Source organism: Hyla sarda, chromosome 1, assembly GCF_029499605.1.
Source record: "Hyla sarda isolate aHylSar1 chromosome 1, aHylSar1.hap1, whole genome shotgun sequence".
Taxonomy (NCBI): domain Eukaryota; kingdom Metazoa; phylum Chordata; class Amphibia; order Anura; family Hylidae; genus Hyla; species Hyla sarda.
In genome coordinates, this window is record NC_079189.1 from 373,407,304 (window position 1) to 373,545,953 (window position 138,650).

General features: G+C 42.7%; 1 protein-coding gene and 1 long non-coding RNA gene across 3 annotated transcripts; one reads left to right on the plus strand and one right to left on the minus strand.

Annotated features, from left to right (window-relative positions):
- Positions 1-5,782: 5,782 nt before the first annotated feature.
- LOC130275528 (guanine nucleotide-binding protein G(q) subunit alpha) lies at positions 5,783-114,747 on the minus strand. Of its 2 annotated transcripts, none has more exons than XM_056523589.1 (7): positions 113,609-114,747; positions 69,864-70,048; positions 36,880-37,034; positions 34,890-35,018; positions 27,829-27,958; positions 8,333-8,486; positions 5,783-6,456 (listed from the first exon to the last, which is right to left on the minus strand). In XM_056523589.1, the coding sequence occupies exons 1-7, from the start codon at positions 113,742-113,744 to the stop codon at positions 6,266-6,268; spliced, it is 1,080 nt and encodes a 359-aa protein (XP_056379564.1). In that variant the 5' UTR covers positions 113,745-114,747; the 3' UTR covers positions 5,783-6,265. The 2 variants fall into 2 exon arrangements, with proteins under 2 accessions (XP_056379564.1, XP_056379566.1); XM_056523591.1 differs by lacking the exon at positions 113,609-114,747 and adding an exon at positions 74,391-74,518.
- On the plus strand, positions 62,355-100,477 carry LOC130275538 (uncharacterized). The gene is made up of 3 exons (XR_008844825.1): positions 62,355-62,548; positions 70,046-70,107; positions 100,325-100,477. It is a non-coding gene; the product is annotated as an uncharacterized LOC130275538 (long non-coding RNA).
- Positions 114,748-138,650: the final 23,903 nt, after the last annotated feature.

The window sequence follows — 138,650 nt, forward strand, 5'->3', positions numbered from 1 at the left end:
TGAAAACCTTTCTTTTAAATCAACTGGTGGCAGAAAGTTAAAGGAGAACTACGGGATTGAACATTTTATCCCCTAAGGATAGGGGATAAGTTTCAGATCGCTGGGGCCCCCCACGATCTCCCGTACGGGTCCGCGGCTGACACGCGCCCTCCATTTACTGCTATGGGAGAGCCGATGCGCTGCCTTCGGCAATTTCCGGCTCTCCCATAGCAGTGTATGGAGGGGGCGTGACAGCTGCTGCTTCGTGCGGTGGTCGACACGCCCTCTCTAACCAGGGAGCCGGGGCCCCGTACGGGAGATCGCAGGGGGCCCCAGCGGTCGGACCCCCTGCGAGCTGAAAATTATCCCCTATCCTTAAGATAGGGGATACATTTTTCAATCCCGTAGCTCTCCTTTAAACATATTTGTAAATTACTTCTATTAAAAAATCTTAATCCTTCTTGTATTTATTAGCTGCTGAATACTACAGAGGAAATTCTTTTCTTTTTGGAATGCTCTCTGATGACATCACGAGGAGTTTTCTCTGCTGACATTATAATAATGCTTTATTTATTGTTGTCCTTAGTGGGATTTGAACCCAAGTCCCCAGCACTGCAAGGCAGCAGTGCTAACCACTGAGCCACCATGCTGCCCTTTGCATACATCTGCTATGCATCTGCTATGCATGGTTGCTAAAATGGACAGAGATGTCAGCAGAGAGTACTGTGCTCGTGACGTTCCAAAAAGAAAGGAATTTCCTCTGTAGCATTCAGCAGCTAATAGGTACAGGAAGGATTAAGATTTTTTAATAGAAGTAATTTACAAATATGTTTAACTTTCTGCCACCAGTTGATTTAAAAGAAAAAATGTTTTCACCGGAGTACCCCTTTAAAATGCTTCTAAACCTTAATTTGAGTCATCTGTGGTAAATTCAGTTGATTGCAGATTATTTAGAAAGACACAGCCCTGTCTATACAAGGTCTCACAGCTGACAACATATCAAGGCAGAAGCCAAGCCATGTGGTAAAAAAAAAAAAAAGTCTGTACAAATCAGCCAGAATTGTGTAGAGGCACAGATCAAGAAAAGTGTACAAAAATAATTCTACCACATTAAAAGTTCCCAAGAGCACAGTGGCATCCATAATTGTTAAATGGAATATGTTTGGGACTACCAATACTCTTCATAGAGCTGGTTATCCCACCAAACTAAGATGTGACCAAGAACCCAATGGTCACTCTGGTTGAGCTAAAAAAAGATCCTTTGTGCAGATGGGAGAAACTTCTAGAAGGTCATCCATCAATGCATCTGGACCTTATGCAAGAGTGTCTAGAAATAAGCTTCTCTGCTCAGTAAAACACAGGTGAAAGCTGATCTGGATTTTGCAAAGAAGAACCTAAAAGACTCTATGATAAATTGGATTCTCAAAAAAGTAAACTTTTTGGCTTTAATTTTATGTCATGTCTGGAGGAAACCAGGCACTGTTCATTATATGCAATACTATCCCTACGGTGATGCATGGTGGTGGCAGCATCATGCTGTGGGAGTCTTTTTTTTATTGACTGGAACAGGGAGACTGGTCAGGGTTGAAATAAAGCCAAATAGAGCAAAGTACAGAGATATTTTTAATGAAAATCTGATAGGAGTGTGCTGGACCTCAGACTGGGCTGAATGCTAGACAATGGCCCAAAGCACAGAGATAACGGTCATTGAGCGGCTCAGCCAAAGCCCTTACTTGAACCCAATCATCTATGGAGAGACCTCAAAGTGGTTGCACACCAATGCCCTCCCCCCCATGAAACCTGACAGAGCTTAAGAGGATCTGCAGAGAAGAAAATTCTGAAATCCATGTGTGCAAACCTTGTGGCACCATAACCAAGATGATGAGCTGCAACTGCTGCCAAAATGTCCTTCTACTAAGGCTGCTTTCGCACTATAGAATTCTTCGTTTTAAAGATCTATTATAATGACCCGTTTTTACATTACCCGTTTTAACCTGTCATAGTCCGTTATTAATAACGGACGTTAGGCATGCATGCACTATTTCTCCAGTCAAAAAATAACGTCCGTTATTAATAACGGGCTATAACAGGTTAAAATGGGTAATGTAAAAATCCCATAGATTATAATGGGATTTTGTAACGGACGTTTAACGGACGTTTTTAATGGTTTTCTTAATGGGTCATTATAACGGAGCTTTAAAACAGCCTAAGTTAAAGCAGCCTGAGTACTAGACTAAAGGGTCTAAATACTTAAGTCAATGCAATTAATGTTTACATTTTAAATACATCTGTCAAGGTTTCTATAATTCTTCTTTCACTTTGTCATTATAGGATACTGAAAACAAAATGATGGGAAAATGGATGTCCTTTTATTTTAGCACAAGGCCACAAGAGAACAAAATATATATAAAAAATGGGTCTAAAGACTTTCCAAGTGCACTGTATATAAGTCACTCACTAAAGTGCTACAAGGAACAGCAATGCATTTATATGCGTCCCTTCCCCCACACATTATATTTGTCCTCAACACAGGTAATTTTTGTGTGTCAGGAGAACCTAAAAAATGGCACACCAAGAAAGCCTGAACTTAAACACATAGGCCCAGATTTATCCAACTGTGTAACAGAAACAGAAAAAAAAGCAGTTTTTTTCCACAGCAACCAATCACAGCTCAGCTTTCCCTTTACCAGAGCTCGTCTGATGAGCTGCGATTGGTTGCTGTGGAAAAATCCATCTATTTTTTTCTCTCACAGAGTTTGATAAATCAGGGCCACAGTTACCTACCCTCAGTACTGCAGTTGGTTATAAATGGTTATTAAAAAAAAGGCAAGTTCAATGTAATTTATTTCAAAAGCACACATTACAGTTTCCTTGTGCTAGTAATGCTCTAGGTTCCCATGCAGGACATTCAATGAAAAACACTCGATTTTGGCAAATGTTTAAGGAAAAAAAAAAAACTTTTTTTTGCCTACGATTTAGGTTTCAGGCACAAATATCTCATCTGGAGCTCTATAAGGCATAACTGTAAGATCTGGAAACACTGATACATTCTAAGTGGGGAAACCCTGTGCATTAAATATTTAGTTTTGTGCAAGAATGATTTACATAAATAATATAAAAGAAAAAAGAAATGGAAGAGGGGGGATTAAGGGAAAAAATTGCACTGGTATCTTTCCATTTTTGTTCGCTTTCTGGAAATCATTACAGGTCCAAGAACATCCAGAGAAATCAGTAAATTTTTTGCAATGATATATGCAGATAAAGCACTGCATGTAACAAATTTCAGCCTGCTCTAAGTAAGGGTCAGGTCATGTGATAGCAACTCCTTTCATTACGGCAGTGTCGCTATCTTCTCAAGAAAGGTAACTGTAGAGAAAATGGTGCATAGAAATAATCTGAAGATCCCCCCCCCCCCCCATCCCAAAACAAAAACTACTACTACTAAATCTTGTGAAGCTTCAGTGTCAATTTTCATTTCTGTCACAGCATCATTAAGAAATAAAATAAAACAAAAACATATATATTCATATTTTCACTGACAAGAAATTCAACATTGGTGACATTATATACATTTAAAGTGTAATAACACCTGGTAGAATATACTGTACGTATGTGACATACTTTGTTATGTTAATGAAATACTATTTGGAAAAGCAATAAGTGTGCAATTAGGACCATAAAAAGTTTGATTCAAAATAAAAATATAAAAAATTATATATATATATATATATATATATATATATATATATATATATATATTTCCATCCCCTCTCTCATGAGGATATTTATACCCCTTCAAAACTTCATGTCCATCCAATGGATTGTGACAAGCTTTTAAGTTTTCCAGGACTGAAAAGGTGTTGAACCCCCAAAACCGATGCCGATAGGCTAAATAAGTACCCATCACATTATGGAGCACAAAACCTGTGTAATTCATTCACATTCTGTACATTAATGGAGTCCTCAAAAAGAAAGCTCTTCAGTGTTGGCAATCAATGAACACTTTATCTTTTCTTTTTTTTTTTTTAGACATCCATTATTATACCCATTTTTAGTAATAGTTCAGATGACATTTGTTACTTGGGTACCAGAGTAATTATTTATAGACCATATTTAAATGGTGAGAAATAAAATATAAAATCCTGGCGGTGACAAACTAATAAAATGTACATTCTCCTTTAAAAAAAAAAAAAAATGAAACATAAGGAACCATATTTGAAATGTGAATAAGCTATAAGACATACAATACAATTACATAGATACATATTTATCAATACAGCACATTCAATTTGCCAAAAACTAATGGATTACAAAGCCAATATGATGCTGCCATATATATATATATAGAAATAGAGAGATGTATGTACAATGATTAGAGCATTAATAATTGCACTATACCTATAAACTGTTTTTTTCTTTACTATACTTGTTTAATTATACGTATATTCTTGGGAAGTAAAAAGAAAAAAATCATGGAGGGAATTTTTGGATGGAGAGTAGTAACATATATTCCATTTAACCCTTCCAGCATAAAAAAAAATGTACAAATGTGTCAAGACTGAATGGGTTAAATGTAAACATTCTGTATTCAGTGTTTTCGGTTTTGTTTTTTAAATTTTCAGCTCATCTCTGCATCCCTGAGGCAGTGGCTTCAGCATTCATGACCCTCTCTTCCACCCTCACATGCTGCATAGCAAGGAAACAAGTAGCACAGCTGAGCACCCCCTCCACTTGAACAGCTTGCAAAATCTCCACAAACTGTAAACTACAACAAAAAAAAAATGTAAAAAAAATTGCAAAGTTGTGCAAAGGATACTGTGGAAAGACATTCTGTGCATTTAATAATCATTAATTAAGGGACTAATACTTTGATTTCCTTTTTTTTCCTTTTTTAATCTTTCTCATAGAAATCACATAACAGCAGGTCTGAACATATAAAAAAAAAAGTTCTTGGATTACTTTACGTATATTTGTAACTGTTCTTTATAACATGAAGGTCAGCAAACGAGTGCACTTAAACCGTGTTGCAGGTTCTTCGAGGCTCACAGTAAGAGCTTCATTAAAACAAACAAAAAAATCCATATGGCACCTCACCTCAACATACAGGGTACCAAAAACATCTTTAAATACAAGGCTACCTGCGTAGGTAATGCATGCGTGGATTGTTTGGCAAGTATAATGAAATACTAGGAATTAAAATACCTACTGTATGAAGTGAAGTGGCTTATTTGGCAGGCATCAAATGCAGATGGAACCTAATCAGTCAGTTTTGGCATTTTAATTGTCTATGTACAGTACAAAAAAAATAAAATAAAAAAAAGCCAGATTTGGCAACTAGATACTGGTTTTGCACAAATTAAGTCAGCTCTATAATAATACCACTTTAAAAATTTAAGAACAAAATGTATCTGTATAGTTGACACACTGCAGTAAGTTGGGGGGAGAGTTTTAGTGTTCATGGGATTTAGGATGTGCAAGTAAAATAGGATAAATCCCTAATTGTTTAATTCCCATTTCCTTAAAATAGAAAAATGGCACGCTAAATTACCAGAATTCTCTCTTGGTTATTTTTGCATACATATCATTCATTTATCTGCCATTTTGCCTGTCAACTTATTATGTAGTTTAAGAGTGAACTCATGTACCTACTGCTTAATGAGTTCATTGAATCTTACCTTAAATTGACAAGAGACAGTACCAAAACCCAAATCTACTTTATACATGTCAATAATTTAAAAATCACAGTATCAATACTTTTTATCCTTCAAAAAAGTATATAAATTACCCAAAGATGATAGCTGGAATTTAAACATAATTAAAAAAAAAAAAAAGTTATGCCTAATTTTTTTTCTAGACTAAGCAGCTCAGAAAAGGATTCTTCAATGGGACACCTTATGGTAATTTTAAAGTTGAAAAGGTTAAAATACCCTCAAGATGGAGCCTAAGAGCATCATGCAGAACTCAACGCACCCTGCTCTGTCTTAAAAATTAAAAAGCAATAAAAATTAAACAGGCCCTTGTGAGTGCACGACTTACAATTCAAAACACAAGTCGTTTTCTTCTAGAAAATTGGTGCCGCAATGTTAGTGCAGCCGTTTGTTTTTCCTCTACATAGTTTAAATAAAATCATAATAATTACTACAAACTCTGCGATCATTCACAGAGTTTAGGACGGCAATAAATTAGTATTATGCAAATTGTTTCTTTTCTTCTCTGATAGATAATACAGTCCTTCTTGTATTTCTTCAATGGCCCAAAGGGGGATTGGGAAAACTAACAGGCACAGTTAGACCAGGTTGTATTCCTTCAGGTTCAGCTGTAAGATAGTGTCCTTGACAGCAGCAAAGACAAAGCGAATGTTCTCTGTATCTGTGGCGCAGGTGAAATGAGAATAGATTATTTTGTCACTGTCTGGATTCAAATCTACGAACATCTTTAAGATGAATTCTCTTGCTGCTTGTGCATCTCTTTGGGGTCCTTTAAATGGTAAAAAGAACAAAGAAAAATTAGGATTGGTGAAACCCACCAGTACAACCCAGCTAAAAGATTACCGCTGGTCACATAAACCTAACCAACTAGCATTTTTAGCATCACAAAATAATCACAATTAAGGTGTTTTATAAATATTTGAAATCTTTAGGCTGTGTCCACATGTTGAATTCTTACTGAAATTTTCACACATTCTGGCACTTTTTGCTGCAATTTACCAAAATTGTGGTAAAAATTACTACGATTGTGGAAATTACTGTAAAATGTGTCAAGTATGTCCATTTTTGCTAGGATGCTTGGGAAATTATACTAAATGAGAAAAATGCAGCAAAAAACAAAACAAAATGCAATATGTAAACACAGCCTCATGTGAGGTGTATAAGTAATACATATCCTGATCCTTTATAAATAGCAGCAGTATACAGATCTTGGTGGAAAGGGGTTTGGAATCTAGAAGGAGGGGATCTGGTAGGTAAAGATATCATCCTGTAGTTCACAGGAAGCCAGCTGACCTAGGACTGACATCCTCTGCCACCCATTAAGCATGGTACCTTTTTGAGAGTCAGACTGATGCATCTGTGTTGGAATAAAACAAATGGGGCTGATGGTTAGTGTCCATACTAAAGGCAAAAGTGCGTATTTAATGTCTGTAGGGGGTGTCGAGTAAAACCATTTGCTCTATGTAGTAGACCGTGATGTAAGAAGCTTTCAGCCAGGAACTGTCCCTTTCAGTTTTGTTTGAATCTCCCCAGAGAGGTAGGTTAGCTGTATACACACTAAGGCCCAGATTTATTAAACTGAGAATTTTTTTTAGTGATTTTCCCACAGCAACCAATCACAGCTCAGGTTTCACTTTACCAGAGCTCGTTAGCTGAGCTGTGATTGGCTGCTGTGGGGAAATCCCTTTTTTCTCTCACAGTTTGATAAATCTGTGATTGCCCCTTCACTTCAGTGTTCATTAGAGGTCTCAGAACCTGGATGACAATACTGGATAAGAAAAACTGGTGTCCATTTCTGCCGTGGCACCAAGTCTATGGGGAGGCACGGCCCTGGGACTGGTTTGAGTGGCATTGGGGCTGCTCTTTCAGTGGGTCATTCCCCCTGTGGGCACTGGTGTTGCGGCGGTGGTGGTCACCACCCAGTGCTACGCCATTTTATGCTAGGGACGTTAGGGACCCACTCTAAATAGGTGGCCTTGACGTGGCGAGTGGGCTTGTACCTTTTGATCAAAATGTATACTAAAAACCTGCTAGTTTTTGATTTTATGCTTATGTAGATCAAAATAGTGAATGTGCGACCATGTCTGTTTTCTCTACTTGAATTCACAGTTTATATTTATCCACATATGGGGCGGTATGAGGGCTAATTTTTTTCGCCGTAATCTGGAAGCGCTCTGCACAGTGTAACTGCGCATGCGCCGGTCCCTCACTACATCCGGAAGTACCTCTTTCTGAAGTCTCGCTACTCCCAACTTCAGGGTGTAGCGAAGGACCGAAGCATGTGCAGTTATAGTCTCCTGATGCGAGAGCTGGGTAAAATCGTCAGCGCAGACAGAGTGCTGCGCTCAGGGGGAAAATGAATATGCAAACAAGGGGGGCTGGCTAAGGCCCCTTTCTCCGGAACCCAAAGCAAGGCTGCCGGTGGGGACCTGCCTTTAGAGCGCAAATGAAGGCCAAAATTATGGAACATTAGTGGACGACAACTCGGCGGCAAGAAAACCTAAAAAAGTAAGTGACCCGTGTACGGACTCAGTTCACCCACACTATAACCCAGTATATTGGGTTTAGTGTGGGTGAAATGGCTGACAGTTTTCCTTTAAAAAAGCCGACTACTTGTCATGATAAGCTAATGAATTATCACTTACCATCATACTCCGGAAAATAATCAACTAGATGGGAGTACATTATTTTCTCCTCGAGGAGATCTTTCTTGTTTAGAAAGAGGATAACTGAAGAATTCTGGAACCAAGGATATGTGATAATCGTCCTAAATAGTGCTTTGCTCTCTTCCATCCGGTTCTAGAAGAACAAGTTAAAAAACATATTAAGAATACCAAGGTGCAGTACATGCCCTAGGTGTCTGATTTTAGTAAGTCATTTTCTGGAACTAATGATTTGAGCATGTGAACGAATAGAGATTTATCGTGGCTACTTTTCACATTTTTATAAACAACAAAAACACTACTTTAATATTTCTGCCACAGTTAGCAGGAATGCTGCAGATTTTCTGTCCAGATCTGAGGGCAGAAAATCTGTAGTAAAGTCTAGTTGCATCAAAGGGGATGAGATTTGTAATGTCTATGCATAAATAGACTTGCAGAGTTGATTTAAATCCTCAGCATGTCAATTCTTTTTGCATACTGGGAATAAATGTTTTACAGCTTCTACCCTGTCTGGTCCTTCAGCGCCCGAACTCCACGTTCCTTGGAGGTTTTTGTTTTGCAATTCTTTTTACAGACTTTCACTGCAAATTTCACCAGGGCAAGGTCAGTGACAAAATCCACGAGTAATACAGGCAGGTTTTAAAATGCATTTATTGCACATATTTAAATAAATTAGCAACAGATTTTTTTTGTCCTGTGTGGATGTACAGTGTTGGGGTATGTACACATGTAGTGTATCTGGCGGAATGCATAAAAGGCATGACAGAGCAATGGCCATTTTGCAACTTAGTTAGCTTCTTTCAGCTCTGATGACAGTTGTTGTTCCATCACACTGGTAAACAAAGTACCATGACATTTCATTGACTACACACATAAAAATGCCACTTAATATTCCCCTATGGGATAGCAGAGCACCACCATGGACTACTGCAATTAAAACAAAACTGCACCTGTTATACTCACACATGGTTGAAGTAGCGAAAATCCACTGCTGAACCTTGTGTGACTTAAAGAAAAAAAGCAGCTGTCTGGGCATGCTGGGAGTTGTAGTTTTGCAACATCTGGAGGGCCACGGTTTAGAGACCACTGTAAACTGTGGCCTTCCGGATGTTGCTAGGCAACAACTCACCTAGCAGGACCCGGAAGTATTGCTGCTGCCGCCGCACGTGGGGGAGGATCGCATACGGGGATCCGGGATCCAGGTAGGGACCTTCGGCGCAGACCTTCCCTGGACGGTTCCCCCATTTTGCCCGGACACCGATAGGTGGGCAAAGCGGGGGAACCGAACTTTAACCCCCCTTCCCCCAGTCTGCTGTCGCTCGGCCGACCAATAGCAGGGATAGGAGGGGTGGCACCCCTGCCACCAAACTCCTATCCCTTTAGGGGGATCGAGGGTGTCCCGGACACCCCCGATCCCTCTTATTTTCCGGGTCACCAGTGACCCGTATGACCCGGAATCGCGCAGATCACAGGTCTGAATTGACCTGCGATTTGCGCGCATCGCGGTCATGGGGGGGTCTCAGGACCCCCCTCGGCGATGTGCCGGGATGCCTGCTGTTAGATAACAGCAGTCATCCCGGCCCGATCACCGCTACCGGTGACGCGGCGCTCCCGGAACCCCGCGACGTACATGTACGTCACTCGTCGTGAAGGGGTTAAGGGTAGGGTCCCAATTGTAAGGTAAACTGTTTAATTAGCTTAATTAAGAATGCACCCTAAGGTAGGGTCACACATGCCGTATTTTGCTGTATATTTTCCTACCCATTGAAGTCAATGGGTAGCAAAATAATCTGCAGAAAATATGCAGCAAAATACGGCACTGGTAACCCTACCCTAGGAGTATGTTCACATGCCCTGTATTTGCTGTAGATTTTATGCTGGTAAATTATTGATACAATCTGCAGCATTATATAGTATGTGTGAACATACTATAAATGCTTTATTTTCCTTTCAAAAGGTTTGATTAAGGTTTTCAAAAAGGGGACACAAACCGCATGAAAGTACAAACAGCAGACAGCATTCAGCACAATCATAATGATATAAGAGATAAACAGAAAGTGCAGTAGTGAATACACAGCTCAATTTCTTATGTATATAAGCAGCACTTAACTTTAACTCACATATACAACAGTAAAGGAGCTCCTGTGTACACACTCTGAACTACAATCAGGTTGTATCATAAAGCTGGGAAGGAAAGCCCCCAGGGCACAAAAGGGGACAAAAAGAAAAACAAGGGGGACACAAGTTTAGCACATTGAAAGGTCCCACATTGCTCCCAACATTCAGGTGGAATTTGTGAGACAGCAAGGCTGCCATATGGCTTCAAACCGGGTTTGGGACTCTTTGATGAAACTAATCAAGTGATCATTATCTATGATCAATTCATCTTATTGATCATTAACGGCAGAGGTATTGGACTGGGTTTTCCAACTCCTGGCAATTGCTATTTTGTTTTGCCGGACTCTTTCACACATGTGGAATAGGTCAGTTCAATAAGCCTTCACTGGGCCCTTTTTAAAACTGACACCAGTCCCTGAAAATACTGTATAAGGTGATAACTCCTGATGCAGAATCCACACAGACATTCCCACCAAAATCACAAAAGTCATAGCACAAAATTTAAAAACAGTGCAAACAATTTAGCAGGCACACACTAGTTGATAAATCCAAACTACATATTAATTTGAGAAAAAAAAAACTAATGTAAGTGCCATACACATGGGGCAAATGGGCCCCAAAAAGAGAATCCTGTAGAACCTCTTACAGTGAATGTGTTATCAGAAAATGACCTATTGTTTAACACCTTAAGGATGAAGGGCATACCGATACGCCCTTGGTCTTAGGTGCTTAAGGCCCGAGAGCATACCTGTACGCACTGGTCTCGTTACCGGTGTTTGAAGCTGGATGCTTTCAACACGGTGGGTACTGACTGCTATCAGCCAGGACCCACAGTTAATGCTGATTATCGCAGATCGGGTCAAAGTTGATCACGGCTTCTAAAATTAAACAATCCCGGCAGCTCAGTGGAGTCCGCGATGTCCCGATCAGCTGTGTAGACGGTGGGAGGGCCCTTACCTGCCTCCTTGCCGTCTGATTGGTCCTCTGTTGCTCCAGGAAGCTTTAGCAGGCTGGAGGAGCAAAGCACCGGTAACACTGATCAATTCTGTGCTATGACATAGCATTGATCAGTGTATGCAATCAAAGGATTGCATGGTATAGCCCCCCTATTAAAAAAAAAGTGTAAAAAAACAAAACAAAAAAAAAACTCATAAAAGTGAATTAAACCCTTCCTAATAAGTCTGAGTTATAGGCGCCAGAAGATGAAAATTTTAAAACATACTAATTTTGGTGCATGTAGTTATAATTTTTTTTAAAGTAGTAAAATAAAATAAAACCTACATAAATTGGGTATCCTTGTAACCGTATGGACCGACAGAATAAAGATAGGAGTGCCGTTTTTACCGAAAAGTGCACTGCGTAAAAACGGAAGCCCCAAAAATGTACAAAATGGAGTTTTTTTTTGTTCTGCTGTAGATTTTGTTATTAAATGATTGATGTCATTACAAAGTACAATTGGTGACGCAAAAAACAAGCCCTCATATGGGTCTAAAATTGAAAGCGTATTGTTTTTTCCACCACCCCTTCTAAAAATCTTAAATTGAAAAATGTAATCTGGTCCTTAAAGGGGTACTCCGGTGCTTAAACATCTTATCCCCTATCCAAAGGATAGGGGATAAGATGCCTGATCGCGGGAGTCCCGCCGCTGGGGACCCCCGTGATCTTGCACGCGGCACCCCGTTTGTAAGGTTTACTCCAGTGGAAAACTTTTTTTTTTTTTTTTTTTTTTATGAACTGGTGCCCGAAAGTTAAACAGATTTGTAAATTACTTCGATTTAAAAATCTTAATCCTTTCAGTACTTATTAGCAGCTGTATGCTAAAGGAAATTATTTTCTTTTTGAATTTCTTTTTTGTCTTGTCCACAGTGCTCTCTGCTGACACCTGATGCCTGTATCAGGATCACCGAGCAGGAGAAAATCCCCATAGCAAACCTATGCTGCTCTGGACAGTTCCTGATACGGGTATCAGGTGTCAGCAGAGAGCACTTTGGACATGACAAAAAAGAAATTCAAATAGAAAAGAATTGCCTCTGTAGCATACAGCTGCTAAAAAGTACTGGAAGGGTAAAGATTTTTTAATAGAAGTCATTCACAAATCTGTTTAACTTTCTGGCAACAGTTGATTTAAAAAAATGATTTCCCCCGAAGTACCCCTTTAAAGGGTACCTCTCATCAAATAAACTTTTGATATATTTTAGATTAATGAATGTTGAATAACTTTCCAATAGCATGTTAATGAAAAATATGCTTCTTACTATTGTATTTTTCCCGATCAGTCCTGTCAGCAAGCATTTCTGACTCATACTGGAGTCCTAAACACTCAGAGCTGCCAGCCTGCTTTGTTCACAGCCAAACAGGCTGTGAACAAAGCAGGCTGGCAGCTCTGAGTGTTCTCCTTTGTGAACAAAGCAGACTGGCAGCTCGTAGTGTTTAGGACTCCAGCATGAGTCTGAAATGCTTGCTGCCAGGACTGGTAGGGAGACCCCTAGTGGTCATTTCTTCAAAGTGGAAAATTAAATAGAAAGAAGCATATTTTTTAATAACATGCAATTGTAAAGTTATTCTGCATACATTAATCTATAATATATCAAAAGTTTTTTTGATGAGGGGTACCCTTTAAGGGGTTAAATCATGTTTTTTTTAGGGATGTAAGAAAAAAAATCGATTTTTCACTTGCCGATACTGAATTAATTCAAGATATTTTTGAATCGATTCTTTTAGTGATGTGGAATTTGTATCTCCTGACGCCCGGAACAGTATGTTCCGGGCATCAGGAGATACAAGTTCCACATTTTGTCAGCCGGATCTGACGCGGCGTCTCTCTGGGTGTATGGAGCGGGCTCCGACTTGTGCCCGCTCCATACTCTGCGGCCCCCGGCTGATTTCAATAGCCGGGGGCCGCTAATGCATCACCGCCGCTAATATCCAGCATGCAGTGCTCTGCAGTGTGTATGGAGCGGACTCCCGACTCATGCCCGCTCCATACTCTGCAGCCCCCGGCTGTTCTCAGTAACCGGGGGCCGCCACTAATTGCCAGCATTCGGCGATCGCCGCGGCTGGCTATTAACCCTTTAGATCGCCGCTGTCAAAGCTGCCAGCGGCGTCTAAAGGGATCTGTGAATGCTCCCTGGTGGGCTAGATCGCCCCGTTGCAGCGCGATCGCGGGCGGGCGATCCACTGTGGAGGTAGCCAGAGGGCTTACCTCTGCTTCCCTGCTCTCCGTGGCTCTGTCATTGATAGAGCCAGGCTTGACCAGGCTCGATCAATGGATCGCAGATCAATGGAGTTCAATAGAACTCTATTCATCTGTCTGAGGAATCTAATGATTCCTAAAAGACTAATAAAGTGTATACATTTTTTTTATTAAAATAACAAGTTTTAATAAAAGTGTAAAAGACATTGTTTTTTAGACAGAATCGGGATATATCGCGATATATCGGGATATATCGGGATATATCGAATCGCCACGCTGGTATCGCAATTCGAATGATCACCAAATTCTTGGCGATTCACACCCCTAATGTTTTTACATTAACCTTTTATTTATTTATTTATTTTTTAAGCAAATGTTTGGCGACATTTTAAGCCCTATATAATACACTAGCTTTTGTCCGCGGCTTCGTTCACGTTAAATTTGGGGTAACATACACTTGCTTTTTACAATCCTATAGTAATGAGGTCGCTCTGGGTAAAGTCTACGGCATCCAAACAACCCGAAACATTACATCTGCTGTTTCATGGAATTGAAGATCGACATCCTTTGAGGACTTTTACAGAGTCTGCGTGCAGGGGAACCTGCCTTTTTGCGCTGCTTATATACTGCCAACAGTCCTCATATCCCATGCCTCCTATCCAGTCGTCCTATCCCAACCTCCTATCATGTCCTCCTATCCCGACCTACTATACCATCCTCCTAGCCCGACCTCCTATCTTGATCTATCACGACCTCCTATCCCGATCATCCCGTCCTCCTATCTCGACCTCCTATTTCAACCTGCAATCTCGACCTCCTATCCTGACCTCATATCTCGACCTTCCATCCCGTCCTCATATGCCGACCTGTAATATGTGTACCAGGTATTGAAATATCTATAGCCGTACGGTATATGCATGGGACTTAAAACAAAAATCCCGACCCTAACAAATGTGGGTAGTTAAGGGGAAAATTAACTATCCTATATTTTAAGTGGACATATAAGTAACACATGACCAGGTATTATTGAAATATCTCCAGCCGTTTGAAAGTTATGCAGCAACATATATTTCCCATAGACTTGTATGGGACTTAAAAAAAAAAAAAAAAAATAATAATTCACCCCCTTAACCCCTTAAGGACCAAGGACGTACCGGTACGTCCTTGGTCCTGCTCTTCTGATATAACGCGGGGTTACACAGTAACCCCGCGTCATATCATGGCGGGCCCGGCGTCATAGTGAAGCCGGGACCCGCCTCTAATAGCGCGCAGCGCCGATTGCGGCGCCGCGCGCTATTAACCCTTTAGCCGCGCGCTCAAAGCTGAGCCGCGCGGCTAAAAGTGAAAGTTCCCGGCTAGCTCAGTCGGGCTGTTCGGGATAGCCGCGGCTAATCGCGGCATCCCGAACAGCTGACAGGACAGCGGGAGGGCCCCTTCCTGCCTCCTCGCTGTCCGATCGCCGAATGACTGCTCAGTGCCTGAGATCCAGGCATGAGCAGTCATCCAGCAGAATCGTTGATCACTGGTTTCTTATGAGAAACCAGTGATCAACATAGAAGATCAGTGTGTGCAGTGTTATAGGTCCCTATGGGACCTATAACACTGCAAAAAAAAAGTGGGAAAAAAAAGTGAATAAAGATCATTTAACTCCTCCCCTATTAAAAGTTTGAATCACCCCCCTTTTCCAATAAAAAAAAAACACAGTGTAAATAAAAATAAAAATATGTGGTATCACCGCGTGCAGAAATGTCCGAATTATAAAAATATATCATTAATTAAACCGCTCGGTCAATGGCGTGCGCGCAAAAAAATTCCAAAGTCCAAAATAGTGCATTTTTGGTCACTTTTTATATCATTTAAAAATGAATAAAAAGTGATCAATAAGTCCTATCAATGCAAAAATGGTACCGTTAAAAACTTCAGATCACGGCGCAAAAAATGAGCGCTCATACCGCCCCATACACGGAAAAATAAAAAAGTTATAGGGGTCAGAAGATGACAATTTTAAACGTATTAATTTTCCTGCATGTAGTTATGATTTTTTTCAGAAGTCCGACAAAATCAAACCTATATAAGTTATAAGTAGGGTATCATTTTAATCGTATGGACCTACAGAATACATATCAGGTGTCATTTTTACCGAAAAATGTACTACGTAGAAACGGAAGCCCCCAAAAGTTACAAAACAGCGTTTTTTTTTTTCAATTTTGTCTCACAATGATTTTTTTTCCCGCTTCACCATAGGTTTTTGGGCAAAATGACTGACGTCATTACAAAGTAGAATTGGTGGCGCAAAAAATAAGCCATCATATGGATTTTTAGGTGTAAATTTGAAAGAGTTATGATTTTTTAAAGGCAAGGAGCAAAAAACGAAAATGCAAAAACGGAAAAACCTCCGGTCCTTAAGGGGTTAAGGACCCGGCCATTTTTTTTTTTAACATCTGACCAATGTCACTTTAAGCATTAATAACTCTGGGATGCTTTTAACTTTCATTCTGATTCAGAGATTGTTTTTTCGTGACATATTCTACTGATGACCCCCCTGGGAATTTGCGCGGGGTGCCTGGTGATCGTACCTGTACGCCCTGGGTCCCTATGTGGTTAATGGTGGAATTTCGAAAAATCCTTTCTTATTCCTTACATCTTAAAAACACCACCTGTGCAAAAATTCAGGTTTCTAGGTCCAAGGGTTTAGGCTGGGCATTATTGAGTCAGTGAGTCAGGCCTTCTCTTTTTATATATAAGATTGAAGAATGACCCCAGACTACATTACTACCATGGCATAAAAAAATAAAATAAAAAAAATACTAGAATGCCAACTGAATCTCTCAGCTAATGGGGGAGGAGTGTTCTAGAATCCAACATTTAATTATCTATTTAAAGGGAACTTGTCATGTTAAATTGCAGTCTGAATTTTAGGCAGAATGTTATAGAGCAGCAAGGGCTGAAATAGTTCTGCTGTAGGAAACCATTTAGTTTATTTACTGCTTATTCTGTGACGAGTCCAATGGGTTGCCTTATCAGTAACTAACAGTTATCTCTGTATGCACACTTACACAGGGAATGCTGTGTAACAAAGAAGAAACAGGAGCTCACTTTTTCAAGCCATCTGTCTAGAGTGCTGTTCTTATTTCCAAATACTGGATACAGATTTGTCAAGAAATTGCAACACAAGTTTAAGCCATAAATTTCATAGCTGCCATAATTCTATGGCCTATATAGTCAGTTGTGTTTCAAGTGGCACAACTGATTTAGTTATTCAGAGCAGATTTTAGTTTTAATTCTTCAGTGAAATTATCAAAACATATATTGCAAAGTAGCTACATTACAGACCAATGCTTCTCAAACTGAGGTGCCTGCCTGTGCCTGACATTGGCATAAAGAAGGACTCTACAGCAGAAACTGCAATGGTAATGTGCTTTATCATTGCAGTTATCATTACAATTGGTAGGGAACCAATGACAACATCATGGTCACGTGCTGCAAAGTGTTATTTGTTTAGCACTGATGGAGAGGTATTTCATGCTGCACTGCCGTATATGTTTGGTACTGGTGGAGATGTATATTGTGCTGCACTGTGCTATAAGAGATATTATGTACACTATATGGTGGTATTTTGTTTGTACTGTTAAATGTAATATGGGTGCTGCATGGCGTTATTTGGCACTGTATCTTAGTTTGTGTTTGTTGGTGACGTTTCAGAGTACAAAAAAATTGAGAAGCAAAGTTATAGACATAGCTGCAGAAGATGGAGCTAGAGTTGACAAACACTTAGCTTCTTGACATTTATGTACTTTAAATTAGGGCCTCAGACAATGGTTTAAGGAACATCTTTTATTTTATGACTGATGCTACAGAACAGGGTGTTTCAGTTTCTTTTCAGCTAAATGATTTCCAGACATGATCAGATAAATCACTTTTATGGCCTCCCTTTTTCAATAACGGCCACAATGGCAACGGGTGGTATACATAGTGATACACCACCAAGATATAATACTGCAACTATAAAAGGAACAATCCAATCCTTTAACCTCTTAATGACTGCCAATATGCTTCTTTATGGAGCTAGGCAGTCACTGAATATTGAGCTGGCTCAGGAGCTGAGCCCCCTCTCTAGATGCAGCACTGTATATTCCTGCTTGCAACTGCCAGTGTACTGAAGAAAACTGTTCCCTGTAGAGAAATGTTCCCAAGCAGCTGATGAGTAATGCCGAGTCAGCAAAACCACTGTGATTGGCTGAGACTCGCACACCTGCCCCATACTATGATTTAGCATTTCTGCGATGTGTGGCCATATATTTTGAGGGCTACAGTTTAGAGACCCCCGCACAGTAATCTCCAAACTGTACCCCTCTAAATCTTGCAAAACATCAAATCCCAGCATGCCCAGACAGCAAACTGCTGTGTGGGCATGCTGGGAGTTGTAGTTTTGCAAGATCTAGAGGGCCACAGTTAAGAGACTACTGCACAGTGATCTCCAAACTGTACCCCTCTAAATCTTGCAAAACTACAAATCCCAGCATGCCCAAACAGCTGTCTGGAGATGATGATAGCTGTAGTTTTGTAACAGCTGGAGGTCAGCAATTTAGAGACCACTGCCCTAAGGGTATGGCCACACATCGCAAAAAAAGCTAAATCATGTGGATTTTCCACTGTACATTTTTGGGAAAGACAACGCTGAAAAGAAAGGTTTACCTGACTGCAGTCAGAGTGAGCAGAGAGATCGGGGACATGATAAAGGACATATTCTGCTGCTGATTGTCTGAAGGGGAAGGAGGAAGGGAGGCTGTAGAGAATTGTTCCCCTGATCTATCCGCTGTGTAGGGTTTGCAGAGAACTGCTCCAGGCACAGCAAGGCTGCAAAATAGTGAGCAGAGAGAGACTGCACCCCCCTCCCCAAACAACCAATAGTATAGGGCGGGTGTGTGCGTCTCAGCCAATCACAGTGACTTTGCTGACTCAGCATTTCTCAGCTGCTTGGGAACATTTCTCTTCAGGGAACAGTTTTCTTCAGTACACCGGCATTGAACTTTAGTCAATAACGATTGCCGCATACAGAGAGTGAGCAGGTGCCACACTCGCGGGGCGGCCTTCTGTAAAAGAGATGATCTTGTATTGTCTGCCTCAGGAAAGCTATACTAAAAGAACTGCCAATTTGACAGTTCATACAGTTGTATAGCAGTGAACTTTAAAAGCAAGCCAATGATAGCTTAAATGGGCACTGTCAGATCGAAAAACTTTTTAAATGTTGTTACAGATTAAACTTAAAGACCTTTTGTAATATGGTTGTTTAATTTTTTTATTTTTTTATATATTTATGAAAGAAATGTCTCCTGAAAATCCCACCACTAGGGATCCCCATACCTACTGGGACACCAACCAGTTTTGCAGCAGCATCAGGCTTGTCCATGAGTCATGGACAAGAGAGGACTCATGGACAATGCACCAATAACCTCCCACCACCACAAGGAAGGGACACGCCCCCTTCCCCTGAAAGGATTTCTAACACTGTGAGCTAATGGAAAGAGGTATTTGATAATAACAGAAGCCCCCAAAAGTTACAAAATGGTGGTAGACATGAATGGAGGGGTGTTGTATGACATCACGTCTCCAGTCCCGGAAACACAGAGGTTTCCGAGACTGGATCAGCAGCCCGCATAGAATGCAGGTGCTGCACGGAGATTGCGGGGGGTCCCAGCAATCAGACATCTTATACCCTATTCATTGGATAGGGGTTAAGATGTCTTTGGGTGGAATACCCCTTTAAAAGCATAAAAGTTATGTACGTTGGCTATTGTTGTAATCATACTGATCTGTAGAATAAAGATATTATGGAAAAAAAACATTTCAGCATTTACATGCTTAACTTAAAAAAACAAAAACATTCCCAATTAAACAGCAGTATGAGGCTGCAGTGCATTTGGAACGTCATTAGGAGAGGCAGGACGGTACATCATCAGGGAGAGTAAACAGAGGAAATAGGGTAGACTGATGCTGCAGCAGGCGAAGGAAGTACTGTGTTTAGAAATTTGGTGAACCACTTTAATTTAGTTAATTCACCTTTTTAATTATGCACAATTCTGCAAACACACTTAAAGCGTACCCGTCAAATGCAAAAAAAAAAAAAAATAAAAAAAATAAAAAAAAACATTTTTTAAAATATATTCCTCAGTACCAAATCCAGACCATGTACAACTAATTTTTGTGTCTAGCACCTTTATTTATTTTATTACACTTTTCATTTAGCTCACTAGTCTGAATTCCTCTCAAAAGGGAAGGGGCGTGGCCTCACTGTGCAGGTCTCCGCCCCCTCCCTCAGTATGCTGTCTGCTCACATCTCCCCTAGCATAAGCAAAATTACAACTCCCAGCTTGTCCTCACTGACAGTAGCGGGACACAAGCTGACAGTGGGGGGATTTTTCCTCCGGCTATGAGCTCTGCGCTCACAGCTGTCAATCAAGGAAGTGTGTCCATGACATAGGTGATGATGCATGGACACAGCAGGACTAGTATGTGTCCAAGCAGGCAGGAGGGGGCAGTTATTTTACTGGCTTTTTCAGTATAAAATACTGAAAATGTTCTAATGAAAGCAACTGTAAAACCTATTAGTTTTGCATACTTTACAACATATCAAAACTTTTTGTATCTGACAGTGCCCATTTAAGAAAAATATAAAATTCCACAGATTTCATAGCCCCGGTACAAAGAGTCTTTCCCTATAATTTCAAAAGATAAACAATAATAATGTAGGACTTTCTACACTGTATTAGGGGATTTATGTATTTACCTGCTGCACTGATTGCACTTAAAGGCAGGAACAGAGTAGAACATGTCCAGTTGTATGGAAGCTTAGTAGCCAGAGCGGGATACTGTGCTGTTAAGTCCAGCCAATGTCACAGACTTCAGCTGCTTGGTTCCGCAACCTTTTTTTTTCTTTTAAATCCCTTAAGGACTTATTTTTTGCACTTTTGTTTTTTCCTCCCTCCCCCCCTATAAAAATCATAACACTTTCAATTTTCCACCTACAGACCCATATGATGGCTGGTTTATTGCCCCACTGATTGTACTTTGTAATGGCATCACTTATTTTACCACAAAATCTACGGTGAAACAAAAAAAAAATTTGTTGGGCAAAATTGAAAAAACAAACCCATTTTGCAACTTTTGGGGGCTTCTGTTTCTACGCAGTGTACTTTTCGGTAAAAATGACAGATTCTCTAAATTGTGTAGGTCCATACAATTAAAATGATACCAGATGTGTATAGGATATGTTTTATTTTACTACAATTTTTTTTTAACTGTTTGTATGCAAATTAATATGCTTAAATGGGCACTGCCAGATACAAAAGCTTTTTATATGTTGTACATCTCGGCAAAACATTAACCTTTCTAAAATACTTCATAAGAAAATGTTATTTCCTTTTTATAGAAATCATGGCTTATAAAATCATGGCTTTGTCCAAGCTGAAGCACAGGCATGGACAAAGTCCAGTAAGTGAGGGTGAGCTAGCACTCCTTTGTGCCCTCTCCTGTCTGATAGGACTCCTCTGTGCTCTCTCCTGTCTGATAGGACTCCTCTGTGCTCTCTCCTGTCTGATAGGACTCCTCTGTGCTCTTCTGTCTAATAGGACTCCTCTGTGCTCTTCTGTCTGATAGGACTCCTCTGTGCTCTTCTGTCTGATAGGACTCCTCTGTGCTCTCTCCTGTCTGATGGGACTCCTCTGTGCTCTCTTGTGTCTGATTGGACTTCTCTGTGCTCTCTCCTGTCTGATAGCACTCATCTGTGCTCTCTCCTGTCTGATAGCACTCCTCTGTGCTCTTTCCTGTCTGATAGCACTCCTCTGTGCTCTCTCCTGTCTGATGGGACTCCTCTGCGCTCTCTCCTGTCTGATGGGACTCCTCTGCGCTCTCTCCTGTCTGATGGGACTCCTCTGCGCTCTCTGCTGTCTGATGGGACTCCTCTGTGCTCTCTCCTGTCTGATTGGACTTCTCTGTGCTCTCTCCTGTCTGATAGCACTCCTCTGTGCTCCTGTATGATAGGACTCCTCTGTGCTCTCTCCTGTCTAATAGGACTCCTCTGTGCTCTCTCCTGTCTGATAGCACTCCTCTGTGCTCTATCCTGTCTGATGGTACTCCTCTGTGCTTTCTCCTGTCTGATAATACTCCTCTGTGCTCTCCCCTGTCTGATAGGACTCCTCTGAGCCCTCTCCTGTCTGATAGGACTCCTCTGTGCTCTCTCCTGTCTGATCAGACTCCTCTGTGCTCTCTGTGGTTTTCGCCAAAAATTTTACATTTGTACAAGGGGTAATAGGAGAAAATGCCTCCCAAAATTTGTAACCCCATCTCTTCTGAGTATGGAAATACCCCATGTGTGGACGTCAAGTGCACTGCGGGCGCACTACAATGCTCAGAAGAGAAGGAGTCACATTTGGCTTTTGGAAAGCGGAAATGGTTTTTTGGGGGGCATGTCACATTTAGGAAGTCCCTATGGTGCCAGAACATATATATATAAAAAATAAAATAAAATAAAATAAAAAAAACACGTAACAAGGGGTACAGTGAGCCTTAACACCCCACAGGTGTTTGACGACTTTTCCTTAAAGTGGGATGTGAAAAGGAAAAATAACATTTTTTTTACACTAAAATGCTGGGGTTACCACAAATGTTTCATTTTCACAAGTGGTAACAGGAGAAAATGTCACCGTAAACTTGTAAATACATTTCTTTGGAGTAAGGACATACAGTCAAGGCCATACATGTTGGCACCCCTGAAATTTTTCAAGAAAATGAAGTATTTCTCGCAGAAACGAATTGCAGTAACACATGTTTTGCTATACACACGTTTATTCCCTTTATGTGTATTGGTACAAAAACAAAATAGGGAGGAAAAAAGCAAATTGGACATAATGTCACACCAAACTCCAAAAATGGTCTGGACAAAGTTATTGGCACCCTTAAAGGGGTAGACCAGTGCTGAAAAACTTATGCCCTATTCTAAGGATAAGGGATAAGTTTCAGATCGCGGGGGGTCTGACCGCTGGACGTAAACCCAGCTCGGACGTAAACCCAGCTTTCTGACACTGGGCTGTACAGTGTGACCCAAAATCCATTGGTAATCCTCAGATTTCATGATGCCTTGAACACATTCAAGGCACCCAGTGCCAGAGGCAGCAAAACAACCCCGAAACATCATTGACCCTCCACCATATTTCTCTGTAGGTACTGTGTTCTTTTCTTTGCAGGCCGTTTTCGGTAAACAATAGAATGATGTGCTTTACCAAAAAGCTCTATCTTGGTATCATCTGTCCACAAGACTTTTTCCCAGAAGGATTTTGGCTTACTCAAGTTCATTTTGGCAAAATATAGTCTTGCTTTTTTATGTCTCTGTGTCAGCAGTGGGATCCTCCTGGGTCTCCTGCCATAGCGTGTGTATGTGTTTGGTGTATAATAAATATACATATATATATTTATATATATATATATATATATATATATATATATATATATATATATATATATATATATATATATATTTATATATATTTATATATATTTATATTTATATATATATATATATATATATATATATATATATATATATATATATATATATATATATATATATATATATATATATATATAACGGGGTGTGATTAGAAAACACATACAGTTATAATAAATAAAATTTAAAAAAACTGAGTGGGTGGCAAATCGCAGCGCCCTGAAACCTTAATAGGGCCCGGGTCGTGCTGTAAAATCTGTGACGGACCCTTGAGGACCTATTAGGGGGTAAGGGGGGGAAAAATATATGGGGGCGGTCTCAGGACCCCCCCCTCGGAATTGTCACGTGATGCCTGCTAAATGATTTCAGCAGGCATCCCGGTCCTGTTCCTGCACGGCGAGCGGTGGGGTGCGAAATTCCCACAGGCGTACAGGTATGCCCTTGGTCCTTAAGTACCAGGGTGTCAGGGCATACCCGTACGCCCGTGGTCCTTAAGGGGGTTAAAAAGGTGGCAGGTGCCACATTAGCCATTACGCCCCCTCCCGTGGACATGAATGCGGGTGCTGCAGGAAAATCGCGGGGGGCCGCCACTACGATCAGACATCTTATCCCCTATCCTTTGGATAGGGGATAAAATGTTTTTGCCTGGAATACCCCTTTAAGCAGTGTGTGATTGAGCTGCAGTAAATTGTAGAGGTTGTGTTACTAGCAGGAACCCTGAAACAGAGTGGAATATATAAAAATTAAGACCTTAGAGACTATTTTTGATCACCTTATTACTCACCCTATATTATTTTTTTTTGTGTATAAGTATTATGTTTTAATTTGACAAATGATATATGAGAAGGACGTATTAACCGTTCCGAGGTTACTTGTACTATTGTTGCACCTTCACATGTGTCAGAGGGCTCAAATTATTGTTGGTATATATCTAGGTGTTTTTTTGACACCGCTAGCCCCATACCCCTTAAAAGGGGTTATCCCAGTTTGGGTATTAGCTATTAGGTATGGCTGGTAGTTTCTAGTCACAACGGCCAAGTGCGGAAAGTTTACACTTGTCAGCCTCCCAAGTCTTTTCCAGAGATAACCTCAAATTTGACCAAGTTGATACTAATTCAGCATTTAAACAATTGTCCCGTACATATAGAGAACATACAAGATCCTGGTGGGAAGATTGGGTATAGGGAACTGAGGATTCATACAACTCCCAATTCTCACACTGAGGATGTAGATTTTATGTGAGGTTGGGAAACAGAAATCTCCCCAGATAATGTCCTATCTCCTCGAGTATAAGAAAAGTTACTACAATAAAATAACGGAACAATTAGAAAAGGAAATTTCTGATATACAGACCTTGGTAGCCTCTCCGGAATTTGTGATTAGAACAGAATTTACAAAAAACCTTGAGTCTTATAAAAAAGAACTCACAGAAAGGAAAAATAGGAAATTCATCAGACTCCACTGATTTTGAAACAGGAAAGATTTACAATTTAAAACAAACCAACAATAGACAAGTAAACAATGCCAGAGGTCCCGTTGAATCAGAGACCTCTGAGACTGATAGTTCTCTGCATGCTGAAGTGTTCTCTGCCTGCTACAATATAACGTTAATTGTACAGCACAGTGAATGGCGTAGATATAAAATATATCAAAGTCAAGAATTGCGTATTTTTGGTTACTTCATATACCAAAAAAATTAATGAAATGCTCCATCAAAACAAAAAAAATTGTACCGATAAAAACGACAGCACAACATGCAAAAAAGTAACCCTCGTAATGAAACAAAACCTATATAAATAAAAAAAAATTCCATAAAGTGCACTGCATAGAAACGAAACCCCCTAAAAGTCGCATAATGTTTTTTTTGGCTTCTCTGTACACTTTGTAGAAACAAATAGTACAACTGTACACATACAATTAGTTCCACAAAAGACAAGCCCTATAGATGGAAGAGTTATGGATTTTAAAATGTGAGGAGGAAAACCGGTAAAAAAAAAAAAAAAAAACAACCCTGAAAAATCACTGCATCCTTAAGGGCTTAAGGTATGTGACCCTATGCCAAGTTATGTATGTGTTAAATGTACATGTAGTACCTGTCAGAGGTGGGTTGTAACTTTTTTTTGATTTTTATGCCCTCCAGGTTCAGCATGCCTCTACACTGTATATTATTTTTGTCCTGTGCTGCTCGAGACAACAGCTGATCACAAGGGGCTTGGCTTCTTTGTGTCTTGAATGACAAGCCTCTGGATGACATGTGTGGCCCATCTGAATGCCCCGATGTGACTACGTTGAACATTTCCACACTATCTGCAGACTGTACTGAGATCTCGAGCCATACAGGACCCCGGTAAAGGATTGAGACGACAGTTATACAAGGCAAATTAATGCTTTAACCCTTTAAGGACACAGCGTATTTGGGCCTTGAGGACACAGCCAAGTAAATTTTTGCCTTTTCATTTTTCCTCCTTGCCTTTAAAGAAACATTAACTCTTTATTTTTCCATTTAGAGTGTTTTGTTTTTACGGAATGTAATTCTGACAAGTTCTCCCTTTCTTTGTGGGTCTATACAATTAAAATTATATCCATCTTTACAAGTTTGTCTGTTACTGTACTACATTTTTGTGAGAAAATTGGTATGCTTAAAAATGCCCTATTCTGACCATATTTCACGGCTGTATCAGGGATTATTGCCACTTTTCCGTATTTGTGTTTTTAACCATTTTTTTATTCAATTATTTTTGGAGATGTGATAAAAAAAAAATCAGCAATTTTGGACTTCATTTTTTTACATTTACGTTGTTCACTGTACAGGATAATAAACATTACATTATATTTTATTAAGTTTAATTAGTAAAATGGAAAAATGGTGTGATTTAATTTATATTTGGGGAGGCATGTATTTATAAACTTTTTTTTTACTTATTTTTCAAGACTTAACAGTGGACTATTTATTGTTATATTTTGATTGCTATTTCTGTTTAGTGCTATGCATTGGCATAGCACTGATCAGTTGTATTGATGAACTACTTGATCAGTCTGGTAGAAGGCAGACTGTGCAAGTGGATCCCTGAAGAGAGGCACAGAGGAGGTAAGATGACCTCCGGCTGCCATTTTTCTCTAATTGGACACCAGCAAACACACTGTGGGTGGTCCAATGAGTGTATACAAGCACTGCAAGTACGCTAAATCATGTGACCAAAGGGTTTAAAGGGGTTCTCCGGTGCTTAGACATCTTATCCCCAATCCAACGGATAGGGGATAAGATGCCTGATCGCGGGAGTCCCGCCGCTGGGGACCCCCGTGATCTTGCACGTGGCACCCCGTTTGTAATCAGTCCCCGGAGCGTGTTCGCTCCGGGTCTGATTACCGGTGACCACAGGGCCCCCGTGTGACGTCACGCTCCTCCCCTCAATGCAAGCCTATGGGAGGGGGCGTGATAGCTGTCACGCGCCCTTCCATAGGCTTGCATTGAGGGGCGGAGGCGTGACGTCACACATCGCCGGTAATCAGTCCCGGAGCGAACATGCTCCAGGGACTGATTACAAACGGGGTGCCACGTGCAAGATCACAGGGGTCCCCAGCGGCGGGACTCCCGCGATCAGGCATCTTATCCCCTATCCTTTGGATAGGGGATAAGATGTCTAAGCACCGGAGAACCACTTTAAGGACTAACGGGTTAATGGCAGGTATCGGCATGATCAATGATGTTCACCACTAGCGGCATACATCAGTGATCACACAGTTCTTGCATTTTCTTCATGTTCATGACATAAATGTAAGTCATGTGTGCTAAGTCGCAGGGCACCATGAAGTACATTTAAAAGGATACTCCGGTGGAAAACACTTTTTTTTTTTTTTTTTATCAACTGGTGCCAAAAAGTTAAACAGATTTGTAAATGACTTTTATTTAAAAATATTATACTTTCAGTACTTATCAGCTGCTGTATGATGCAGAGGAAGTTGTGTGGTTATTTTCTGTCTGACCACAGTGCTCTCTGCTGCCACCTCTGTCCATGTCAGGAACTGTCCAGAGTAGAGCAAATCCTCATAGCAAACCTCTCACTGTGCACTGTGGCAAGACTGAAAATAACTACTCAACTTTCTCGGGAGCATACAGCAGCTAAGTACTGGGATGATTAAGATTTTTAAATAGAAGTAAGGTTTAACTTTTTGGCACCAGTTGGATTTAAAAAAATAAAAAATAAAAAAATAGTTTTCCACCAGAGTACATTGTGTGTTGGAAAGTTCTTATATAATACATGGCATTTGTTTTTTGATATTTCTGTAAATGTCCTTGAATGGGGCTTGTAGAAATCCCCCTATTATAACACATGCAACATTTTCAGATTAAGAAATTTCTACAGCAATAGTGACACATATGAACATAACCAGTTTGCTGAAATTCTGGTCTGATACATAAAAAAAAAGTACAATTGAAAGGATAGTCAGCCTACACAGGTCTCATTATTAGAACCTCTTACTTCTTTCCACAGATGTCAGTATTAGATAGCAACTCATAGCTCTTGGTGGTGCATGTGCCTGAGGCAAGGCAACTTGCTGGCAGGCACGAAACAGCGGTCAGCCTTTTTGCACACCCTGTTGCTCTTTGTGAGCATGATACAATTAAGAATACTTGATCTGTATATAAAAAGAAAGGTTACTTGCCTCATTATCTGACTCCACAAGCACCTGATCATATTCACTAAGGGCTACAAGGAACATTATGGAGGTGACATTTTCAAAGCAGTGTATCCACTTCCTCCTCTCTGATCGCTGGCCTCCTACATCTACCATTCTACAAAAAGGAGAGTAAATGTTACAGGCTAGTGCTAATGTATATTAACTTAAACATGAACTCTTCTATTATAGCAAATAGCAAAGCTTTATACAATGATGTTAGGTTTTGATACCCCTTTATTTAGAGGTAGTTTGAAAGAAAAAAAATTTATACATTTATTATAACACAAAAGAAAAACAAAACAGTTTTTCAGACATAGAAAACTCTTGAATCTTGTTTTCTTACCCAGATGACATGGTGCCCCTACATCTCCTGATGATGCTACAATCACATTGCGGCCTCAATAATTGTCTGCAGCATGTTCAGACATCAGCAGGGCAGGGTAAGCAAGGCATCTAGGTACGTAAACAAAAGCATCGGGCGGAATGGAGCCACAATGCTTGACCAGGGGAGAGAAGTATAACATTGTTAGTTAATGCACAGCCCTAGCTGCCTGCTGCTTACTTTTTAAATAATTGGACAAATCTTTTAAATGTTGCAATCAAAGAGGCAAAATAAATCGGGTTTGGTACAATCTGCAACCCTGTAAGAGCTTACCTCACATGGCTTGGATGGCTACCTGAGCCGACATGTGTGTGTGTTCCCGGTATCCTGTTAACTAATCCTGCAAAAATCCCTGCCATCCTGCTACCTACACTTTTAAGGGACACTGATACCTAACTCCTGGGGTACAGTCTAGCTTGCTGGGGAGACATATACTCTGCCTCCGCCATCTTGGATCCTGGCTGCTGCTGCGAACGTCCTTTCTCCCGGGCTCCTCAGTGTCCAGGTGCTGTGCTTGCTTTCCACACTGCTAGCTGCTGTGCTATTCCGATCCTCAGCCTCTTCAGACCCAAGCTGCTTCCACCAGCGGTGTCAAGGTCCCATGGTGACAGATCAGCTAGTGGTGCCGGCGGACTGTGCAGGTGAGACTGACACCGTGGCCATCTCCCCTCCACAGTGTACGCTCCTCCTTAGCCTGTAGTTGCGGTGCTGGTGAACTGTACCTCTTGTTTATAAGAGGGGATGTGCTTAAGAGTGCGGTCATCTAACCCCTGCTGACATCCTCTGTGCTGCTGTGTGCACACTGCTGCTCCCTGACTTTTGGGCTTTCTCCTTGACCCCATTACCCTTAGTACCATAGTTTGTATAAGTGCATGGCAGTAGAGATGGGAAGGAAGAACAAGGAAGGGGAGCATCCCCCACAACATAGTGCTGGTGCTCCATTTGCTACCCGCAGCAGGCAATATTGGGGAGCTTCACATTGCGGCCACCTTCCCTGGAATTCCCTGACTGAAGTGTGAAGTGAGATGCCCCAGCGTATGGCTGACTTCCCTGCTTCTGCGGTCCCTCTAAAAGACTATGGGGCCCTTATGCGGGCAGTTTCTTAGGACTCTGCTGTTTCTCTCTCTGGTACACCACCTGATCTTGCAGATGCTGTGGGCTCTGTATCTCCTGGTCCGTCTGCAGTACCTACATTGAGAGAAGGTGTTCTTTGAAATTGAAGTGTACCTGTAGTTAACAAAAACTTTTTATATAATGTTGATAATGGCATTTTATGTATATTAGTAATACACATTGGTTAAAAAATGTGTATATACGTTTCCCTGCAGCTACTGTCTGTGTGTCTCTAGGAGTCCAAATACAGGAAGTGAGGGTGGACAAGCAGGGCTCTGTGCAGTGAGGCTCTGTGACATGCTCCCAAATTCACACAGCAGAAGGACTGATAAGCCAGGAGCCTGCACAGATCCCTGCTTGTCCAGCCCTGACTTCCTGTATTTAGACTCCTCACAGACACACACAGGCAATAGCTGCAGAGACAGCATTTTTTCACCCAAAAATATACACATTTGTTAACCAATGTATATTACAAATATACATATGTTATTATCTACATTATATAAAAAGTTTTTGTTGATGACACTTTAAGTGGTGCAATATTACGCTCTATTGCTTGACAACTCAGGTGGGCACTGAGCAATCTGACATCACGCTTATCCGCCATGATCTCCAAAAAGTTACGGAGCATACCTCTGCTCCGGAGGGGCGTATCAGTAATAAAGAGGATGCTCAGCTGGTATGGGACACTAGACGCCATGATCAAGATATAGTGCTTCTAAAAGCTAAGGCGGACGACTTGTAAAACCGCCTGCGCATAAACAATGTGCAGATAGTGGGACTTCCAGAGAGAGTGGAGGACCAGAACCCTAAAGAATATGTCGAGAGCTGGCTGAAAGATCTATTTGGTGCTTCTACTTTCTCCTCCTTGTATGGTATAGAGAGGGCCCACAGGATCCATGCTGGTGAAACAATTGTATTACCGGGACCATGACATCATCCTGCGGCTGGCTAGGGAGTAGCAGCCTATCATTGTGCATGGCCATGTGTTTTCTTTTTACCCAGATTACTGCGCGGATATCCAGAAGAAGCGGGCTACACTCCTGACTGTCAAGAGGAGGCTGTGAGCTTTTGATGTTTCCTATTCCATGCTATATCCTGCACGCCTTCCAGTGGCAGCCAGGGGATCTACGCATTTCTTCGATGGTGTGGATGCAGCAGTCCGGTGGCTGGATGCCCATGAATCATAGATCTGCCAGCAAGCTTGTCGGGGTTCCCTCACCTAGATCTGGACTGAATTAGGCCTGGTGCAGTATTAAACTTTAATATAGTTACCTACAGTTTAGTTTTTTCTGCTCAGGGTTGCACGGCACATACTTTATGACGATGCCTTCGTGACAGGGAGTGGGGGTGGTACTGTTGATGCAGCGTTCTGTAATTTTGGCTTAAAGGGGTACTCCAGTAGAAAACATTATTATTATTTTTTTTTTTTAATCAACTGTTGAACGCAGAAAGTTATACAGAATTGAAAATTACTTCTATTTAAAAATCCTAATCCTTCCAGTACTTATCGGCTGCTGTATACGACAGAGGAATTTATTTTCTGTCTGACCTCAGTGCTCTCTGCTGACATCTCTGTCCATGTCAGGAACTGTCCAGAGCAGGATAGGTTTGCTATGGGGATTTGCTCCTGCTCTGGACAGTTCCCGACATGGACAGAGGTGTAAGCAGAGAGCACTGTGGTCAGACTGGAAAGAAATTGGAAAAGAAAAGAACTTCCTCTGAAGCATACAGCAACTCATAAGTACTGGAAGGATTAAGATTTTTAAATAGAAGTAATTTCTAAATCTGTATAACTTTTTGGCACCAGTTGATAAAAAAAAATAAAAAATAAAATGGTTTTCCACCGGAGTACCCCTTTAATGGATGTGCTCCTATATATGTGTTGTCAGGCCCAAGGCCTGATTATTGAATCCTACATGTGTATTATAATTGTATCTGTGTGTAATGTATTATCCAAGACATGGGTGAGGGGTCATTCAGACGGTGTATCCTTTTTGTGTATTGCATTTTATTGCGGGTCTGGCTGTTTGTTTGTATCTCCTTTGAAGTCAGAGGCCCTTTGAAGCAGCAGGATGTAAGGGCACTCTGGTCCCATCATATAAATCAACCAGATAAGAGGGCCAGGAACAGAGATGCCCCCCTGGTGGGATCAGAGGGGAGGGGGGAATGGAGTTTCCCTCCAAAAAGGCAGATATATAATACTTAACAATGCAAGACTCAGGGTGTTCAAGGCTGTGCCCAAAGCTGACGAGCTCTCACCCACAAAGGACTGCTATACCATCATGCTGTAAGAACTTAATTTTTGTTTTCTGAACTTGTCTTGTAAAACTCTTTTGTATATTTTTATACCTGTATGTAATTTGTTTCTGTATTTTTATATAGTCAGCACTGTGATACCTTTTATCAGATTAAATGTTTAATTAATCAGCTCTGGTCTTTGATCTCTAAATATATGAGCTCACCTTTCTGAAGGCAGCTCTGGTGGAAACACGTTTATCTCAGGGTTAATTCGGTGACTTGCTGGGACAAGTAGTGGATACCCAGAGGTCTGGTGGCCTTAACCCTTGCACTATCTCCCACTCTCTCTAATGTCTTGGCTGGACCAATCGGGTGGGATCGTGACATGTGCCTAGGGATATTTTTGCCCTCTGCTGTTTGCGGAGGGGAACTCATTTATACTGTCTTGGTTGGTTAATATACATGTTGATGCTGTATTCACTTGCTCTGCTGTACTCGTCCCTTTACTATGCCATACATTTTCTGGTTCTTTATTATTTCCGTTTTTGGGAGGATTCCAGCAGTGCGGGTGTATCAATGCCCCCTGATGCTGCGGCGTAGTTTGTGGCTGTATATGTTCCTTCTTGTTGTTTGTTTTGTTTTTGTCCCATCCCTGCTTGTTGTTTTGAGTGCTTACAGTGTGACTGCATTTTTATTCGTTCTGTCCCTTTGACCACAGTCAGTCTATGCATTGTGTGTCCCAGGTATGGTTAGTCTCCTTTTAACTTTAGACATGTATACTCGCCTACTGTCTAGCGTCCCAGTGGCTGTTGTGGTTGCATGTCTATAACTATTTGTAATGGCGTGCTTTAATTTGTTGGGATGGAATGTCCGTGGATTGGGGGATTCATCTAAACAGTATACCGTGGATTGGGGGATTCATCTAAACAGTATTTAATTTGATGAAGCAATTTCAACCCGCTATTTTATGTCTTACAAAAACTATGACCGATGACACTGCCCCCCACCCTCCACAGAGCGTGGGATGGCCACTCATTTCACTTTCTCTTCCCAGGCAAGGAGTTTGTATATTAGTACATAAGGCTATTTCGTTTAAAGGGGTACTACCTTGGAGTTTTCTTTTTTTTTTAATCAACTGGTGCCAGAAAGTTAAACAGATTTGTAAATTACTTCTATTAAAAAATCTTAATCCTTCCAGTACTTTTTAGGGGCTGTATACTACAGAGGAAATGGTTTTCTTTTTGGAACACAGAGCTCTCTGCTGACATCATGACCACAGTGCTCTCTGCTGACATGTCTGTCCATTTTAGGAACTGTCCAGAGCAGCATATGTTTTCTATGGGGATTTTCTCCTACTCTGGACAGTTCTTAAAATGGACAGAGATGTCAGCAGAGAGCACTGTGGTCATGTCAGCAGAGAGCTCTGTGTTCCAAAAAGAAAACCATTTCCTCTGTAGTATTCAGCAGCTAATAAGTACTGGAAGGATTAAGATTTTTTAATAGAAGTAATTTACAAATCTGTTTAACTTTCTGGCACCAGTTAATTAAAAAAACAAAAAAGTTTTCCATGGGAGTACCCCTTTAAGGCCCTCTGCACTTCTGTAGACTCTGACGGGCTGTTTGTCTGTCTGCACTGTGAAGTATCAAGCAAACTCTTCAACATAGTTTGTGTCTTTATCCCTCCACCTTATAATGGTGGTCATGCAACGCATCTTTGCTATAATCTGGGTTTCCTGCTGTCCTGGTCCTTATTTGGGGGGGGGGGGGGGATTTCAATCAATACTTAGATGCCTCCTTAGATAAGTTTTGGGACACACATGTACCTCCCATGTCTAGAAGCACTGGGCTGGCTAGGGTTCTTTGGGAGGTGGGCTTGTTTGGCGCCATCACAATCCCTCTGTGCGTAATTATTCATGCTACCCATGGGACTCTTTTCCGTATAGACCTGGTAGTGGGGGATGTGGACGTGGCTGGTATGGTGAAGGAGGTGGAGTATTTGGCCAGAAGTTTGACTGACCACTCTCCTATTCGTTTAAAAGTGATAGTGTCTGATATTGCGCGGGAGGGTCATCCCCTATGGAGGCTAAATCCATTCTGACTTCAACTGCTGTCTACTTCAGAGATTGTTACTGCTGAATCAGTGCTGAATTGATTCACATAAAGCGTATTTGCGGGGCCTCTATCAGAGACATTAGTATCCATAAGTAGGGATGTCCAGATACCATTCTTTTAAGACTGAGTACTGATACTTTAATTCTAGTACTCGCTGATACCAATTACGAGTACTTTTATTTTAAAGGGTATCTGACACCAGGGTGACCCGGTTTCTGGCGCTGTTCACCGTGCTGATATTGTTATTGTGTGCAATGGAGGTGGCTGCAATGGAATGAACAGGGAATTTGCTTTGGCGGCGAGACCAATGTCTCCAGAGCGATTGCTCTTATGTTCACATGGTGAGCAGCGTTAGAAACTGGGTCACCTGCACTCTACCTATAAATTTTAGTTAGTGCAGGTGACTCTGCTGTAAGATTGTCTTTAAAAGTAGGTAGTACAGATAGGTGCAGACCCCTATAGACAACAGCCCCCCTGCAGACATTAGTAGCAGCTCCCTGCAGACCCCCCCGCCCCTTGTAGACAGCGTCCCCCCCTTGTAGACAGCAGACCCCCCTTGTAGACAGCAGACAGCAGCCCCCCTTGTAGACAGTGCCCCCTTGTAGACCCTTTGTCAGATGAGGAGTGGAATACTCCCTTTCTATCCCTCTATGAAGCTAACCGCTTATCACAGCTGTTCTTCCTGCACAGGGTGTACAAAACTCTGGCACTTCTACAAAGGCTGGGTCTCTGTCCTGATTCTAATTGCCAATAGGTGTGGTCAGGTAGGGGACAACTTGTTTCACATGGTCTTGGATTGCCAATTATTGGCTCTTTATTAGAGGGAGGTTTTCGTGCTTGTCCATACGGTGCATGGCATTGTTGAGCCACTCATACCTAAGCCATGTGTACTGGGTCTCATATGGTGCGGGACAGAGGCCAGGGGTCGAACTGGGTGTCCTCTGACTATTGTATCAAGCCAGAAAGCTCAGAGCTCAATACTGGATAAGGGCTAGAGCTTACCACATTTAACAGGCAGACGTTTGTAAAAGTACCATGATTGGTTTAAACCCAATTTTAATGAGGTAAACAATGAAACAGTTTCACTCCTTTGCCAATTTTTTTTTTTTTTTTTTTTTTTTGGGCCACCTGCAACATTCCCATCTCTTTAAAGTCTTGCAATAAACAAGCAATATATTTCTATTGAATTTGTATTTACCTGAATATGACACTTTGTAAATCAAACGGATATTCAATTATTCCTGTTGTGGGTACTCTGACTCTAAGCACATCTTGTTGGGAGGGTAGATATCCATGATGTGCGATACGGTCCAGATCATTAAGATAACTATAAGTAAAAGGAAACAAACATGGCCATTATAATTATCATCATGTGAAGAAGAAAAGCAAATTGATTTACGTATGTATTAAAACAATCCTTAAAGGGGTACTCCGGTGCTAAGACATCTTATCCCCTATCCTTTGGGGGACCCCTGTGATCTTTCACGCAGCACCCCATTACCATCAGCCCCCAGAGCATGTTCGCTCCAGGTCTGATGACTGCCGATCACAGGGCCGGAGTATTGTGACGTCAAAGCTCTGCCCCGTTTGACGTCACGCTCCGCCCCCTCAATGCAAGCCTATGGGAGGGGGCGTGACAGCTAATTTCAGCAGTCATCAGACCCGGAACGAACATTCTCCAGGGGCTGATGGTAACGGTGTGCTGCGTGAAAAGCCTTTAAAAGGCTAATTATTCAGTCCTGTTCAGTACTCCTATTCATGGCAGCAGCAGTGTGAACATATAGGTCTTCTTAAAAAATTAAAAAGTATAAATCACCAAAACAGTTTAAATTATGGTCTCCAAATGACAACATGCTTTACATAGTAGTCATAAAAAAATGAAAAATAAACATATAAACAAGATAAGACTTGATATGTAGGTATAATAAAAGAGCAGAAGGCCATATAATAAAAATTGATGTAATAAAGTATGTAAAGCAATGTCCTTGACTGAATTAAGGGGGCCTTACACAGATTAATTTTTGCCAAACTCCCCAATTTTGATGGGACTAACCAACCGACCATTTACCGTAATTTAAATGGAAGTGTCCTTACTAAAGATGAGCGAAGTTACAGTGATTCCATTCATCAGAGACTTCTCGGTTCGGCGGTTGCTGACTTTATTCTGCATAAATAAGTTCAGCTTTCAGGTGCTCCGGTGGGCTGGAGACTCTCTCCTAGGACTGCATCCACCTTTTCCAGCCCGCCGGAGCACCTGAAAGCTGAACTAATTTATGCAGGCTAAAGTCAGCAACCGCCGAGCCGAGAAGTTCATGACGAATCGAATCACTGTAACTTTGCTCATCTCTAGTCCTTACACTTAAAGTGGTACTCCGGTGGAAATTTTCTTTTTGTTTTTTTTTAATCAACTGGTGCCAGAGAGTTAAATAGATTTATAAATTATTTCTATTAAAAATTCTTAATCCTTCCATTGCTTATTAGCTGCTGCATACTACTGAGGAAATTCTTTTCTTTTTTAACTTATTTTCTGTCATGACCACAGTGCTCTCTGCTGATATCTCTGTCCAATTTAGGAACTGTCCAGAGCAGCATATGTTTGCTATGGGGATTTTCTCCTGCTCTGGACAGTTCCTGACATGGACAGAGGTGTCAGCAGAGAGCACTGTGGTCGTGACAGAAAATAAATATAAATAAATAAATAGAATTTCCTCTGTAGTATACAACCGCTAATAAGTACAGGAAGGATTAAGATTTTTTAATAGAAGTAATTTAAAAATCTGTTTAACTTTCTTGTACTAGTTGATTTAAAGAAAGAAAAAAAAAAAAAAAAAAAAAAGGAAAAAAAGGGTTTCCACCAGAGTACCCCTTTAAACAGTGGCATCTTACAGGGGATCAGTAATACTCTATTTCAACATGCCTAATAACTTTGTTCTCAAAGAATATAAGCTGCTGCCAGAGGTGCTTGGCTGGGGCTTATTCCCCTTTGAGAACCAATGCATATTTGCAATGTGTATGTGGAGGGAGTCTGGAAATATAGGCATTGGCACTTAGCCAGATGCTAATAAGATATATGGGCACCTTAAGTTTACAGGTATGTATGTATGTATGTATGTATGTATGTATGTATGTGTGTGTGTGTGTGTGTGTGTGTGTATAGATAGACATTTTTTAAGCAAATAACTACTTACTATTTAGTGGAATCAGACAGCTGATATTCCCGTCTCCTATCATAGCACTCTTGTATGCCAGGGTCATTCCATAAATATTTTATTGCATCTACATAAGGGTTCTCAAACGTGGACACCTTCTCTACATCAACTTCCCGAATTAACAGTGCATGGCCCTTTAAGAAAAAATTGAAAAAACAAAAACAAAACAACAAAATGAGTAAATTATAACGACAAGTGATATGTTTTGTTAGCATCCATTAATTCACCCATTATTAAACGTCCGTTAACAATAAATAATAACATACGTTTATTAACGGGTGAACTTCATAGCGTGAAAGCAACCTAACATACAAGAATATATGAACACACCATGATACATACATACATACATAAACTAATAAAAATTTGCTGAGTTGCTCATAGCAACCAATCAGATCGCTTCTTTCATTTCCCTGAAGCCTTTTTAAAATGAAAGAAGTGATCTGATTGGTTGCTCTGGGCAACTTAGCAACTTTTCCTCTGGACAGGTTTTGATAAATCTCCCCCTATATGTGTATGTTCAAGCATAACTTTCAAAACAGCTGAAGATATTTTGTTAAAATCTGGTACAAATGTTACTTATATTTCAACTAAAAAAATATATGATAGTTCAGTTAACCCTAACCCACCACCATTTGCGAGGGTCAGGGTTTTTGTTTAAAGTCCAATGCAAGTCTATAGAAAATATATCTTCAGGCACAACTACCAACAGCTGGAGATATTTTGATTATACTTGATGCACGTTACTTATTATGTCAAATAAAAATATAAGATACGGTAGTTAAATTAGCCCTAACCTACCCCCTTATGTGAAGGATGGTGTTTTTGTCTCAAGTCCCATGCAAGTATATGGGACTTCCAGTACCTTACTCCACATGCTCTGCTTGGAATGAATGAATGAAATATAAATGATTAACTATGGTGACTGTTACGTGCTGGCATCTGAGGTTAGGCACACCTGCTTCTGCATCATGGTGAAGAAATTAAAGTCTACTCCGCCGCCCCATAAGTAGACCCCTGATCAGGGAGCTGTACTCACTTGGACTCTTGGACACACTTTGGCAGTCGGGATGCCCACTCGGCATGATTGACGGCCTACATCATCGCTCTACTGTCTAAGTAGAAGGAGCAGAGCAGTGATGCGGGTCATCAGTCACGCTGAAGGGTTACTATGGCCGGAGCAAAGGGACCAAGTAAGTACATTTCCCTGCCCAGCGGAATACATACGGGGCGGAAGGTGAGACTTTATAAGTTCATATCCCCACCATCCTTGGGGGGGCAAAACTATCCCTGGGGATAGGAAGAATAAAGATTTTACTATATATAATACATTGGCAAGCGTTCTATATGGTAAAATCTAGTGCTTGGTTCCCTTTAAAGTACCTTGAAAGTGTAGTCTGTTATCAATTCCTCCACAACCATTTCTTTCATCATTATGCATGAGCAAAATATACACGCAAAGGGGAAGTTTAGCTTTCCTATCTTCAGTTAAGTGTTTCAGCTGATTAAAAGGGGTACTCAGGTGGAAAACTATTTTTTTTAAATCAACTGGTGCCAGAAAGTTAACCTCTTCAGGACGCTGGGCGTATGCATACTCCCTGCATCCCGAGTCCTTAAGGATGTGGGGCGTATGCATACGCCCGTGGGAATTCCGGTCCCCGCCGCTAGCCGGTTGGGGACCGGACTGGGATGCCTGCTGAAATCATTCAGCAGGCATCCCGGCACATCGCCGAGGGGGGTCCTGAGACCCACCCATGTCGGCGATCGCAGAAAATCGCATGTCAATTCAGACATGCGATTTTCTGCTATTCCAGGCTGATCGAGTCTCTGGTGACCCAATACCCCGGAAAATAGGGATGATCGGAGCTGTCAGTGACAGCCCCAATCATCCTGAGGGATAGGAGCGAGGTCGCAGTGCTGCGATCTCCTCCTATCCCCTGCCATTGTTCAGAACTGATTCTGACCAATGGCAGCGCAGGACAGTAAGTTGCCATGGCAACCCCCGTTCTGCCCACCCCTGGACAGCCCCCCGTTCTGCCCACCCCTGGACACCCCAAAAGGCTGTCTGGGCATGCTGGGAGTTGTAGTTTTGCAACATCTAGAGGGTCACAGTTTGGAGACCACTGTTATAGTGATGCCCAAACGGTAGCCCTCCAAATGTTGTCAAACTACAACTCTCAGCATGCCTAGACTGCCCAGGCATGCTGGGAGTTGTAGTTCTGTAAAATCTGTCCCTTCAGATTTTGCAATTTTCATTACATTTTTGAAAATTGCTGCTCTACTTTGAAGCCCTCTAATTTTTTCAAAAAGTAAAAATATGTCCATTTTATGATGCCAACATAAAGTGGACATATTGTATTTGTGAATAAAAATAAAATTTATTAGGAATATCCATTTTCCTTACAAGTAGAGAGCTTCAAAGTTAGAAAAATTCAAAATTTTCATGAAATTTTGGGATTTTTCACCAAAAAAGGATGCAAGTAACAATGAAAATTTACCACCCACCAAAATAAATTAGAATGTCATGAAAAAACAATCTCAGAATCTGAATATTCGGTAAAAGCGTTTGAGTTATTAATGCGTAAAGCGACGGTGGTCAGAATTGCAAAAAAAAGGGCTCAGTCCTTAAGGTGAAAAAGGGCGGCGTCCTTAAGGGGTTAAAACAGATCTGTAAATTACTTCTATTTAAAAATCTCAATCCTTCCAGTACTTATCAGCTGCTGTATGCTACACAGGAAGTTCTTTTCTATTTGAATTTATTTTCTGTCTTACCACAGTGCTTTCTGCTGACACCTCTGTCCATGTCAGGAACTGTCCAGGGCAGGAGCAAATCCCCATAGCAAACCTGTCCTGCTCTGAACAGTTCCTGACATGGACAGAGGTGTCAGCAGAGAGCCCTGTGGTCAGACAGAAAAGAAATTAAAAAAGAAAAGAACTTCCAGTGGAGAATTAAGATTGTAAGTGATTTACAAATCTGTTTAAACTTCTGGCACCAGTTGAGTTAAAACAAATTGTTTTCCGCCAGAGTACCCTCTTTATTACTTAAGAGGGTAAAAAATAAAAAAAAATAAAAAACCACACACACAAAACAAGTGTGTACAAAGAAAAAAAAACTCTTAGTAAGAACACGTGGTCCTCTTGTTTTACATATAAAATTGCCAATATGAAGTCATCAGGAAAACAGGCATAAACAGATAATACTTTAGAAGATTACAAACATTATGGATAGTCAGATGTGAAATAGAATACAATGTTACTGTAAGCAATTGGCGAGAGATTGCCTAGTCTAAAGGACCCTATTACATGGCTTCAATGAGTAACAATAGTAGATGCACAGCTGACAAGCAATATATATATATATTTTTTTTTAAAGGTCAAAATGATGCAATCAGCCAATGAACGAGCTAAAAAAAAAAAAAAAAAAAAACTTCACTAAGGAATAAAATATTAAAATAAATGTTTGTCACACCTGAAGATGTGGTGAGTGCTTTCTGATATTCACATCAAGTGTGTTGTGCACTATAAAAATGCACCTCCACTTGTCCAGATAAGTGACTTTGACTGTACGGTTCATTGCATGCTGCCACTAGAGGGGTATTGTTGAAACCCTATTCGCGAGAGTGGTGCAAAGTATATCTGGTTTTTTGGACTAGTTTAATAAAGGGGGGGGGGGGGGGACCACTGCCTAAACTTCCAAAATGCCGATCAGCATTAATTCACTGGTCAGCAATCAGGGCTGGTTGCTCAAGGAGTACCATCTTTCCACACAGCACAGGAAAGATGCTAATGGCAACAACTGCAAGCGCTTAAAAAAAAACAAAAAAACAGTGGGGATTGTCCGGAGAGCCCATAAGTACGGTCTGGGTCATGCAACCAACTGTGCTGTTGACCGTCAGACAGCTACAGGGGAACACGACTCATGACTGTCTGTCCTACACGGTCCCTTACTAATATGGATGCTAAATGCAGGTTTGCAGACGAGAAACCAGGCCCACAGCGTTCCGCTCTGCTTGCTGTCTTCCGGGTGTGGGCAGAAAGAGCAGAGCAACAGGTAATCCTCCCAGTGGTGGCAGTGATTGGTCGGTTAGTCAGACTGACTAATCACAGCCATTCTGGAGGTGGTGTCACTATCACATCTCACCTAAAGGTCAAGGGTGACTGGTGTTGTCTCAGGCATCATCACCCTCTTCTTCCGGACCACCGGGTCACTGGAGGTGATGTCCGGGATTCCTGTCATTAGTTAACAGCAGCGATCTCAGACTGATCACGGCAAGGGTAGCAGCGGGATCGGAAATATGCAGGGTGTAGATGTACGCTTTGGTGCGCTAAGGCCCAGGTGCCGACGGAGTACGTTTATGCCCTGCTTCCTGCTAGGGGTTAAGACTGTTTACATTAGTATGAAAACTTCCATTTTCAACCCCTTCCCCCTCGAGCAGTGCAGTTGAAGAGACATTTATGTAAACCGCAGTGAATTTACTGTCTAATAGTGCTTGCTTAGAAACAAAGGCAAAGCCTAATAGAATGTGGTGTATTATATGAGCTATGTGACTGATTTTAATTAAGCAATATTCAGACATGGAAGAAAACAGTTTGTGAAGGCTAAGACTTACAGAGTGAGCGTAAATTCAGTTTGTAGTTTGTGTGTTCGGAAAGGTGCCAGTCATCACTTTAAAAACCACCTTTAAGCGGTGCTCAATAGCTTAGAAATATGAGCACTCAACGATAAAGCAGAGTACCCCTAATTGCTTCCCTTGATGACTTCCAGATTCAGCTTTATGGTGGAAAATGCTTACATTGGTGAGGGTCAACTTTTAGAGGTGATGCAGTGTTACTATATAGAGCAGCAGCACAAATGTTAGGATAGTATTTGTATCAAGTGTTTATTGGAGACAGGGGTCTTCTCAAAGTGAAGAGACAAAGTAGTATGGTGTTAACTGTAATGTACTGCAAAGCAACCTGAAAGTGCAGGGTTATGTATGTTTTGCAGATCATCCATACACACAAGATTATATACTTCTACAGTGCCTATAAAGGCGTACTTACCATTAAAAATAGCAATAAAATACACCTCAGTCCTCAGTAACTCAATACTAATAAGTAGTATGTGATGGACACATGGAAACTGGATTATTGTGGCTCTCTCTATAGTTGGTGTCCTCCCACAATGCCTAGTATATATTACTAAAAAGTATAGGTGAAGCCAGCATATAAAATATATATATATAATTTAATACATTAAAATAGTATCTGTACCTTTAAATAATCGCCACCGCAGGGCCCTTGCGGTTATTGGCGAATACCAAAGCTATCGATAACAAATATTAATCACAACATCATATAGGGATGTAAATAATGCCATTCACGTTGTATAGATAATACTGTAATGAAGTCCTATGGATCATAAAGTCCTCTAAATTAATAGTCCTGTAAATCAATAATCCTGTTAGGGAAAATAACGAAACCTATTGGGATAAAAGAGAATGTCTCCACTCCTGTAGACAAAAATAAACAATGTTTCACTTTCTGTGATTTAAACTTTGTTACTATCACTTTGTGACTTTCCAGCAGACCTGTCGCATCTGTTTTTACAGCAATGTTCCTGTTGAAAGAAATAGGATTTGGCACTATGGGCCACTCACCACCCTTGGCCGGTGTTTGTTGGTGTTTTCAGATGTTATTCAGCGCGATGGTATCTCCTCGGACCGGGAGCGGCGACACCCGTGGATCAGGATCAAGCCGCTTCTCCGTTAGGTAGACGGTGTCTCCTTCGGCTGGTGTACTCGTCGCCACTGTACTCTCCACGCATATGCCAGCACCGTTCGTTGGCGTGTGATTGCAGGTCAGCTGACCTCAGAGGCAGGGTCCCGTCACACGCCAACGAACGGTGCTGGCGTACGTGTGGAGAGTACAGTGGCATTGTGGGAGGACACCAACTATAGAGAGTGCCACAATAATTAGTCCAGTTTCCATGTGTCCATCACATACTACTTATTAGTAGTGAGTTACTGAGGACTGAGGTGTATTTTATTGCTATTTTTATTTTCTTTTTCCTTGAGTATAGGAATTCAGTTAACCTCATACTCTTACTGTGAGCTCCACAGATTCTTCTCTTTTGTACTTACCATTAAGCCTCTATGCACTGTGCCATCTTTTTAGATCTGCCCAATTTATCTTTGCATTTATGATGGTTTTAATGGAAGTTTTAGAAGACTCTCTTAGAATCATCCCACAATATCTACAAACATATCAAAATAGGGTCAACCTGGGTCAGAGGTGGATAGCAAGTGAAATGTGATACGTTGGAAATGATCAAAAGAGATAGGAAGAGAAGCAGCCTTTCCCACAACGACTCAGGAAGAAGCACTTTGTGCATTGGATGCCCTCCGCTACAATCTACTCTGGAGCGCTCGTCTTTATCATACACTGACGAGAATTTGGCTTTCCCAGTGGAATAGCTGTAAAATAATTAGTCATCCCAGCAATGTGAAATCGGGAAATGAATAAGAATGGAAGTGTAATTGACCACAGTGTATTCACATAGTTCACAGTTTGTCTGCTCAGAAAGAAAGTACTGATCAGTAAGATTTTATATCAAGTGCAGCATTTCCGCTGGAGGCAAGCCAAGAAGGAATAGTTTGATTTAATAAAAAGGGAGTGGTTTGTCCAGAAAAGAAGTGATAAACACAATAGAGCCTACAACAAGAGAGTCTTATGCTTTTAATCAAGCAGATGTACTTCCTGATATCGCAGCCACCAATCCAGACTGCAAAGTTACAGTACATTGGGGCAAGGGACAGTGTGTGAAAGGGATTAAGAGGCAAAAATTCCTGCTCAGCAACTCCTAAGAAATGTAACATTTATGAGACACCAACCAATATCAATATTTCAATGTAACACAGGATTTATTTAGGAATTTATTAAAGTTGATTTGTTTTATGGCACTACCCTTAAATCAAGAAATGGCACCACTACCCTCAACCAAAAAAAATTATTTTAAATAAAACTCAAACCAAGACATAACTTACTAATATATTGTTATAACTAACTGTACTGGCTTATGGATGCCTTAGTTTGACCCAAGCGCCTCCCTCCCCCCCGAGAGGGTGCATCATCCTCTACTGTCTCAAGTGGTGCAGCTGGATCTTGCCTCTGAGCTCATTTACATATGGGAGATATGTTACAGATATTTCTGCACATCAAAGCAAGTTCCATTCATCCGAACAGGAATATTTAGGATGAACACGACAGTTGCAGGATGTTCATATGTACTGTATACACTGCAGATTTAATGCTGCATTAATCCCTTTATATTGATTTACACAGCATAAAATCTGCAGCATATAAAGTACATGTGGACACTGTCTAAAAAGGTAAGTCCACATGCTGCAGATCATTCATTTGTTTAAAGTATGTTAAATAAAAAATGTTTTTTTTAACCTGTTGGGGACAGAGGGCGCCTCTGTATTTCCGATCACCACCACTCGTCGGGCGGGGGCGGTGATCAGAACAGGATTACTGCTGATATCTATCAGCAGGAATTCCGTGCAAATGCATCGACCCAATGACCCAGAAAGTCAGTGTAATCGCGCTGTCCGAGACAGTACCAATCACCCTGAAGGAAAGAAGTGAGGTGGCAGGGGTGCCACCTCCTCCTATCCCCTGCGATTGGCTGGTCAGGACTGACCGGCTAATTTCAGGGCAGGGGTGAGTGGGCGGTTAATTTTAAGATCCCCCGCTCGGCCCACCCATGGAAGTCCGAGTAGAGCGGGGGAAACATGTCTAGCGGGTGGGCTGCGGCATCTTACTGGTAGTGGCATCAGTGGGCTCCACTGAGGTGACCGGTGGCAGCAGCCTGCGGAGTTGTGACTGTACAGGGTGCATTCACCTGGGCGGGGTGAGTTTCCCACTGTGTGTTTGAGCTGCAGGAAATTTCCCGCCATAGCTCAAACTCCCAGCGGGAAACTCCTTGTCAACCCCGGCCCAGGTGAATGTACCCTAAAGACACTACACTACACAAGATAAAGAGTAAAACGCTACATATACACATCCTTACACAGTGACCCCCCCCCCCCCCCCCCCCAAATAAAAAAACTTCACGTATGGCAGCGTTTCCAAAATGGAGCCTCCAGCTGGTGCAAAACTCCTCCCAGTCTTGCCGGACAGCCATCGACTGTCCAGGCATCCTGGGAGTTTTGCAGCAGCTAGAGGCACCCTGTTTGTGAAACACTGTCCTAGGGTATTTTTGGTAAATCCGGGTCCACACCTATGCAAATCCCTAATTTGGGCCTCAAATGCGCATGGTGCTTTCTCACTGTGGAGTTCTGTGTATTTCAGGGGAACAGTTAAGTGCCACATATGGGGTATTTCCGTACTCGGGAAAGATTGCGTTACAAATTTTGGGCGCTTTTCCTCCTTTTACCCCTTATGAAAAGCTAAAGTTGGGGGTCTACACCAGCCTGTTAGTGTACAAAAAAAACTAACATGCTGGTGTTGCCCCATACTTTTCACTTTCACAAGAGGTAAAAGGAAAAAAAAAATAAGGAAAAAATTTGTAACAATTTCTGCTGAGTACAGAAATACCACACATGTGGACATAAAGTGCTCTGTGGGTGCACAACAGGGCTCAGGAGTGAGCGCATCATGTACATTTGAGACCTAAATTGATGATTTGCACAGGGGTGGCTAATAGTTACAGCAGTTCTGACAACTGCATAAAAAAAAAAAAAAACATGTGACCATTTTGGAAACTACACCCCTCATGGAATGTAACAAGGTGTATAATAAGCCTTAACACCCCACAGATGTTTGACAAATTTTTGGTAAAATAGGATGTGAAAATTATTATTTTATTTTTTTTCTAAGATGCTAGTGTTGCCCCAAATTTTTTATTTTCACAAGAGGCGGGCGGAAAAAAGCCCACCAAAAATTTATTTGTAACACCATTTCTTCTGAGTAAGGAAATACCCTATATGTGGACATAAAGTGCTCTGTGGGCGCACTACAATGCTCAGAAGAGAAGGAGCTAAATAGTTTTTTTGGTTAGAGAATTTGGCTGGAATTGAAGGCCATGTGCTTTTACAAAGCCCCCATGCTGCCAGAACAGTGGACCCCCCCCCCCCACTTGTTACCCTATTTTGGAAACTACACCCCTCACAGAAAATATAATAAGGGGTGCAGAGAGAATGTACACCCCCACAGGTGCCAGACAGATTTTTTGAACAGCGGTCAATAAAAAAAGAAAAATTTAATTTAATTTGCACAGTCCTCTATTCCAAAGATCTGTCAAATGCCAGTGGGGTGTAAATGCTCACTGCACCCCTTATTAAAATCTGTGAAGGGTGTAGTGTCTGAAATGGGGTCACATGTGGGGGAGTCCACTGTTCTGGCAGCACAGAGGCTTTGTAAATGCACATGGCCCCTGACTCCCATTGCAACCAAATTCTCTCTACAAAAACTCAATGGCGCTCCTCCTCTTCTGAGCATTGTAGTACCCCTGCAGAGAACTTTACATCCACATATGAAGTATTTCCATACTCTGAAGAAATGGGGCTACAAATTTTCGGGGGCATTCAAACACCTGTGGGGTGTAAAGGCTCACTGTACCCTTTGTTACGTTCCTTGAGGGGTGTAGTTTTCCAAATAGAATGCCATGTGTTTGTTATTTGCTGTTCTCGCACCATGGGGGCCTCCTTAACCTCTTAGGGATCACCGGCATAAAGGTACGCCCCGACGCCCTGGTACTTAATCCCTTAACGACCAAGGACGTATATATACATCCGTGGTCGGCTCCCGATATGCGAGTGTGCTTCGTATCTGTGGGGACCCGTGGCAAATACTGGCAAATATCGCCGATCGGGCTGATGTCCAGTATTAACCCTTTAGACACCGCGATCAAAGTTGATCGCAGAATATAAAAAGGGAGAATACACAGCCGGTAAGCCCAGCAGAGCTATTCGGGACCGCCGCGGTGAAATCGATGCATCCAGAACAGCTGCGAGGACAGAGAGGAAGTGTCTTACCTTCTTCCCGGCTGTCTGATCGGATTTTGATTGCTCCAATCAAGCGCAGAAAACACTGATCAATGCATTCCTATGGCAATGCATTGAACAGTGTCTGCAATCAGCGTATGCAGTAATATAGCCACTAGAGGGGGCTATAACACTGCATAAAAAAAGTAAATAAACAAAGTTATTAAATGTGATTTAACCCCTTCCTTAATAAAAGTCAGAATCACCCCCCTTTTCCCATTTAAAAAAAAGTGTGTAAAAAAACAAACAAACGTGGTATCGCCGTGTGCATAAATGTCAGAAATATAAAAATATATGGTTAATTAAACCACATAATGAGCGCCCGCAGAGCATTTTACATCGACATATGGGGCAATTCCGTACCCAGGACAAATTGCAGTATAAATTTGGGGGATCTGTTTTCCCTTTTACCTCTTGTGCAAATGAAAAGTATGGGGCAACACCAGCATGTTAGTGTAAAAATGTTTTACAATAACAACATGCTGGAGTAGACGGCAGTGTTTCCCAAACAGGGTGCCTCCAGCTGTTGCAAACTCCCAGCATGCCTGGACAGTCAATGGCTGTCCGGTAATACTAGGAGCTGGAGGCTCAGTCTTGGAAACAGTGACGTACCAGTTTTTATTTTTTTTTATAGTGTTTTTGGGGTACACTCACACAGGTGGGGGTTTACAGTGAGTTTGAGCTGCAGCGGAAAATTTGCTGCTCAAACTTTCAGCGAGAAACTCAATGTAAACCCCCTGTACATTCACATGGGGGGTCCAAACCTCCAGCTGTTGCAAAACTACAACTCCCAGCATGCACTTTGGCTGTCCGTGCATGCTGGGAGTTGTAGTTTTCAACAGCTGAAGGCACACTGGTTGCGAAACACTGAGTTAGGTAACAAACTGTGTTTCACAACCAGTGTGCCTTCAGCTGTTGCAAAACTACAACTTTCAGCACGAACTTAGAGCCAAAGGGCATGCAGGGACTTGTAGTTATGCATCAGCTGGAGGCACACTACTGCAACCCCCAGCATGTCCTTTGGTAGTTTGTGCATGCTGGGAGTTGTAGTTATGCAACAGCTGGAGGTACACATTTTCATAGAAAAAATGTGCCTCCAGCTGTTGCATAACTATAACCCCCAGCATGCACAAACTATCAAAGGGCATGCTGGGAGCTGTAATTGTGCCTTCTGCTGTTGCTAAGCAACAGTAGGAGGCCAGCCTTTCCTCCTATTGCTGCGCATGCCGGATCCTCCTGCTGCCGCCTACGCTCCTGGGGCCCCGATCCTACCGCCGATGCCGGGGATCGGGGGCCCCATCCTCAGGTACATACTCCCGGAACCCACTCTCACCCTCCGAAACAGAAGCGGAGCAGGTGCCGTTAGGAACACCCCCACAGCAGGAGTCCTGATTCCGTTACCAGCCGACAAATCAGGATGATCCTGAGGTGGCCACCTCACTCCTGCTGCTAAAGGATGATAGGTGCTGTCTTGGACTACCTATCACCCTTTTTTTCCCGGTTCTCCGGAGACCCGATTGACCCGGAATCGCTGCAAATCGCCGATCTGAATTGATGTGATATGCAGCGATCTCCAACATGGGGGGGGGGGGGTTCTCAGGACGCCCCAGGGGTTTGCAGGGGGTGCCTGCTGTATGATTTCAGCAGGCATTCCGGTCCGGACCCCACCTGGCGGGGAACGGAGTTCCCACGGGCATACAGGTACACCCTGTGTCCTTAAGAACTAGGACGTCAGGGCGTACGTGTACACCCTGTGTCCTTAAGGGGTTAATAGGGGACTATTGATAGCAATCATTTGGTTGATGATACTGTTCAGTGCTATGCATAGGCATAGCACTGATCAGTATTATTGGCAATCTTTTCTGGACTGCTCGATCACAGACCAGAGCAGAAGACCCCTGGAGATGGACAGATGCAGATGAGGGGACCTCCGTACGCCATTGTCGACAAACTGATCCCCGCGGCAGTGCCGCGTGCAATCCGATCATCCATTTAACGACCACACTGCCGCAGATGCCATAATCTGCATTGATCGCGGGCTCTGAGGGGTTAGTGGCGCACATCAGTGCGATACTTGATGTCCGCCATTACCGGCAGGTCCCTGGCTGCGGATAGAAGCCTATGCCACTCTTAGCAGCCTATGCCACAACCCATGCTATTCTTAGCAACCTATGCCACAACCCATCTAGTAGCCCATCTATAATCCGGCATGTATGGGAGACACTCTGGGCTGCTTCACTGGTTAGAGGATGAGGTTATTTTGCTTGTACCTACCAGATCACAGTGTGAAGGTTCAGAGAGAAGATCAATACAGTCTTCTTATACCACAGCTTCAGATACCACCATTACTTCAGCAATCTTCCTTAACCCCTTAAGGACTCAGGGTTTTTCCATTTTTGCACTTTAGTTTTTTCCTCCTTACCTTTAAAAAATCATAATTCTTACAATTCTGCACCAAAAAATCCATGATGGCTTATTTTTTGCGCCACCAATTCTACTTTGGAAACAGAGCAGCAGAGTTCAACAGCTCACCCCAGAGACGCCAAACGTCAGTGTCCAGATAGGTGCAACCCAATACCGGCAGGAATAGATGCAGAAAGGATAAATCCAGCACAGACCTCGTGCGGTTTCAAGACTTTATTTAGGCACCAACAGTAACAGGATAAAAGTAACTTGTTTCAGGTAGGTAACCTAGCCTTACTCATACTTGTAATGACATCAGTCATTTTACCCAAAAATCTACAGCAAAACAGAAAAAAAAATCATTGCGCGACAAAATTGAAGAAAAACTCAATTTTGTAACTCTTGGCGGCCAATTTCTCTCGAGTAAGGAAATTCCTCATATGTATATGTCAAGTGTTCGACGGGTGCACTAGGGGGCTCAGAAGGGAAGGAGCGACACTGGGATTTTGGAGAATTAATTTTACTGAAATGGTTTTTGGGGGGCATCTCACATTTAAGAAGCCCCTATGGTGCCAGAACAGCAAAAAAAAAAATAATGAAAATAATACTACACCCCTCAAGGAACATAACAAGGGGTACAGTGAGCTTTAACGAAAAGTCTTCAAACACCTGTGGGGTGTTAAAGTTGGATGTGTAAATGATTTTTATTTTTTTTCCCACTAAAATGCTGGTTTTCCCCAGAATTTTAAATTTTTACAAGGGGTAATAGGAGAAAATGCCCCCCAAAATGTGTAACCCCAACTTTTCTAAGTATGGAAATATCCCATGTGTGGACGTCAAGTGCTCTGCTGGCGCACTACAATGCTCAGAAGAGAAGGAGTCACATTTGGCTTTTGGAAAGCAAATTTTGCAGAAATGGTTCGGGGGGGGATGTCATATTTAGGAAGCCCCTACCTATGCTGCCAGAACAGCAAAAAAAAACAAAAAAACATGGCATACTATTTTGGAAACTACACGCCTCAAGGAACGTAACAAGGGGTACAGTGAGCCTTAACACTTCACAGGTGTTGACTTTTTGTTAAAGTTGGATGTGTAAATGAAAAACAAAAAAAATTCACTAAAATGCTGGTTTTACCTAAAATTTTACATTTTTACAAAGGGTAATAGGAGAAAATGCCCCTCCAAATTTGTAACCCCATCTCTTCTGAGTATAGAAATACCCCATGTGTGGATGTCAAGTGCTCTGCTGGCGCACTACAATGCTCAGAAGAGGAGTGCCACTGAGTTTTTGGAAAGAAAATTTGTTTGGAATGGAAATCAGGGGCCATGTTCGTTTACAAAGCCCCCCAGTGGTGCCAGAACAGTGGACCACCCACATGTGACCCCATTTTGGAAACTACACCCCTCACAGAATTTAATAAGGGGTGCAGTGAGTATTTACACCCCACTGCCGTTTGACAGATATTTGGAACAGTGGGCTGTGCAAAAGAAAAATTACATCTGTTCCAAAAATCTGTCAGACACCTGTGGGGTGTAAATGCTCACTGTACCCCTTATTACATTCCCTAAGGGGTGTAGTTTGCAAAATGGGGTCACATGTGGGGGGTCCATTATTCTGGCACTATGAGGGCTTTGTAAACACACGTGGCCTTCAATTTTGGACAAATTTTCTGTTCAAAAGCCCAATAGCGATCCTTCTCTTCTGAGCATTGCAGTTCGCCCGCAGAGCACTTTACATCCACATATGGGGTATGTTCTTACTCAGAAGAAATGGGTTACAATACAAATTTTGTTTTGTTTTTCCCTATATTCCTTTGTGAAAATGAAAAATTTAGGGTAACACCAGCATTTTAGTGAAAAAATTTTTTTTTTCATTTTTCCATCCAACTTTGAAGAATTTTCATTAAACACCTGTGGGGTGTTAAGGCTCACTATACCCCTTGTTACGTTCCTTGTTTTTCCGCGTATGGGGAGGTATGAGGGCTCCTTTTTTGCGCCGTGATCTGAAGTTTTTAGCGGTACCATTTTTGTATTGATTCATTTTTTCATGATATAAAAAGTTACCAAAAATACACTATTTTGGACTTTGGAATTTGTTTGTGCGTACGCCATTGACCGTGCGGTTTAATTAAGGATTTAATTTAATTATTCAGACCTTTCTGCACGCGGCAATAGCACATACGGTATGTTTATTTTCATTTACACTTTTTTTTATGGGAAAAGGGGGTTGATTTAAACTTATTAGCGAAGGGGTTAAACGATCTTTATTAACTTTTTTTTTTGCAGTGTTATAGCTCACATAGGGACCTATAACACTGCACACACTGATCTTTTACATTGTTCAATGGTTTCTCATAGGAAACGAGTGATCGATGATTCTGCCTCTTGACTACTCATGCCTGGATCTCAGGCACTGAGCAGTCATTTGGGGATCAGACACCAGGAGGCAGGTAAGCGGACCATCCTTGTGTCCTACAGCTGTTTGGGACGCCACGATTTCACCACAGCCCCCTGTGCTAATCGGCATTAGTTTAGTTTCACTTTAGATGTGGCAATCAACTTTGAACACCGCGTCTAGAGGGTGAATAGCCCGCTGCACTGTGATCAGTGCCGCGCGCTATTAGCCACGGGTCCCGGACGTTGTTAGAGGCCAGGCCCGACCAGTTACGTTATAGAATGGGAGCGGACTCAGGACGTACAGGTACGCCCTGAGTACTTAAAGGGGTACTCCGGCGTTATGTTTTTTTTTTCAACCTAATAGGGCATAAGTTTTACTGCCTGTTTTACTTACCCTACAGTTGCCTGACGTGTTGCGCTGTGTTTGCGTGTCTAATGCGTTTATTTTCACGTTACACCTGAGTTGTACATTCTCCCCTTCTTCCGGTGTTTTTGCGTGAGTAAACTTCCTTTCCCATGAGCGTTTGCGGGCACATCACGTGTTTTGGGTGCTATTGTAGGTGGCGTTATTATGCTTTGTTGGGCTGGGCTTCCCTTTATTTCCCTCCCTTCCCTATGCTTTTGTTGCCGCCCTGCCTTCTGCTTACCATGTTTTCCCCACCCCGAATCCGCCCTTTTGTTTTCCCTTTCCCAGTGTGCATGTGTGTGGGACCTTGCGTACAGCCTAACCTGTTTGCGCTTGCGTTCCAGCTACAATGGCCATTCACCTTTCCAGCAGCAACACTAAAACGCGAGCGAATAAACATCTGCAGAAACAGCTGAAGCCAACTAGATAATTTACAAATATTATAGCCGAACATTAAGCGCATGCGCAAAGTGAAAACATGACGTCGGCAGCGCTGTGGTGCAACCAAACATCACAGTTACAGCGAAGCATCACGGAGGAGAAGAGACGCCCATCACATGACACTAATACAGACGATTGGACAGGAAACAACAAATGAGGAGCCTCGAAACATAGAAAGGCACAACCCAACAAGGAGGAACTAAGGAAAACGCGATGAATATTCAAACAAGGGGGGCGGCAAGGAGGAGACCCAGAGGATGCAAAGTGTGAGGTCACAAAGGCAATATGGCTGCCAAACGGAGAAAAAACGGCGTCGTGAGCAAGGCTAAAACTGTAAAACTACAATACTTCTACCAATGAGAAAAGGTAAGATTGCACAGAAACTGTAAGGCATACCCAAAACGAAAACAGCACATAAATGAAGGATAACCACATACACAACATACTACAAAAACACTCCAGCGCTGGAGTACCCCTTTAAGGGATTAAAGAGTACCTGTCATCAAACCACATTTTCTAAACTAACTCAGATTATATTCCCTTACTACTCCTACCACCCCTCCTGCCCTTCAATTTTTTTTCCAAGCTTTAAAAATCTCTTTATCTACCTTTTCCCTTGCTCACATTGTGTGAGCTCCTGGCCGGAGAAAGTGTGTTTCCAGAGTTTGGTCTCTTGCAAGGCCGGGAGGAGACCAAATTAACTGTTTGACTTGCGACGTGGAACAGAAAAGAGCCACATAGTGGCCGTTTTTTCAATCACATTAAAAACATAAAGGTTGAGATTTTTAACAGAAAGTAAATAGCAAAGTGTCTTATAATTACATAAGAAGCAATATATTAAAAGTTTTAGTTTGGTGACAGGTGCTCTTTAATCTGAGTAAAATAAAGTGCTACACAAAAACTTACATTAAAATGGTTTAACCCCTTAAGGACCCGGGGTTTTTCCGTTTTTGCGTTTTCGTTTTTTCCTCCTTACCTTTAAAAAATCATAACTCTCAATTTTGCACCTAAAAATCCATATGATGGCTAATTTTTTGCACCACCAATTCTACTTTGTAATGATGTCAGTCATTTTACCCAAAAATATACGGCGAAACGTAAAACAAATTCATTGTGAGACAAAATTGGAAAAAAAAAAAACATTTTGTAACTTTTGGGGGCTTCCGTTTCTACACAGTACATTTTTCGGAATAAATTACACCTTCCCTTTATTCTGTAGGTCCATACGATTAAAATGATACCCTAGTTATATAGGTTTGATTTTGTCAGACTTATGATTTTTTTCCAGAACTACATGCAGGAAAATGTATACGTTTAAAATTGTCATCTTCTGACCCCTATAAAACTTTTTTATTTTTCCGTGTATGGGGCGGTATGAGGGCTCATTTTTTGTGCCGTCATCTGAAGTTTTTAGCAGTACCATTTTTGCATTGATAGGACTTATTAATCACTTTTTATAAATTTTTTCATGATATCAAAAGAGACCAAAAATGCACTATTTTGGACTTTGGAATTTCTTTGCGCGTACGCCATTGACCGTACGGTTTAACTAACTATATATTTTTATAATTCGGACATTTCCGCACACGGTAATACCACATGTTTGTTTTTATTTACACAATTTTGTTTTTTAAATGGGAGAAGGGGAGTGATTCAAACTTTTATTAGGGGGGGGGGGGGTTAAATGATCTTTTTTCACTTTTTTTTGCAGTGTTATAGCTCCCATAGGGACCTATAACACTGCACATACTGATCTTTTACATTGACGCAGCAGGACGTTGGCGCAGCAGGACGTTGGTAATGAACGTACCTCTGCGTCGTCGTCAAGGCAACGTGACTATTCTGGGGCCAGGCCCGAAGCGCTTAGAAGAGGCCTCCCCGGTGAAGATAGCAGCCCGGAACCACTATCCCACCGGACGACCTCCTCACCGGACAGTCCTGCAGCACCGGACCAGCGCCGAGCGGAGGTGAGTACTGTACAGAACTAATGGGGGTGAGAGGGGGCTGGATGATGTCGAAGGCCGCAGTGGTCTTCAACCTGCGGACCTCCAGAGGTTTCAAAACTACAACTCCCAGCAAGCCCGGACAGCCGATGGCTGCCCGGGCTTGCTGGGAGTTGTAGTTTTGAAACCTCTGGAGGTCCGCAGGTTGAAGACCACTGCGGGTGGAGAGTTCACTCGAGTATAAGCCGAGGGGGGTGTTTTCAGCATGAAAAATCGTGCTGAAAACATCGGCTTATACTCGAGTATATATGATAAACCTTTTTAATGAAAAAAAATTATAATAAAAGTATATTAGAGATATGTTGTAGTACATAAGTACTACAACATATCAAAAAATAAAGTTGGTGACAGTGCCCATTTAAAAAAAATTGCTGCTTTTTTGTCACATTTTATTCCCCAAACAAATAATAAAGTGATATAAAAGTAAAATATAAACAAAAGTGGTACTGATAAAAACTACAGATCACGGCGTAAAAAATTAGCCCTCATACAGCCCCATATATAGAAAAATCTGAAAGTTATAGGTGGTCAAAATAGGGCAATTTTAAACATACTAATTTATTTTAAATAGTTTGAGATTTTTTAAAAGCAGTACAATTTTGAAAGCGGTACAATAATAGAAAAGCATATAATATAGGTATCATTTTAATCATAATGACCCACAGAATAAAGAAAACTTATTTTTTTTATACACTTTAAGGTAAAAAGGACATCTAAAATTTCATAAATTGCGGGGTTTTTATTATTTATTTATTTTTCCCCACATAAATAATATTTGTTTGGTTGTGTCGTACATTTTATGGTAAAATTAGTTATGTCATTACAAAGTAAAATTGATGATGCAAAAAACAAGCCCTCATATTGGTCTGTGTATGAAAATATAAAAGTCATGATTTTTAGAAGGTAAGGAGAAAAAACAAAAATGTAAAAATAAAATTGGTTTGGTCCTTAAATGGGCACTCTCATTAAAACTAATTTTTGCTATTGAATTCCTTATGGTAAATAAAAAATATTTCTAACATACTTTGTCTAAAAAAAATAAAGTTTTCTATGTTTTATTTGTGTTTAAAAAAGCTGCCACTATGTGTCTCCCTAATTGACCAGAGCACATTTCCCCCACATCTTTTGTACAGGGGTGTGTGCCTTAGCCAATCATAGCTCATCTCACACTGGACTGCTTTGGGCTGTGTGTAGCAGAGTGAGGGAGGAAGTTCTCCCCTGTATGGCTTCAGATGATGCCCCACCTGCTTGGGACGCCTCTTCCCAGTCTGTGAATCTGACTGAGACTGAGCAGAAAATACAGAGCAATATCAAGGCAGAAAACTAAAAAATAATAAAAATAAAGGCAGGAGGTGGTTTATCATGATGGGGGCAGTGAACTGGGAGGATTATAGAATGTATCAAGTTAATGAGAGGTACTCTTTCAGGCCAAAATGGGCCTGGTCCTTAAGGGGTTAATACAGAGTATGTAACAATATTGGCTGTATAGTAATAATTTTGGAAGTGACAATTTCACTTTAACATGTGCCATTTCTTTGCCACAGTTCCTCCAACACAATTCATGATTTGTATAAACTTATCTTTACATATGGATTTTTGTTTCCGAATAATCACTTACCACCAGCCGTCTTCTTACATGACAGTGCGCTCAGCCTATCACCGGCCGAGGCGGGACAGGGCTGCGGCCGGTGACGTTCCCATCCCCAGAAACAGCAAGAGGACCGTGAGGCCGGTTCCGGAGCAACAGGGGAACGTAGGAGAGTTAAAGTTTATTTATTTTCTGGCTAATTTTGGAATTTTTCACCAAGAAAAGGGTGGTATGAGGGCTCATTTTTTGCACCGTCATCTGAAGTTTTTAGCGGTATCATTTTCGCATTGATAGGACTTATTGATCACTTTTTATTCATTTTCGTGGAAATAAAGTGACCAAAAATGCACTATTTTGGACTTTGGAATTTTTTTGCGCATACGCCATTGACCGTGCAGTTTAATTAACGATATATTTTTATAATTCGGACATTTCCGCACGCGGCGATACCATATATGTTTATTTTTATTTACACTGTTTTTTTTTTTATGGGAAAAGGGGGGTGATTCAAACTTTTAATAGGGGAGGGGTTATATGATATTTATTCATTTTTTTTTCCAGTGTTATAGCTCCCATAGGGACCTATAACACTGCACACACTGATCTTTATCATTGTTCAATGCTTTCTCATAGGAAACCAGTGATCGATGATTCTGCCGCTTGACTGTTCATGCCTGGATCTCAGGCACTGAGCAGTCATTCGGCGATCGGACAGCGAGTAGGCAGGTAGGGATCCTCCAGGGTTAAAAGCGCGGCACCGTGATCAATGCCACGCGCTATTAGCCACGGGTCCCGGCCGTTGTCAGAGGCCAGGCCCGACCCGCTATGACGGCTGTGGCCCCGCGTTATAGATCGGGAGCAGACTCATGACATAACGTTACGTCATGGTTCCTGAACAGATTAAGGTGAAAATGGTCTGGGTCCTTAAAATGCAACTGTGACAAATTTGTACCCCCATAAACTAATCGCAGGGTAACAAAGTTCTTTAGAATTACTCTCCAGGTATACCTTTTACTGCTTTCTATCAGCTTTTATCAGGCCAAAAATTGCTTTATAAGACAGCCAGCATTAGTCGGATAGGCGTGGCTATGGCCCGCAGCCTCCACGCCTATCCCCTGTATGTCATCGCTAGGACCGCTGTGTGATTGGTCCCAGCACATAGGCCCCTTTATTATCCTTATCTGTGGCAGCAAACATTCAAATGTAGAAGTAAAACAAGTGCCCGTTCTCCTATTAGGTTACAGTGCCCTCACAGGGGGTTAGTTTGCATAGCAATCAGCAGAGCATTACGCTGCGCACTGGGGCGGGAGCGAGCGCTTGCTATGAAAACTAGCCGCCCGCAGCGCCGGTGATGTGAAGAAAACTGTCTGCTGGTGCTGCGGGCCGAAAACGCTCTTTCCTGATGGCCCCAGTATGCCCGGCGCTGTGGGCGGCTAGTTTTCATAGCAAGCATTCACCCCAGTGCGCAGCATAATGCTCTGCCACTTGCTATGCAAACTAACCAGCTGTGACGGCACTGTAACCGAATAGGAGAATTAGGGCGGCTAGTTTTCATAGCAAGCGCTCCCTCCCGGCCCCAGTGCGCAGCGTAATGCTCTGCTGCTTGCTATGCAAACTAACCCCCTGTGAGGGCACTGTAACCGAATAGGAGAATGGGCACTTGTTTTACTTATACATTTGTATGTTCGCCGCCACAGATAAAGGAAACTAACGGGGCCTATGTGCTGGGACCAATCACACAGCAGTCCTAGCGATAATATACAGGAGGTAGGCGTGGCGGCCGCAGGCCATAGCCACGCCTATCCGACTGTTGCTGGCTGTCTTATAAAGCATTTATTAGCCTGATAAAAGCTGCTAGAAAGCAGTAAAAGGTATACCTGGAGAGTAATTCTAAAGAACTTTGTTACCCTGTGATTAGTTTATGGGGGTTCAAATTTGTGACAGTTGCACTTTAACCCCTTAAGGACCGAGCCATTTTATACCTTAAGGACCGGAGCGTTTTATGCAATTCTGACCACTGTCACTTTAAACATTAATAACTCTGGGATGCTTTTAGTTATCATTCTGATTCCGAGATTGTTTTTTCGTGACATATTCTACTTTAACTAAGTGGTAAAATTTTATGGTAACTTGCATCCTTTCTTGGTGAAAAATCCCCAAATTTGATGAAAAAAATGAAAATTTAGCATTTTTCTAACTTTGAAGCTCTCTGCTTGTAAGGAAAATGGATATTCAAAATATATTTTTGTTGGGTTCACATATACAATATGTCTACTTTATGTTTGCATTATAAAATTTATGAGTTTTTACTTTTGGAAGACACCATAGGGCTTCAAAGTTCAGCAGCAATTTTGACATTTTTCACAAAATTTTCAAACTCACTATTTTTCAGGGACCAGTTCAGTTTTGAAGTGGATTTGAAGGGTCTTCATATTATAAATACCCCATAAATGACCCCATTATAAAAACTACACCCATTAAAGTATTCAAAAAAACATTCAGTAAGTGTATTAACCCTTTAGGTGTTTCACAGGAATAGTAGCAAAGTGAAGGAGAAAATTCAAAATCTTCATTTTTTACACTCGCATGTTCTTGTAGACCCAATTTTTGAATTTTTGCAAGGGATAAAAAGGAGAAAATTTTTACTTGTATTTGAAACCCAATTTCTCTCGAGTAAGCACATACCTCATATGTCTATGTTAATTGTTCGGCGGGCGCAGTAGAGGGCTCAGAAGGGAAGGAGCGACAAATGGTTTTTGGGGGGCATGCCGCATTTAGGAAGCCCCTATGGTGCCAGGACAGCAAAAAAAAAACACATGGCATACCATTTTGGAAACTAGACCCCTCAGGGAACGTAACAAGGGGTAACGTGAACCTTAATGCCCTACAGGTGTTTCACAACTTTTGCATATGTAAAAAAATATATATTTTTTTTACCTAAAATGCTTGTTTTCCCAAAATGTTTACATTTTTAAAAAGGGTAATAGCGGAAAATACCCCCCAAAATTTGAAGCCCAATTTCTCCCGATTCAGAAAACACCCCATATGGGGGTGAAAAGTGCTCTGCTGGCGCACTACAGGTCTCAGAAGAGAAGGAGTAACATTTGGCTTTTTGAAAGCAAATTTTGCTCTGGGGGCATGCCGCATTTAGGAAGCCCCTATGGTGCCAGAACAGCAAAAAAAAAAACACATGGCATACCATTTTGGAAACTAGACCCCTCGGGGAACGTAACAAGGGGTAATGTGAACCTTAATACCCTACAGGTGTTTCACGACTTTTGCATATGTAAAAAAATATATATTTTTTTTACCTAAAATGCTTGGTTTCCCAAAATTTTTACAATTTTTAAAAGGGTAATAGCAGAAAATACCCCCCAAAATTTGAAGCCCAATTTCTCCCGAGTACGGCGATACCCCATATGTGTCCCTAAACTGTTGCCTTGAAATACGACAGGGCTCCAAAGTGAGAGCGCCATGCGCATTTGAGGCCTAAATTAGGGACTTGCATAGGGGTGGACATAGGGGTATTCTACGCCAGTGATTCCCAAACAGGGTGCCTCCAGCTGTTGTAAAACTCCCAGCATGCCTGGACAGTCAACGGCTATCTGGCAATACTGGGAGTAGTTGTTTTGCAACAGCTGGAGGCTCCGTTTTGGAAACAGTGGCGTACCAGACGTTTTTCATTTTTATTGGGGAGGGGGGTTGTATAGGGGTATGTGTATATGTAGTGTTTTTTACTTTTTATTTTATTTTGTGTTAGTGTAGTGTAGTGTTTTTAGGGTACAGTCGCACGGGCGGGGGTTCACAGTAGTTTCTCGCTGGCAGTTTGAGCTACGGCAGAAAATTTGACGCAGCTCAAACTTGCAGCCGGATACTTACTGTAATCCTCCGCCCATGTGAGTGTACCCTGTACGTTCACATTGGGGGGGGGGGGGGGGGGGGAACATCCAGCTGTTGCAAAACTACAACTCCCAGCATGTACGGTCTATCAGTGCATGCTGGGAGTTGTAGTTTTGCAACCGCTGGAGGCTCCGTTTTGGAAACAGTGGCATACTAGACGTTTTTCATTTTTATTGGGGAGGGGGGCTGTGTAGGGGTATGTGTATATGTAGTGTTTTTTACTTTTTATTTTATTGTGTGTAAGTGTAGTGTAGTGTTTTTAGGGTACAGTCGCACGGGCGGGGGGTTCACAGTAGTTTCTCGCTGGCAGTTTGAGCTGCGGCAGAAATTTTGCCGCACCTCAAACTTGCAGCCGGATACTTACTGTAATCCTCCGCCCATGTGAGTGTACAATGTACATTCACATTGGGGGGGGGGGGGGGACATCCAGCTGTTGCAAAACTACAACTCCCAGCATGTACGGTCTATCAGTGCATGCTGGGAGTTGTAGTTTTGCAACCGCTGGAGGCACACTGGTTGTGAAACACCGAGTTTGGTAACAAACTCAGTGTTTTGCAACCAGTGTGCCTTCAGCTGTTGCAAAAGCTACAACCCCCAGCATGTACGGACAGCGGAAGGGCATGCTGGGTGTTTTAGTTATGCAACAGCTGGAGGCATACTACTTTGGCTGGGGATGCTGGGGATTGTAGTTATGCAACAGCTGGAGACACACTGGTTTGCTACTTAACTCAGTGTGCCTTCAGCTGTTGCAAAACTACAACTCTCAGCAGTCACCGACAGCCAACGGGCATGCTGGGAGTTGTAGTTATGCAACCACCAGATGCACCACTACAACTCCCAGCATGCACTTTAGCTGATTGTGCAAGCTGGGAGTTGTAGTTACACAACAGCTGAAGGTACACTTTTACATAGAAAGAATGTGCCTCCAGCTGTTGCAAAACTACAAGTCCCAGCATGCCCATAAGGGCATGCTGGGAGTTGTGGTGGTCTGCCTCCTGCTGTTGCATAACTACAGCTCCCAGCATGCCCTTTTTGCATGCTGGGAGCTGTTGCTAAGCAACAGCAGGAGGCTGTCACTCACCTCCAACGATCCAGCAGCACAGGTCAGTCCCTCGTCGTCTCCGCCGCCGCCGCTGCTCCTGGGGCCCCGATCCCAACAGGGGCGCCGGGGATCGGGGTCCCCAGCACCCGGGGTGCACGTCCCGCACCCGCTCACGTCCTCCGGAAGAGGGGCGGAGCGGGTTGCGGGAGTGACACCCGCAGCAGGCGCCCTGATTGGTCGGCCGGTAATCCGGCCGACGAATCAGGGCGATCGTGAGGTGGCACCAGTGCCACCTCACCCCTGCTGGCTCTGGCTGTTCGGGGCCGTCTCTGACGGCCCCGATCAGCCAATAATTCCGGGTCACTGGAGACCCGATTGACCCGGAATCCGCCGCAGATCGCTGGACTGAATTGTCCAGCGATCTGCGGCCATCGCCGACATGGGGGGTCATAATGACCCCCCTGGGCGATATGCCCCGATGCCTGCTGAACGATTTCAGCAGGCATCGGGGACCGGCTCCGCTCCAGATGGTTGCGGGGGGCCGGTAAAACACATGACGTTCTCATACGTCATGTGTCCTTAAGGACTCGGAAATGGGGACGTATGAGAACGTCATGTGTCCTTAAGGGGTTAAGAGGTTAAGTATGGCTCCATCCTGCCTTGTATCAACGGTTTAGGCTAGTGGTGTAATGAGGTGAGGGACATTTTCGTGGCACACTTTAGCCCTTTAGGACCAACTGAGCATTGTTTAAACGAGACTGCCTACTTGAGTATTGTTACTGACCATGTGCATCCCTTTATGACCACAGTTTACCAATCTTCTCAGACTGGTTTCTTGAACATGAAAAGGAGTTCACTTTATTGCAATGGCCACCACAGTCACCAGATCTCAAATCAATAGAGCCCCTTTGGGATGTGGTAGAACAGGAGATTCACATCCTGGGTGTGCAGGCGACAAATCTGCAGCAACTGTCTGATGTATTCATGTCCATATGGACCAAAATCTCTGAATTAAGTTTTCAGCATCTTGTAAAGAATAATCCATGAAGAATGAAGGCAAAATTGGCTCCAATCTGAAACTAGCAAGGTGTACCTAATAGGAAGGCCATATTGCTATAACATGTTGTCTATTAGCCATATGACAGAGACGATGGGGGAGATTTATCAAAACCTGTGGAAAGGAAAATTGCCCAGTTGCCCATAACAACCAATCAGATTTCTTCTTTCATTTTTCAGAGGCCTTGTTAAGAATGTAAGAAGAAAGCTGATTGGTTGCTATGGGCAACTTTGCCTCTGCACAGGTTTTGATAAATGTTCCCCCATATGCCTAAAGTGCATACCTTTTTGTGGTTTCCCAGCAGAACAATGCCCAGGGTATTACCTTATGTCTGTCTGCTTGCCTACTTTTCATAGTGTATCCAGGTGCCATCTCTTCTCCAGGTGAGTGATACACAAGCACATGGCCAACCACAAGATTTTAAAGAAAATACTATTAAACAGACCAAGTCACCTTCTTCAATTGCTCAACAGGATTAGATCTTATGCTCACATGGCTATACGGTAGAAGGCAATTTTGGTGAACAGGGGTCAGCATATGTACTCTGACCGATCTGCTGCAGCCCCATACACAACAATCTGCAATGCACTGTGTGAGCTCACACCCTCCTATCATAGACAGCAATAACCTTTGAGCTTCTTTAAATCTTGGTATAGTAGTTCTGGTCTTGGTTCAGACCAGGTGGACTACTCTTTCCTGTCCATGTGCACGATTGAGCCTTGGGTGCCATGAACCTGTAGCCAGTTCACGTTTTGTCCTTCCTTATTGTTTAAAGGTACATTCACACAAACTTAATCTGCTTTGACTGCTCAATGACTGAACACAGCTTGAAATCCTGCGCATCAAATCTGCGCAGAATACTGTACGTGTGAATAGACCCTAAATCCGCATCAAATTATGTATGTGTGAACATAACATACCCTCAAAAATCTTTGCATTCTGGTGCCATCTCCAAGCCGCCTGTCATCATTCAATAAAATTACATTCCCGTGCACTGTTGAATAAGGTTTCATATATGTAGGACCAAATGAATAAACCATTTGTCATACAAATCTTTTATGAAACTATAAAGTTTAGAAGACCCTGCACTGCAAATAGAGATTTTAAAAAGGAGGGAAGTGCTCCATGTGCAACAACCCGATACGTGAAAAAGAAAATGTTGCTTCCTTCATATGTTAGCTATCATATAAAGAAGAGTGCTGAGCCGTCACCATTTATCTCCTGCAGGAAATAGCCCATTGGTTACCATGTCTGTCACTAGAGAGATTATAAACATTTCCTTCTACATCCATAAAAATACACATTCACTCATACCAGCAAAAATATTTTCTTGTCAATATGGACCACGAAATACTGATTCATCTGTGGTGTCAACGAAATAATGCTGAGGGAGGAAACCAGAAACAATGTACAATTACTCTATAGGGTTTGTTCACATATGCGTATTTTTGCTGCAGATTTATTGTTGCAGCTTTTGCTATCCATTAGTCAATGGGCAGCAAAATCTACACAAGCAAATCTGCAGCAAAAATGACGTACATGGGAACATACGCTTAAACATAAAAGGGAGAAAATAAAAAAATAAATTAAAAAAAAATGGGTGTTTATTGTTTCTATTCGATGAAGTTTGGATGTCCCCGCTTTTACGTTAAAACATATCCATGCAGTATGAATAATCATAACCCCTTAACGACCAAGCCCATTTTATTTTAGCATTTTCGTTATTTCCTCCTCACCTTCTAAAAGTCATAACGCTTTTATATTTTTATCCACAGACCCATACCAGGGCTTGTTTTTTGCATCACCAATTTTACTTTGTAACGACATCACTCATTTTGCCATAAAATGTACGATGCAACCAAAAAAATATTGGGGAAATTGAAAAGAAAAACGCAATTTAGCAAATTTTGGAAGGTTTTCACGCTGTACACTTAACGGTAAAAACAACATGTTTTCTTTATTCTTTGGGTCAATATGATAAAAATGGTACCCAATGTTACATGCTTTTTTCTTTCCTATCCAATGGATAGGGGATAAGATGTCTGATCGTGGGGGGCCTGCCGCTGGGACCCCCCACGATCTCCCTGCAGCACCAGCATTATGTGCAGAGCTACGTCTCTGGGATCGGAAACCAGAAGTTTTCGGGACAGTAGACGTGACATAACACCACGCCCCCTCATGACAGCTGTTGCATTCCTTCCCATAGGCATGAAGGGAGGGGACGTGACGTCAAGAGGGAGCGTGGCGTTATGTGAAGTCTCCAGTCCCGAAAACCTCTGGTTTCTGAGCCCGGAAACGCAGCTCCGCACATAATGCGGGTGCTGCAGGACCATTGCGGGGGGGGGGGGTCCCAGCGGCTGGCCTGCCACGATCAGACATCTTATCCCCTATCTATTGGATAGGGGATAAAATATCTAAAGCAGTAATACCCCTTTAACAAAATGAGTATGTTTGAAATTTCCCTATTTTGACCACCTATAACTTTCTAATTTTTCTGTATACGGCACAGTATGAGAGCTCATTTTTTGTGCCTTCATATGTAGTTTTTATCTGTACCAATTTTGCTTATATTATACTTTTTTATGACTTATTAAAAAAAAATTTTTTTTATAAAATGTCACAAAAAATCAGCAATTTTGGACTTTTTTTTAAATGTTTATGCCGTTCCTCATATGGGATAATTAACATTATATTTTGATAGTTCTGGCATTTACGCACGTGGCAATACCAAATATGTTTATTTTATGCTTTTTGTGGGAAAATTTGACTATTTACATTTTTATTGGGGGAGGTTTTTAAAAAAAAAAAATTTTAAACACATGTATAGGCAACTATTCATAGCAATCATTTGATTGCTAATACTGTTCAATGCTATGCATTGGCATAACACTGATCAGTGTTATCGGCGATCTTCTGCTCTGGTCTGTTCAATCTCAGACCAGAGCAGAAGACCCTTGGAGACGGCTGGAGGCAGATGAGGTGACCTCTGGCCGCCATGATGGATAATCGGATCCCCCACGGCAGCGTCGCTGGTGAACCGATCAGGGCTGTGGAGTCGGTAGATAAATGTTCCGATTCCAGAGTTATCTGTACTTCCAACTCAGACTCCCCTGTGTTAATATGCAAATATATTTTATACATTCCTTGAAGGAAAGGCAACATACATGTCATTACCACAGGACTACTGGCTGGGAAGCCAACAGCCTACTGTATTGAACAGTTTGTGTGCTGATCTGCTGCTGAAGATAGGGCAGTGGGTGGATCCAGGAAGGGGCATTTATTATAAAACATGATTTCCCTAGTAGAATCCCATAGTCATGTTTAAAGTTTAAAGGGGTACTCCGCCCCTAGACATCTTATCCCCTATACAAAGGATAGGGGATAAGATGTCAGATCGCCGGGGTCCCGCTGCTGCGGCACCGCGCTTTCATTACTACACAGAGCGAGTTTGCTCTGTGCGTAATGATGGGCGATACAGGGGACGGAGCAGCATGACGTCATGGCCCCGCCCCATCGTGACATCATAGCCCACCCCTTAATGCAAGTCTATGGCAGGGGGTGTGACGACCACCACGCCCCCTCCCATAGGCTTGTATTGAAGGGGCTGGCTGTGACATCACGAGGGGCGGAGCCGTGATGTAAAGATGCTCAGGCCCCTGTATCGCCCGTCATTACGCACAGAGCAAACTCGCTCTGTGCAGTAACGATAGCGCGGTGCCGCACCGGCAATCCTGGGCGTCCCCAGCAGCGAGACCCTGGCGATCTGACATCTTATCCCCTATCCTTTGGATAGGAGATAAGATGTCTAGGGGCGGAGTACCCCTTTAAGCTAACAATCGAGTTTACAGGTTTTATAGCCTTAGCTGAATGGCAGCAGTTTTTCCAATGGTTTACAGCTTCAGTCTTGAACTATTGACCCTCCACTTATACAAGTGTCTCTAGTCCTGCAAAAAATATATTTACTTAATCCCTTATCAGTAATAGGCTAGGTTACCCATGGGTTCCCTGTAACAGCAGAAAACAACACTATGGAAAGTATAAGTATTGCCGCTCCTAATGGTGTGTTGTGTGCCATATAGTAAAGCACATGAAAAGCTTCTTCATGGTCACTTAACGTGTTCGTTTTGCGGTTACATGAGGCACTGCCTGCATTGGTCTTTATTCTTAAAGTAGAGACGTCATTAATTATAACTTTTTGTGAATTGGGACATTTAAACTTGCTTTTTTATTTTTTATTTATTCCAATCTAAATTTTGTAGGAGTCGGAGGAGTCGGTGCATTGTTTGCCGACTCCAGGTACCCAAAATTTAGTCCGACTCCGACTCCACAGCCCTGGATCCGATCATCCATTTTAAGTGCTGCACTGCTGCAGAAACCATAATCTGTACTGATCACGGCATCTGAGGGGTTAATGGCAGACATCAGCGCCATCCCTGATGTGCGCCATTACCGGCTGTCCCTGGCTGCTGACCGTAGCGGGACCTGCCATGCATGATCCAAGCACCGTTCTGGTGCTCGCGGTCATGTACATTACGTAAATGTATGTCATGGTGCGCTAAGTACCACTGCACCACGACATACAGTTACGTCCAATGTAGTTAAGGGGTTATCCAGGAGTAGAAAAACGGAGCCAATTTCTATAAATAAATTTAAAAAAAAAACACTCCCCGTCTGTTTCCAGGTTGGGTGTGGTTCTGCGGCTCAGTTCCATTGAAATATATGGAGCCAAGTTGAAATAACACACCCAACCTGGGGACAGATGTGGAGCAGTTTGTGAAATAAATTAGCTTTTTTTATAGTCCTGAATAAGGAGTAGTCCAATTGAAAAGAATAAAACAAAAAAACTACTTAGCCCCTATATGCCGCAATGTCATGCCAGGTTCAAGGGCTTCAGGGAGAGTTTATTTAATTTAATTTACTTTTCAGGCTAAGAAGTGGAAGCTGCCTATTAGACCGAGTCCATTAATAAGCCAGGGCTTAGCGTTAGCCCCAAAAACAGCTAGCGATAACCCCTAATTTTTACCCCGGTATCCACCACCACTGGGGTGCAGGGAAGAGCCAGTACCAACGGGCCCGGAGCGTCAAGAATAGCTAGGGAGGGCCTGTAACAATGGTCCTCGCCAACCCTGGTAACGTCAGGCTGTTGCTGTTTGGTCGGTATCTGCAGTGGTGTAGAAAAAAAAAAAAAAAGACTACTTGTCCAAGGGACTAAAATGGAGCGCAATCTACTTGTCCCTCATGAAAATCTACTTGACCTGGTAGACAAAATAATTTTAATCAAAATAGTACGTAAATTTGGGGGGTTTTCTTTTTTTTGCCATTCACCTTGTGGTTAAACTTACAAATTATTTTAATACTTTAGGTCGGCCTGATTATACCAATACCAAATATTTTATTTCTTCTTTTAAAAAATAAAATAAAATCCTGACCCCTGCAACATTTTTATTATTATTATAACCTCCATCGTTTCCCCCACACCTTCCCAAATTGGGACCAGAAAAACACTGGAATGAAGAGGTAGAAGTGGACTTTTAAAAGGTGCTCTGTTCTGAAAAACACACCTATCCAAAGGATAGTGGACAAGTCACTGATTGAGGGGGGATCCAACCAATGCGCCCCCCCGCACAGCCCCCTGGCTCTCTTTGTGCAGGGTTCAACACTGCCTCACCATGTATCTCTATGTGAAAACTGGAGATATACAAGTATAGTGCCTATGTATATCTGGCTCTCCCATGGAAATGTTTGGAGTGGCCGGTCAACGAGGAGAGTCAAGGCATAATGCAGGAGATCTCCAGGGGTCACAGACGTCAGACCCTCCGCGCGAACAGTTACTTATGCTTTATCCCGTGGATATGGGGTAAAAAAGGAGTACCCCTTTAACCCCAGTCCCAATTAGGCAGTGGCAATCTCAGCGTGCTGTGATGGAGACAATAGGGAATAGGACTGTTGCACAGAAATAGCATGAAGAAGGCTTCAGTGATATGTATCCTTGTTAAATCAAGAGGAAAAGCATATTTGGCGTTCAGTGGCGCCAGGTATTATGCTATTCCGAAGACTGTTCAATGCAGGCTCTTCAGATAGGAAAACAGATGTCCTATCAAAGTTACTGATGTCAATTTGACATATTTCTGTCACACAGGCAACTGGGCAAAGCAAGAATGTGTATAGTGGGATGTGGGGACAGCTATCTAAAGTCTATGGCTACCTTTAATCTGTGCCAGGCACAATGACTTCCTGTTTTAAACTATAACATGGACTGGTCCACACAGCAAAGTCCTATTACGGTCCATGATGTCGATTAGATTGATTCCTGTAACACATTCACTAAGGCCTTATTCACTCCTGTGTTTTTGAACAACATCCTCCATGAACTGATTTCAGGTTAAAGGGGTATTCCGGTGAAAAACATTTATTTTTATTTTTTTTAAATCAAGTGCTGCCAGAAAGTTAAAACAAATTCTTAAATTACTTCTATTTTAAGATCTTAATCCTTCCAGTACTTATCAGCTGCTGTATGCTCCAAAGGAAGGTAGTGCTTCTTTTCTGTTGGACCACAGTGCTCTGTGCTGACACCTCTGTCTTTGTCAGGAACTGTCCAGAGCAGGAGAGGCTTTCTGTGGGGATTTGCTCTACTCTGGACAGTTCCTGACATGGACATGGGTGTCAGCAGAGAGCACTGTGGTCAGACAGAAAAGGACAACTCAACTACTTCCTCTGTAGTACACAGTAGCTAATAAGTACTGGAAGGATTAAGATTATTATTATTATTTTTTTTTAATAGAAGTAATTTACAAATCTGTTTGCATACACAGACACCGAATCTGCTGCGGATCCGCAACTGCAGATTTTTCAAGTCAATTCTTATGTATTTTATTATTGGCATGTCAATAAAAGTTATTGCCTTGAATAATCTGCGGCAGATATAAATTACTATAGTGCGGAATAGTCTAAAATTAAATAATGAAGAGACTCTCGATTAACATTGGGCATACCTATTTATTTAAATCCATGTAACTTGCATGGTTTATCTGCCATCTGGATGTCTATATTTCACTTCATATGGTTGTTCTAATGAAGGCCATGTTTCTCCATGATGCCTCTCTGAATTCACAGAGAAAGAGGAGTCAGAGACTAAGGTGACATAGATCTTCCATTCTTAAATGACACTATAGAGCAGGGATCCTCAACCTGTGGACCTCCAGATGTTGCAAAACTACAACTCCCAGCATGCCCGGACAGCCGTTGGCTGTCCGGGCATGCTGGGAGTTGTAGTTTTGCAACATCTGGAGGACCGCAGGTTGAAGACCACTGCTATAGAGCATTATATGAGATACAGCTTCAGATGGTGTCCTCACCTCATAAGTTCCTCCCTGTTAGCTCTTACAAGTAGTATATCAAACTAGTGAATCTAAACACAGCAGACATAGACAAACCATGTGAGTTAGGGGAATTGTATAACTCTGCAGCTAACCTTATCTTATAGATAGGGCAGCAAAGAATTTTTCAGCAGGACTCTACATTGAGGACAAAGAGGTAGAGCTCGTCAGATCTGACAGGTAATGATTTAATCCTGTAGTTCACAGGACGTAGGCAACACAGGACAGACCACATCCTGTTATACAGTAGAGCATGTCTCTGTGGTGGTCCTTAAATCCCCTGTGGCATCTCAGTTTACCCAAAAGCTTGGGTCACACTTACCTTGTTGTGTTCATACTTGTATGGAATTTTAAGGGTCTCCATAGCCCGGATCATAGCTTGCATTGCTGTGAATATGTTCTGGTACACCAGCTTAGTGAAGCCCCTTTTATCTTCATCAGAGTAGCCAGATCCATGGATAATCCTCATCTGCTTAATGAATGTGCTTTTTCCACTTTCTCCAGTGCCTAAAGAAAATTAAGAATTTCGTTAAAGCAACACAAACAAGAAATGACCCATTACATAAGTAAGTATGAGCTGATTCTACAGATAAAAACTTCAGGTGTGGTTTCTAGAGATGAGCGAACTTACAGTAAATTCGATTCATCACGAACTTCTCAGCTCGGCAGTTGATGACTTTTCCTGCATAAATTAGTTCAGCTTTCAGGTGCTCCCGTGGGCTGGAAAAGGTGGATACAGTCCTAGGAGACTGTTTCCTAGGAATGTATCCACCTTTTCCAGCCCACCGGAGCACCTGAAGGCTGAACTAATTTACGCAAGATAAGTCATCAACTGCCGAGCCGAGAAGTTCGTGACGAATCGAATTTACTGCAAGTTCGCTCATCTCTAGTGGTTTCTGATTTTTTTTTTATTTTTTTTTTTTTTTTTACACTTTTCAAATTATTATTTTTTAATATAATTTTTACACTTTTTATCATTTGATTGCTAATACTGTTCAGTGCTATGCATTCTGCTAAAGAGAGTCCAGATTGAAATTTCTTCGGCAGAATTTTCCACACAGGAATTTTGACACATGCACAGTGCAGCAGAATGCCTTCTAAAAAAAAATGGGAGGCTAACTCTCCAGAGTGCAATTTGCTGGATTCCACTTGGAAATCCCACCGTGTGATTGGGCACCAAACCCAAATCTAACTAACTGCCTTTCGATTTGTTAATTCCTTTAGTCTTGTTACTTTCAATTCACTTTCCAAGTGACCCTGGCCGGTCTTATTCCAGACTTCTCTAGAGAATTGGAACACTTGAAAAGTGGCATGACTTTTACAATAGGAAATAAACAGCCAATTCATCAAATTTGTAAATTCACTCCTCTAGATGGCACTAACAATCACTATTTACAAAAATATAGATAGTAGAATATATATACAAGTAGTGCAGTCCTCAGAGCAGCTCTAGGAAAGGGGGGATAAAGAGAAAGGTTGGATTTGGAAAGTAAAAGAATGAGCATTTGTTTTTAAAGACAGGAAAAATTTATTCTAGGGTTAATGAGGAGGATAAAAAAAAACGTAAACATTTTTTTTACATTAACGCCATTGACCGTTCGGGATATATAATGTTATATTTGAATAGTTTGGACAATTACGCATGCGTCAATACCAAATAAGTTTATTTATTTATATTATTTATGTTAACATGTTTTTTTAATATGGAAAATGGGAAAAGGGGGAGATGTGAACTTTTAATATGGAAGGGGTTAATGTGTGCATTTTAAACTTTTAGGTCCCTTAGGGGACTTAAAGAAGGAACTACATTAATCTGTGTGATCTGTGCTCATTCAAATACAGATCCACAGAAGCCATGGAAGAAGAGGTAAGGGGTTAATGTAGGTTTAAAAAAAATTATTACTATTATTTTTTTTAAACACTTAGTCCCTTAGGGGACTTTTAGGAGGAATCATTAGATTCCACATACAGATCAATGAAGTTCTGCTGAATTCCATTGCTCTGGGTTATCTGTGCTCAAATACAGATCCACAGCAGCCATGGAAGAAGGGGTAAGCCCTCCGGCCACCTCCAAAGAGGATCACCCCAAACCAAACGGGGGGGAGGGGTTTAACAATCCACCCCACTAGACCGCCAGGGATGGTTAAAAGGTACCTTTAGACGCTGCTGTCAGCTTTGACAGCGGCAATCTAGAGAGTTAACAGTCGGCCGCATGGCGGCTATTAGCAACTGCCCCCAGCTATAGCAATCAGTTGGGGAATGCAGAGCATGGGGCGAGTTCCGGTCGCCGGGTTCACCAGCCCGGCGACCGGAACTGCATGTCCTGGGCGACAGGATTTCAATGTCCCTGTGTGTGTGATATATATATATATATATACGCCCGGGAAATGCTGATAGTGCTCAGACTGTAGGGAGCGGGTTTCTGACCTGTGCCCGCTCCATACCGGGTGGCCCCCAGCTGATTTTAGAAGTTGGCTATTAACTCATTAGGTCGAGGTCATTAGGTCATTGACAGCAGCATCTAAAGGGACATTAAAATGCTTTCTTGTGGTCTAGTGGGGTGGATGGCTCCCCTGCAGTGTGATAGTGGTAAAGGGGAGAGGGGGGGGGGGGTTGACAGTGTTGTGGCGATCCACTGTTGAGGTAGCCGGAGGGCTTACCTCTCATCCCTTGGCCGCCATGGATCTGCATTTGATTTAGCTTGCCGGGCGCTACCAAATGAGCACAGATCACACAGATTAAAGGGGTTGTGCGCTGCCCTGCAGTTCGGAGCTCCGCTCACAGCATCCGGAAGTTCATTACTCCGAACACTGTGTGCGGGCTTCCGTGTTCGCGGCGGGCGTGACGTCACACCCGGCCCCTTCGTGACGTCTCGCCCGCCCCCTCTACCAAAGTCTATGGGAAGGGGGCCTGACAGCGGTGACGTCACGCCCGGCGGCTGCGAACACGAAAGCCCGCACACAGCGTTCGGAGTAATGAACTTCCAGACGCTGTGAGCGGAGCTCCGAACTGCAGGGCAGCGTATAACCCCTTTAATATAGTTCAATAGAACTGCATTGATGTGTACGAGCAATCTAATGATTCCTTCTTTAAGTGCCCTAAATGACCTAAAAGTTTAAAATGCTCACATTAACCCCTTCCATATAAAAAGTTAAAATCACCCTCCTTTTCCCATTTTTCATATAAAAACATGTAAACATAAAAATAAACATATTTGGTATCGCCACATGCATAATTGTACTTTTAAAATATAGCATTATTTCTCATTCAGTAAATGGCGCAAACAAAAAATTTTTTACAAAATTAGTATTTACAAAAATATAAAAAATCTTCCAGAAAAAAAAATAAAAAAAGCGATCAAAAACAAATTATATTGATACAAGCAACAGATTACGCCACAAAAAATAGCCCTCATACAGCCTGGTATGCGGAAAAATAAAAAAAGTTATGGGGGTCAGAAAATGGCAATAAAAAAAAATTCTAAAAAGTTTTTTTTAAAAATTTAAAATTTGTAAAACATGATTAAATCTATACAAATTTGGTATTGCTGTAATCAGGCTGACCTCAAGTATTATTTTGTGGAATGAGCTTAACTATTTATTGGGACAATTTTTGCGATTCATGCTACCTTTTGATCTTTTTACTCCACATTTTGGACCAAAATTAGCGATTTCTGCCTATTTAATTTTTTTTTACAGCCAGTGCAGGATAAATAACAGTAATGTTTTATTGCACAAGTCATTAAGCATGTGGCAATACCTTTTATGTAAAGGTTTGGGTGCTTTATTTATTGGTGGGGGGGGGCGGTGGGCAGGGGGATAATATAGTGTTTTATTGGGAAAGGGGCTTTATTTTTTATTTATTTTTTACACTTTATTGAAAAAACATATTTTTATATTTTTTACAGGTTAAACTATGCTGCAATACATCTGTACTGCAGCACAGTTTGACTTTCAGTGTACACTGACATGCAACCTGTACTATCCAGCCTATAGTTGGACTTCACAGGTTGCCATACTGCTGGCCTTCTGCTGCTATGGTAACCAACAAGACCCCGAAATTGTATTGCTGGATTGCTGTTGGTGAACAATAATCCCATAGAAGCCGTGATCAGGACCGATCATGGTATGTATGAGGTTAATGCTGCTGAGACCGGTGCGATCCTGGTCTTGCCAGCTGCATATCCAGTCACACCCATAGCAGTCACGTCCAGTTGCGTTTACATGTAGGCAACTGGGATGTATGCATATGTCCTGGGACAGGAAGGGGTTAAACTGCACTGAATTTTGAGCTATGTATGTAATATTTGTTACCATCTATATACTATATTGGGGAACTGATGATGCACTGTTTATTTGTACGTATTTTTTAACAATTTATTCAGCACTTTTGTACTTGAAATGATATGATTAAATTGATTGGCTCTGCATGGTCATATAAACTCCCTTTACTGTATCATTCCTTGCTTAAAAATGGCTGCACATGTTTGTGTGAATAAAGACCACAACACTTACTCTCTTTATTGGAGTGCAGTTCATTCGTTTGCTGCTATATGTACAACAAGCAGAAAAGAGAGCTACAAACTCCAATTAAAATTTGCATTAATTTTATTAATCATTATTTTAAAATAATTACATGAGGTATAACAAACAATGGCACACCAATAAAAACCACTCAGTGGAGTGCTGGACACATTAGAATACAAGTTATGATAATAATCTGATGTACACAGAACGTTGTGTATCCTAATGTAGACTGCAAACTAGACAAATGCACTGTGGGAAATTACCCATCGCCTGCAAACATAGCATAATCCTACCCAGCATTCTGGGATCCTATGTATACTCACCCATGTTGGTTTGTTGCCAGTACACCACTGAACCCCTACAGCTACTATTTCGTTCCTTCCTCAGGGGACTTACTAACACTTGTTCTCTGTTCCCTTATATACACACACCATCTGTTGCCTCATGTTCCGGAACGCTAATGCATTTACTGGTCTTCCAATGACATCAGCGCCCACACAGCACACTGCAGGAGAATCATGCTGCCCTTTCCTGGCGTCACGTCAATGCGCACGTCCTCCTCTCCCTTCTACGGCATGCGCTCTGTTTAAAGCACCAGAAGCGGGAGCGCTCCTGCCTTTGTATGCTGCGCATGCGCCTCATGTTATTATTTAAAAATGATGATAAATAAAATGTTACATTTTTTATTGGGGTTTGTAGCTCTATCTTTTCTGCTTGGTGTACATGTATTCCTATAGAGCCCTCCAAAGTATAGGAGGAAGGTATATAGCCTAGACCCGCTATAATGCTGATACATAACAAAATATTAAATAAAGGTCTAATGGGACTATTGGTTAATATATATATTTTATATATAGATATATATATACACATACACGTGTGTTTTTACTATGTTGCTCCCAACCGCAAGGACCCTGCGGCAGACACAGCCCATGTTAACCTTTAAATATATCTTTATTCTCATCTTTAAAAACAAATGCTCATTATTGTTCTTTCCAAATCCATCCCCTCTCCTCCCCCGTCACTAGAGAAGCTTTGAGGACTGTACTGTACATCTCTTTCTTTATCTGGCTTTTAATGCTTAGGTTATTATTTGCACTTTACAGTTAACCTGGGCATCTTTAGTTTGCTAGATCTTCACCTTTACATTTGTGCACAGTAGAAGATACAGTAAGACTGGTTGCTGGGCATGTGCTGGTAAAAACCCAGCTGAGAAAATGGTTGTGGTTGTCAGTCTATTTGCTATGGATTCAATGCCCGACACAGGTCAGCCGTCCAGAACACAAACACAATTATTTTTTTCCCTGTGCACAGTGCCTGAGGAAAAGCAGCTTCATAAAGTGAAAATGATCAAAGTGCCAAGAAAATAAATGGTTAATTAAAACAATCAGAACTATTTGTTTGCTAGTACTTCAGGGTGAATTATTAATGACTAATCAAATTGCCAAGTACAGTAATAGTATTGTTCTTTGCTTTCTATATTTCTTTCAATATAACCTGACTATAGTATAATAATCACATATACATATTTAAGGCTCTATTAACTGCATTTGGGACATGGGCACGATATACATTTTATTTTATTGCACAGACAGATTTTTTATACACACATACACTGGCAAAAAATAAATAAATAAAAACTCCTTCAGTTACGTTTGGCTATATAAGTCTACAGGCACAGAGCATTAAATGTATATCTATTCAAGTAGGGCTGGGGGCGGTATACCGGTTCATACCAAATACCGAAATTTTTGGGCTGCACAATATTAATTTTTCCCATACCGCGATACCGGTTGGGCCCCTCCCCCTCGGGAATGAATGAATCAGCCCGGCGCTGCGCTGTCCCCACATCGGGGAACTAATCATATGTGACCCGCCAGCGCTGTTCTGCTCCCCCCCAATTAATTATGAGCCCAGCCGGGTACTACTCACATATGTCAAGCACTGCCCTCCTCCTCCTTTGTTGGGGGCCGCTGGCGCTGGAACTCCCTGTACGCCAGTGGACTCCAACCTGCGGACCTCCAGCTGTTGCAAAACTACAACTCCCAGCATGCCCGGACAGCCATTGGCTGTCCGGGCATGCTGGGAGTTGTAGTTTTGCAACAGCTGGAGGTCCTCAGATTTGAGACCACTGCTGTACACTGCATCCCTATGCCCGGGCTGCAAAAGATACAGAAAATAAACTTTAACTCACCTACGTCAGCCTTACACTGGGGACTGGAACGTCGGACAGCCGTCAGCCTATCACTGGCCGCAGCGATGCCCCGGCCAGTGATAGGCTGAGCCCACTGTCATGTAAGAAGCCGGCTTCTTACATGACAGTGGCCTCAGCCTATCACCGGCCGGGGCGGGACATCGCTCCGGCCGGTGATAGGCTGACGGCTGTTATATACCGTGGAACCGCCACGAGTTACAAAAATACCGTGATACACATATTTGGTCATACCGCCCAGCTCTATATTCAAGTATGTGTACATACAGAGCAGTTTCGCACAGACTGTTTCATTATCGATAATATTGCCCCACGTACTAGATCATAGGCACTGCAGAAAAGTTGTGAAGAGTTGTTTGTTTACTCACAGGCAGATTTCTGTAATAGAGCTGTCAGCCTCCCCATAGTGCTGGGCGGTATGACCTAAAACTTATATCACGGTATTTTTTCAGGTTATGGCGGTATCACGGTATTACCGTGGTGCCATGTGGGAAACAGTGTAGAAGTGCAGCGGCTGACAGTTAACCCCTTCCCCGCCATGGGGACCGTGCGCACGGCCCCCTATAGCGGGGAAGGGGTTAACTGTCAGCCGCAGCGCTATCGTGATTCCCCCCCATGGGCGCACTGTCAGCTATTTACATACATTGTCCGCCGCTGCAGTTTATAATCCCTGTCCCCAGCCGCTACAGAGCCTTCTCCCCCTGTGACAGGCAGGCACAGGACATCTTATCTTCATCCCCGCTCTGTTCTCTGATCCCCGAGCAGGGATGGGAATGTAAGAATCAGCAGAGTCTTCTCCTTCTGCAAGCGCTGAATGCACAGGCGCGGCAGAGCTTCTGATCCCCGTCCCTGCTCGGGGATCAGAGAACAGAGCAGGGATGAAGATAAGATGTCCTGTGCCTGCCTGTCACATTTAGTGCTTGCAGGGGGAAGGAGGTCCTGCAGAGCCCGCGCCTGGGGACTGGTATGATAAACAAATAGCCTGTGGGAAGGGGAGAGGGGGGCTGAACAGGGAGCAGGCTCGGGGCTGAGGGAAACATCAGAGCCAGGGGATGAAGTTTCTGCGCTTTCCCCTGGCTCTGATCACTGAGAACAAGCGGCAGCTGCAGGGGGAGCGAGGATGTGCACCGCACGTGAGCTCAGCGGCTCCCGCTCCTGCACATCTTGCGGCTCCGTCACAAGTAATTCATTCGGGGGTGGGGCCCGACCGGTATGCCGGTATGGGCAAAAATTGATATCGTGCGACGAAAAAAACAAAACGGTATCCGGTATGAACCGGTATACCGCCCAGCCCTACCTCCTCATTAGTCTGCAGTACAGCAAGTGAATTCTCTTTTCGATTTGTCCCTTACACTAATTGTACTTGGCTCATGTCCCATGTGAATGGGTAAGCACATCTAGGTTACATTTCACATTATTTCTACTGTATTCTCCGTGTGTATTGGTCCACTAGCAGGAATTTTCTGAAGTATATACTAAATACTTTTAATGAATGGAATTCGAGGAAAGAAAAAATGACAGCCAGATGTTTGCTTTTTATCCATTAAAAGTAAGATGGTACATTGATAGCTCAAACCCCCTTCAGTGTATTAAGGAGGTTGGCCTACAGGCATATGAACGTAATGCTGGTTGGTCCTCCATTCAAGACCACATGGGCCAGAAAGGGTGTGTATCTTAAAGCATACAACAAGAGCTTGAGGCCCAAGCTATTTTTAGCTCCAAGGCAACTGCATGACACCCATTGAGTTCCATACACAAGCCCTTTCCTAAATAATAAGACTCTTGCCTGGACCTCACTAAGGGCCATGCGTCTCCATATGCTAGAACTGAACTTCGGGTGGTCCTAAAAAACTTTGGAACTACGTGTTTGGGTCCATGCACACTAATCTACCACACAATGCAGGAACCAAGAAAGAAGGTCCAGCATGAGGAATCTTGTAGAATGGAAATGCTTTATTTCTTCACATTAAAATATTTACACAGAAAATATCCAAAAGTTCATTCATTTGATGGAATCTGCTTGGAAAAGCCCATTATTCAATGGGACTTTTATATTTTTACTGTAAAATGTGACACAATATAACAGCCAATTCCAGGCAGGGGAGATCCTTGCTGAATTTATTCAATGTGCATGGTCCTAGAGCTTATGGCCTCCTTCTGAAAGAAAGATACTGCCCATTTGGCTACATATGCGTATTTGCAGCAAAAAGACGCCAGTGTCATCAGGACAGCAGAGGCTGCAATCTGATAGAAATCATTAGATTGTTTTCAAACTGGCTTTCTTAAAAGTGGCCACTGAAGATCCAAGGCTTGCTGAGTGACATATTTGTGTCATATTCTAAGAACAACACTTTTAAAATGAGCAGATACATTAACTGCAAATAGGTTTCAAACAGGTGGCAACCAACTATGGTCCCAGGTCATTGACCAGGTCCTGCCACGTAGTTCTGGGCTGATCCCTCACCTTCCTTATGAACATTGATGCCCCACGAGGTGAGCCCCAGACTGATTGAGATTGACCATCTTGAACTTTTTCCATATTCTAATAATTGCACCAACAGTTGTTGCCTTCTGATCAGGCTGCTTGCCTATTGCCCTGTAGGCCATTCCAGCCTTGTGCAGGTCTACAATTTTATCCCTGATGACCTTACACAGCTCTCTGGTCTTGCCCATTGTGGAGAGATTGGAGTCTGAATGTGTGGACAGGTGTCTTTTATACAGGTAACCTAGTTCAAACAGGTGCAGTTAATAAAGGTAATGAGTAGAGAACAGGAGGGCTTCTTTAACCCCTTAAGGACATGTGCTGTAAATGTATGGCGTTGCATAGTGTCACTTAGCGCACAGTTCCGTACATTTACGGCGCTGCTGTGACGCGAGCGCAGGAGATGCGCTTGCTTCATTCCCAGAAGGTCCTACACTTATAATTGCTGATCTGATCGCCAGCAGCAATGCTGCAGGGATCAGATCAGCCAAGTTAGCAGACGGAGGTCCCCTCACTTGCCTCCGTCCATCTCCTGGGATCTTCTGCAGTGATCTGCCTTCCAGCAGACCAGAGCAGAAGATCACTGATAGCACTGAACAGTATTAGCAATCTAATGGTTTCTATAAATAGTCCCCTTTGGAGACTAAAAAAGTGTAAAATGTAAAAAAAAAAAAAAAAAAAAAAAAAAAAAATTGTGAAAAAGCCCCTCCCCAATCAAGTTTTAAATCACCCCTTTTCTCCATATTAATACAAAAAAGTCCAAACTATAAATATATAATGAACCCGTACGGCGAAATCTTAACCCCTTAAGGACCGGGGGTTTTTCCGTTTTTTGCACTTTCGTTTTTTGCTCCTTGCCTTTAAAAAAATCATAACTTTCAATTTTGCACCTAAAAATCCATATGATTGCTTATTTTTTGCGCCACCAATTCTACTTTGTAATGACGTCTACCATTTTTGCCCAAAAATCTACGGTGAAACGAAAAAAAATAAATCATTGTGCGACAAAATTGAAAAAAAAAAAAAAAAAAACACCGTTTTGTAACTTTTGGGGGCTTCCGTTTCTACGCAGTACATTTTTCGGTAAAAATTACACCTTATCTTTATTCTGTAGGTGCATACAATTAAAATGATACCCTACTTATAGGTTTGATTTTGTCGTACTTCTGGAAAAAATCATAACTACATGCAGGACAATTAATACGTTTAAAATTGTCATCTTCTGACCCCTATAACTTTTTTATTTTTCCATGTATGGGGCGGTATGAGAGCTCATTTTTTGCGCCGTGATCTGAAGTATTTAACGGTACCATTTTTGCATTGATAGGACTTTTTATTCATTTTTTCATGATTTAAAAAGTGACCAAAATTGCACTATTTTGGACTTTGGAATTTTTTTGCGCGTACGCCATTGACCGTGCGGTTTAATTCACGATATATTTTTGTAATTCGGACATTTCCGCACGCGGTGATACCATATGATTTTTATATATACCATATACTTTTTTTTTTATGGGAAAAGGGGGGTGATTCAAACTTGTAATAGGGGAGGGGTTAAATGATCTTTTTTCACTTTTTTTCTTGCAGTGTTCTAGCTCCCATAGGGACCTATAACACTGCACATACTGATCTTTTACATTGATCATTGGTTTCTCATATGAAACCAGTGATCAATGATTCTGCCGCTTGACTGCTCATGCCTGGATCTCAGGCACTGAGCAGTCATTCGGCGATCGGCCAGCGAGGAGGCAGGTAGGGATCCTCCGGCTGTCCTGTAAGCTGTTCGGGATGCCGCGGCTATCCCGGACAGCCCACTGAGCTAACCGGCAGTTTTTACTTTCACTTTTAGCCGTGTGGCTCAGCTTTGAGCGCGCGGCTAAAGGGTTAATAGCGCGCGGCACCGCGATCAGTGCCGCGCGCTATTAGCGGCCGGGTCCCGTCTTCACTATGACGCCGGGCCCGCCGTGATATGATGCGGGGTCATCGTGGGACCCCGTGTTATATCACGGGAGAAGGACCAAGGACGCACTCATACGTCCTTGGTCCTTAAGGGGTTAAAAAGGATAAAGGGATAAAAATAAATAAGTAAAAAAAAATCTGTTTTTTTGTTACATCAAACTGCTAATTTTTTTTATAAAAAGCGATCAAAAAGGTCTCATATATGCAAATGTGGTACTAAAACAAACTACAGATCATGGCGCAAAAAATTAGCCCTAACACATCCATGAATACAGAAAGATAAGAAAGTTAGAGGTGGTCAAAATAGGGCAAATTTTAAACATACTGATTTTGTACAAAAAGTTTGAGATTTTTTAACAGCAGTGCAATAATACAAAAGTATGCAACTATAGGTAACCTTTTAAAAAAAAAAGAATATGTCTGTGAGAGCGGGAATGCTTACTGTTTGGTAGGTGATGAAATACTTATTGTATGATTAAAAAAATAATAATTAGCATTTTATTAAATGACATGTGATTTTCTGTACGTGTCAGATTCAGTCTCTAAAAATTACAGATCTCTACATGCTTTGTAAGTAGGAAAACCTGCAAAATCAGCAATGTATACAATACTTGTTCTCCCCACTGTACTTCAATAAAACATGGCTACAAGGTCACGTCTATAGAACTATATAATATGTACGGTAATATAGGATGTTGAATACTACCATGCCAGCAGGTTTTTTTTCTTCATTTAATTTCATGGGTCTTGTGACTATTATAGATTTTTTTTTATTTATTTATTTATTTTTGAGCTGAAGATTGACTACAACTAAGGATTATGAGAAGGAAGGATTGTCCGGCACCAGGTATGCTCTAAAAGATCACTTTTATTCATGCCATAGCAAGGAAACAGACATCACAGGACTGTAGTAATCTGACACGTTTCGCTCTCTCTTGTTTAAACTACGTTTAAGCTCAAGAGAGCGAAACGCGTCAGATTACTACAGTCCTGTGATGTCTGTTTCCTTGCTATGGCATGAATAAAAGTGATCTTTTAGAGCATACCTGGTGCCGGACAATCCTTCCTTCTCATACGCTGTTGAAACCGGGGCGGGACCGGCGGGTCCGTGGAAGCACAGGTGTGTTGGGGATCTGCCTCCGGAGGAGAGCGGACACCATTGCATTTGAACTAAGGATTATAGACTACAACTAAGGATTTTAAGCATAAACCACATACACCTACATTTACAGTGTAGTCTTAAAGTCTTTAGACCTTTTCACTTTTTTCACATCACGGTGATAGGACTCAGGAGGACCGGCAGGGGGAGAGAAGCGGGTGGCGGCCTATGGCACCGCAATTCCGCTGCAGGTCATTGATTTAAAGCGCCCACTTTAAATCAATTATCTGCAGCGGTGTCGCGGGAGGGATAAATAGCCAATAACTTATTCAGGAATATTGATATAAGTTATCGGCTATCGGCCCTAACCTCCACAGATTATCGGTATCGGCCCTAAAAATAAATAAATAAATAAATAAATAAAAAAAAATCGATATCGGTCAATCCCTACTTCTTATCATATGTAGGGAGTTTCACAGGTTTAGAGAGTTAATGCTGCCAAAAGTATGCTTTTACCTGTGGGGGAGACTTCTCTGGGGTGGCTTCTGATGCGAATGCGCTGGGTGTAAAAGTTACCTCATCCTTTATTACTTAATTGGACATTCGCATAGGAAGGACTCCGGACACACTTTATTCACTCAACTATGAACCCTTTTTTGACGTATGTTGGTTGAACTGAAGCGCTGGGAGAACTTACCACTGTCTTTTTTGGGTAGATGCCAACTTGTCAAAATGATCGGTTTCCCTTAGTTACTAGGTCCTTTGCACAAACCACCGCTCCTACTCCAACACTCTGATGTTAGATTCCTCAACACTGCCTTTCAACAATTCCTGTGGCAAGGCAAGCACCCGCACATGGCTCTGCAGAAACTCGTGCTTAGTAAAGTGAAGGGAGGGCTAAACTTCCGAAATATCAGGAGCTATAATTTGGCATGTATTTTTTTCACCAAGCACTTGATTGGCTGCATGGCTGCATGACTCCAATTAACTTTTCCAACCTAGCGGTGGAAAAGGCATTAGCTGACCCTTGGTCTCTGCGGGCCTTGCTACACATTTCAAATGCTAAACTTCCCGCGAGAGGTTCCCGTGGTTTATTCATGTAATCCTTTTAGTGGCACTACGTTGCCTTTATGCCAAATGGTTGGAACCTGTCACTCCAGATTTGCCAATGCTGATAGCCCAATTGAAATTCTTTTTGGAGATTGACCGATTGGATGCCGAATGACACGCTCATTCAGGCACCAAATGGTTTTTCCAAAAATGGAAATACTTTATTGTTACTCACTTTGACTCTCAGGGGATCGCTGAAATTGTACGACCAGATACACCACACTTGGTATAGTGTGGAATCTCTAAGAGGTGCTCTACGTTTACCAGATACTTAATATAGTCTGCAGATTCTTAATCGACCGTGACTGTTCTTCAATTGGATCCCCTGGGAGTCAGAGGAGCGGCTGCTAGAGGTGACTGTGGCTTCCTGTGTGGGGAGACACGCTCGGAACTCACTTGTCAAATATGGGGCCTGGAAGGCAATATCATGTTTCCTTCTCTTCATTGACCATGTGCATTCTTCTCCAAATGCTTATCCTGGGACAATCATGGCCATTGGCTTTACAAACACCACCTCTTGTCTTACATGGACGATAAGTGACTGCTTTATTATTGAGGGGAGTTTGTTGTTACTGTATTGGGCCCGTTGATTGTTACAAATGAAGGCGTCTTTTGCACCATTTACACCATCAGCATTGTCATGGTATTTACATTTATCCTCAAGGATCTTGCCTTTCTGTATTATTTTGTTTTATGTTTATTGAAAACGGTTTAATAAAAAAAAATATAATAAACAATTTATATATATATATCGGCTCATCCAGCTCACGTGCCACCTTGGAGGTAGTAAACAGTTCAGTTTGGGCCAGGGCTCTGGATTAACAGATCTGTTTGGGCGAGGGCTCTGGAGTCGGTAGATACAAGTTTTTTGTACTTTCGACTCGACTCCTCTGTATTAATATGCAAATATATTTTATACATTCCTTGAAGGAAAGAAAGGCAACATACATGTCATTACCACAGGACTACTGGCTGGGAAGCCAACAGTCTTCTGTATTGAACAGTTTAATAAAAAGACAAACACAATGAAAACAACAAAGTTTTATAATTTTTTTAAATTAAATTAATTAAGCAAGTGGCTGGATAGTAGCAGCAGGCATACATCAGGAACAGGAACTTAACCAAATAATGTGGATTTGTATTTTTGAACTGGTAGTTTTAGAACAAAAACAAAGCTCATCTATATGAACCAAAAACAAAATCTGTAAAACCTAGAAATGGTGTATATTAATCTTGAAATGTAGTTATAGGCTTAGCAAATGCAAATCAATTCAATGTAGAGTTGTAAGGAAGAGAATTGCCTCTGCCAGGTCCTCTTTCATAGAAGCTCTTCAGTCAGACTTTATTATTTTTAGGGCTGAAAATTATCTTTCGACACTGACTTGGGTGGGTGGCATTGCAGCAACTATTCTGGCCACATCACTAACGATCTCTGGATAAACAAGGATGGCTTCTTCAACAGTACGTTTTGATGAGCGATCATGCTTTTCAACTTCTTTTAGTGCTTTATAAAACTCCTGTTGGAATTTTTTTTATTTGGACATTTACTGGTTCTGTAACGCTTATGCGACGTTGCTTTCCTTTAGCAACTTCCATTTTGTCTAAGAAGGAATCAAAGTCTAATTCTTCATTTGAAAAAGATGATCCTGAGTTACCACTATTGCTTAAAAGAACTTGGAGGTATTTCAGGTCGTAATCCCTTCATGCGAACTGATAAACCATAGAGGGCCTTTTTCCCAGTAGCAGTCTGTTCACTGTTCAACAAAAGTTGGCTCATTGGGTCGATATAAATAGCCGCTAACAACATTTCATCTTTCAGCAAAAGACTTTCCAATCTAAATTTAGTAGGCGTCGGAGTCGGTGCATTGTTTGCCGACTCCAGGTAGCCAAAATTTTGTCAGACTCCAACTCCACAGCACTGGACTCCACACACAGCACTCCATAGCTAAGAATATGGACAGAAACTGGTACTGTCACATGCCCAAGTTCACCATAGCCGGAGAAGAGGCTGTGCTGACTGACACGTTATGTCTTAGCAGGGTCTCTGGAGGTGCTGAGACCATAGCTTCCTCCACTTTCCCAAGAGAGGGAAGGGATAGTCTGCAGTTATGGTTACGTAAGACTATGCAAGTAAATTTTTCACCTACATAGTGATGTGAAGAGACCAATAGCTTTATTTAAGAGCATGATGCTGCAAATCTAGAACACTGAAAGCCAGTCAGTCTGAAGTCAGACAATGCTATGGTATATTCTACCAACATGCCACAGCAGGGGTCGGCAACCCCTGGCACGCGTGCCACTCATGGCACGCGGGGTGCTTTTCAGTGGCACACGGGGCTGCCTCCGGGAGGAGAGGCATTCACTCCACTAAAAAGGGATCCAGGACACTTGTCCCAGATGCCCAGGTGAGCGAGTGCCGCTTTCAGCTGTGTACGCACACACAGCTTAAAAGGAGTATTCCAGGCAAAACCTTTTATATATATATATCTCAACTGGCTCCGGAAAGTTAAACAAATTTTTAAATTACTTTGATTAAAAAATCTTAATCCTTCCAATAGTTATTAGCTTGTGAAGTTTTCTGTCTAACTGCTCAATGATGATGTCCCGTCCCGGGAGCTGTGCATGATGGGAGAATATCCCCATAGGAGCTGCACAGCTTCTGGGACGCGAGTCATCAGAGAGCAGTTAGACAGAAAACAACAACTCAACTTCAGAAGCTAATAACTATTGGAAGGATTAAGATTTTTTAATCGGAGTAATTTACAAATCTGTTTAACTTTCCGGAGCCAGTTGATATATAAAAAAAAGTTGTGGCCTGGAATACCCCTTTAAGCCTCCTCTCAGTGTGAGCGGCAGGACCTGCGGCTTCACAGAGGAGACCTGTGAACTCTGCCCCACGCAGTGCAAGCGCCATCACTCATCGGCGCCTGCACTGTAGTGGGAGAAGAACGCAGCCAGCCTGTACTGCCCAGGAGATCCCTGCGTGGGAAATAAATGAGTAAAAAATGTTTTTTTTTAAATCATCCTGGCATGAGCAGGGGTGGGTAGGTGAAGGGAGGGGGGATGGGGGGTTTGAAAGTGATGAGGGGAGGGGGGAGGTGAAAAGTGATGATGATGAGTGGGGTTGCAAAGTGATGATGATGAGTGGGGTTGCAAAGTGATGATGATGAGTGGGGTTGCAAAGTGATGATGATGATGAGTGGGGTTGCAAAGTGATGATGGGGGGGGGGAAGTGATGATGATGATGAGAGGGGGGGGTGCAAAATGATGATGCTGGGGGTGCAAGTGTTGATGGGGGGGGGGTGCAAGTGGCTACTTCCCTGCCTGCCTACACAATTACCTGCCTAGCTACCTACCTTATTAATTTGCTGGTTACATAGCCACCTACTTATCCACCTGGCTACCTACATAGAAAAATTAGAAGGTAGCAGCACACCATTTGTGATCAATAGAGGTGGGTGCAATCAGTAAGGATCCCTAATCACATGATTCCAGGCAGGTAATATATCAAAAAGAATACCGCAGCACTCCAAGGAGTCTGTGAAAAACCTGAGTAGCATTTATTCCATCAGTCATAGTGGCAACGTTTCATCTGCGTGCAAGCAGCCTTTTTCAAGCTTTAAAAAGGCTGCTTGCACGCAGCTGAAACATTGCCACTATGATGGAATAAATGCTACTCAGGTTTTTTACCGACGTCTTGGAGTGCTGCAGTATTCTTTTGATATATTACCTACCTAACTACTTACCTACATAGCAACCTGAGTACCTACATACATACTGTAAGGATTCCTCCCTGGGGTAGCTCTGGGATCGTCCTGGACACTGCCACTGGACATGATTCCTCTCAATAAACCAGCAAACAGTTAATGCAAATCTGGCACCTTGCCAGCTTTATTAGACAGGTTGCAGGAAAAATAAACATAAAGCAGGAACAAAACAAAACCCTAGACTGTCTGGTCATTAACTAAACAGATCAGCATGTCCTGACTAATAACTGGTGAGCTTCTCTCAGCCAGTTAAACTTATGCCTCCTGCAACCTTCTACTCACAGTTCACACTATTCTTTGGCCACTCACAGCTCGGGCTGTGTGTTCCTCAGCAGGACCTGTGTCTCTCCCCTACAGCCAGCTTGCTGTTTCGTAGGGAGAGCCCAGACTAGACCGTTTCTTTTCCTTATAAACACACCTCCCTTCTCTGCTGCCTCATTAATTAGGCCACAGGTGGATGTTTCTCCAGGGTGAGCCAGGGAAATACACCCTTAGCTACCCATTTACCTACCTTGCTACCTACCTATGAACTTACCTCCATATCTACTTACCTACCTGCATAGCTGCCTACCTATTAATTAAGTATATTACAAAGTTGAATGTTTTGCTGACATATACAACATATAAAAAGTTTTTGATTCCAAAAGTGCTTATTTGAATGGCAGAAAGAAGGAAGATATGAAATACTGACTTGGTTGAAGATTCATTCAAATACAAGCCCAAATTAAAGTATCCACTTCACATGTGCTAACAGTTCTGTAAACAAGAGAATTTTCAGTTCCATAGCATCCAGCCAACAACCGCATCTGACACCCTTCAGCCTGAGCTATTGAAGAGCAACAGAAAGGACAAGTTTACATTTATCCAAACACTTTACTCAAATAGTCACCAGGGTCATTAGAAGCCAAGGAGCAGCACATGTACAGTGATCCATTGCTCTATAAGGGCTGCTGAAAAATGTTCTGCACATGCACACTACACATTTTCAGAACATAGGAAGAAGGAGGTCACAGGTGAATTACATGAAAGGGGTACTCCGGTGGGAAGCTTCCCCCCCCCCCCCCCCCAATCAACTGGTGCCAGAAAGTTAAACAGATTTGTAAATTACTTCTATTTAAAAATCTTAATCCTTCCAGTACGTATTAGCTGCTGAATACTACAGAGGATATTATTTTATTTTTGGAACACAGTGGTCTCTGCTGACACCTAGGAGAAAATCCCCATAGAAAACACATGCTGCTCTGGACAGCTCCTAAAATGGACAGAGATGTCAGCAGAGAGCACTGTGTTCCACAAAGAAAATAATTTCCTCTGTAGTATTCAGCAGCTAATAAGTACTGGAAGGATTAAGATTTTTTTAATAGAAGTAATTTACAAACCTGTTTAACTTTCTGGTACCAGTTGACTTAGGGGAGTACCCCTTTAATAATCATAACAGTAGCATGGACAAAAAAAGAAAAAAAACTACTTTAACCCCTTAAGGACCAAGCGTTTTTCTGTTTTTGCACTTTCGTTTTTTTCCCCGCTTACCTTTTAAAAATCATAACTTTCAATTTTGCACCTAAAAATCCATATGATGGCTTATTTTTTGCACCACTAATTCTACTTTATAATTACATCAGTCATTTTACACAAAAATCTACAGCGAAAGGGAAGAAAATCATTGTGCGACAAAATTGAAGAAAAAACACTATTTTGTAAATTTTGGGGGCTTCAGTTTCTACGCCGTACATTTTTCAGTAAAAATGTAACTTTATCTTTATTCTGTAGGTCCTGATTAAAATGATACCCTACTTATATAGGTTTGATTTTGTCGTACGTTTGGAAAAAATCATAACTACAAGCACGAAAATTAATACATTTAAAATTGTCCCTTTCTGACCCCTATAACTTAATTTTTCCCCGTACGGTCTGAAGTTTTAATCGGTACCATTTTTGTACTGATCAGACTTTTTGATCACTTTTTTTATTCCTTTTTTTTATGGTATGAAAAGTGAACAAAAATACGCAATTTTGGACTTTGGAATTTTTTTGCGCGTACGCCATTCACCGTGCGGTTTCATTTATGATATATTTTTATATAGTTTGGACATTTACGCACGTGGCGATACCACATATGTTTATTTTTTATTACGGTTATATATTTTTTATATGAAATTTGGGAAAAGGGGGGGGGGATTTAAACTTAATAAGGAAGGGGTAAATGTGTGTGTTTTTAAACCTTTTTTTTTTTTTCACACACTTTTAGTCCCCTTAGGGAACTTCTAGGAAGAATCATTTGATTCCTCATACAGATCAATGGGATTACATACAATCCCATTGATCTGTGTGATCTGCGCTCGATTGATAAAGCCTGGTCCTGCCAAGCTTCATCATCCTGAGCACGGGAGCCGTCGCAGCAGGAGAGGTAAGCCCTCAGGCTACCTCAGCAGTGGATCGCCCCGCAGCCCCCAACCCCCCCCCCGGGATCACTCTGTAAACTTTGATAGCCGCATGTCGGCTATTAACGCCGGCCCCCAGCTACAGGAATCCCACTGGCTCGAATGGGGAGCATGCGTCATACCGTGTTAACAGCCATTGGACAAGCATAGACCACTGACCACTGTCACTTTAAGCATTAATAACTCTGGGTTGCTTTCACCTTTCATTCTGATTCAGAGATAGTTTTCTCGTGATATATTTTACTTTATGTTAGTGGTCAATTTTCATCGATACTGACATCATTTCTTGGTGAAAAATGCAAAAATTTTATGAAAATTTGGCATTTTCTTTTCACTTTGAAAAACTCTGATCTGAATTTTTCCCATTCCGCAATGCCGGTTGGGTAACCCCCCTCGAATGAATAGTCAGCCACAGCGTGCTGTCCCACTAATCATATGTGACCCGCGAGCGCTGCTTCTCTCTTCCCCCCCCCCCCTCAAATAATTATCAGCCGCTGCACTGTACTGTATTTTTGCAGCCTGGGCACAAAGATAGTAAACAAAATAAACTCTCACCTTCCTACGTTCCCCCGTTGTTCCGGTACTGGCCAACGCTATCACCGGCCGCAGCGATGTCCTGCCTCTGCCAGTGATAGACTGAGCCCACTGTCATGTAAGGAGCCGGCCAGCTTCTTACACGACAATGCGCTCAGCCTATCATCGCTGCGGACGGTGATTGGCTGAGGGGTCTGTGACATTCCCATCCCCAGGAAGCAGCAAGAGGACCGTGAGGCCGGTACTGGAGCAACGGTGGGGGGGGGGGGGGGGGTGTAACGTAGGAAGGTGAGTGAAAGTTTATTTTGCTTACTTTTGCAGCCCAGGCACAGGATAGTACAGTACAGTGGGTGGCTAATATTTTGGGGGGGGGGGGGGGGGGGTGGAGAATGAAAATACCGTTAAATACCTTGGAACCTCCATAGCTTACAAAAATACAGTGATACACATTTTTGGTCATACCGCTCAGCTCTAATGTCTACTTTATGTTTGCATCATAGAGTTGACCTGTTTTTACTTATGGAAGACATCAGCAGCAATTTTCCAAATCAAAATTTTTCAGGGGCCAGTTCAGTTTTGAAGTGGATTTGAAGGGCCTAAATATTAGAAATACACCATAAATGACGCCATTATAACAACTACACCCCTCAAAGTATTCAAAATGACATTCAGCAAGTGTTAACCCTTTAGGTGTTTCACAGGAATAGCAGCAAAGTGAAGGAGAAAATTCAAAATCTTAATTTTTTACACTCGCATGTTCTCGTAGACCCAGTTTTTTAATTTTTACAAGGGGTAAAGGAGAGAAATCACCATAACATGTGTAACCCAATTTCTCTTGAGTAAGAAAATACCTCATATATGGAAATAAAGTGCTCTGTGGGTGTACTAGAGGGCTCAGAAGGGAAGAAGCGACAATAGGATTTTGTAGAGTGAGTTTGTCTGAAATAGTTTTTTGGGGGTATGTCACATTTAGGAAGCCCCTATGGTGCAAGAGCAGTATAAAAACACACAACATGGCATACTATTTTGGAAACTATACCCCTCAAGGAATGTAACAAGGGGTACAGTGAGCCTTAACACCCAACAGATGTTTGATGAATTTTCGTTAAAGTTGGATGTGTAAATGAAAAAAAAATTTTCACTAAAATGCAGTTGTTTTTTAACCAAATTTTACATTTCTACAAGGGGTAATATGAGAAAATGTCCCCCACAATTTGTAACCCCATTTCTTCTAAGTATGGAAATACCCCATGTGTGGACGTCAAGTGCACTGCACACTACAATGCTCAGAAGAGAAGGAGTCACATTTGGCTTTTGGAAAGCAAATTTTGCTAAAATGGTTTTTGGGGGGAATTTCGCATTTAGGAAGCCCCTATGGTGCCAAAAATTTAAAAAAATTGCATACTATTTTGGAAACTACATCCCTCAAGGCAAGTAACAAGGGGTACAGTGAGCCTTAACAGCTCACAGGTTTTTGACCACTTTTCGTTAAAGTCGGATGTGTAACTGAATTTTTTTTTCACTAAAATGCTGTTTTCCCAAATTTTACATTTTTCAAGGGGTAATAGGAGAAAAAGTCCCACAAAATTTGTAACCCCAATTCTTCTGAGTATGGAAATACTCCATGTGTGGATGTCATGTGATCGGCTGGCAAACTACAATGCTCAGAAGAGCTCCACCATTGAGCTTTTGGAGAGAGAATTTTGTTGGAATAGAAGTCGGGGGTGCCAGAACAGTGGATCTGTCAAACGCCAGTGGGGTGTAAATGCACACTGCACCTCTTATTAAATTCTGTGAGGGGTGTAGTTTCCAAAATGGGGTCACATGTGGGGGGGGGGGGGGTCCATTGTTCTGGCACTATTGGGGCTTTGCAAACGCACATGGCCTTCAATTCCGGACAAATTATCTCTTCAAAAGCCCAATGGCTCTCCTTCTCTTCTGAGCATAGTAGTTGGCCCGCAGAGCACTTTACATCCACATATGTGGTTACAAATTTTGGGGGGCTTTTTTCCCTTATTTTTCCTTGTGAAAATGAATAATTTAGGGTGACACCAGCACTTGAGTGAAAAATATTTTTTTCTTCATTTTTCAATCCAAATTTAACAAAAAATCGTCTAACACCTGTGGGGTGTTAAGGCTCACTCTACCACCCCTTGTTACGTTCCGTGAGGGGTTTAGTTTCCAAAATGGGGGCACACGTGGGAAGTAATTTTTTTGTCTATATGTCAGAACCGCTGTAAAATCAGCCACCCCTGTGCAAATCACCAATTTAGGCCTCAAATGTACATAGTGCACTCTCACTCCTGAGCCTTGTTGTGCACCCACAGAGCATTTTACGTCCACATATGGGGTATTTCCGTACTCAGGAGAAATTGCGATACAAATTTTGGTTTTTATTTTTCCTTTTAACGCTTGTGAAAATAAAAAGTATGGGGCAACACCAGCATGTTAGTGTAATTTAAAAAAAATTTTTTACACTAACAGGCTGGTTAGACCCCAGTTTTCCTTTATATAAAGGGGTAAAAGGAGAAAAAGCCCCCAAATAAGTATGGAAATACCCCATATGTGGCCGTAAACTGTTTCCCAGACATACAACAGGGCTCTGAAGTGAGAGAGCGCCATGCGCATTTGAGGACTAATTTAGGGATTGCATAGGGGTGGAAATTGGGAATCACTGGCGTAGAATACCCCTAACAGGGTGCCTCCAGCTGTTGCTAAACTTCCAGCATGCCTGGACAGTCAGAGGCTGTCCGGAAATGCTGGGAGTTGTTGTTTTGCAACAGCTGGAGGCTCCATTTTGGAAACACTGCCGTATGATATGTTTTTCATTTTTATTGGGAGGGACATTGTAAGGGGGTATATATGTAGTGTTTTATCCTTTATTTGGTGTTAGTGTAGTGTTTTTTAGGGTACATTCACACGGGCGGGAGTTTACGGTGAGTTTCCCGCTAGGAGTTTGCGCTTCGGCGGAAAGTTTGCCACAGCTCAAACTTGAAGCAGGAAACTGACTGTTAACCCACCTGTGTGGCTGTACCCTGTACATTCACATGGGGGGGGGGGGGGGGGGCAAACCTCCAGCTGTTGCAAAACTACAACTCCCAGCATGCACTGGAGGCACACTGGTTGGAAAACCTTCAGTTTGGTTGTAAACTACTAAGTTAGGTAACAGAACCTAACTGAAGGTTTTCCAACCAGTGTGCCTCCAGCTGTTGCAAAAGTACAACTCCCAGCATGTACTGATCGCAGAAGGGCATGCTGGGAGTTGTAGTTTTGAGTTATACAACAGCTGGAGGTACGCAATTAAAACTCCCAGAATGGCGAGACAGCCGTTTGCTGTTCGTGCATGCTGGGCGTTCTAGTTTTGCAATACCTGGAGGGCTACAGTTTAGAGACCAGTGTATAGTGGGAACTCCGTGGCCGGTCACTCTACAGTTCCCCCGTTCTGCTCCGACTACCGTGGTTGTGACCGACCAATAGCAGGGATAGGAGGGGTTGCACCCCTGCCACTTCACTCCTATCCCTTCAGGGGGATCGTGGGTGTCTTGAACAGCCTTTCCAGGTCACCTGGAGACCCGTATGACCCGGAATCGCTGCAGGTCTGAATTGACCGGCGATTTACGGCGATCATCGTCATGGGGGGGGGGGGGTCTCAGTACCCTCCTCGGCAATGTGCCGGGATGCCTGCTGAGTGATTTCAGCAAGCATCCTGGTCCGGTCCCCGCCAGTACCTGTACGCCCCGAGTCCTTAGGGACTCCAGGAACAGGGGGTGTACAGGTATGCCGTGTCCTTAAGTGGTTAAGGGAGTCAGATCGGCAGTAGAAAGGATGTAAATCACTTACTGTAACTACAGGTAACTGGAACGTTATAGACTGTCACTGTAATCTATAGACTGTCACTGTAATCTATAAGTACTCAGGAGAATAATTAAGAAAATATGTGATAAGTGGAAATGTGGCTAAAGAGAAGTTCCACATTTGGCTTGTTGGAGTTTGTGTAATGCTGAATTTAGAAGGGTTTTTGAAAATTTAAACATGGTAAAAGACCATGAAAGGCTCATGATCACATGCACGTATCCCAGCACGGTGCTATAGCTTCTCCCAGAATGAATCTAAACTATCACATCCCACTTTGTGCTCATTAGCAATGACACTTACTACAGAGTTCTACGGCAATGCCATTATGACATCATGGTTTCATCCTTTATAAAGTCTGATAAAAGCTTTCTAAACAGCTACACAAAAACTGTATGGCCTCATATAGCAGATTTTTCCATCGGATCATATCTCCTACATTGTTAGGTTGCATATTAAATCAACCATATAAAGCAAACAGATACATTGAAGCTTAAAATTAATAAACGAGAAACAAGAGCGGTATGTCATTTTAACTTTTGGTTCAATTCTATTAATGTAGAATAGATCCTTAAAATCTTAATAAATCAATCATTATTGTGAGAGAAAAACAATATTGTAGTTTAAAGAGAGTATCTACTTTCTTTACATGGGCAACCATCTTGCTAGAGCAACTATTCTGAACTGGGAAGAGCAGCTCAACAGATTTACTTTACCAGAAGCTTCATGGATTTACTTTACCAAAGATTATTTAAAAAAGGTATTATTTAAGGGATACTGTACTGAAGACACAGGCAACCACACAGAGGGCAAAGGAGATGCAGGCAGTCAAGTCTTTTTATAAGAATAAGAAAAAAAAGCAATGCAAGACATCATATCATGACGAGTTATTGTGATACCTTAAATAGTATAATATTTTTCATGCATTGTCTAATATGATTAAAATCTCTGGAACACAAAGTTTTAATCATTACACATAATGCATGAAAAATATTATACTATTCCAAGTCTTACGATAACGCATCACAGTATGAAGTCAGATATTGTTTTTTTCTTATAAGAAGACTGATTTAAAGAATTCAATTATATAAAATTTGAAATAACTGTAAAATAGTATTTTATGGGGTTCCAAAAGAATTCATAACTGAGCCAACAAAATCATATTATTAATAAGACATAAAATTGAAACAGACTTAAAATTTGCTGATACAGAGCCTTTGGACAAAAGCCACAAGACTCTAAAAGGAAGACAGAAAACCACACTTCTATTGTTCTGGGGGGGGGGGGGGGGGGTGAAAAAATAATAGACAAGCATCAATTATCAAAGGACAAAAATAATCAGGCAAGACATGTAGGCACAGTAACAAAACAACTTTTGCAGCCACATCCATTAATAGGACATATTCCAGCATCAGCATATTTGCAATGACAAAGGCATTTTAATAAATATCCTCTATAAAGGCTTCTTTTAACATCATGTTAAGGCCCATACCGCGTATATGGTGGAAAAAGACCTTAACTTATTAGCCAAACGTATTCACAGGGCTCCATTCAACTGACAGAGCCCAAAAGAGAATTCAGTGGATAGGTGAAAAAGGTTTTAGACCACAATACCCCTTAGGCTGGGTTCACACAGTATTTTGGTCACTATTTGACCAGTATTTTTGCCAAAACCAGAATGGGAAAGATTTACACATTTTTTTTAATGTTTTGCAAGCAATATAATTGAAAAAAAAAACAAACCAAAAAAACGCGTAAACCCTGCCCTAAGTCGGTGTTCACATGTTATGAACGTTTCACAGTACTATTTAGATCCCAAAATTACAGTAAAAGCGCATAGCAGCTTACAATATCCTCAGACTGGGTTCTGACAGTCATTGCAGTTATCAAGCTGACTTGCAGTTTACTGCAAACCCATAAAACAACTAAACTGCCACAACTGAGACCAATTTGAAAATTGGCTGACTTGCATGTCTTGCTGTTTGGGACACAAGGTGGTGTTATGTGAGAACTATCCCTGACTTCTATTCCATGTTGGATGGCACTCACTAGTTTAATCCTTTCTTTTATTGCTTTATCGTACGTTAGTAATCACTGATGCAGATAGCAGGCTGGGCAAATCTATAACACCACGGGTCGCCCAGTGTGCAGCCAGAATCACCATACCCATCGAAGTGGAGTCACAGACAATGAATATGTAAATTGAGCTGGCGGAGCCCCGCCCCTTGTGCACAATTCACTTAATTCAGCAGAGGATCTTTTGGGGGACATATCTCAGGACCTACTGGACATATTTAAGTAACCGACCCATGGTTGGACTCCTGTTCACCCACGCTATAACCCAGTGTATTAGGTTAAGTGTGGGTGACACCATTACAGCAAGTGCCCCAAAGCAGTGCTTTTCATTTAGGACACACAGCTTAACGTGTCTCTGTCATGTGAAAAGTTTTGATTGGTTAGGGTCTCAATGCTGAGACCCTCACCAATCAGGAAAAAAGGGGGAGAAGCTTGTGGTAGTGGTTGTGGCTCTGTCCTGCTTCTCCTCCATTAATGCGAATGATGGGTGGGGGCCTAAGCACCATGACCCAGACCAATCAAAACTTTTGACATGAAAACTTCAGTTTCTGGTCACAGTTAAAAAAAAAAAAAAATTTAAAAATTAACCCCTTAAGGACACATGACGTACTGGAACGTCATGTGTCCACTCCCGATCTATAACGCGGGGCCACGGTGTGGCCCCGCGTCATAGCAGTTCGGGCCCGGCCTCTAACAACGGCCGGGACCCGTGGCTAATAGCGCGCGGCATTGATCGCTGTGCCGCGCGCTATTAACCCTTTAGACGCGGCGTTCAAAGTTGAACGCCGCGTCTAAAGTGAAACCGAAAGCATGCCGGCTAGCTCAGTGGGCTGTTCGGGATAGCCGCGGTGAAATCGCGGCATCCCGAACAGCTGACAGGACAGCGGGAGGGCCCCTACCTGCCTCCTCGCTGTCCGATCGCCGAATGACAGCTCAGTGCCTGAGATCCAGGCATGAGCAGTCATGCGGCAGAATCATCGATCACTGGTTTCTTATGAGAAACCAGTGATCAATGTAAAAGATCAGTGTGTGCAGTGTTATAGGTCCCTATGGGACCTATAACACTGCAAAAAAAAAAGTGCAAAAAAAAAGTGAATAAACATCATTTAACCCCTTCCCTATTAAAAGTTTGAATCACCCCCCTTTTCCCATAAAAGAAAAAACACAGTGTAAATAAAAATAAAAATAAATGGTATCGCCGCGTGCGGAAATGTCCGAATTATAAAAATATATCGTTAATTAAACCGCACGGTCAATGGCGTGCGCGGAAAAAAATTCCAAAGTCCAAAATAGTGCATTTTTGGTCACTTTTTATATCATGAAAAAATGAATAAAAAGCGATCAATAAGTCCTATCAATGGTACAGTTAAAAACTTCAGATCACAGCGCAAAAAATGAGCCCTCATACCGCCCCATACACGGAAAAATAAAAAAGTTATAGGGGTCAGAAGATGACAATTTTAAACGTATAAATTTTTCTGCATGAAGTTATGATTTTTTCCAGAAGTGCGACAAATTCAAACCTGTATAAGTAGGGTATCATTTTAATCATATGGACCTACAGAATAAAGGTAAGGTGTCATTTTTACCGAAAAATGTACTACGTAGAAACGGAAGCCCCCAAAAGTTACAAAATGGCGTTTTTTTTTTAAATTTTGTCTCACAATGATTTTTTTTCCCGTTTCACCGTAGATTTTTGGGCACAATGACTGACGTCATTACAAAGTAGAATTGGTGGTGCAAAAAATAAGCCATCATATGGATTTTTAGGTGCAAAATTGAAAGAGTTATGATTTTTTAAAGGCAAGGAGCAAAAAACGAAAATGCAAAAACGGAAAAAACCCCGGTCCTTAAGGGGTTAAAAGACATAAAGGCCCTCAGTGTGACAGCCGGATTATGGAATGAGCCACATGGGCAAAATTTGGGTAATTTTCTGATGACAAATTCCCTTTACAAAGTTATTACTGTCTGGCTTCCTAGCCTGTTTGTATGCATGCAGTCCCATCCATAAATGAAGAAAAAATTACTTTCAGAATTGCATGTAAATTGCTCACAAGTATTTGCATGTACACCTCAGAGAAATAAAAACTATGTCCTGGGCTCTCCTCACACCAAAAGGAACAGCCTGATGTCATCATAATCTTGTGCAGGCTCGAAAGACTTCTTGCTAGCTGTGGCACAAGCACATTCATTTCAGCTGTAATGCAGCGGGCTCATTCTTTCACCATCCCAGGATGCCTTTCCTGCAGCATCCTCTTGCCGTGGCATTGAAAGGAAAACAAATCTATCAGGATCCTGCTTTCATGACGTATTGTAACCTAAACACCAGTTCACTCCCACATCACATGCTCCCTGCACTTCCTCTCTACCTGTTGGGATCATGCTTCACATGCTGGACTGCAGACAGCATTAGTAGCAGATCTGTGTTGTGTGTCTAGACCGGGAGCACTACTTTACACCTTTTATCAGAAAAAGGCCTGCACGCAGCAGGAAATAGAGACAATCTATTTAGAGGCAGATTTATCCAATCATGTACAGAATAAATTTTGACCATTTGCTCATAACAATCAGATTGTTACTTTCATTGTTCAGGTCTTTTTTAAAAAATCTGATTGGTTGCTATGGGTTTGATAAATCTTGACCATTGGAGGAAATTTATCAGTCAGATTCGCCCATTGCAAAAAAAATCCCAGATCAGCTTTCATTTTACCAGAGTCATTTGTTAAAGGAACACTGTCACCAAGTCCTCCCACACTAAACCCAATACACTGGGTTATAGTGTTGGTGAACAGGAATCCAATGAGGCGTCACTTACTTTTCTTCCTCCAATTGCCGCTGATTTATGCGCCAATGAAGTTCTGTTGTGTAGCCCCTGCATCGCGCTTCAAGGCGGGCTGTCTGTTTCTGATGCTCCTAAGCTCACCCCCTTAATTAGCATAATTGCCATAGTGACGCGGAGTCACATGCCCCGTGAGCGCAGAGTTCTGTCTGCAGAGCGCATGCACCTAAACCTTTCCCCCTCTCGCTGAAGCCTTGCTACTCCTGACTTCCGAGTGTAGCGAGGGGACCGATGCATGCGCAGTAACAATGGCCAGAGCTCTTAGCGTCAGTGGCAGACAGCTGGCAGGGGCCCCACCTTGAAGCGCAATGCAGGGGCCAAACAGAACTTCACCAGCACATAACTGAGCAGCAATTGGAGGAAGAAAAGTAAGTGACCCCTCATTAGATTCCTGTTCACCCACACTATAACCCACTTTATTGGGTTTAGTGTGGGTGAACTTGGTGACAGTTTTCCTACAAAGGCAAGCTAAGCTGTGTTTGGTTGCTATAGGCATATCAGAGTTTTTTTTTTGCCTGAGACAGATTGAAAAATCTGGGCTGATGTCTATGAGAAGTGAGAGATCATTGAAACTGTGAATCTATTGTTGGATTACCAATAAAAAAAGACTAGTCATATTCAGTCTCTCCCTATTTGGTTATAGGTAGAGATAGTTCAAATTAGGGCCAAAGTGGCATGTGAAACATCGGGAACAACCCTGACTACTTGAAGACATGTGTCATATGCCCATACAAGGGGGAGCAAGTTAGTGTTCCAATCTGTCAGTGGCTCAGGCAGCATGAAGCTGGAGACAGGTACCCTGAAATTTTGAATGGTTTTAAAAACTTCACTAAAGCTGCATTCACAACTTGTTTTTGCAATACAGTTCCCATATCAGGTTTTTGCTGAAAACCGGATTCCTCAAAGCCAGATTAAACTGTATCAAAAAGTTTGTACAAATTTTAACCCGTATACAGTTTGAAAAAATGATGGCCGGTCGCATCCGTTTTTTTAAAGAAAACGGGACATATACATTTTTAACTTTTCACTTCATTATGAATAAAGTTTCACTTGTTTGATTGAAATTCTAAGAAAAAAACTGTGCAAAGTCAAAAACTGGATGGTGCAAACCGTTCTCTACGGTACCCATTGACTCCAATGTTAAAAAAAAAAAAAGTATATGATTTTAATACAGATTTTCATCCGGAACAAATAGAGTGGTAGGCTACGGTTTTGGGAACGGGAAAAAAAAAAAAAAAAAACCTGACTAAACCAGACGCGACAGGATGCATAGTTTGGCATACGGTTTTCAATGGAGAGTCAATGCATATGGTTTTCAATACGGCTCCGTACAGTTTTCAAATTGAAAAGGTATACGGGAACTGTATTGCAAAAACGTAGTGTGAATGCAGCCTAACTAAAGTTGTAGAGGGTGGTCTGAAACTTGTTTACTCAAGCAAAAATAACTTATACACAAACCAGATAATCTACTATACATTTTGAAATACACCATTAAAATGTTCTCATTTTAAAATATGTGAAATGACTGTGTAAATGTGCAACCAGAACAAAGTAATGTAAGGAGAGAAAACCGTTTTCATTTGCTGCTTTTTGTACGGGAGAGGGCACATGAAAAGTGACATGATGCATGCAAATGAGAGGAAAACAAGTCACTAAGTGTGCATTCCTGGGCACTGCTTGCCAAAGCTACATTACACAGTGCCCAAGAATGAGCTCTTATTAACATGCAATGCATGGCACTCTGCTGTGTCCTCTGCTCAGATGATACTTCTACTCACAAAATACCTTACATAAGACCCACAAAAAGATTACTGCTAAACTAAACAAACATCGCAGCAGCTTTACGTAAATAAAGATCTCTACATTTTTCCTGTGATGCTTAATAGAACTACTTTGGTGTCAAGCAAAGCCAAGCCTTATAACCTGCACAGTCCATTACACCGTCAGAAGAGCAACATGAGAAACATGTTCTGTATACCCATTGCATAAAGCTGGCAAGAAAGGATGATTTCAACGCAAAGGATCATTTGTCAGGTAAAATTTAGCAACCAACAGTCATTTTAGCAGACCTTTATCATCTGAAAAGAAGTTGGCTAACAGAGGAAAGATCTTTTGTCCTCGAATGACATTTCAGAAAGATTTTTTGTCCTTCAGCTGGTGTCACTGATCATACAGTCAGTCTAAACAACTGTAGTGGCCAATATGGATTAAAATGTGGCTGTGTTTGCAAAATTATTATAATTTTTTTTTTTTTTTTTATGATTGCTTGTCCTTACCATAAACTTATTTCTACTTAAAAAAGGACTTTAGTGCAGAGATGATGAATTTGGGGTTAGAAACCCTTCATCAAGTGCTCATTCTCCCCACTATGCATTTGGAGAGCACGCTTCCTGCTTACACTCCTAGCAGTGCAATACCCAGTATAATAAGATTACACAGCGCGGGGGCTTATGGGTGATATGGCGGGGAGTAGAGAAAACAGGCACTTTAACATGAAAGCCGTTTGAAAAATCAGGCACAGTGATACACTACAGTAATTTTTCATAAAAGTAAATAACAGTAAAGGGTATTCCAGGAGAACATTTTTAAATTATATCAACTTTCTCCAGAAAGTTAAACAGATTTGTAAATGACTTCTATTAAAAAAATATGAATCCTTCCAATAATCATCAGCTGCTGAAGTTGAGTTGTTCTTTTCTGTCTCTGCTGACATCTCTGCTTGTCTCGGGAACTGCACAGAGTAGGAGAGGTTTGCTATGGGGATTTGCTTCTACTCTGGACAGTTCCCGAGACAGGTGTCATCAGAGAGCACTTAGAAAAAACAACTCAACTTCAGCAGCTACTGAAAGTACTGAAGTACTGAAAGGATTAAGATTTTTTAATAGAAGTAATTTACTAATTGTTTAACTTTCTAGAGCCAGTTGATATATATAAAATAAGTTTTTTCCTGGATAACCCCTTTAAAAGGGAATGTATCACCTAGATTACTGATTAGAACCAGAGATAATGTAACTCATACCTAGCTTAAGCAGGCTGATCAGAAACTTTTTATAGCATGTTGATCAGCCCCCCCTGATTATTCCTGAGTCAGAAGGGGTGGGGATCTTGAGTGTAATGTTTGCTGTGTTTTACTAAGTGACCAGGAAAGGTAACAGGCATATTTAATGTATGAGGCATGAAGTCTGCTCTTTGGTCACACTCAGAAAGCAGGGTCTTTTGAGAGCATAGCCAGCACAGACTACAAGCCCCATACAATTAATGTGCCCATCACACACCACAACGCAATTTATGAATCAAGGCTCCAGCCCCTGTGACAGATTACCTGAATCCTCAGAGGGGCTATAAAGCACCATGACTCCGGGACAGAGGGAACCAATAGACATGCTATAAAATTTTTAAAAAAAAGGTGACCAGGGGTATTTCAGCTTTATGGTCTTATCCCCTATCCAAAGAATAGGGGATAAGATTTATGATCGCAGGGATCCCACCGCTGTGGACCCCCGCGATCTCGGTGTAGCCCCCGACATTCTGTGGCGGGCGCTGCCTCTGACACAAGGACGTGACGTCACGATCCCTAGTGACACCACGCCGCACCCCCTCAATTCATGTCTATGGGAGGAGATGGCCCATTTGGATAGATGATAAGATGTATAAAGCCGGAATACCCCTTTAACAGCATATACAGATATGCTGTACAAGTAATTTACAAATCTGTTTAACTTTCCGCAGCCAGTTAATAAAAAAGAAATTAAAAAAAAATAGGGTTTTCCTGGAGTACCCCATTAAGTCATTTTTGACAAAACCAATGAGCAACAAACTTCAGACTCTAGCTGCATACTAATCTAAAAGAAACCAGGTAGTAAAAATTGTATTAAAAAAAGAAGTATGGTCACTGATTAACCTATACAATACTACATTTATTAAAGCTAGAGCTTGGGGGGGGGGGGGGGGGGGAGCTGTTTTCTCCTAGGGGTTTGCTTTATGTGCCTAACATGGCTAAATGGGCACTGTAACCTGGACAAACTGTCAATATTCAATAGAATATAGCTTAATAATCATCTTTGATAGGTCCTTCATTTACAAAATCAGCTTTTCTTCATTAAAATAATATTTATGACCACATCATGGCCACCATCCAGAGACTCTCATTCCAGCTCACCTATGACCTGTCCCAATTTTGCAGCAGTTTGGGTATCGGCTGTAAGGCGCGCCGGTACCCACTATAGGAGGTCTGTGCTGTGCTCACCTGGCTCTAGTCACAATCACAGAATGTAAATGATGTGGGTAGGTACACAGAGGAGAGAATATAAAAGCTGCGGGAAGGGATTGGATACTGGGCTGAGTGCACTCCCACCACACAGCCCTGCACAGTATAATGAGGGCAGAAGAATCCAGGGATGACGTGATGGTGGCCATTATCAATGTTTAGAGGAACATCTCTTCCATGCAGAACGATGGAAAGTCTGTGAGCAGGATAGGAGTGGTGCTTACAGGCATTTCCAGCAGATGAAAACCACGTGAAACAACAGCAGCAATTTTAGCATGTGTTAGGGTGCATTCACACCACATTTTTGCAACACAATTCCTGTATGTGTTTTCAATGTGAAAACCATATGGAACCGTATTGAAAACCGTATGCATTGACTCTCCATTAAAAACCGTATACCAAACAATGCATCCTGTAAGGTTGTCAGGTTTTTGGTGTGGGTGAAAAACCGTATTAAATCGTATACGTTATTTTTAACGACCGATATCGTTTTTTTTAGGGCCGATACCGATAATCGGTGCAGGTTAGGGCCGATAGCCGATAACTTATACCTCCCTTCTTCTTCTCCCTAACTTCCCTCCCTTACCTGCCAGGGTGCTCTGGGCCATCCATCCATCGTTCATGTAGTGTCCGGGGGCGTTCCGGGCTGTCCTTCTTCTCTGGCGGGCCTCTTCTCCATTCCGGGCGGGCTCCAACCTAGTACGCTGCATAGACGCCGCTGCGCAGTGACGCCCGTGCGCAGCGACGCACATGACGTCACGGCGTAGCGGCGTCTATGCAGCGTACTAGGCCGGAGCCTGCCCGGAGTGGAGAAGAAGACCGTGGGAGAAGAAGGACAGCCCGGACCGGACCACCCTCCACCCGGAACGCCCCTGGACACTACATGAAGGAAGGATGGCCTGGACCACCCCCATTACGGGTTAGTTTAATTTTTTTATTGACTCGGAGGGTGGGGGAGGGGCCCAACCGGTATAGCGGTATGGGAAAAAATCCATACCGGTATACCGCCTAGCATCACGGTGGGGGGTGCGATGCGGTGGGTCGGGGGTGCGGTGCAGTGGGTCGGGGGTGCGGTGGGTCGAGGGGGTGGCGGTCGCAGTGCGGGCGGGGCATTATCGGCAAGATAATTGCCAATACCGATAATGCCCAAAATCGTGATTATCGGCCGATAATATCGGCCATACCGATAATCGGTCGATCCCTAGTTTGCACCATACGGTTTTTGACTTTGCAGTTTTTTTTCTTGGAATTTTAATTAAACAAGTGAAACTTTATTCATAATCGAGTGAAAAGTTAAAAACGTATGCATTTTTTTCCTTAACGCCTTAACGACGCATGACTTCTATATTTACATCCTGACCACGCGTCATATCGGGTCGGTCCCAGCGGCCGGGACCTGCAGTTTATACAGGACATCACCGATCGCGGTGATGCCCTGTATTAACCCTTCAGACGCGGCGATCAAAGCTGACCGCCACGTCTTAAGTGAAAGTAAAAGTATCCCGGCAGTCCAGTCGGGCTGTTCGGGACCGCAGCAATGAAATCGCGGCATCCCGAACAGCTTACAGGACACCTGAAGGATCCCTGCCTGCCTCCTTGGTGTCCGATCGGCAAATCACTGCTCCATTCCTGAGATCCAGGCAGGAGCAGTCAAGCGCCGATAACACGATCATTAGCATGTTAAGACATGCCAGTGATCAGTGTAAAAGATCAGTGTGTGCAGTGTTATAGCCTTCTATGTGAGCTATAACACTGCAAAAAAAGAAGTGAAAGTGTTAATAAATGTGATTTAACCCCTTCTCTAATAAAAGTTTGAATCACCCCCCTTTTCCCATTAAAAAAAAAAGAAAAAAACTGTAAATAAACATATGTGGTATCGCCACACGTGTAAATGTCCGAACTGCAAAAATATATTGTTAATTAAACCGCAAAGTCAATGGCGTACACATAAAAAAAATTCCAAAATACAATTGTGTTTGTTGTTTCATATTGCCCACCAAGTTAGCATCTGCTTGGTGTTTTTTTTTTGTCAAAAATAAATAAAAAAAGACAAAATTAAGTTTAAAATTATTGACGGACTATCCATAGGGTAGGCCATCAACAGCTGATACAGACACCCAGCACTCTCTCAGATCAGCTGATCACATAGCAGCAGCACTAGAAATAAAAAAAGCTCTCTGTACATTGTCTGTAGTAGTGGCTCTGTGTAACTTCAGTACAGTTGCCATTAAAGTGAATGGAAGATGATGTGTTGCATTAGGCCATTAATCATTTTTCATCCAGAAAATCCCTTTAAAAGTTATAATAGGGGTTTGTTCAAAACAAGAAGCAAGCAAAGTCCAGCGCAGTCTTGATGCAATACGCATCTTTTTATTCAGCAATCAGCCAACATAGAGAACTACTGACGCTTTTTGGTCACAGTATGTAGCCTTAGTCATTCTAAGTATTACCACGGCTACAAACTGTGGCTAAAACATGTCATCTGCTCTCTATGTTGGCTGATTGCTGAATAAAAAGAAACGTATTGCATCGAGACTGCGCTGGACTTTGCTTGCTTCTTGTTCATATTACAAGAGACATGGGTCCGGTCTCGTCCGAGTCGTAGTGGAGGCTAGTGGCTGAGCTGTACCTTAAAGGGGTACTCCGGTGAAAAACTTTTTTTTAAATCTACTGGTGCCAGAAAGTTAAAACAGATTTGTAAATTACTTCTATTAAAAAATCCTAATCCTTCCTGTACTTATTAGCTGCTGAATACTACAGCGGAAATTCTTTTCTATTTGAAACACAGAACTGTCCGCTGACATTACGAGCACAGTGCTCTCTGCTGACATCTCTGTCCAGAACAGCATGTTTGTTATGGGGATTTCCTTTTACCCTGGACAGTTCTTAAAAATGGACAGAGATGTCAGCAGAGAGCACTGTGTTCATGATGTCAGCAGACAGCTCTGTGTTTCAAACGGAAAAGAATTTCCGCTGTAGTATTCAGCAGCTAATAAGTACAGGAAGGATTAAGATTTTTTAATAGAAGTAATTTACAAATCTGTTTAACTTTCTGGCACCAGTTGATTTAAAAAAAAAAATCTTTAACACATTGGTGTATCGTAGGCGTTTGTTCTATACACAAACTTCTAGTGTACATGATTGCAAAACTATTAAAGGAGAACTTTTGAAATCTTTTGTCCATTATGCATGGGCTGCCGGAATAAAAATATTATACTATACCTTCAATCCATTCCCTGGTGCTGCTGATATCGCAGTCCCATACTCCGACCCCGGTCTTCTTCTGGCTTTTAGTGCCGCACATGTCACATTGCAGCTCAGCTCATTGCCGACCGCATCGATGTCCTGCCTTGGCTGAGGGGCAGCGTAATGTATTAGGCCAAGCACGAGGAAGAAAACCGGGCCCATTACATGACACTGCTGCTCAGCCCATCACCAGCCTAGGAAGGACATAGCTGCGGCCGGTGATTAACTTAGCAGTGTGACAGTCGGCACCAAAAGCCAGAAGAAGATAGAGGATGACACGGTTGCTGATGTATATTAAAAAAAAAAAAAATACCAGTCCAGAATTTAATATAATTTTGGTCACTTCCTATACCATAAGATAAATGTATAAAAAGTGATCAAAAAGTCCTATCAAAAATGGTACTGATAAAAACTAAAGATAACTGCGCAAAAAATGAGCCCTCACGTCCCTGTATACATAAAAAAAAAAAAAAAGTTATAGGTGTCAGAAGAGGACAAATTTTAAAACATACTACTTTCCTTTCAAAAAGTTATTTTTCAAAAGTAAAACCTGTATAAATCGAGTATTGTTGCAATTGTATGGACCTATAGAATAAAGATAGTGTAATTTTTACTAAGAAGTGCTCTGCGTAGAAACGGAAGCCCCCAAAAGTTACCCAATAGCATTTTTTTTCTTTTCAATATTACCCGATACATATTTTTTCTGCGGTATTTCCACATGTAAATCTGCACCAGTTGTTCTGTAGTTGCTGCTTTGGATTATGTGTATCTGCAGCATATACTGACATGATGTAGAAACATTTCTGTCTGAAAAGCGTGCAGAGAATTTTTCTGCAGAATGCGAGAAAGGCTTCTTATTGCATGTGGAAATACTGTGGAAACAGGGGAGTCAAAGTGCCATGTGTAACAAACACATCAATGGGCTGTATCAGAAACCAGGTAGGTCCCCCCCTTTAAAAAAATAAAATAATCCTGGCAGACAACCCCTGTAACATAGCAGTTTCTGGGGAAAATGCAGGGGGAGATTTATCAAAACCTGTCCAGAGGAAAAGTTGCTGAGCTGCCAATAACAGCCAATCAGATTGCTTCTTTCATTTTCAAAGAGGCCTGTGAAAAATGAAAAAAGCAGTCTAATTGGTTGCTATTGGCAACTGTACCATTCTTTCTTTACACTGGTTTTCATGAATCTCCCCTGCAGTGAACCCAGCAGGAAGTGTTGCATGACTTTTTTGGCATAGGTGTTGAAGTTAACTGCAATTTTCATTAAGAAATAACATGCCAAAACCAGATGCCAACCCTGCAGCATCCCTGTTGCCCCAGACTTGGTTGTACCAAAGAAAAAAAAACAGATCTGTCCAGGTGTTTTTTTTTTATTTTTTTTGTTTTAAACAAGGATTTGTTAAGAAAAAAAAAAACAGACCTTTCAACAGGATAGACAAATGTGACGTGAACAAAGTTTCCTCCTATATTTACCATTTTTAATCTGCTCCTTTAAAAGAACCTTATTTACACACAGGTGACAATGGTAAATCCCCCCTAAACCTGAGAATGTGCCCAGGTAAAATCCGCCATGGGTTACAGCAGAGCTTGATAAATCACAGGTGCAAATCGCCATAGTAATTAAGAATTTCACGGTAGTGCCCACATTTTGTCAGCCCGGTTCATCCTTGGAAAAAAATTAAAATAAACAGTATTTCTTACCTCCATTCCTGCGCTGATCTATTTTGCCTGTGGTCGGCACAGTCAATCAGCGGCTTAGGCTGCTTTCACACTATAAAATTCATCCATTTTAAAGATACGTTTGATGTTCCGTGATGAAAACCCTGAAAATCGGCCATTAAACATCCGTTAGAAAATCCCATTATAGTTAGTCTATGGGATTTTTACATTATCCGTTTTAATACGTTATAGTCCGTTATGAATAACGGACGCTATTTTGTGACGGAAGATAGTAACGGGAGAAATAGTGCATGAACTATTTCTTCTATTCATTCTCCGTCACAAAATAATGTCCGTTATTAATAATGGACTATAACGGATTAAAATGGATAATGTAAAAATCCCATAGACTATAATGAGATTTTCTAACGGATGTTTAATGGCCGATTTTCAGGGTTTTCATCACGGAACATCAAACGGATCTTTAAAACGGATGAATTTTATAGTGTGAAAGCAGCCTTAGGTGTGATGGTCAGCAAGGCTGTGCCCATTATGTGACACCAGATGGCAGACTGAAGGCATCCGCTGCTGTATACCGGAGCGCCAACCGAAGACATCCGGTGTTCAGCATGACAGCAGAACAGGGGGATCAGCATGGGAATGGAGGCACAGGCAAGTAAACACAGTTTACCATTTTTAGGCTGCATTCACACCTTGTTTTTACGTTACGGGTGCCAGATCCAGCTGGGGGAGGGGAAAACCAGGCGATCCCGTACCCCAGCCGGACCAGCGCTGAAATCCATTTACTTTAATGAGCCGGCCAGAGTCAAACGGTGACTCCGGTCAGCTCATTTTTGACCCGTATCCGGTTTTGTAACCGGACCTAAAACCGTAGTATACTACGGTTTTAGGTCCGGTCAGGAAACCGCACTGGTCTGGCTGGGGTACGAAAGAGCCCGGTTTGCCCCTCCCCAAGCCGGATTCCGTAACGTAAAAAAAGAGGTGTGAATGCAGCCTTAAACAGATGAGACACAAGGGGGAGGGGAGATGAGGGACATTATTAATTGACACACAGGGGGAGATGAGGGGACAGTAATAACTGTGACAGGGAGAGATAAGGAGACACTAGTGACTGATCATCCCATTTCGTCACCTGCAGCATCCTGGCTCCTAGATTCTTAGCATATCTGTCAAGCCCTCTGGTGTTATCCACTTCATGACAATCCTGGTGGCAGATTCTCACCATTTCAATGTATAGGGGTGAAATCTGCAACACAGCCTGCAGTTGTCTGAATGCAGTATAGGGATTGGGCCACATCACAGTTTGCCTCTCTGTTTCCCGGATACGTCAGCTTACTGCCAAATTGGATGCCGAAGCTACACATGTACAGAGAGGAACAGGCCCCAGAGACCTTTTCAGTTCAAACATAGCCAGCATGTTTAGACTGGGACCTTAACCCCTTAAGGACTCAGGGTATTTCCATCTTTTTTCTTCCTTACCTTTTAAAAATCATAACCCTTTCAATTTTGCACCTAAAATTCCATGTTATGGCTTATTTTTTGCACCACCAATTCTACTATGCAGCGACTGGCGAACTGGAAAAAAAAATTCATTGTCCCACAAAATTGAAGAAAAAACACAATTTTGTAACTTTTGGGGGCTTCTGTTTCTACACAGTGCATTTTTTGGTAAAAACGACATCTCTTTATTCTGTAGGTCCATATGATTAAAATGATACCCTACTTATATAGGTTTGATGTTGTCGCACTTCTGGAAAAAATCATAACTACATGCACGAAAATGTATATGTTTAAAATTGTCATCTTTTGACCCCTATAACTTTTTTATTTTTCCACGTACGGGGTAGTATGAGGGCTAATTTTTTGCGACATGATCTGAAGTTTAAAGCGCTACCATTTTTGTATTAATCTGACTTTTTGATTGTTTTTTATAAATGTTTTCATGATATAAAAAGTGACCAAAAATACTTTGGAATTTTTTTGCGTGTACGCCATTGACTGTGCGGTTTAATTAGCGATATATATTTAGAGTTCTGATATTTTCGCACACGGTGATACCACATATGTTAATTTTTAATGGAAAAAGGGGGGGGGAGGTAATTTGGTTAAATTATATTTTTTTTACTTTTTTGTCACACTTTTATTTTTGCAGTGTTATAGCCCCCTCTAGTGGCTATAGCACTGCACACACTGATCTGCTACACAGATCATTGCAGTGCATTAACATGGCTATGATCAGTGTTATCGGAGGTCGATTGCTCAAGCCTGGATTTCAAGAGGCAGGTAAGGCACCCTTCTGCTGCATCCAAGCTGATCGGGATATCACAATTTCACTGCGATGGTCCCGATCAGCCCCACTGAGCTGCCGGGAGTGTATCTTTGTTACTTTAGACGCTGCATTAAGGGTTAATAGTGAGCGGCACAACGATCGGTGCCGCACACTATTAGCCCATTAGGTCCTGGCTTTCATTAGCCGCCGGGACCGACCTGCTAGGACGCGTTATAGGCCGGGACTGGGCGCAGGGCGTACAGGTACACCCTGCATCCTTAAGAGGTTAAAGGGGTACTCCACTGGAAAATCTATTATTTTTTTTAATCAACTGGTGCCAGAAAGTTTAACAGATTTGTATATTACTTCTATGAAAAACCGTAATGCTTCTAGTACTTATTAGCTGCTGTATTATTCACAGGAAGTTCTTTGTAGGGATCGACCAATATTGATTTTTTAGGGCCGACACCGATAATCTGTGGCCTTTCAGGCCGATAGCCGATAACTTATACCGATATTCTGGTAGAAGTTATCGGCTATTTCTCCTTTCGGCTTTGTGGGGGGCAGGGCATTATTGGATTATCGGCAAGGTAATTGCCGATAACGTCCAAAATCGTGAATATCCGCCAACCCGATAATCGGTCGATCCCTAGTTCTTTTATTTTTGAATTTCCTTTCTGCCTGACCACAGTGCTCTCTGCTGACATCTCTGTCCATGTCAGTAACTGTCCAGAGCAGGATATGTTTTCTATGGGGATTTGTTCCTACTCTGGACAGTTCCTGAAATGGACAGAGGTGTCAGCAGAGAGCATTGTGGTCTGATAAGTACTGGAAAGATTAAGATTTTTTAATTGAAGTAATTTACAAATATGTTTAACTTTCTGGCACCAGTTGATTTAAAAAAAAAAAAATATATATATATATATATATATATATATATATATATATATATATATATATATATATATATATATATTAGGGGTGTGAATCGCCAAGAATTTGGCGATTCGATTTGAATCGCGATACCAGTGTGGCGATTCGATATATCGCGATACCGTCTAGGTGACGATACATCGCGATATATCGCCCACCTGGGAGCATTCATAGATCCCAATAGACGCCGCTGTCAGCTTTGACAGCGGCGATCTAGTACTCCGGTGCTCACTTTTCTCATGTTATCCCGTGCGGGCTGCAAAATAAAATAAAACACACTTTCTCTTACCTGCCAACGAGCCCGCGGAGCTCCGGTACAGTCCGGTACAGGTGTTCGGTCCCCGGGCTGTATTCTTCTTACTTCCTGTTAGTCCGGCACGTCACATGGAGCTTCAGCCTATCACCAGCGGAGGCGGGACATCGCTGCGGCTGGTGATAGGCTGAAGCTCCATGTGACGTGCCGGACTAACAGGAAGTAAGAAGAATACAGCCCGGGGACCGAACACCTGTACCGGAGCTCCGCGGGCTCGTTGGCAGGTAAGAGAAAGTGCGTTTTATTAAAAATTCCACATCCCTAAAAGAATCGATTCAAAAATATTTTGAATCGATTCTGTATCGGCAAATGAAAAATCGCGATTATCGCGAGAATCGATTTTTCTTACATCCCTAATATATATATATATATATATATATATATATATATATTTTCCAGTGGAGTACCCCTTTAAAACTGTACTAAGCCATGCTTTTAGGTCCAATACAAAACTGGCAAATTCTCAGAAAATTAAAAGGGGTTGTCCAGTGGTGAAAAACATATCCCCTATCCTAAGGATAGGGCATAAGTTTGAGATCGCGGGGGGTCCGACTGCTGGGGCCCCCTGCGATCTCTCTGTACGGGGGCCAGGCTCTCTGGACAGATAGCGGGTGTCGACCACCGCGCGAAGCAGCGGCCGACACGCCCCCTCAATACATCTCTATGGCTGAGCCGGAGATTGCTGAAGGCAGCGCTCCGGCTCGGCCATAGAGTTGTATTGAGCGGGCGTGTCGGCCACCGCTTCGTGTGGAGGTCGACACGCCCCCTTCCCGCGGGCTGTCGGGGCTCCGTACAGGAGATCGCGGGGGGCCCCAGCGGTCGGACCCCCCCGCGATCTGCAACTTATCCCCTATCCTTAGGATAGGGGATAAGTTGTTCACCACTGGATATCTCCTTTAACTAACAAAGTCACTAGCTGACTTTGTTCAGGCCATTAAAGTCTATCTTTTTGTCATGTCCTAGAGACAAGTGAAATGTTTCGGTCAGGGTCTGACTGCTCTGTGTCTGTGTGACCTAGATGGTCCCATAGACTTGCATTATGTGAGGTGATGTCTAGGAAGTTTAAGCAAAGCATTTCTCATTTACATGTGTCAAAAATGAAAACTCCTAAAAAGGTTACTGACCTATTCATCTGTCTTTTTTGATATGGCACCTGCTTGTTTTGGCAACAATAAAAATAAAAATAAAACACTTGTTATCTCATTATGGCCAATAATAGACTGAATATACTGTAGACTGGGTCAAATACATGACTAGATAAAGAAAATAAGTGGTTTTGGAGTCACTCAAGAGGGGTATACATGGCCAATAGTGCAGTAAGGACTTGGGAAGAAGACTGGTAGTGAATGTGCACCCATCTAGGGTTTGTCAGATGCTGCCAACCTGCTAGTCTGACACATACACAACATGATTTTACGGGACACACATACAGCCATCAATTTTGTCTCTCCTGGTGTAAACAGTATTGACTACAAATCTGCTATTCCATACACTGGTTTGATCACTCTGTGGTTCGTGTAGCGCCCAGTCCATGACACCTAAGGTCGGAATGTGACCTAAGCATGGTTACAGTAGTTATTATTGCACTGTATAAAGACGATTCCATGAATGAAAGCATTTCTGGATGCTTCACTCAACAGCAAGGCCATAAATGCAATGCATTAGCAGAGCATGCTCAGCTCCATTTTGATCATCATCACTTAACGTTGGTTACTCGCAGACCATCCATCTTTACTGTAACATTAATGTACATATATGTTACACACAAGACTAGATCAATACATCTGACTCATTATTCTGAAAACGGCAACCGCATATAAGACATTTATTGTTCTCTTGCAATGCTTTTTCCAGATACATCATCTGCAGTCAAAAGCAATCTAGTATACAGAATACTGCACATCCATATAGAATATAGCAAATCTATGCATGGGATTGTGGTAGTGATGCCCTAGATAACCTAATCACAAAATCCCTTCCATCCTATATCACATTGGGTCATATGTACTGTATGACAGTGTGGATGTGATTTAAGACAGGGTTAAGATGTCATCTTTTGGAGGTTGCGATGATCCATAGTGTGAAATGCCCTACAGCGCATATGAGAATCTTGGCTATGCCTCCATCCGTGATCCATAAAATGGCAATATATGGCGGAGACAGAGGAATGTAATGGTTAGCCAATCCACCAGAAATGTGAGGCCTGAGGTGTCACTGACTGCAGCCAGTCTCCCTATATATGAGAATACACACAGAGCAGGATGGATGGATGGATGGGGTGTGTACACAAGATGGATTATAGGGACATCCGGATAATAAGGCCTGTGCCCAGCACTGACAGCAGGGGCTCACACTCAAGCCTATGTGGGATGAATGGGCACACACATGAAGCTGGGAGGAGTACACATGTGTATGCAGGAATTGGCACAACCCTTCCGCGCCCGGCGGGCACAAACACTCACCCAGCAGCAGCAGCTTGAGCTCCCGGCGGGCGTCCCTCTTGTCTCGGCGAAGCTGCCTTTCGATCTCGTCGTTGATCCTTCGAGCTTCCTTGGCCTCCTCACTGAGGCAGCACGCCATGATGGACTCCAGAGTCATGTCTCCTGAAAGCTGGTGGTGGTGCTGGGAAGAGACAGACCCCCACCCTGCAAGTCACAGACCTGCTACTGCCGCTTCTTCTCCTTGTAAAGAGGCGGGGTAGGCGGTGTCAAATAATGCTGTGACTTGTGGTTCCCCTCAGACTCAGGTGCCCCCGGCTGATCTGATGGCACCCTAAAGTGGGTGGGCGCTGCCCGTGTACAGGGGACACCTAACACCCGATCTGCTGTCACTAGACTGCTCCAACTCCGCCTCCTCTAGAACCATGAACCAAACAACATGGTGACATCCATGGGAAAAGGCGCTAGATATGGGCAGACGTGCAGCGGGGCTGGTCCCAGGCTCTTCCGATCTTTCCTGTTGTAAGGCGGCTGCGGATGACTGGGAAGCCCCCGATAGCGCTAACAGCTTGTGCCCTTCCCCCTCTCACACATTTTCTCTTCCTCCCGATCTTCGATTCTTTCGTCGTCTCTCGGTGATCGGCCTCAGGTTTATTATTTCTGTTCAAAAGCCCCTATCCTGCCTGCACAGTGCCCGTGTCTTGTCGGTGGCGTTCACAGTGTGCGCCTGCAATCATTTCCTCTGCCAGCCTTTTCAATGGCTCTGCTCCCCGGGCGTGGTAAGGCAGAATATGGCGGACCTTCTCCCAGCGAGCAGGGATAGACAGTTATACAGGGAATAATAGTCCAGGGCTTGGTGCCTCACTCACTGTGCACGGCTCTCACGTTTCCCCCCGCATCTTGTGGGCTTTGTGCCTGCCATGTCCTCCGCAGTGCCGTCTAATTCATACAAAGATCGAGATTTTTGGCTTTCGTCTAGTCCGTGCATGTAATTCTATTACAACCAATTCACTATTGGATCATATGACGTTGAGAAAGTGGGGAGGAGAAAACTGCATGTCAAGGGGAGGAAAGAAATCACTTCTACTGCATTACAATCCCCGCTCACACCATTATTCTAGAAACCTTATTTCTGGGCTCCTCACAGTGGCCCCTGCTTGGCCAGAGTCATATTGGCGGGAAGAGATTGTGCGCCTTATCTGTGACAGGATTCTCAGCAGTCATGGGGTGCCTCATGGTTTCTACACAGTCAAACCTGTCCAGACAACCCCCTTACCCAGGACACATTTCTATTTTCTACATTTATTATGCATTCTTTGAGAAGGCCACATTTTGTGCAAATTTGGTTGGCCTCTAAAAGGTTTTGCTGTGTGTACTAAACAGTAGATCTGATCTCATGGGTCAAGAGTTATTCTGCAATACAGTCCCCATATCAGGTTTTTGATGAAAAACGGATTCCTCAAAACCGGACTAAACTGTATCAAAACTTGTGTACAAATTTTAACCCGTATACAGTTAATAACCGTATGTGGTTTGAAAAATTATGTCCGGTTGCATCCGCTTTTTAACTCCTTAACGACGCAGGACGTATATTTACGTCCTCCGCTGGCTCCCGCGATATGCTGCGGTGTCCCCGCGTCATATCGAGTCCGTCCCGGCGGCTATCAACGGCCAGGACCCGCAGCTAATACAGGACATCACCGAACGCAGTGATGCCCTGTATTAACCCTTCAGACGCGGCAATCAAAGCTGACCGCCGCGTCTGAAGTGAAAGTGACCTGGCTGCTCAGTTGGGCTGTTCGGGACCGCCGCGGTGAAATTGCGGCGTCCTGAACAGCTAACAGGACACCGGGAGGGACCTTACCTGCCTCCTCGGTGTCCGATCGATGAATGACTGCTCCGTGCCTGAGATCCAGGCAGGAGCAGTCAAGCGCCGATAACACTGATCACAGGCGTGTTAATACACACCAGTGATCAGCATGAAAGATCAGTGTGTGCAGTGTTATAGGTCCCTATGGGAGCTATAACACTGCAAAAAAAAAGTGTTAATAAAGGTCATTTAACCCCTTCCCTAATAAAAGTTTGAATCACCCCCCTTTTCCCATAAAAAAAAAATATAAAACAGTGTAAATAAAAAAACATATGTGGAATTGCCGCATGCGTAAATGTCCGAACTATAAAAATATATCATTAATTAAACTGCACAGTCAATGGCGTACACGCAAAAAAATTCCAAAGTCCAGAAAAGCGTCTTTTTGGTCACTTTTTATACCATTAAAAAATGAATAAAAAGTGATCAAAAAGTCCAATCAAAACAAAAATTTTATCGTACCGATAAAAACTTCAGATCATGGCGCAAAAAAATGAGTCCTCATACCGCCCTGTACGTGGAAAAATAAAAAAGTTATAGGGGTCAGAAGATGACATTTTTAAACGTATACATTTTCCTGCATGTAGTTATGATTTTTTCCAGAAGTGCGACAAAATGCAACCTATATAAGTAGGGTATCATTTTAATCGTATGGACCTACAGAATAAAGATAAGGTGTCATTTTTACTGAAAAATGTACTACGTAGAAACTGAAGCCCCCAAATTTACAAAATGGCGTTTTTCTTCAATTTTGTCGCACAATGATTTTTTTTCCGTTTCGCCGTGAATTTTTGGGTAAAATGCCTAATGTCACTGCAACGTAGAATTGGTGGTGCAAAAAATAAGCCATAATATGGATTTTTAGGTGGAAAATTGAAAGGGTTATGATTTTTAAAAGGTTAGGAGGAAAAAACGAAAGTGCAAAAACTGAAAAACCCTGAGTCCTTAAGGGGTTAAGAAAAAACTGTAGAAGTTTTAAACTTTTCACTCCATTATGAATAAAGTTTCACTTGTTTGATTGAAATTCTTAGAAAAAAAAAACGTATGTATGGTGCAAACTGGATGGAACCCTACACACATACAGTTCTGTACGGTTCCCAAAGACTCCCATGTTAAAAAAAAAAAAACATAAGTTTTTTCACCCGGACCAAAACCGTGGTAGGCTTCGGTTTGGGGTACGGGAAAAAAAGGACAATACAGTACAAGACGCAAAACAGATACAACCGGATGCATCGTTTGGCATATGGTTTTCAATATGGTTCTGTACAGTTTTCACATTGAAACGAATACTAGAACTGTATTGCAAAAACATGGTGTGAATGCACCCTTATTGTGAGAACACATTCCTGATAAGGTGACACCACAGGCTAAGTTTGCACTTGGTTTTTTTTTCTGGCAGTTTTTGGAATACTGCCACTGCAGTTTTTGAGCCAAAGGCAGAAGTGGATCCGTAAGGGAGGAGATTTATCAAGGGATTTAGAGTTTTTGAGGAGTTGCGACTTTTTGTGTGACTTTCGCACTTGATAAATCCATGACCACTGCAAAGTGAAAAAGGAAATTCAGTTTGGTAAGCTTTTGTAGCTTTTTGCTTACAGCCAAATGTCGCACAAAAATTTTCTTAGGTGCACATCCGACCTTTTGTGCGACATTTGGCTGTAAGCAAAAGAGCTTACCAAACTGAATTTCATTTTTCACTTTGCAGTGGTCATGGATTTATCAAGTGCGAAAGTCGCACAAAACTCCTCAAAAACTCTGTAAATGTAAGCCAGCACGGAGCTGGTCTACAAAACAGCTTTTGAGAGAAAATTTTCTATTATTTCCCGCTGGCAGCTGTGATCACAGCTCCAGCGGGAAATATGATTTAACAACTGTACAAAGGAACCCAGGCTGGCCTCGCTCTGCAGCCGCTCGGGCTCCGTCTTATTTTCTCCCCGCTACCCTAACTTAATGACGGGGACACTGATTTACATCCCCCTGCTTGTCTCCCACCCGTCCATGCTGCACATCTCCCAACTGTCTGTTAACTGTTGCAAGACTACAACTACCAGCATGCCCTTAAAGTGAGGTGGAAGACAAGGGGAGGGATGTAAATTAGTGTCCTCGTCATTAAGTTAGGGTAGCGGGGATAGCATCAGATGGAGCCCGGGCAGCTGCAGCATGATGACAGCCCTGGCTCCTTTTAACCTACCTTGGTGCCGCAGAGTTTTTCTAGTCTCTACTGTAATTTCACATTTCCCGCGGGGTCCGGTCTGATTGGCCGGGACCGAGCAGCCAATCACGGGACCCGGCGGGAAATTTGATATTACAGTATGGAATATAGAAACTCAGCGGCTCCATCATATGTTAAAGGGAGCCCAGGATGGCATCACTCTGCAACCGCCCGGGCTCAATCTGATGCTATCCCCCCTAATCTATCTAACTTAATGAGGGGGCAGGGACACTGCTTTACATCCCCCATTGTCCCCCACCCGCTCGCGCCGCACATCTCCCCCCGCTTCAAGACTACAACTTCCAGCATGCCCTCTCACTGTAAGGGGGAGCCCGAGCAGCTGCAGGCACATCATAGTTTACTGTAATTTCAAATTTTCAATGATTTTGTGATTACTGTGGGCCAGGGAGTGGAACGCATTACCGCCTGCTTCCCTGGCTTGCAGAACTACAACTCCCAACATGCCCTTACAGTAAGGGCTTGCTGGGAGTTGTAGTTTTGCGGCGGAGGCCGGTGACAAGCTTGTCACCTGCCGCACAACTACAACTCCCAGCATGTCCTTACTGTAAGGGCATGCTGGGATTTGTAGTTGTGCATCGAGGGGTAGGTGACAAGCTTGTCGCTCGCCTGCACATCTCCCACACCACATGACTACAACTCCCAGCATGCCCTTACTGTAAGGGCATGCTGGGAGTTGTAGGCGTGCGGCACGGGAGATGCACGGGCGGGTGACAATAAATGTATTAACCTATTTTTCTTATTTTTATTTTATTTTTCTCATTTCAGATCCGTGTATCCTGTGGACTACTTCAGATTCGGTGGACTGCATCGATGACCAGCATTTTTTTATTTCCGTTTAATGTTAATAAAATGGTTAACAAGGGCTTGTGGGGGAGTATTTTTTTGGAATAATTTTTTTTAAATGTGTTGTGTTTTTTATTTTTTTTTTATTTACTTGACAGGCTTAGTAGTGGAAGCTTTCTTATAGATGAAATCCATTACTAAGGCAGGGCTTAGTGTTAGCACCAAAAACAGCTAGCGCTAACCCTCAATTATTACCCCGGTACCCTCCACCACAGGGGTGCCGTGAAGAGCCGGTACCAACAGACCCAGAGCGCCAAAAATGGCATTCCTGTGCATAGACGGTAAAAGGATGGTGTTATTTAGGCTGGGGAGGTTACTGGTAACGTTAGGCTGTTGCTGCTTGGTTGGTATTTGGCTGAAAATAAAAATATGGGGAAAAATATTTGTGCAAAAAAAAAAAAAAAAGCATAGGATTCCCCCTGTTTTTATTCTCAGCCAAATACCAACCAAGCAGCAACAGCCTGACGTTACCAGGGTGGGTGAGGACCATTGTTACTGGCCCTCCCCAGCCTAAGTAATGCAAGCCTGTTACCGACTAGGCGTGCCATTTTTGACGCCCCGGGCCTGTTGGCTCCTCCCAGCACCTCTGTGGCGGTGGGTACTGGGTAAATAATTTGGGGTTAGTGCTAGCAGTTTTTGTGGCTAACGCTAAGCCCGTCTCAGTAATGGATTCTGTCTATAAGACCAGCTTCCACTACTAAGCCTGTAACGTAAATAAAAAAAACACATGTTTAAAAAAAATTCCAAAAAAACACTCCCCCCAAAAGTGCTTGTTAACCATTTTATTAACATTAAACCAAAAAAACGCTGATCACCATACTCCTCCGAATCTAAAGTAATCCAAAGGATACATATATCTCCTATTTTCTCCTATTACCCCTTGTAAAAATGTTAAATTTGGGGAATGAAAAGCCAGCATTCTAGTGAAAAAGAGAAGGAGCGCCATTGGGCTTTTGGAGAGAAAATTTGTCCGTAATTGAAGGCTATGTGTGTTTACAAAGCCCCCATGGTGCCATAACAATGGAACCCCCCACATGTGACCCCATTTTGGAAACTACACCCCTCACAGAATTTAATAAGGTGTGCAGTGAGCATCTTTGGAACAGTGGGCCGTGCAAATGAAAAATTAAATTTTTCATTTTCACGGACCACTGTTCCAACAATCTGTGAGACACCTGTGGGGCGTAAATGCTCATTGTACCCCTTATTACATTACGTGAGGGATGTGGGGGATTCCATTGTTCTGGCACCATGGGGGCTTTGTAAACACATATGGCCTTCAATTTCGGACAAATTTTCTCTCCAAAAGCCCAATAGTGCTCCTTCTCTTCTGAAGTGCATGAAGTACATCCTCTGAGGACGTCACACATAGTGGCGAAACATGTTAGGGGGGTACTGTAGAAGTGTTTTAATAACAGCACTAACACCTAGCACGGTATATACTGCAGATATGCTGAGATAAGGGTCATAAGAGTGCGCCTTATGAGCGACTAACATTGTAAACAGAGTGGTGTTAGATGTGCTGGTCTTTTTAACTCTTTAGGTTCTGTTACCTAACACAGTATTTTCCAAACAGTGTGCCTCCAGCTGTTGCAAAACTACAACTCCCAGCATATACTGATCGCCGAAGGGCAAGCTGGGAGTTGTAGTTATACAACAGCTGGAGGCACGCAACTACAACTCATAGCATGCTGAGACAGCCTTTTGTTGTTCATGCATGCTGAGAGTTGTAGTTTTGCAAGACTTTGAGGGCCATGGTTTAGAGACCACCGCACAGTGATCTCCAAACTGTGGCCCTCTAGATGTTACATAACTAAAAATCCCAGCATGCCCAGACAGAAAACTGCTGTGTGGGCATGCTGGGTGTTGTAGTTTTGCAAGATCTAGAGGGCCACAGTTTAGAGACCACTGCACAGTGATCTCCAAACTGTACCCCTCTAAATCTTGCAAAACTACAAATCCCAGCATGCCTCCGCCGCCGCTCACAGCACAGTTCCCCCGCACTGCACGGACTACCAAGGGTGGGCAGAACGGAGGAACTGAACTTTAAACCCCCCGCCCCCAATCTGCTATTGCTCGGTCGCTTCTGACCAACCAATAGAAGGGTTAGGAGGGGTGGTACCCCTGCCACCTCACATCTATCCCTTCAGGAGGATCGGGGCTGTCTTGAACAGCCCAATCTTCCTTATTTTCTGGGTCACTGCATGACCTGGAATCGCTGCAGATCGCCCGTCTGAATTGAATCTCAGGACCCCCAGGCGTAGGCAAGGGATTCCTGCTGAACGATTTCAGCAGGCACCCCATTCCCTTCACCGTCCGGTTACTGGCGGTGAGCTGAAATGCCGAGGGTGTACAGGTATGCCTTTGGTCCTTAAGTCCCATGACGTGAGTGAGTGCCATACACCCTTGGTCCTGGCGGGGTTAAATAGGCTGTGGAGTCTGACATTAGAAAACTGAAACCCATTTTTAAAAAGAACTATATCTCTTATATAGAAAAAATAGGTATTTCTGATTTACAGAAAAATGAAGGAATTACTATCCGCCTTGCGGACAAGGATGGTAGAATTGTAATTCTAGACACAGATAGATAGCAAGAAGCAAGAATGTGTCAGACAATTGCCTGATATAAATACCTATACAAAATTATCGTAAGACCCCACAACCAAGTATAGTAAAGATCTTAAAATACTATGTGATGATGTGATGTGATGATGCATTATCCTCTCAATTCCACTAACCCCCTCCCCCCCCCCCCCCCCCCCCCCGGCTGCCCCATAGTCTCTGGAATAGATTCATTAACCTCCAACTTATCCCAACTGATAGGCCGCTTTCTACAACCATTTGTCCAGAAAACTACCCAGCTATCTGAAACCACACAAGTTATTCAAATCTTGGAAAACACAAAATGGGAATCCAACTACTATATATATTAGCAACTCTAGATGTCATTTCACTGTACACCATTATCCAACATGAAGCAGGTCTAAATGCAGTCAGATATATTTTAACAAAAGGCAACATTTTACCAGAGCAGATCGAGTTCTTTTTAAATGCTATAAATTTTATTGTAACGCACAACAATTTTTTCTTTGAAAACACATTTTATTTTCAGTTAACCGATACCGCCATGGCCACAAAATTCACGCCAAGTTATACAAATTTATTTATGGCAGTCTGGGAGGACTTCATCATTACTCCCAGGATTGGCGCGAATCCGTGCTCTGGTGTCGGTATATTGATGATATCATTTTAATTTGGGGAGGGTCCAGAGAACAAATGGAAATTATTATCCTTGAACTTAATAATAATGCACTCAATTTAATTTTTACACCACATATTAGCACAAGATGCTATAGATTTTTTAGACCTTTTAATTACTGCAAAACCTCCAAGACTTATCTGTAGTACATACTACAAACCAGTCTCAAAAAATAGTTTTATCCGTTTTAACAGCTGCCGCCTACCGAGATGGCTTTTAAATGTTCCTATTGGACAATATCGCAGGCTCAAAAGAAACTGCACTGTCGATTCACAATTTGAAGAAGAAGCACATGCACTTCCAGAAAATTTCCTGGAGAAGGATTATCCTCAGAATGTCCTAGCCCAAGCAATTGATAAAGTACATCATCCTTTTTTGTCCCTGACTCTGAAGAGCCAGCAACACAGAGCCAGGACCCAAAAATAGTTTTACATTTTAACCACAATTATAAACAAATAGAAACGATCATAAAAAAGCACTTGCATTTTTTAAAAAAATGATAATTTGATTGGGCAGTATATTCCCATCAAGCTCAGTTCAAAGTATAGGGCGGCACTTGGACTAGCGTGGTGCACGAGGATAGACATAGTAGGAAAATTGTAATAAATCCCGGCACTCACTTATCTTCAAATAATATAGGTTTATTCACGCAAGACGCGTTTTGGCGGTAAGCCTTTTTCAATTGCAAACATGTATATCAATGCAGCACATAACACACTTATATACGTAACTTCCGTATAGATAATACATCAGCTGACTATACGTCACCATTATATCATGATTGACAGGTCAGTGTCCATGGAAATCAAAATAAACAGAACTCAAAGGAGGCTCCAGTGCTGCGGAGAAGGTAAATATAAACAACTAGCCATGTGCTCATAGTATCCTTTCAGTACGGCCGGCTTTCATTTAATATGTAGACATACTATGTATCTAAAAGAAATAATTTATATCAAAGTCAGCACATCAGGGACAAAATCTATTTGTCAGCAACATAGTATATATTCATACAGTGTATGTCACAGGTTAAGGGCAATTATATAATAAAATAAAAATCATTAAAAAAATCATAGAAAACTGCTTAATTCATGGTCAAGAGCCTCCTTTGAGTTCTGTTTATTTTGATTTCCATGGACACTGACCTGTCAATCATGATATAATGGTGACGTATAGTCAGCTGATGTATTATCTATACGGAAGTTATGTATATAAGTGTGTTATGTGCTGCATTGATATATATGTTTGCAATTGAAAAAGGCTTACCGCCGAAACGCGTCTTGCGTGAATAAACCTATATTAGGCTGGGTCCACACTACGTTTTGTCCCATACGGGAGCGCATACGGCAGGAGGGAGCTAAAACCTCGCGCTCCCGTATGTGACCGTATGCGCTCCCGTATGCCATTCACTTCAATGAGCCGACCGGAGTGAAACGTTCGGTCCGGTCGGCTCATTTTTGCGCCGTATGCGCTTTTACAACCGGACCTAAAACTGTGGTCAACCATGATTTTAGGTCCGGTTGTAAAAGCGCATACGGCGCAAAAATGAGCCGACCGGACCGAACGTTTCACTCCGGTCGGCTCATTGAAATGAATGACATACGGGAGCGCATACGGTAACATACGGGAGCGCGAGCTTTTAGCTCCCTCCTGACGTATGCGCTCCCGTATGGGACAAAACGTAGTGTGGACCCAGCCTTATTTGAAGATAAGTGAGTGCCGGGATTTATTACAATTTTCCTACTATGTCTATTCTCGTGCACCACGCTAGTCCAAGTGCCGCCCTATACTTTGAACTGAGCTTGATGGGAATATACTGCCCAATCAAATTATCATTTTTTTTTTAAAATGCCAGTGTTTTTTTATGATCGTTTCTATTTGTTTATAATTATGGTTAAAATGTAAAACTATTTTTGGGTCCTGGCTCTGTGTTGCTGGCTCTTCAGAGTCAGGGACAAAAAAGGATGATGTACTTTATCAATTGCTTGGGCTAGGACATTCTGAGGATAATCCTTCTCCAGGAAATTTTCTGGAAGTGCATGTGCTTCTTCTTCAAATTGTGAATCGACAGTGCAGTTTCTTTTGAGCCTGCGATATTGTCCAATAGGAACATTTAAAAGCCATCTCGGTAGGCGGCAGCTGTTAAAACGGATAAAACTATTTTTTGAGACTGGTTTGTAGTATGTACTACAGATAAGTCTTGGAGGTTTTGCAGTAATTAAAAGGTCTAAAAAATCTATAGCATCTGTGCTAATATGTGGTGTAAAAATTAAATTGAGTGCATTATTATTAAGTTCAAGGATAATAATTTCCATTTGTTCTCTGGACCCTCCCCAAATTAAAATGATATCATCAATATACCGACACCAGAGCACGGATTCGCGCCAATCCTGGGAGTAATGATGAAGTCCTCCCAGGCTGCCATGAATAAATTTGTGTAACTTGGCGTGAATTTTGTGGCCATGGCGGTATCGGTTAACTGAAAATAAAATGTGTTTTCAAAGAAAAAATTGTTGTGCGTTAGAATAAAATTTATAGCATTTAATAAGAACTCGATCTGCTCTGGTAAAATGTTGCCTTTTGTTAAAAAATATCTGACTGCATTTAGACCTGCTTCATGTTGGATAATGGTGTACAGTGAACTGACATCTAGAGTTGCTAATATATATAGTAGTTGGATTCCCATTTTGTGTTTTCCAAGATTTGAATAACTTGTGTGGTATCTTTCAGATAGCTGGGTAGTTTTCTGGACAAATGGTTGTAGAAAGCGGCCTATCAGTTGGGATAAGTTGGAGGTTAATGAATCTATTCCAGAGACTATGGGGCAGCCAGGGGGGGGGGGGGGGTAGTGGAATTCAGAGGATAATGCATCATCACATAGTATTTTAAGATCTTTACTATACTTGGTTGTGGGGTCTGACGATAATTTTGTATAGGTATTTCTATCAGACAATTGTCTGACACATTCTTGATTATATCTATCTGTGTCTAGAATTCCAATTCCACCATCCTTGTCCGCAGGGCGGATAGCAATTCCTTCATTTTTCTGTAATTCAGAAATACCTATTTTTTCTATATAAGAGATATAGTTCTTTTTAAAAATGGGTTTCAGTTTTCTAATGTCAGACTCCACAGCCTATTTAACCCCTCCAGGACCAAGGGTGTATGCTACTCCCTCACGTCATGGGACTTAAAGACCAAAGGCATACCTGTATGCCCTCGGCATTTCAGTTCACTGCCGGTAACCGGACAGTGAAGGTAATAGGGTGCCTGCTGAAATCGTTCAGCAGGAATCCCTTGCCTATGCCTGGGGGGATCCTGAGATTCAATTCAGACGGGCGGTCTGCAGCGATTCCAGGTCATGCAGTGACCCAGAAAATAAGGAAGATAAGCTGATATATTATCTATACGGAAGTTACGTATATAAGTGTGTTATGTGCTGCATTGATATATATGTTTGCAATTGAAAAAGGCTTACCGCCGAAACGCATCTTGCGTGAATAAACCTATATCATTGGAAGATAAGTGAGTGCCGGGATTTATTACAATTTTCCTATTCCCATCAAGCCACCAATTGTTGATACAAAAGCACCAAATCTGGGAATTATAGTCGTTCCCACAAGAAAAAATACGTTCTCCTCCCACTCACATTCAAGATGGCTACAGACAAAGGGATTCTACAGATGGGGCTCTTATTCCGGCTCCAAAGTTACAGATTTCCCTACAAAAAATAACCAAAATGTCATCTCTGAATGTTTTACCTGTCACAGCAAAGGAATAATCTACTTGATTCAGTGTAAATGCAGTAAAGAGTATATAGGCCGCACCAAGAGGCAACTAAAAATACGTATATCAGAACATATCAAATATATATACAATATAAATAATGAATTAAAACACATCCTTTATCCCTCCACTTTACGGAACATCATAACCAAAACCCATCTGACCTTTTCTTTGTAGCCATCCAGAGTGTTAAGAGGTGCCGGAGAGGAGGAGACTACATTTCACGAATGTCAAGGGCAGAAGCTAAGAAAATGTTTTAATTCAGTACGCTGATACCTAGAGGGCAACAGCAAACAAACAGCAAACATAGCCAGTGGTAGCGATTAATACTTTATTCGGATCCCATAAAAAACGCATAAAAAGGGAAAAACAGCAAGCAAACAACTCACAATAAGCGTGGACGTGTTTTCATAGAAAAAATGTGCCTCCAGCTGTTGCATAACTACAACCCCCAGCATGCACAGACTACCAAAGGGCATGCTGGGAGTTGTAGTTGGAACTCCAGCTGTTGCAAAACTACGACTCCCAGCATGCCCTTTGGCTGTGCTAAGCAACAGCAGGAGGTGAACAGGCCTCACCTCCTGCTGTATCCTGCCGGGACCGCTGCCACTGCCGCCGATCCTGCTGCTCCTATAGCCGCCACCGATCCTGAGGGGATCCCTGCCGGACCCGGACAAGGTAGGAGACCCCCGCCGGCCCCGATCGCCGCCATCTTCGCCGTCCCGATTGCCGCTCCAACAGGGTCGTGATTGGTCGGTCGTTCAGACCGATCAATTACGTGATAGTGAGGCGGCACCCGTGCCACCTCACTCTTGCTGGGTAAGGGTGAATGGGGCTGTCTTGGACAGCCCCATTCACCCCTTTTTTTCTGGGTCACCAGAGACTCGATTGGTGTCAGGACCCCCCTTGGCGATATGCCGGTATGGCTGCTGATAGATATCAGCAGTCATCCCGTTCTGATCACCGCGTCCGGAGACGTGGTGATCCAGGAAAGCTGCGCAGTAAGTGTACGGCGCTGTGTGCTAAATACTTCTTAGCAGCCCTGTACATTTACAGCACATGTCCTTAAGGGGTTAAAGCGTACCTGTTAAATCCAACCCCCAAATTTTTTTCAACCCCTTAAGGACACAGCCCATTTTGACCTTAAGGATGCAGCCATTTTTTGCAAATCTGACCACTGTCACTTTAAGCATTAATAACTCTGGGGTGTTTTTACTTATGAAATTGATTCTGAGATTGTTTTTTCGTGACATATTCTACTTTATGTTAATGGAAAATTTTTGTCGATACTTGCATCATTTCTTGGTGAAAAAATCCCAAATTTTATGAAAAATTTTAAAATTTTGCATTTTTCAAACTTTGAAGCTTTCTGCTTGTAAGGAAAGTGGACATTCCAAATAAATTATATGTTGATTCACATATACAATATGTCTAGTTTGTGTTTGCATCATAAAGTTGACATGTTTTTACTTTTTGAAGACATTATAGGGCTTTTTAGTTTAGCCGCAATTTTCCAATTTTTCATGAATATTTCAAAATTTTAATTTTTCAGGGACCAGTTCAGTTTCGAAGTGAATTTGAGGGTCTTTATGTTAGAAATACCCTATAATGGACCACATTATGAAAACTACACCCTTAAGGTATTCAAAATGACATTCAGAAAGTTTGTTAACCCTTTAGGTGTTTCACAGGAATAGCAGCAAAGTGGAGGAGAAAATTCTAAATCTTTTTTTTTTTTACACTAACATGTTCTTGTAAACCTATTTTTCTTCATTTTACGTAATAGGTAAAAATGTCCCCCAAAATTTGTAACTCTATTTCTCTCGATTAAGGAAATACCTCATATGTGGATGTAAAGTGCTCTGCGGGCGCAATAGAGAGCTCAGAAGGGAAGGAGTGACAATGGGGTTTTGGGGAGCGAATTTTCCTGAAATGGTTTTTGGGGGGCATGTCTCATTTAGGGAGCTCCCATGGTGCCAGAACAGCAAAATAAAAACCACATGGCACACTATTTGGGAAACTGCACCCCTCAAGGAATGCAACAAGGGGTGCAATGAGCCGTAACACCCCACAGGTGTTTGACGAATTTTCACTAAAATGCTGGTGCAAGACAAAATTTTTCATTTTCACAAGAAGTAATAGGTAAAAATGTCCCCCAAAATTTGTAACCCCATTTCTCTCGAGTAAGGAAATACCTCATATGTGGAAGTAAAGTGCTCTGTGGGTGAATTAGAGGGCTCAGAAGGGAAGGAGCGACATTGGGATTTTGGAGAGCAAATTTTGCTGAAATGGTTTTTGTGGGGCATGTCACATTTAGGAAGCCCCCATGGAATTGAAGGCCATGTGTGTTTACAAAGCCCCCACAGTGCCACAGAAGTGGAACCCCCCCACATGTGACCCCATTTTGGAAACTACACCCCTCACAGAATTTAATAAGGGGTGCAGTTAGAATTTTCCAAAAATCTGTCAGACACCTGTGGGGTGTAAATGCTCATTGTACCCCTTATTACATTACGTGTAGTTTCCAAAATGTGGTCACATGTGGGGGTTCCGCTGTTCTGGCACTATGGGGGCTTTGTAAACACACATGGCCTTCAATTCCAGCCTAATTCTCTCTCAAAAAGCTCAATGGCGCTCCTTCTCTTCTGAGCCCTGTAGTGCACCCGCAGAGCACTTTACATCCACATATGGGGTATTTATATACTCAGAAGACATGGTGTACAAATTTTGGGGGGCTTTTTCTCCTATTACCCCTTGTGAAAATAAAAGCTTTGGGGTAACACCAGCATTTTAGTGAAAAAAATCAGATTTTTCATTTTCACGTCCAACTTTAAGGGGGTACTCCCATGGAAAACTTTTTTTTTTAATCAGCTGGTGCCAGAAAGTTAAACAGATTTGTAAATCACTTCTATAAAAAAAATCTTAATCCTTCCAGTACTTTTTAGGGGCTATATACTATAGAGAAATAAAAAAAAGAAATGCATTTCCTCTGATGTCATGACCACAGTGCTCTCTGCTGACCTCTGCTGTCCATTTTAGGAACTGTCCAGAGCAGGAGAAAATCCCCATAGCAAACATATGCTGCTCTGGACAGTTCCTAAAATGGACAGGAGAGGTCAGCAGAGAGCACGGGGGTATCCCTTTAACTTAAATTTGTCAAACACCTGTGGGGTGTTAAGGCTCACTGTACCCCTTGTTACGTTCCGTTAAGGGGTGAAGTTTCCAAAATGGGGTCACATGTGCGTGATATATTTTTTTTGCGTTTGTCAGAACCGCTGTAAAATCAGCCACCCCTGTGCAAATCACCAATTTAGACCTCAAATGTACATGGTGCGCTCTCACTCCTGAGCCTTGTTGTGCACCCGCCGAGCATTTTACGTCCACATATGGGGTATTTCCGTACTAAAATTACACTACAAATTTTAGGGGTCTTTTTTTCCTTTTACCTTTTGTAAAAATGAAAAGTATGGGGCAACACCAGCATATTAGTGTAAAATGTTTTATTTTTTTACACTAACATGCTTGTGTAGACCCCAACTTTACATTTTCATATGGGGTAAAAGGAGAAAAAGACCCCCAAAATTTGTTAAGCAATTTCTCCTGAGTACGGAAATACCCCATATGTGGCCCTAAACTGTCGCCTTGAAATACGACAGGGCTCTGAAGTGAGAGAGCACCATGCGCATTTGAGGCCTTAATTAGGGATTTTCATAGGGACGGACATGGCAGTGTTCCCCAAACAGGGTGCCTCCAGCTGTTGCAAAACTCCCAGCATGCCTGAACAGTCAATAGCTGTCCGGCAATACTGGGAGTTATTTGCAACAGCTGGAGGCTCCGTTTTGGAAACACTGCCGTATGAGACGTTTTAAATGTTTAACAGTCAAACCATGAGTCTTTTATTGAAAAGAGCTGGTAGCAATATACAGGATGTAAATGGTAGGTATGGATGCCCATATGGGCGTTGTGGTACATGGTAACAAATAAAACAGTTACAACACATAACTAGGAGGAAACATCTGATCAGCTTACAATAATAATTGCACTGGAACCATAATGCATACATAGGAGGAAAACAGATAAGAATAATATTGGTTGGACCGGTCGTCGCCACAAAGGGAACCCCAGCCTAGCGTAAAACATGGAGGCCATCACCCACCCCCAATCAATAGAGAGAGAGGCATGTTTGCATAGAAGGACAATAAGGAGAAAGCAGCCATGCCTCCCACAACTTATCAAAACATTCTACCCTACTCTCACGTATGGCTGATAACTTTTCACACAGCATGATGTAGTTAACCTTGTCAATAACCTTATGAAAAGACAAAGATGGGGATTTCCATTGTGCAGCTATATGTATCCTGGTGGCCATAAGAATGAACTGAGCCATCCGAAATGTACGGAACGGCATCCTGCTAGGTTTATTACTTAAGAGACAAAAGGAAGGGGAACAGGGCATGCGAACACCAAACAGGTTCTTCAAGACTACATGGATCTGCCTCCATAACCGCGCCGCCTGTGGGCAGCTCCACCAAATATGGTGCATAGAACCAACAGCTCGACACCCCCTAAAGCACAGGGGAGAGACCGAGGGATAAATTGAATGCAGTCTGGAGGGAACCATATAGACTCTATGCAGAATCTTGATTGAAGTCTCCATTAAGGAGACCTGCCAGCTGCCCCTGCTGACAGCCGTACAGCATGCGTGCCACTGGGGCAATGTGAGGGTCACATTCAGGTCACGCTCCCATTCCTTCATGAAGCGTAATTTGGTGTCTGCGGGAGGGGCATTCAAATGTGCATAAATTCTAGAAAGCAAGCCAGGCAGTGTAGGGCTGTATAGCAAGGCCGCTTCGTAAAAGGTGGTATCCACCCTAAAGCCTCGAGGGCCCAGAGAGGAGTAATATGATAGAACCTGTAGAGCACGAAAGTGCTCCCCAGGGGGGAGGTGATGTATAGAATATAGCTGTGCCAGAGTAATCAGTTGTTTGCCCACCAGCAGGTCATATAGTCTAGTCAATTTAGCAGTGTGCCACCATGAAAAGGGAGCGGTAGAAATGCCAGGCTGAAAAGTGGGATTAGAAAGAAAGGGAAGGAGGGGAGGGACCGAGGATTGTAAGAAAAATTTAAAGCGGACCAAGCGCCAAAGAGACAGAGAGAATAAAGTAATTTGCGCTGTAGAGGGGAGAAGGGTTGCAACAGGACAAGAGGACCACATCAAAGCTGAGATAGAATAGGGACAGATTAGAGATTCCTCCAGAGCCACCCACCCAGGAGCACCCCGTACTGCATGTGTAAGGGCAAGTTGGGCCAATCTGGCTGCATAATAGTATTTCATCAGACATGGAACAGAAAGCCCACCCATTCTTTTATGATAATGCATAGCTGTCCTATTAATCCGGGGGCGACGGCCATTCCAGATGTAATGGAATAAGGCACGTTGGAGAGAGCACACGTCCCTCTTCACCATCGGGATGGGGAGGGAACGAAACAGATAAAGGACACGGGGCAGAATAACCATCTTAAAAACATTTATGCGGCCCACCCAAGAAATATGAGGGAACGACCATCTAGTTAAGTCCCCTCTAATAGAGCGAAAGAGTGGGGGGTAATTAGCAACATATAGGGATTTGAGGGATGTAGTAAGAGTAACCCCCAGATAAGACAAGCCCTGTGAAGAGTCATGGAACCCAAAATTCAGGGAAATCAAATGACGCATCTCAGGTGGAACATTGCAGAACATAACCTCTGACTTAGCCACATTCACTTTCAATCCCGACAACCCAGCAAACTTATCCAAAAGCGAGGTCAAATTAGGAAGGGAAATCTGGGGACTTGTCAGCGTCAATAAGAGATCATCAGCAAATAGGTTAGTTTTGTATTCGGTTGTACCCACTGTAAGCCCCTTAATGTCAAGATTATCCCTAATAGCGACTGCTAGGGGTTCCATCACCAGCGCAAAGAGCGCTGGCGAAAGGGGGCATCCCTGTCGGGTACCTCGGCCTATAGAGATAGGGGAGGGTGACGTAGAGGGTAGTTTGAGATAGGCTGTCGGGGTCGAGTAAATGCTCTGCAATGTGCGAACAAAGGAACCAGAGATGCCAAATTTAGATAACACCTGAAATAAGTACGGCCAGGAAACCGTATCAAAGGCCTTTTCTATGTCCAATGCCAGGGCTAACATTGGAGTTTTAGTGACATCAGAATAGTTAATTAGATTTAGAATTTTCCTAATGTTATCCGGTGCTTGGCGGCCCGGAATGAACCCCACCTGGTCTTGGTGGATAAGGGAGGGTAGGAAAGAATTAAGTCTAGAAGCAAGGATAGAAGTGAGTAACTTAGAATCAACATTAAGAAGAGAGATAGGGCGATAGTTAGAGGGGAGAGAGTGATCCTTAGAGGGTTTAGGTAAAACAGTGATCAAAGCGTCGAGAAACTCTGAAGGGGGAGTAGCACCAGACATTATGGAGTTAAAGAAGGAGACAAGATGGGGGATCAGCTGGGAAGAGAATGTCTTGAAGTATGAAGAGGAAAATCCGTCCGGGCCGGGGGACTTGCCCAATTTGAGATGCTTAATAGCTTGCTCTACCTCCTCCGCCGTGATGGGGCCATTCAGTACCTCCCGGTCCAGAGCAGATAGAGTAGGGAGTGACAGGGGGGACAAAAAGGCATGTAAAGAGGTGGAAAAAGAGTTGGGAAGAGGAGGGGCTGAGTAAAGGTGAGTATAGAAAGCAGAGAAAGTTTCATAGATACGGTCTGGGTGGGAGGTGCGGAGGCCAGGCTTCAACTGAACACTATGAACTCGATTGAACGAGGATGTTTTTTTAAGCATAGCAGCCAACAGTCTAACAGGCTTATTCGCCTGTCTATAATATGTCGCTCCAGTCCATCTCAAAGCCTTTTCCACCTTTGTGGAGAGTAGGGCATCCAGCTGCAACCTGGCCTCCGCAATAGATTTGTAGAGATAGGGGGTAGGGTCCTGCTGGTGTGCAAAAACTAACCTGGAAAGTTTGGCTTCCAAGGCCACTTGAACTCTTGTTCTGTCACGTTTCAAACCCGTTGCCACAGAGATCAGGCGACCTCGCACATAGGCCTTATGAGCCAGCCACGTCCAATGAGGGGATGATTGAGGAGAGCTGTTCAGAGTGAAATAAGAAGTGATATCAGATTCAAGTTGGGTCTTAATGCGTGGCATAGTCAATAGTGATTCATTCAATCTCCACCTATAAGGGAGTGTGAGGGGGGACATAAAGTTAAAGACCGACAACACCACATCGTGGTCTGACCACGACATGGGGACATGTCGGGAATAAAGTAGTTGAGGTACCGTGGCAGCATTGACCAATATCCAGTCTATTCTCGTATAGTGACACTGAACCGGGGAATAATAAGTGTATCCTCTACTGTTACCATTATGTTCTCTCCAAGTATCTACTAGGGAGTGTGTAGTGAACAGGTTAGAAAGCAGGCGCTGTTGGGTCCCCGACCTACGAAACTGAACCGTATTAGATCGGTCCAACTTGCCATTAAATACGAAATTAAAGTCGCCAGTCCAGATCAAGGTCTCGTACGTCAGGGATCCAAGAGTGGTGCACATGTCTTTAAAGAATAAAATAGGGTTATCAGTAGGGGCATAAGTATTCATAAGACACACTGTCTTCCCATACAAGGATCCCAAAATAATCAGGTAGCGACCCTCCGGATCGCATTTAGCGTCGGATACTTCGAGTGGGAGGGAGTTGTGTAAAAAGACCGCAACTCCCCTGCACTTACTAGTAAAAGACGCTCTATACCCCCTCATATAGGATTTATGGAAAAAGTTGGGGTAGCTGGACATAGTAAAATGCGATTCTTGTATACAAATTATATCAGGCCTGAGTCGGGTGTAAGCTAAGAACGCCATCCTTCTTTTAGAGGGGGAATTAAAGCCCCTCACATTATGAGAAATTACTCTACACATAGGCAATAGAATAAAGAGCGCAATAGGTTGACCAAAAGGGAAGGGGCCACCTCCTGATATACATTACAGAAGGTGACGACCGATCCAGGAACATCTCCAGCAGTGCAATACAGGTACATAGATAGAGAACCTCCTAAAACAACAAGAGAAACAAAAGCAAACAAAACAATACAAATAAAAACACAATTGTACTCGGGAAAGATGGTCCAGAGTACCACTAGAACCATCGAACTTCCCACACCCTGGCCGGGGTAGATGAGGCACATCAGTCCACTCACGTCTAGCCTATTACATGGATGATCCAAGCAAAGATTGCAAGTCAAGATAGGAGGAGGAAGGGAGAGAGTGGAGGAAAAGAAGGCAAAAAAGAAAACATAGGGCTGAGAATTAAGGGGTTAAGCAAGAGAAAAAGAGAACAAAGAGCCTGTATAGGTGAAGGAAGTAGGAAAAGGTAATGAAGCAGGGGAGAAGGAGGGTGAGAGAAGGGCAGTTAGTGACACAAGGTAAAGGCCCGACTGGCCAGGTCCAGGCAGTATAGACTAAAGTATAGTAGGCATCAGCGGTAGGATCAGGCGTTGTAGGCTCCAGTAAGAAGTCCCCAGATATCCATCGCAGCATACAGGCAAGCGTGTCAGATAAGGGGGAATCAGGCCTAGTACACTAAGCCAGGGTCCCGTATGAGCAATAGGGAAACACAGGCAGTTCGGAGGCAAGCAACAGCGAGCAGTCGTGGACAATGAAAATCCAAATGAGTAGGGTCCAGGTCGCCTCGACCATTTACCAATAGAAGTCAGGGGCAAAACAACATGTGTAGCAGATGGGGCAAGGAAGTCCCCAGGTCCTCAGTCCAACACATATGCAGGCATATCAAAATAAGGGGGGATCCGGGGGCCGCATGCACCATCGAGGGTCCCACAGGGGTAACATGGAGGCCCGGGTGGAGCAAAACGGGGCAGGTAGGATACAGCCCACAAACAGAGTCCCGAACTGTGATTTCAAGCAGGCTGGCATGGTTCCTGGGAGAGGGGCCGATCCCGTCCAGCCCGTGGCGCTGGGGTCCATACTCTGGTAGGACGATTCGTTCTTTGAGGCATGGATGAAAGATCCACAAGGGGTATGCGGGCCTGCAGCAGGACCTCCTGTGCATCAGGTAATGAGCGTACCGTGTGAGATTTCCCCTTCAGTTGAAAGGACAGGGAGAACGGGAACCCCCATTTGTATTTTATCTGTTCCCGCTGCAATGCCAAAGTGATCGGACGAAAGTCCCTGCGGCGGGCCAATGTAGAGGGAGCCAGATCTGAGTACAGGTGCACCGAAGGAGGCATCCCAGGAAGCACCGTTAGGTTGCGGGCAGCGGTCAGCAGGACATCGCGGACTTCGGGGTAGTGCAGCTTCAAGACCACATCCCGGGGTAAGTCAGGGCCCCTCGGTTTGGCTAAGGCCCGGTGGATGCGATCAAACCTGAGTAGCTCCGGCTCCAGTTGGGGGGCAAGGTCAAAAAACAGAGAAGTTACCGTTTTAGTGAGATCTGTATCAGGTTCAGGAAGGCCACGAATGCGTAGGTTAGCCCGCATTGAGCGGTTCTCGAGGTCCTCCAATTTCAGCTCCAGATCCCGCAGCTGGGCCGAATGATCATCGAGGTCCCTTCTGTCTTCCTCAGCGGCATCAACCAGCACGTCCAACTTGGCTTCATTATCTGAGACCCTCTTGCCCAGGTCTTGCAGCTGAGAAGTGAAGTCGTCCACTGCTTTAGTCAGAGCCGAGTGGAACATTTTCTTGATGTTGCGAAACATGGCCGCTGGCGTGAGGTCTGTAGGTGCAGCAGGCTCCTCCCCATCAGATAGTCCGAGCGGGGAAGCATCCCGCTCCGCCGCCATCTTTGAGCGGGCCCCCGAGCGGAATAAGTCAGGAATAGACTGTGAGAGAGCTTGCGAATTGCGGAGCGCCCCCCTCCTACCCGACCTGGGCATATTCAGAAGTAGATTGGTATGTGGATCAGCGTTGTGGAGCCGAGATTCGGCGCTTAAGAAGGCTATAAAGACACGAGTGGCGCGGAGCTCACATCACCTGCTTCCTCTCCGTGAGCCGCGCGCATGCGCCTCCACGTTTTAAATTTTTATTGGGGGGGTGGGAGGGGCAGTGTAAGGGGGTGTATATGTAGTGTTTTACCCTTTATTTTGTGTTAGTGTAGTGTAGTGTTTTTAGGGTACATTCCCACGGGCAAGGGTTCACAGCGAGTTTCCCGCTGGGAGTTTGAGCTGCGGCGGAAAATTTGCTGCAGCTCAAACTGAAAGGGAAACTCGCTGTAAACCTCCGCCCGCCCGTGTGAATGTACCCTGTACATTCACATGGGGGGGGGGGGGGTAACCTTCAACTGTTGTAAAACTACAACTCCCAGCATGCACTGACAGACTGTGCATGCTGGGAGTTGTAGTTATGCAACAGCTGGAGGCACACTGGTTGGGAAACACTAAGTTAGGTAACAGACTACCGCAGTGTTTCCGCACCAGTGTACCTCCAGTAGTTTTGCAACAGCTAGAGGCACACAGGTTGGGAAATACTGAGTTAGGAAACAAACAGTGTTTCCCAACCAGTGTGCCTCCAGATGTTGCAAAACTTCAACTCCCAGCATGCCCGGACAGCCGAAGGGCATGCTAGGAGTTGTAGTTTTGCAACATCTGGCACTTCAGATGTTGCCAAACTACAACTCCCAGCATGCCTGTACAGTCTTTGCATGCTGGGAGTTGTAGTTTTGCAACATCAGGAAGTGCACAGTTTGGAGACCATTATACAGTGGTCTCCAAACTGTAGCCCTCCAGATGTTGCAAAACTACAACTTCCAGCATGCTCAGACAGTCTTTGGCTATCTGGGAATGCTGGTAGTTGTAGTTGTAAAACTATGCAGCAATGCAGCAGTGAAGATCACTTACCAGATTATCACTGCTGCATTCTGCTGCCGCCAGTCCTCCCAGCGGCTGGTCCCCCGCTGTCTGCCGCCGGTCCTCCCCGCCGCTGGTCCCCCTCCGATCCCCCGCTGTATGCCGGTGTCCTGCCGGTAACCGCCGACATCTTTGCCCCGCTCTGCCCAGTCTTCCAGAGCGGGCAGAGCGGGGATCTCAACTTTGACTCCCCGTCCCTGCCCTGCGATTCGCCGCTGATCGGCCAATTGCAGGGGATAGGAGGAGGTGACACCCCTGCCACCTCGCTCCTATCCTTTAGGATGATTGGGGCTGTCTCTGACAGCTCCGATCATCCCTATTTTCCGGGCTATCTGGTCACCAAAGACCCGATCAGCCTGGAAAAGCCATGATTCGCTGGTCAGAATTGACCGGCGAATCACGGTGATCGCCGACAAGGGGTTTTTTCACTGCTGCATTTTGCTACCGTCGGTCCTCCCAGCCGCTGGTCCCCCACTGTCTGCTGCTGGTCCTCCCCGCCGCTGGTCCCCCTCCAATCCCCCTCCGATAACCGCCGACATCTTTGCCCCGCTCTGCCCGGACTTCCAGAGCGGGCAGAGCGGGGATCTCAACTTTGACCCCCCCCGCCCCTGCCCTGCGATTCGCCTCTGATCAGCCAATTGTAGGGGATAGGAGGAGGTGACACCCTGCCACCTCGCTTCTATCCTTTAGGATGATTGGGGCTGTCTCTGACAGCTCCGATCATCCCTATTTTCCGGGCTATCGGGTCACCAGAGACCCGATCAGCCTGGAAAAGCCATGATTCGCTGGTCAGAATTGACCGGCGAATCATGGCAATCGCCAACAAGGGGTGTCTCACGACCCCCTGGGCGATATGTCGGGATGGCTGCTGATAGATATCAGCAGTCATCCAGTTCCGATCACCGCGTCCAGAGACGCGGAGATCAAGAAAAGCAGCTCAGTAAATGTACGGAGCTGTACTCGTAGTGACACTTAGCAGTGCCATAAATTTACGACGCTCGTCGTTAATATATCACTCAATACTTAATCCTGACCATGTACATCACCTTTACATATTTTTTTTATTACACTTTTAGTTTAGCTCACTAGTCTGAATTCCTCTCAAAGGGAGCGTGGCCTCACTGTGCAGGTCTCCGCCCCCCTCCCTCAATATGTTGCCTGCTCACATGTCACCTGCACTTATCAGTACAGACAGGTAGTGCAGGTGAGACAGATGACAACGATACTTACCTGGTCCCGTTCCGTGGTGATGTTCTCCAGATATCCTCTTGGTATCTTCAACTTGGGGCCGAATTGGAGTTTGGACAGAGCTTAGTGACGTCACTGCTGCTGTTTGCTAGCAGCGGGATCCAGCAGAGAACAGCAGCAGCGATGTCACTAAGCTCCTCCCATGCTCCAAGTCGGGCCCAAAGCTGAAGATACCAAAGAGGATGGCTGTAGAACATCACCACAGAACAGGAACAGGTAAGTATCGCTGTCATCAGTGTCAACTGTCTGTACTCACAGGATAGAGTGCAGGTGACACTGATGACAGATTTCCTTTAAAAAGTTACATATTTCCAAAAGTGGTACCAATAACTACAGATCACTGCACAAAAAAAATAGCCCTAATATAGCCCCATGTACTGAAAAATTTGAAAGCAATAGGTGGTCAAAATAGGGCAATTTTAAATAAACGTATTGGTCCTCATTTAGTAAGAGTGGAGTGTAGGTTTCTTTGTGGGTTTTTATTTCCTACAATTTATTTTCCACGGTATTTACTAAGGTTTCCCTACATTTTCCACTTTCCCTACACTTTGCTTTTTTTACACCTGCTCTGATCTGTAGGGTTTTCCTCAGCTCAAATCCACTACATTTTCTGTGGAAACCTTAGTAAATATGTTGTTTTTTTGTGAAAATGTCAGGAACACGCCCTTTTCCGTAGACCACACCCCCTTTTCATGGCTGTCACGCCCCTTTTTCGGGTTTTCTTTGTCAGGGTTTTTTCAATTCTGGTGCAAATTCTGGCGCAAGATCCTGCGCAGACAGAATTTCTGGCGCAATGTGACAGAATCTGGCGCACAACCAGACAAAACATGTCGGGTTTGCAATAGGAAATGAGGGCCATTGTGTTAAAAAAAAAAGTACAGTACAATAATGGTAAAGTATCTAAATATGGGTGTTATTTTAATCGTATTGACAGAAT

What these genes read in the sequence shown, in the direction of transcription:
- LOC130275528 (XM_056523589.1), bottom strand. Translation starts at nt 113,744, where the DNA reads ATGACTCTGGAGTCCATCATGGCGTGCTGCCTCAGTGAGGAGGCCAAG. An exon ending in ACAAGTATGAACACAACAAG is followed by an intron (nt 37,035 to 69,863) that starts GTAAGTGTGACC and finishes TTTTTCTTAAAG; the next exon opens with GGCCATGCACTGTTAATTCG. An exon ending in TTATTTTCCGGAGTATGATG is followed by an intron (nt 6,457 to 8,332) that starts GTAAGTGATAAT and finishes TACCATTTAAAG; the next exon opens with GACCCCAAAGAGATGCACAA.